The sequence below is a fragment of the Pezoporus occidentalis genome, unplaced genomic scaffold (genome assembly GCF_034315485.1).
Source record: "Pezoporus occidentalis ecotype Australia unplaced genomic scaffold, CSIRO_AGI_Poc_V1 ctg40, whole genome shotgun sequence".
Lineage (NCBI taxonomy): Eukaryota > Metazoa > Chordata > Aves > Psittaciformes > Psittacidae > Pezoporus > Pezoporus occidentalis.
The window spans coordinates 600,495-729,830 of record NW_026915725.1 but is presented as its reverse complement, the minus strand read 5'-3'; the positions used below and the strand labels follow the sequence as shown (position 1 = coordinate 729,830).

General features: G+C 41.1%; 5 protein-coding genes across 8 annotated transcripts in view; 3 read left to right on the top strand and 2 right to left on the bottom strand.

Moving 5' to 3' along the window:
• Window positions 1–7,745: 7,745 nt before the first annotated feature.
• Window positions 7,746–36,975, top strand: ACBD5 (acyl-CoA binding domain containing 5). Of its 3 annotated transcripts, XM_062633550.1 has the most exons (14): window positions 7,746–7,811; window positions 8,051–8,239; window positions 9,434–9,554; window positions 11,067–11,139; window positions 13,909–14,020; window positions 14,149–14,181; window positions 24,555–24,692; window positions 25,429–25,626; window positions 26,338–26,444; window positions 28,419–28,695; window positions 30,027–30,226; window positions 31,892–31,942; window positions 32,218–32,327; window positions 35,373–36,975. In XM_062633550.1, the coding sequence occupies exons 2-14, from the start codon at window positions 8,164–8,166 to the stop codon at window positions 35,383–35,385; spliced, it is 1,509 nt and encodes a 502-aa protein (XP_062489534.1). In that variant the 5' UTR covers window positions 7,746–7,811; window positions 8,051–8,163; the 3' UTR covers window positions 35,386–36,975. The 3 variants fall into 3 exon arrangements, with proteins under 3 accessions (XP_062489534.1, XP_062489533.1, XP_062489535.1); XM_062633549.1 differs by lacking the exon at window positions 7,746–7,811 and having other exon boundaries at window positions 7,969–8,239; XM_062633551.1 differs by lacking the exons at window positions 7,746–7,811; window positions 14,149–14,181 and having other exon boundaries at window positions 7,971–8,239.
• Window positions 36,976–37,772: 797 nt separating this feature from the next.
• MASTL (microtubule associated serine/threonine kinase like) lies at window positions 37,773–56,749 on the bottom strand. Of its 2 annotated transcripts, XM_062633548.1 has the most exons (13): window positions 56,453–56,749; window positions 54,259–54,396; window positions 52,703–52,842; window positions 51,841–51,929; window positions 50,327–50,433; window positions 49,867–49,999; window positions 49,117–49,289; window positions 46,755–48,002; window positions 45,821–45,959; window positions 42,748–42,861; window positions 42,561–42,662; window positions 40,034–40,202; window positions 37,773–38,967 (listed from the first exon to the last, which is right to left on the bottom strand). In XM_062633548.1, the coding sequence occupies exons 1-12, from the start codon at window positions 56,642–56,644 to the stop codon at window positions 40,045–40,047; spliced, it is 2,733 nt and encodes a 910-aa protein (XP_062489532.1). In that variant the 5' UTR covers window positions 56,645–56,749; the 3' UTR covers window positions 37,773–38,967; window positions 40,034–40,044. The 2 variants fall into 2 exon arrangements, with proteins under 2 accessions (XP_062489532.1, XP_062489531.1); XM_062633547.1 differs by having other exon boundaries at window positions 37,773–40,202; window positions 56,453–56,748.
• A 4,514-nt stretch (window positions 56,750–61,263) lies between these two features.
• YME1L1 (YME1 like 1 ATPase) lies at window positions 61,264–84,376 on the top strand. The gene is made up of 19 exons (XM_062633542.1): window positions 61,264–61,536; window positions 64,596–64,727; window positions 66,719–66,881; window positions 68,915–69,013; window positions 70,630–70,739; window positions 71,853–72,003; window positions 72,100–72,207; window positions 73,135–73,217; window positions 74,044–74,134; window positions 74,673–74,825; window positions 76,060–76,192; window positions 77,382–77,444; window positions 78,126–78,238; window positions 78,603–78,758; window positions 79,525–79,676; window positions 80,519–80,645; window positions 80,745–80,818; window positions 81,416–81,502; window positions 82,614–84,376. The coding sequence occupies exons 1-19, from the start codon at window positions 61,507–61,509 to the stop codon at window positions 82,755–82,757; spliced, it is 2,169 nt and encodes a 722-aa protein (XP_062489526.1). The 5' UTR covers window positions 61,264–61,506; the 3' UTR covers window positions 82,758–84,376.
• A 1,389-nt stretch (window positions 84,377–85,765) lies between these two features.
• LOC134171406 (patched domain-containing protein 3) lies at window positions 85,766–93,279 on the bottom strand. The gene is made up of 4 exons (XM_062633538.1): window positions 92,231–93,279; window positions 91,884–92,005; window positions 90,135–90,280; window positions 85,766–87,637 (listed from the first exon to the last, which is right to left on the bottom strand). Exons 1-4 carry the CDS (start codon window positions 92,963–92,965, stop codon window positions 86,037–86,039), a joined length of 2,604 nt encoding a protein of 867 aa, XP_062489522.1. The 5' UTR covers window positions 92,966–93,279; the 3' UTR covers window positions 85,766–86,036.
• A 30,806-nt stretch (window positions 93,280–124,085) lies between these two features.
• The window catches only part of LOC134171405 (uncharacterized), a 13,327-nt gene continuing 8,076 nt past the window's right edge, over window positions 124,086–129,336 (top strand). The window contains exons 1-4 of the mRNA XM_062633537.1: window positions 124,086–124,439; window positions 125,430–125,498; window positions 127,686–127,839; window positions 128,402–128,562. Coding sequence (XP_062489521.1) covers window positions 125,438–125,498; window positions 127,686–127,839; window positions 128,402–128,562 — 376 coding nt within the window. The 5' untranslated portion in view covers window positions 124,086–124,439; window positions 125,430–125,437. The remainder of the gene's footprint in view (window positions 124,440–125,429; window positions 125,499–127,685; window positions 127,840–128,401; window positions 128,563–129,336) is intronic.

The window sequence follows — 129,336 nt, the reverse complement described above, 5'->3', positions numbered from 1 at the left end:
TTGCATTGTTTCCTCTATTATAAAACTGAAATATGTTTGTGTACTTTCTCCAAAGATTTCAGTATTTTCAGAAGTCTTGAAAAAGGAAGTCAGTAAATAGTGTCCAAATTACATTTATCATGGTGTAGAAGTTGAGATGTTGTGATAGACAACTCTACTAATCAAAAGCTTTAGTTTTTAAGGCTTTTTTCCCCCAGAACTACCATGCAAAGAGTGAGAATGCACACGCAATTTAAGTGAAAACCAAACAACTCCTTCCTGCAAAGGTTAGAAACAGGATTGAGCTGCTCATAATGCATTATTTGCTGGAGGAGCTGACATTTATCCCAAGGGTTCATACAAGTCAAAGGTAATCTGCAAAGAAATGTGTAGCTCCCTTTTTAAAAAACAAATCTTTAGAAATTCAGAGGCCTGAATTCCACCTGCAGGATCTCAGACACTGAAACAGCAAAACAAAGGAAAACTGAACAGAGCAACTAAAAGACATCTCTGGTCACAGTGTTTAAAGACCAATTTTTTATTTACATTAAAATGAAAATCAAGGGAGATCTCGTTATCTGCAGGTTCTAAATTTAGATCTTCTTAAATCAGCATGTACAGATTAATCACACCCAAGAGTTTTAAATGAGCCAGTGAAGAGCATTATGGATGGTGAATATTCATTTCAGTCAGTTTTTGAATATTAGAGAAGTTCCAGAGCACTGAAACAAAGAAATGGTTGTGCCAATCTTGAAAAAAAAGATATATTGGTAATGTAGTCTTATCAATTTAATAGTGATCCCAAGTATATGACAGAATGACTGATAGGAGATTCCATTAATAAAGAATTAAAGAAGGATAATTTAATTAATGCAAATCAATAGTAATGTATGGAGAAGTAGACATATATTCAAGATAACCTTATCCTGAATATATGAATATAACAATATCCTTTTCCATGAGAATATAAGTTTGATAGATAAATCTAACTGGTTTAGAAATGTTTTTATACTTCCGTAAAATATCCATCTACATAAATTTTTGATTGAGAAACTACAATAAAATATTAAAAAGAAATTATTATTGTAATAGAAAATCATTATGGTGAAAATTAAATGAAAAAATGGCTGTCAGCCTTTAAATGTCATCATAAAGGCTGTACCAATCTTGACGCCTTGCTAACTTATTTTGAATAACCTACAAGAAAGCAATAAAATCACTGCTGATAAAATTTGCAGAGTACAGTGATTAGGAGAGTGACAAAAGAACAGACTGACATGACAGAATCGTTTGATAAGCTATTTGCAAAAACAGTGTAACTGAGTACAACCAACTATCATTTCATCACTCCGAACAAAAGCTTTGAGTACCCCCTTAGAACGTGGGTCTTCAGCTACTAGTAGGATATGAGAAGCCTGTGCTTTGAGGTCCTCATCTACCTCTACATCCAAAAATCAATTAATTCTAATCTTCCAATGAGAATATTGCACCTGGAGAATGCAGTACCTCAGTCCTCTATTGCCCCCGACTTTAATACAAGTATTCCCATAGCATTGTACCTAGCAGTAGTATCTGTGATTCAAAACAGATGTCAAAATATTGGAAAGACATGAGAATGAAAGAATTAATTCACTGGAGTGGAAGCATCACTGAAACCAATTCTATATCAAGGAAATCAAAAGGTTGCTTGATTTCTACTTCTAATAGTTCGTAGGATTGTTAGAGAACCCTTCAGGAGGATAATAGTGAGCTCTGTAATCCAGCAAACAAAGCTACAGAAAGATCAAAACCTGCTAATGAAAGATAGCCAAACAAATAGAAAAAATAGGGCATATTTTGTATTTGTAGGGCAAAAGGTAGTACTAACATTCGATTTCAAGATGATTAAAGTGATCTATTTGCCACTGCAGACTCGAGCTCTTTAATGAGTACATCTTTGGTTGAAGACTTACAATGCCTCCCAAAAGTGCCCTCTGCCCTCTGTTAGATTACTCAGTGTGACAAACAGACTGCAATGTAACTGTTGTCACAGTGACGTGGCTGCACAGCTCCCTGCTTAGTTTAGGGCTGCATTTATCTGCAGCAAAGTAACTTGACCTTTAAACACATCTGTTTAGGTACATTGAAAGACTTCTGTGAATTCAATGGTCATTTTTATTTCATACAGCTTCAATTGTGTTTCATGGGTTGTTGTTTGTTGTTTTTTTTTTAAAAAAAAGAGTAATTTACTTAGAAAACTACTCAGCAGGTTCTTTATTTTTTTTTCCTACTTTTTGGGGAACAATAACTGACAGCTGTCTTTCCTCATTAACCTTTCCAGCAGCTTTGATATTAAGCTTCTTACGCTTAACACTATGTTATAGTAACCAGAACATTTTAGTGCAAAGGCAAGTAAAAAACCACACTTAAGACACTTAATGCCCTAATTTTTCATCCAGACCATTTATTCATCCAGTAATTTTCTGGTTAAGAGTTCTCAGCCTAAGAATTATTTCTCTGTTTTAACTGGCAAAACCCAGGAGGTTTTTGATCTTTGTACCCAGGAGGTACAGATCTTGAGGTGTGGTATGCTGCTGTAGTTCACCTGTGTCCCTCCCCTGAGTGAAACAGACAGGCCTTATTACCCCAAAACTGAAGCAGAGATGACTTCTTTATTTCAGTGGAGCAGAAATGACCTAATAGTATAAACTGAAACAGCTCCCTAATGTCAAATTTCTTCCTCAATAAAGCTTCCCAGATAAACTTCCCTGGATAATGTCCAGAATCAGGCCTGACCTGAATATAAGAGCGAAAAAGCTGTGGTTTATAGCTGGAAAAAGTGTCTAGCTGGCACTGGCTTCTAAGGAAGTCTGATTTTTTTACTAAGACTCACATATGAACAGAGGCTGGGTGCCTCTGAGGATTGTAACAAAGTGGTGGTTGAGTGCTGAGACACCCAGTTAAACAGAGTCTTAAATCCTACTGAGAGCCTCTTTGTTGGAGGACTCACTCCCATAAATCATCCCTAATTTGTGAGATTAGGTTGTTGAAACCCATTGACCAAAGCCACAGAGTTATATTTTCTGCCTGAATACGTATCCAAAATGATAAACACAGGCCTGAAAATGCTTAAGTTCAGTTATCTGTGCCAGTTATATTCCAGGTTTCACACAGTGGTAAACGCGTGTCATGAAAACATTTACACAAAGTAATTTTTCAGATTTGCTAGAAAGAATAATATCCTTCCTTGCTAGAATTTTAAATGAACACACACAAACTAAAGGTGGTTTGTATTTTTTCCCTTACAGATATTGAAAAAAAAAATCACAAGAGCTGTTTGGCTATAAATATGCCGTTGCATAAGCACATTAATGTGATACAGTCACACTATTTTGTTTGCTATTCCCAAGAGGCATATTACACAAAGATAGGCTTCTCAAACTTTAGCAGCAGGAGCTGTGAAGAAGCACAAATATTGAAACAGAAATAATGTATCAGACATAGCTAGGCCTTGCAGAGTCAAATTCTACTCATTTGCATTATGAAAATGTGGAACACCATAAATATCCCCAAATCAACCAAGTAACTAAATTTGTATCACTGTGAAGGACAGCACAATTTGACCTACAGGTACTGTATTTTTTATTGAAGGGAAATAATAAGTATTTGTTGTGGGCTGTCTGCTGCTGTTCCTGTTTATAATAACACAGTTTGTCATTGCTGCAAGATGAATACTTTGATACTTTTCAAAGCGCAGTTCATGGCTGTGTAAGGGAACAACATTCTTCAAATGTTATTACAGAATATGTAAAATCTGAGCAATTCTCTTATACCTATCTACTGGCTCTACAAGAGTAATACCTTCAGGCAGTGAGGAAAATGAACTTTATTAAAAATTTCATAAAAGAAATTAATAGTAAGCTCAGAGGAAAACAGAGGGGCTCAAGACAATATGGCACTGCATTATGCTTTAGACCTACACAAACCTGTAAAAGGTTTTGACTATGTAAGCGTAAGTACTGTACAGTTCAATGCAATGTCAAGTGCTGCTAAGTGTCTTTGGAAGTATGATCATATTCTGTTCTTCAAAGGGCATTTTATGAAACGCACACACATACACTTTTGTTACTGCACCTTCTTTTTTGAAACATGGGAGAAGTGGGGAGGTGTGGGGGGAAACAAAAATGAGGCTCAAAATATTGATTTCTGAAAGACCTGAGATTCTGAATCGAATAGTTCAAAAGAGGTTTGAAATGGGATATATTACCTTTAACGCCTTTGACAACATGGCGCCTAAACCTTAGGCAAAGCAGCTGATGTTAATAATGGTTAAAAATAATTCCATTACTTAATCCCCAACTGTGAAATGAGTCGGTACTTCTAGACAAGTTATTAAGGGGTGCATCTGAACCTGAGAAGGAAACTTCCATCCCCCAAAGCACTCTTGTTTATGTCAGACTAGTCCTTTGCCCAGAGGGCTTTCCCTGAAGAGCAGGGACTGGCCTACATAGGTGGGCAAACTTCAGCTGCTGGTTTTTGCCATATTCATGGTAGGTAAATAGTTCTCTTTCTCCAGAACTGTTGATTTTGACACAAATATCCTTCATGATTTCATTTAAAAGTTCTGAAAGTAAATGTAATTTGATACATTAGATTTTATACTGTGAACAATGTAGAAAACTACTTATGAAAAGCTCCACCCTTCTTAGACAACATCTTTGTGTTCTTCATCAGCATGGAGATTTGACTTAGAAATTGTAATGCTAATTCAGTTCTTCATAATTATGACTATTAGGTTTTAAATAATTCATTCTCCCTCCCCACTGGATTACATACTTCAAAAAGTAAGCTTTGCTAAAATTACATGCTCTTGGATCTGGTAGCTTACAGAACTTGCTCATAATGCATATGAGACTACGGTCTACTTTCTTAAGAACCATTTAAAAATATTTCTGTAAAATACACTGCTATGATTCAGACCCTTGAGGGAGCAATAGGCATAATTGGTTCCAGTTTCTGCTTTTCACTTGCATAATTTAACTGACTTTTTTGTCCCTCAAGTAAAATGAAGGTGCTTTTCAAGCTAGACTGGGGTGTAGCTTAGCACTGGAAACAACTACTAGAAAAATAAGGCAGACTTGTGATACAAATGAGAACAACATGAAGGGACAGTGGCAGCTTACACACCACACATAATGTAAGGTAGCTCAACCCATCAGACTTTGATAGACTATCCTGTGCCATAACACCACTAAACCATCCCTAATCCATCTCTGAAGGACAGGTCCAAGGTTACACTCAGGATCAAGCTTGTCTGTCTTTTCTCCAGACATCCTCCAACTGTGCTCCTTCAGTGACTACTCCAGCATGCTTCCATACAAGTTTTTATGTGTCTCAGCATTGCCAGGAATGCCTCATATTAGTAGTTCATAGGCCCTCCATAAGTAGTTTGTGAAACACCATGTGAAGAAATGTGTGAGGACAGCAAAGCACTCAGACATGTCAAGTGCCACATGCTGCATTCACTGCAAATCATGCTGGTAGCAGAGTACCATGGTCTCTCCTCTCGCATCTCAACTGACGAGCATTGTTGGTCAATCTATCAAAGTTCCCAATGTTCAGCTTCTCATACATTGGATCAAAACCAATATATGGGAAGTAAGACCTGGTCATACTTATGGTTGATTGCTTTGGACACTGCTCTTGTAGAGCAACAGAAACACAGCCCAGTTCAACACATAGCTTATAATTAGATTTTACAAGGTTGTGGTCATACCCAATAGGTACTCAGCAGAAAACAGAGAAACGTCATATGAATTTGTTCGCTAACAAATGGAGTCTAGATGCTCAGCTTGAGGTAAAGCTGCGGGTCCATTCCTGAAACAGATGGGAGGGTCTCCTTTATTACTTGTACTCCGCATTTGGTTACTGTTAACCCTATATGGAAGTCACTGTGGTGAGAATGCAAAATGTATACATAGCAATGCTAATTAGTATTATATGTGAGCATTTAAATTAACTAATCATTCATTATATGTTCTCACAGGCTCACCAGCGTGCAAAATTTGCTTCTCATTTACTATTTCAGCCTTGTCTCAGGGCACGATGGTATTAATTATTTTGGATTACTTCAAGTGCTTCATTCTGGATCTCCAGATCTCACACTCTCACACATCTTCAGTGCAAAGAGGGCAGCTTCTGTTTCTGCATACAGCCATTAAATAGGTTGTCATTTACATCTCTTCTAAAGCCTACTCCCAGTGCCTGGGAACATTCATTATAAAAATGCAGGCTGCGTTTCTCTTAAAACAGTTAAAATGGCAAATGTTATTATAGACTTTTTCAAGTAAATAGAATTTACACATCAGCTGGTGCCACAAGAGGCCCTTAATTTTTTTATCACTTTTTTGCAATTAACTACTTGCATGCTCAAAGAATTCATATTTATACAGAGACCCACGTATCTTCAAAAACCCACTTCCCTTTGATCTGAGCTTCTGTCATTCCTACCTTCATGGATAAAAAAGGTGATAGATCTTAGTACAGAGCTGACAAGAGCTTTAGAAATCCAGCACTCAAAAATTCAGATACGTTCATCTGTAACGTTCACACGAGTGGTGTTCGTAACATGAGTTCATCATTCACCCGGTGTGGAGAATCCTATTTGAACACCTCTGGAAGTGTCAGCTTCTCTCCAGCAAATCTCTCCCCTGGCCAGCTGGCTGCTGACCTTGTGGAATGTACTAGCTCAGCAGAGCAGGGGCTGAGCTGCTCTAATTCCCTCTCTCTGGAGCTTTTCTTTCCCACCAGAGGGCATCTACTGCGAGCACACAACTGCCTTTGGAGGAATTGAAAATACATTTTTTGTACTAGATAAATGAACTGACTCAAATGCCAAGATTTTGTACTCGATTCTATTCAAAGGGGCTATTAATTCATCCTTGGTGCTCACTGGGTAAATTATTGCACTTGCCACAAAAGCAGTTGGTTTAGCGTACTTTTGTTTGACTTTGCAGAGTGCTGGATGCACAGTGCTTTTGAATAAGGCCATTCATTTATTTAGCTACTGAGCTAGCTGGTGGTACTGTGCTGGTTTTCACCCTCATCTCCGAATACCATGGACATAGTTACTCCCCAGGTTCTCAGCTTTTCAAATCTTACACCTAACATTTTAATGTAAATAGGAGTCATTAAAGCTATTGCAGAAATACGTGGCTGCAGTGGTAATTTAAGTGAATTGCATTGAACTAGGTGTGGGTAATAGGCTGTGAGGAGAAGAGGAAGCAGCAAAGCAGACTGCCAGGGTGGTGAGGGATCTCCTGAGGATAACTGAGGTCCGAAGAATGGGTGGAATATGGCACGATTTGAAATGCAATTATAGATTATAAGCAGGGAAGGGAAAGTGTAGCAAGAAGAAGGAAGCAGGAAAAAAAAAAAAAGAAACAAGGGAAAAAAAAGAAAAAATAGAGAACTGTTCCCTCAGCGCACACGGGAAGCACTCCCTGGATCATCACTCCAATGGCTTCTCGGTCACCAGGACTGAACCCGCCACTGCCCAGAGCAGCTCTGAGAGGCCCCTGGCGCAGGCTGCCCCAGGGCCTCTCCTCGGCCTCGGCCTCGGCCTCGCCGCCCTTGCCCGCCGCGGCTAGCAGCTGCCGGAGGGCAGAGGCCTGAGGTGGCGGCGGGAGGAACAGAAGGCGCGGGTGGCGTGGACACCTACGTGGGCCCGCCGAAGGGCGCGGCGGGCGGACTACGTTTCCCGGCGTGCCCATGGCGGCCTCAGGGTGGTGCGAGCGGAGGGGAAGGGCGCAGCGGCCGGAGGCATAACATGGGTGCCTGAAGCCGGGGCTGAGGTAGGGAGGGTTGTCCGTTGGGCTGGGGGTGTTGGGGGCCGCACTCCGTGGGACGAAGCCGGTCCGAGGGGCTGGCCGGGCCGGGCCGGGGCGGGCCGGGCCCGGCACGGGCCTGCCGGAGGGGGAGGGCTGGGGGATCGGGGCGGGGGCCGGGTGCGGCTAGGGCCGGGCGCTCCTCCCCGCTGCCGCCGGGGCTGGGTGCGTATGGCCCGGCGCGGCTCAGCCACTCTCGCGTGCAGTCGGCTGCAGGTGCTGCGACGAGGAAGGCAGAGCTAAGACCGGCCCGCCGGACGGGGCCCGGCGGCCGCGCAGCAGCAGGAGGCGGCCGGCGGTGAAGGGACGGGACGGGGACATGGCGGAAACCGGCTCCGTGCACGCCACCAGGTTCGAGGCGGCCGTGAAGGTGATCCAGAGCCTGCCCAAAAATGGTACGTGCGGCGGGGGGCAGCCGGGGCACCGGCGCGGGGCCTGGCCGCCTTGCTGGCACCTGCGCGGCGGGCGGGGCCCGGGAGCGGCGAGCCCCGTCTCCTGCTTCCTCCGGGGTAGGGGCGGCTGCGCGGCCCTCCCGCCGGGTGGCTCAGGCCAGGGCAGCAGGGCCGCCGGGTGCCTGTCAGCAGGTGGCGGCTTGGAAACCTCGGTCTGAGAGCTGCGCCCGCTTCTCCTGAAGAAGCCCCGGCTCGGGGGCTTCGGGTCTCTCGCGGGTGCCTGGAGGAGGGGGCTGTCAGCTACCCGGGGTGCGGTGCGGAGGGCGCAGGGGAAGGATCTCAGCCTCCCTGAAAGCCTCAAGTTGGTTTGACGGATTCAGAGCTGTTACCGGGAGTGTCCTCTGCTGAAAGAGTTAACGGAAAAGCAAAACAATCAGAATGTCTTTTTGATAAGAGTAATGAAGATAATAATAATAACAAAAGTTGGTTGTTGGGTACGTCATTATTCTGGTGTAAGTAAAACTGGGTTTGTTGAGGTATGAAGGTAAAGGTCACTGTAATTTTCTCCTAATTAGTAGAACTGAACCTGAAAGTATTTGATTAAATAGACTGGTTATGAATCTTCCCTGCCAGCTGTTACAGTTTTGTATCTACATCTTCTACCTCTACACAAGTGTGTTCCACAAAGGAAGAAGAGAAAAGTGTAGGAAGAAGTTATAGTGGAACTGTTACTGAAAGTGCTATCAAACCCCAAATAATAAAACCGCTGTAGAAGGCTGTGGTTTGGGTTTGTTTTGTTGTTAGTTTGTTTAAAGTTCTGGAGTCTTTCTGCAAGTTTCTGTTTGTAACAGTAAAGCGACTTGCAAGGTACTTTGTTTACATGTCCCTTTAAACTGAAAGGACACTTGCTTCGTGGTACTTATTACTCTCTTTTTATTTTAATTGTGGAGACTGACCTTAGGAGCAGTAAAGGTTATAGTCCCTTAAACTCAATCTGCAACTTGCTGTTTGTGAAGTAAATAGTGGTGCTGATTCATGGTAGATGAAGTGAAGGCTTCATCTTTGACTTAAATTGTACTGCTGTGACTCAGGCTGTAAGAAGCTGCAGGCTATTTTCTCACAGAAAAGCTAAGCTTGTAAAATACTTGTTAATATTCTTGATTACAATTTAATTGTATTTTGAAATGCCTTCACTAGGTTCATTCCAGCCAACGAATGAAATGATGCTCAAGTTCTATAGCTTTTATAAGCAAGCAACCCAAGGACCCTGTAACATTCCACGACCTGGATTTTGGGATCCGATTGGTAGATATAAATGGTAACTTTTCCTGAGTTATTGTTTGGTGGTGTTGTTTGTTTGTGGGGTTTTTGGTGTGAGAGGGGTGTTTGGTGGTGTTTTTTTTTGTTGGTTTTTGGGGGGGGGGAGGGGGAGGGTTTTGGGTTTCTAGTAATGCTTCGAGTGGAGATATTTAGCAGAGTGGCACTTGGAGAAAGCGTGTAGAGAGTTTATTTCACTCTTAAAGAATGACCACAACCTTTGATGCTTGAATTAATATTCTGTCTTGTGTTACAACTTTCTTGCCTAGATAACTTATAATTTCTCAGAGCTGCAGGTGAGAACAGTCCCTTGGGTTCTGCAGGTGGGCAGGTTTTGCTTGAGCAAGCAGCACCACAGTATTTCTGCATGTTTATCCCATGTTGTAGAATGAAATTGTAGGTGCTCTGCAGGATGAGTGATGTGGATGAGTCTGGAATTCTTCCTTCTCTAGTTTTCTTGTATCATGTGAACCTGAAATAAGTGTGAGTTCATTGACAGCTAATAGTACAGCTTCAAGCTTTTGGGGAGAGGTCTGGTTTGTGTGTCTTTCTGTGGTAGCTCAGTGGTAGGGCTTCCCACTATATTTTCCTTGTGCTGAGAAGACTTTTGATGCACCAGATTGCTGAGATCTGTTTGAAAAGCCACCTGAATGCTTTGCTTATTATATTTTAGTAAAGACTTATCCTGAAGTACAAGTATCACTGCTGTCTTTATGGTCATGGTTGTCTTGTCTTGGGGTCTGTAAAATGGTTCCTTTGACTTCCATCACTCACCCATCCTTCCCACCCCTTTTTCTTCCTTCCTTTCTCCCCCAAGTCAAGTTAAAGGGTCTGGCTTTGCAGAGGACTAGGGCAGTAAGCTTCCTGGAACCTGGCTGGTTGTAGCTGAAACCAGTGAGCCACCAATCTTGGGGTTTTGCTCTAAGTGGGACAAATATTTTGGCAAGAGGGAGGGAGAGTGACAAATCAAGAATCAAGTGCAAGACTGAGTATGGAAATGTTTTATTCCAGCCTCTGTTCTGACATATTCCTTGTGCAATACAGATAAATCGGATTTGAGCTTTCTGTGTTGCAGAGTTGGAGAGCAGATTTTTTAGGTCATAAGTAGCTACTGTGGTAACTGGGGACGATGGCTAAACTGACAACCGTTTGCAAGTGCTGGCTGAAGTGTCTGTGCCTGCTCTTCTTCTGCAGCAGAGAGTCTTAAAAAATTCCAGTTGATCAAAAGGGAAATGTGTGTGTCCTGTATCTGGGCTTGTTAACAGCTTCCCGGGTACAAGATGATAGTTGGTTCAGTCCCCAGGCTGTTCAGTTTGTTACGTCTGTGTTGATGTACCACTGTGTGATTATCCTCACAAATTATATATTTGGACTTAAAAAAGTGAATTGTTGTTGCATTTTACTTGTATCAGAGGAACTTTGGGCATTGCATAACTGACCTACTTAAGGCCAGGCCTAAAAAAATCCAGTAGGCCCTGGAGATAGTGAAGATGTATGCGGCTTTCTTTCTTAGGGATGCTTGGAGTGCCTTGGGAGACATGTCCAAAGAAGAAGCCATGATAGCCTATGTTGAAGAAATGAAAAAGGTAAGTTTATTAATGAGTGGGAGGGATCTTCTAAAATAAATATTCCAGAAATAAATTGGGGAACATTAGAGGGTTCTAGTTGACTGCTACTGTCAAAGCTCCAAATGAGTTATTCCCTATGTGAACCTTTATGTTTCAGTACTATGCTGTCTGGCCCACAGGGAGAAGAAAACCAGGTAGTTCCTTCCAAAGCTGTAGAATTTTGGTTGTTTTCAGAGAAACACGAGAGCTCTAGCTGATAGGAAGCTTAAATGAAAGAGCTAAAGAAAGGTAAAGGGAGCAGTGGGGAAAACAGTAGGACTTAAAGTACAACAAAAGAGAAGCTGATTTCCTGCAAACTGCCTCAGCTCTCAGAGTTGAGAGGGAGGTAAGTGATCCATACCTTAGAAAGGAAAAAACAACCTTCCAGAAGGACTTCAGGAGCAAGAGTCTCATTGTCATGACTGGAGGCATGAGTATAATCAAATAGGTAATCTTTGATTTTTATTTTTTTTTCAATTATTTTTTCCAAGAAGAACTCAGCAACCTGAATTTTCTGTACTTGTCATGAAACTATTCCTTGTATGTAATAGTTCTAATTATTATATACATGCATATATATGATTGCAACTGAGTAGTTTGGTCTGTCTTTTTTGGAATAGATGTGTAATGCAAAGAGTCATAGTTATTAAGCAGGAACTGCAGCATTAGCTGAAGTAAACATTCAGAATTAAAGTAATTGTCTTTTGTTAACTAACTCTTCACTGCAGTCTTTTCACTGAAGCTCTTCTAGGTGGCCTTTCCAGTTTAAAGATTGTTTACTGTCAATCCAGATAAAAGTATCACTGTAATGTATTATTGTAATGAGATTAGCATCAGGGAGAAAATGTAAGTTCTACTCCGAAGACACTTGCTTTTCTCCTGGGCCACTATCTTGACATTGATTTCTTAACATGTCTAACGATTGATACAACAAAAACTTCTACTAGGCATGGAAATGGAGCCTGACTACTGTTCTTCCTGTTTGCAATTTTGGTAATTTAGTTCCTGATGATGTTAATGTAGTTGCTTTAAAATGAGAAATAAACAACTCCAGAAAACACAGAAAGCCAAATATTCATCTGGTCAAAAATCCCACTGAATTTTAATAGTTCTCTTTGAATGTGTACTACAAGATTTTGTACTTTATTTTAAATCTCAGGCTCAAAATGCATTAATACTTAAGTAGATAATCTTTTTTTTTTCTGGTGCAGGTCATTGCATTGCATTGATTTGGTCAGGACACTAAAACTTAAGTGAAACTGCAATGTTTGTTGTAAAAAAAGCCTTCTTGGAAGCCTCCTGTGAGGAAGTGTACTTGGTTGACCCTAATAAAGCACAAATATTCTGCCTCTGAACAGATTACATGTAGGGATAGGAGAGTAAATGGCTTCTTCCCTCACTCCGCTTTGAAACTGGGGAATCTGTTTACCCTGCTGTGGTGCTGTTTCAGCTCTCACACTGGAAATACTAGCTTCAGCTTTTCCAACCCAGTTGATTCTATTTGAAATGTCCATGGAAGTGTGTGGTAAGGCTCTAAGAATTGCTTCAAGATTATACTGAAGTGTGTTTAGACAAAGAGCAGTTATTTGCGGGCATCATGCAAATAACATGTATGAAACAATTTACAGTGCAGACTGTAGAAGTAAATACATAGCAAATATAAGTGTTATTCTAGGATAGGCTTCTTGTTTCTCTCAATGTTATTAAAGTTAAAAAAATAACTAATTAAAATCACAGAACTGCCCTGGCTCTGGTTTGTATCCAGCTCAGTATCTCAGCACAGAGCATTTCTATCTGAAAAATAGGGAATGAATTACATACACTGAATAGATCAGAGAAGTGGCACTGAAACTGCAGATTGATAGGGTTATTGTCTCTTCGTATCCTGGATTGGTTTGCAAGTGTTGACTTGTTACCTGCTGACTGTTAGCCTGTCTGGCACTCCTGCTTTGTGAAGTAATGCTGTAGCTTTTGCTTCTTCTGCTTAGTGATATGCTTGGTGCTTTTGAGCAGCATGTTCTGTGGCAACTTGTATCTCCATCTGTTGCTTTCTTGGTGCTCTTCTGGAAGAGGGGGTGTACTGTATTTGCTTCTACAGAGTCTCTTCCTATAGCTATTACCTCTTTAAAAATGATAATAAAAAAATAGAGAATAAAGGAGGAACAAAGCTATTGGCAAAAAGCTTGGTTGGAAGGACCTTAAAATAGAATTGGACAATAATATCATAGAATCATAGAATGTTTTGTGTTGGAAGGTATGCTTTTAAAATAATACTTATTAAATCTCTTCTATTTAATCTACTTTAGATGTAAGATTTTGTATTCCTGTCAGATGATTGAAGGTATTGTTTTTTTTTAACATAAAATAAAGGAATTTTTATTAAAGTACGAGGTCCAAGTGACTTCAAGAGCAGAACTTGGTTCTAGTTTGCTGCTCTTGGTTCCGGTTTGCTCTTCTGTCTTTGTATCATCCCAGTTTTTGTATTCTGTTGGCAAATGCATTAGCTCTGCCATCTTCTCTTCACCTAAGAAAAGCTAATATAGCTAGTTCAGATTCATGTATGGTAGATTAATTTTATGTTGTTTTCCTTTAATAAAAAATAAGTAAAGAAAATCAGAATAATGTGGTGAGTGATTCAGTGAGATGCTGTACAATGACCAGCAGTTTCTAACATCAGTTGAAATGAATGAATCATGAAATGCTGTTTCATATGTTTCATAAGATGCTTCATATTTTGGACTTGTGCAGATTCTTGAGAGTATGCCAATGACGGACAAGGTTGAAGAATTACTACAAGTAATAGGCCCGTTCTATGAAATAGTAGAAGATAAAAAGAACAGAGGATCTGACCTAACCTCAGGTTCGGACAAATAACTTCCTTTATACTACTGATAATCACAACTCCAGATTTTTGGGGGCTTGTTTTCTGGAAATGATTTTAAAGCTAAACGTTGCATCTTTCTGTTCATTCTCTTTACCATATGGCAGTTCGAATGGAGAAAGTCTCTAAGTATTTGGAAGGTAGGAATAATAAATTATGTGTAAGTCCATCTCTTCCATCATTTTGGTGCTGTAGTAACTTCCTGCTAACACCCGTAACTTCTGGGCTTGCCACCTCACTAGGCTGGATTTTATTTCACTTTTGTGGTACAAACCCCAGGTAGACCCAGGAAGCTGCGTTTTTAGGCCTTGTTTATGGACTCTTTAAGCTGCTGAAGGGAAGCCTCTTCCCTTTAAAAAAGGAGAGTATGTAAAACAGCTCCCGCAGTCAAATCTAGTTTCTGCTTTTCCATTAGTAAAGGAACAATTAATGTGTACTGCTACATCCTGATGTAGCTGTGGAGTATCAGATCGCGTGTAGAGTTGGTAATCCAGGTCTGCCATCTGATCTAAAATCTAAAGAAATCCACAATTGAAATCCATGGTTTTGTATGTATTTGAGAAACCATTATTAAAGAATACAAGATTGGTTTGTGAAGTTAAGTATTCTGAGGCTCAAATTCATGAAGTGGGTATCTATTTAAACATTTTAAATCTCTGACGAGTGGCAAACCCAGTGGTGTCATAGCTGCATAAAAATCAATGTGGTGATTTTTATGTAGCAATACCATTGTGAGAACGTTTTGGTAATAGTTATTATGTGACAGATAATATGTTCATAAGGTTGTAATATAAGGCTTACAGTTGTTTAAATCTGGCATAAAATTACAGTTAAAAGTTGAAATGCAACAGGGTAAAACTTGAAAAGGTCTTTAAAAAATGAATCATTGCGCAAATTAATTGGTTTGAGGTGCTTTAGTAGTAGGAGTCAACTGGTTAAATTGCCTTTTGGATGTGGCATGCACCCTACCTTAAAGGAGCTAAGTTTGTAGCAAGTCTCAGAGAAACAGAAATAGTTTTTCATTGTTTTTGAGGAAAGATAATGGTAGAAGTTTTTAAATGGCCATTTTGAAAGCTCTGTGGCTTTTCCTCAATTAAAATTCTGTGTGCTTCATATCTGGGATTTAATGAGCTTGCCTGACAGCTGGATTGACAGGCAAGATTGTAAGAGTATCAGTAGATTCAGGTCAGTGATCTGTGTAATACAGGTCCACTTGAACTTGGTGTCTATGGCACCATGCCAAAAGCTACTTTTTAAAGTGACTTATTTAGGCAAACAGTGAATCACAGAAGTTAAACAATGCCTGTATCAATAACATATTGTTTTTTAAAGAGGCAGCTTAGCCATAAGGCGGTGTTAAGTAAAACAGAATAGCAAATTGCAGCTATTTCTTGTCCTGTCGGTGTTGAAATAAATCTGGTTATATGTCATCATTCATACAGTTTAAAGCTGCAACATCTAATTAGGCTGCAATGAATTAAGACAGAATTTTCACGAAGTCTATTGTATGTTATAACTTTACCATTGCAGTTAAGACTGTGAAACCCTTTCTTCAGGGCTCTGGCCACTTCTCCAAGTAAAAGTGAAGCTGAAAATAATTATTGTTGTTTACAGTACAAGTCTCAAACTAGTTCACAGAAGTAAGGAAGCATGAGTACCTTCAATCTTCCAAATTCATGCTAAAGAATAGAACCAGTGTGCCCAAGTCTGCATTGAGATGGTGTAGGCACTGACAGCAACGCTGTTAAAAATTTGAGACATTGTTATGTTGGAGTTGCATTAGTTTCTCCAGTCTTGTTTGTTCCATTGTCTCTAGGCCCCTACTCTCTGTAGGTTCTGTTGTGGAAGGTGGGTTTTTTTCATGGGCAGGCAATTGGTATGTTCTGAAAACTGGGACCCTTCTCTTGTGTCTCTCACTTCATACTGTACTGCCCCACCTTCTGGCCCATTCTGGTTTGAGTTCACCTTCTGTTCTTCTTGTGTCAGATTTTAATCTGTATGAAGATTGTTAATTAAGAATTGCATGCTATTTCCTCAAAATCGACAGCATTCTTGAATTGGTTGAAAGGATTGTATGGAAGTTTAGTGTGCCTCAGCTGTGACTGGTGTATTATCTCTAGCAGATTGGCCTCAACAGAAAAGTGTAGCCTTTCAAAATTGAATTTCTGCTCCTTGTGGTTTCATTGAAAATGTCTAATACAAACCATTGAACTACTGTCTTCCTGGATCAATAGAGCTTGTGGCTTTCCTTAATAAAGAGCACTTAAGCCTGACATGCCAGCATTAAAATGACTTGTAACATCTACAAGATAACTAGGACAAACTTGCCAGATCCATGGGTTACAAATATCCAGACTTGGGTGTGTTGGTAAAGAAAGGAAACTAGAGAATTCCCTCCAATAGGCTCAGCAAATCTGAGGGGTACTTCAAAACTGTATATCCTTGGTAGTGTTTTGAAGGCTCAGTGTTTTGGTGGTGTTTTGCAGCTGTGTGAGAAGCTTAGGTTCTCTGGAAAATTCAGTCAGTAGTCTCTCGCTGACAGGTATGAGGTACTGCTTTACAGAGAAAATTACTGAGAAATTATTTTCAGGTACATGAAATCCTAGACATCAAAGAAGAAAGTGGGCTTTTAACTGACATAGTGCTGCAGAAGAGAATAGACAATACTTGCAGTTTTGCAGAAGGACCCTTTTGTTTGCAGCTGCTGGAAGAGTAAGTTGGAGGGATGCTTTAAAAGTGCAACCTTTTAACTTCTTGCATTTGCTAATAAATTTGTAAAAATTCTCCTGTCAAAGCCAGTGCTGAAAAGACAAGCTTCAAAATGCCATTGCTCAGGGAACTGGAAATGTTCAGAATGGGCATTCAAGCCTTTTTGTTATGTTATACCTGAAGGAGCCAAAGGTGGGCTAGAATTGTCACCTTACTGATCTGATACTGGGTGAAAAACATCAAGAGTTTCAGAGCCAGCTTGTCCTTCTGAATGTTTTGTGGATGTTTTCTTCTTACTGAATGTGAGTAAATCCAAAGCAGAACAAGAAAATCCCTCCATGGCAGGCCTACCCTGAGTTACCTCAGCAACTAAGCAGAGTATCTGGAAATTGTTCACAAGTTCTTCAGTAGAATTTTTGCGTGTACTCCTTCTGCTTTGTGACAAGGCATTTAATCTGTTTTAAAATCCTGCTAAATAAAGATGACCCTTTGCCTTTATGTTGAGTAGTAGTATTCTTTGTAAGCCTTTGTGAGGATTATGTTGCTTCCAGTAATGATAAGTTATGCACTGCAGAGGCTGTGGACAGTTTCGGCATTATAATAGTCTTAAACTTTGTCATCTTAATGAGTGCTTTTTCTCTTGAAAACTTCACTCCCAGCTGTCTTGCAGTTGCACAAGATGAAGCCCTGTTGGAGCAAGGTGACTCACTGCTGCATAGGCAGACTTTGGGCACACTGATGGTGGTGTAACATGTTGCTGTTAGGAGCCCATAGAGGACACTGCTTAAGTAGTAGCGTGTGTAAATGGCAGAAGTTGGCCTGACTCACAGGCAGATACAGCTATTTAGAAACTTGCTCAGTGCCTTCCTGCATTGGATATGGGAGCTAGGTTTAAAAGTGGAGACTCACTGAGGCTTGTGTGCTTTTAAAACAAACAAATACATGTAAACACTTGTATTTCAAAGGCAGCAGTTAGTAGAGGACATAGGTCAGCTTGGAGGAGGGAATTGCCCTTGAAAAAAAGGGACTCTGTTCTTTATTACTTTCAAGGCAGAAACGCTTCCCTTACTCTTAAAATACAATATATTTTCTAGCTCTACTTCTGTAGATTATATATGATTAGTTTGTCTTTTCAAATAGTTTTATTTTCTCAAAGGACTTTTCCAGTTACTTTCAACATTTTTGCTTTGTAAAGGAGCAGTTGGTGGCACGCTTTTCCTGCTTATTTGTGGGCCTCTTCTGTGAAACATCCTCTGTTTTGTAAACTCACTTTTACACTTCTGTCCGACTTCAAAGATACTGGCTAAGCTGTTTTCCTTCATTTTCCTCCTTTCCTCACTAGGATTTTTAAGGAACTCAATGGCTGTGAATCTTCTTAACGCTTTGTAATAAGGGGGAAAAGGCCTAAAATCCTTGCTAGTCTGAAATTGCTGCGCTTCAGTAGGGTATGTTAAATGGGTGGCAGCACCACAGCGAGGAGGTGCATCAAGGCAGGGCAAGCATGGGGCAGGAGGAGCCAGTGGGTGGGAGAGGTTTTTAAAAGCCTGTCCTTTAAACTACTTCATCTCTTCTAGTTTCCAATGATTATCTGTAATCTTGACTATAGCTGTTCGCTTGTGTTCAGGGAGGGTACTGTGAAACTTGCTATACAAAATCTTTCTGTTAATATCTCAGTCGTTTAATATCTTACCTTCAGAAGCATCTAGAGCATTATCTGCAGCATTGGCTGCAGGATGGGATTATTATAGGATTAAGGGCTGGGCCAGCAAGTGCCCAAGTCAGTGGAAAGTCTCAAGGAGATATGGATCAGTGTCTCAACAAGCTGTGGCTTGTCCTGTTGCAGTATGTATCTGCTTCAGGCTTTCCAGCTCAAATCTGAGTCTATTTTGTGACTTGACTTCACACTGATGGTTTTATGTCAGGGCTCTCTAACAATGTTGGAAAATTAGGGCAGAGCATCAGCATAGCTCAAGCCTGAGGATATCAACAGCTCTTCTGTCATACAGAGTAGTAGAGAATATATCACCACAGGGTGAGCAGCAGAGTATCCCAATGTGAAAATGTAAGATAAAAAATTGTGGTTTTTTTGTTTTGTTTTTTTTTTTAAAGTGGTGGGAGCTAAGAGAAGCTTTCTTCCATGAAAAGCAAAGCAAAGCCTGTCTTTATTCTTTTTCATGCTGGATTGAGTCAACAGTAACAGCTTTTGTGCATAATTGGTCTTTGGACCTGGATTTTCTTTTTTTCCTCCAACCAGACAACAATTTCGTGCAAAAGGGAGAATAATTTGTCAAAAGCTGCTCAGGTTTTGAGAATCTAGCAATGTACCCACTTGCTATAAAATGTTGATGTCTTATCTTTTAGAGGTCTCACTTGTGTCAGATCTTGTGATGAGAGAACTGAAATCCAGATTTCTTGCACCTCTGTTCTACAAAGGCAAAATGCAAAGAAGCAGGAGACAGAGGTATGGGAGGCTGGGGAAGAACAGATGTAGGCAGTCATATCTAGATTGCTCTCAGGAAAGTTCCCAGTGGGCATGCGCTGGTGTTTCATGCATAACTTTTTTGCAGCAAAACTAATTACTCATAGCCTCTAAGATGCATGGGAAAACCATCTGTGTTAAGCACACACACTGTTCAGCCATCTATGTTATCGATGAGACTGGGCATTGTAAACGGCTGTTCATCTGGTAGGCTTGGAGCAGGTGGCAAGAGAGTATGATCTCTGTGTTATTTTCTGTTTGGCTTGGGTTGTTGGGTTTTTTCTTGTGCAGGGCAAAACAAGTTTTGATTCAGGCAGCAATATTATAGACCAGAGTTTCTGGAAGATGAGTGACTCAGCAGTATGGGGTTTTGTTGCTTGCAAGCATAATTCAATTTTCTTTACAGGGTTCTGAGTTCACTGTATTCATGTTTGGTATTTTCTGGGACAAAACTCAAGAGTGTAATGCTCCTTTACTTGTCATGCAAAGTGTAAGTTCCAGCTGCTGACTGTATCTCTTCCACACACAAGAGAGCTTAGCAAGTCCTGTTCATGCTCCCAGAGAGAAGTAGGGCCAGACACAGGGACATCCTGAATCCTGCAATGATCTTGCTATTCTTGCAAGTTACTATAAATATCAAAGCAGCAGCTATTCTTACTGTTTGTTCTCACTTGGGATTGTTGGCGAAGGTGCTGACAGGAAGTTTGCATAGCCTGGATCCATTGATCTTGCTGTGCATGCACCACATAAGTGAGCTGCCTGTGCTTGGTGGCCTTGCACTCTGGATATCCAGTGGCCATCAAGAAGCTACATGCCAGTTCTGGGAATGCCTGCAGGGCAGCTGCTGTTCTCCTGGGCTGCTTTGTCAGGAAATCACAGGCAGAAGGCTCAGGAGTATCAGGGAGGAGGAAAATGCATCTAAGTCAACCCAAAAACTTGGTACCCTTATTTGAATGGGACATATTCTGAAAATTCAAGAGAATGGGTACCGTTGGTATGGATGGAGATGTGAAACTCCGTACCTACTGAGAAGTGTAAAGGTCCAGGATGACCAGTAAACCTAAATACCATACTTGCAATTTAATATAAATGTCTGAGGAGCTGCTATTGTCTCTGTGTGTTCTTATCCACAAACTATTGTTTTGATGCTTATAAATGGTAAATAAAGACATGAATATTGTTGATTAAACTGTTTTATAAAGCAGTGGCATGTCTTAGACTGTAACAGCTTGAGAAGCACATAACCAAAGAGGAATGATGGCAAAACAAGGCTGCAGTCTTTTGGAGTATAATAAAAGAAAAACAAAAAGGAGAAGAGACTTCTTTTTGTCTTGTAGTAAAGGTTAGGAAGACTAAACAAAAAGAAAGGAAAACTGTATAGAGGAAGATCTGGCTGCCATAATCTATGTGCTTAGGGAATACATTTTTCAGGAAGCTTAATGCTTTATGAGTTTAAAAGTGATAAAACAGTGGTAGTTAAATTAAGGAATTTTATATTTTTCTGTCTTTTATTTTTAACAGAGCCTTCTAAAAGCTCTTTTTATTTGTGATGGAAGCTTGTTTCAGTAGTGTAGAACAGATGTTACAGAGCAGGCTGGGCCCCTGGAAATTTTCTTTGTAGTGTGCTATATTAAAAAGAATGGAAGGAAATGAGAGTATAGAAACTCTTGTTCTTCTAGCTGAAGAGCTCATTGCTCCCAGATGCTTGCATGTACCCCTCCTTTCTCATTGCAGTCACTCCATGCAGTGGACTTCTTGCAGTATTTTGGTACATCAGTTTCAAAAGGGAGGTGGAGATTTGTAGCCAAGTGTATTGGAAATGGTAGAACATGGTTGCATAAACTTGGAATTGAAGGAGGGAGCCTACTTGGATCAATAACAAGCATGAAACATTGTGTTATGATGGCAGGACAAGAATCCCAGTCACCTGATTATCAAAACAATTCTGCACAGCATATAGGCCTCTGAGACTCAGCATAAAAATTTTGACAAAGCTTGAGTCTGCTTATGGTATGTTACAAAAGTACATAATTTTTAAGTGATGAAGGCATACACAGCTAGTTAAATGTTTTATGATCTGGTTTGCCTGCTTTTGTAGACTGTCTTGGCATCACTGGTACTCAAAAAGAGTGTAAGGCACTGTAGGACTTGTGTGAGGGTACTGTAGTGTGCTGAGCCAACCATCAGTACAGCTCCAGCAGTGCATGTTAATTTTGTATTAGAATTGTGTACCTCAGAAAACCAAAAATACAAGGCATTCGAGAAACACCTGCTAGGCCAGGTTTAGTTTGTAAAATGCCCCTTAAGCTGGGGCAGATCCCATGTGGGTAGCAAAACTTGCCTTGAAATATGTGAGGAGTTAAAAAATACATGTTTTTGAGAAACTTGGCCCATTATAAAGGTCACTGAGAAGAATGGTAGTGCTGCCTTTAAGTATATTTAGAATTAAGTATATTTGGAATTAGTCTAAGGAAATCTCTTAATAGAGCTCATACAAGAAAAGAAACACTTGGTAGAAGCTCGTAAAGAGGCTGTGTGTCTCCACATCCTTTCCATCTCACCGTATTCTTTTGTTAAATCCTTCTTCCTTCTGTTTGCACATTGTTACTATTGCACAGCTCTTACTGTATAGCATTAAAAAGCCCCCCAACAATTCAAGCTTTTATGGAATTTAACTCCTGGGATGACTATAGCGCAGTACAGCTTTAATGTGGAAATGTGTCACATATCTCCCAGTTGAGTGTTGTAGGCAGTGATATGAAAATAAACCAAGATGAATTCTGTAGTATCTAAGCCAGGGCAACAGAAAAAGCTAACATTTTGGCAGCATTGGATGTGGGTAAACAAAAAGAGTAAAGGGGGGGAGGATTAACACAAAGTAAATAAGTTTTAAAAGCTTGCTTGCCTTACATCATGCATGTTACAAGAGACATTCCACAGGGAGTAGCATTAACCTACAACAGGGACTGTAGACTTACTACTAGCTGGCTCTGTTTAGTCTTTAACCCTGTCACACCCAGTATTGGCTATCACTGCTGGTTTGTTAGCAGATGCTGATGTTTGTTAGAGGATAGAAGCAAGCTGTGTGTTTACCATGTAGTAAAAGCCCTGATGAGGACAGCAGTGTACAGGTTCTGGGAAAAGTACGCAATTAAGTGTGGTATTTCAAGCAGCCAAGAGTCTACAATGCTGTGTTCTTCAGTCTCTGTGTCAGTGATGCCTCTTTACAGTCTTTAGGAGCACTGTTGCTGAGAACAACTTTGTGGAAGAAATATGGTCCTGATGGATTTCAGTTCTCTGGGTGTCCCATGGCATGATAGTGTATATCTGTCACGCTTGGTACTTTCTCTCAGTTCTCCCTCTTTGTTTAAATATATGTGATGTATCACTTGGAAGTTTCCCCAACTGAATAAATCTCCTTAGTGAATTTAAGTGGGGAGAGAACATGCTAAAATATTCAAAGACCTTTCCTACAAAAAAGAAAAAATGTGAATCTTAAAAAAAAAGCTTATGGTATGGCTGGGACTTTTTACCGTATTGTTGATAGGGTGAGGAGGTTTGCAGTTTTAACTCACCTTCTGTCACAGCTAAATGTTCCTCCTAGTCTTGTCTTTCCTGTTTACTCCCACGACTGGGTAGGACACAAAGGGTGATGGGTGACTTAATGTGCCAAGGGAGCTATGTCTGCACTTAAAAGCTCACCCTGTGAGGACTTAACTGCTACCTTATCCTCCTTACATTGCTGCTTCTCAGAAAAACATCTTGAGGGCTGGGTTTCACAATAAATGAGACATGAGAAATAAACTGGGAATATGTTGGTGTTTTTCTTTTGTGAAACAAATCACCTTGCAAAATAGAAGTGTTCTTCAGTGAGGAGAAAATGTGTGGTTGCTTATATTCCTGCTTGTGAGACAGACCATAGCTTTTGCAGTTCTCTTTTTACAATAAAGAATCATATTTTAAATCTTCAGATGAAAGTTGGATTAAATCAATATAAAACAGTGATGCAGAGTGCTCACAGACCCCTTACCTTGCAATAAAACTAAAGTGAACAGGATATTCAATATATTATTCCTGTACAAGAAATTAAGGTTTTGTTTTTTTTTTTTGCTTGTGGGTTTTTCTTAAAAAACCACTATGGGTAAGATTTGAAGCTAGAGGAATATGGGAATCTTCCTTGCAAGATTAAAGCAGAAACCCCTTAGCTCTAAATTATCATGCAGCAAAGAAAGTGTCAGAGCTGGTTTGTCAACTGCAGTGTAATTATTATTTTGCTGTTTAATGTTAAGCCTAAATATAAGAATGAATCTTGCAAGGTTCTGACAAGGAATGTAGAAATTATGCAAATGGAATGCTGTGGTGACAGTTGAAACAGTCAGAATTCAGCCTTGGAGTCAACATGTAAACTGTGTGTCTTGCAGAAGCTGTCCTCTTTGTACTTTAATCACTCTGTCCTAACCTAGGAGGCTTAAATGATCATCAGGATGTACTTAAGCATATCTTTTTTACAGGAGGTGGTAGGATTGTCCCTTAAATTGTTCATGTTTTTTAAGAATCTTTATCTTGCAGTTCTTTGTACAGTCAGAGTGAATTGTGCGTGATCCTCAGAGCAATCAAAGAAGTGAAAACCAAGGATTTAGCAATTTGTCCAAGATTTGGGGTTTGTTTTAAATTTGCATGTAATTTGACATGCAAAGAAATGCTCAGTAATTTCATCATCTTTTTCACTGAAATCAGAGAATTTATTTCCGTATGCCCTTTGCTAGATAAAGATCTGTATAAACGTGAGACTTCTTCCCACCTTTTGTGTCTGCTTGTATTGCTGCAGGAGAAGATGCATTGGATATTGTGTTTACCTCTCCAGAGACCTGTGTGCTCACATAATTGAATATAACATTTCAGAATTTTCTTTTGAATGAAGAACATTTTTGAAGCATTTCAGCCCAAAAGGGAACTTCTATAAAACCACTGACTTCTGGGTTTAAAAGAACATGGCCACATGGGTCCTAGATAAAATGTTGTTGCAGCCACGCTATAAGTTTGGGAAATAATCTTGGTCTGAGACTCAGTAGTTAGAGTCCGCCAGCAGGCTTCCTCAGTATCATTGAGAATGTGTTCACCAGTGGTCAGGCACTCTGTGTTGGACCACAAAAGCAAAACATTAAATCAATTAAGGAAGAGCTTACAGAAATGAAGCAGGCATTATTTGGTACGTCTTCTAATATGGAAATACTTGTGTAGAACTGATTAATAGTCTGAGGGTGGGGTGGGTTGTATGTTTCTTTTAAAAAACATATTTTTTTCCCTCTTTGATTTTTTTCTTAGACCTTAGTAATGTCATGAATTCCACTCCAAATATAAAGGCTGTGAATGGAAAAGCTGAAAGTAGTGATAGTGGAGCAGAATCAGAAGAAGAAGGGCTTCGTGAAGAGGAAGAAAAGGAGATGCAGCTAAATGGAAAGGGTATGTTTTCTGCACTTAGACCATTGTTTCTTCTGAAGTTATGCTTTGCCACCTAAGTGGCAGAAAATCCCGAATGATCACGAACGCTTTACTTGTTCAGGAGAATTAGAGGCAAACACATGCAGATGTATGTGTGAAAAAATGGCAGTGTCTCAACCTGAATTAGTACAGAATTAGTAAAGATCTGTGAGCTATGCCATACAATTTTTGACTCGGCTAAAAAGTCTTGTCAATAGGTTAGCTAAAAGTCTATACCCTGTACTTTTTGATGCCAGTGCTGTTTGTGAGAGCTGTGAATTGATACATGGACTGTAACAGTAGAATTGAAAATCACTTTTTTTTCTTCAGAAGAAATAAAACAGAACTTTCAGAGATTCATTTAGGGGGTCCATAAAGAGTTTTGAGGAAAACCAACATCAAGTGAAAACCAAATGAAATGATATATTTAGAATTCTGTACAGGTTTTTACCTCCAAGGGCATGAGGATTATTATTTAATTTATCAGAGAGACCTACTTGGGATTTGCGTTCATTTGTTTTAAATATCATCTGCTCTTTGTGCAAGTTAAACTTGATATTTACACTTTTTACAAGAACAGAACAATCCCTGCAAATGCAAATCTGTTTTGTTCTGCAGATACGTTGTACTTAGTCCATCAGAGTTAGCTACTTGAAGAAATATTTTGAGTATTGCAGGCATAGCGTTCTATTTGCAAGGTTTTCTTGTTCTTTTACAGACTATAAGAATGTGAAACCAGAATCAGCAGATGCTAAGGATTTCGAAGGTGTTGTTACTAATGGCAATTACAAGGACAGCCTTATCACAGATATGCAGAATGGCATCCAGACCAAATCTGCCCTGAATGGCTTGAACCCAGAAGAAGAAATAAAGAAAACTGAGCCAAGCTTAGAAATAGTAAACAGCACCCACCAAGGTATTGTCCCTGGAAGACTATGTTTTCATTTGCACATATTTTTCATGGAAAAGGATTCTTTTCTTGAAAGCTTAATCCTGGGATTCAGAGACCATCAATGGTGCCTTTCAGTTGTAGAAACACGAAGAAAGAATACTTGAGAAAAAAAAAAAAAACCAAGTCTGTAAGGCTTTCTTTTAGGATCTCCTGCAGAAAGAGAGATGAATTCAGAGACGGGCTCAAACCCGCAGAAATACAGTTGCTTTCTTTTGAAATCATTATATTATCAATGCAAGTACCTGCCTTTGAAAGTTAATCTGTAGTAAAATGAGAAGCACTAATATCTTACTTGTCATTTTCAAAGGTTGAACACATCATACATGTCAGTTTGTTGAAACTGATGTCTTAAATGTAACATTTTAAAGCTAACTGATAGTTTCAGGCAAAACTGCTTTATACTGACCTTAGGAAGGAGAGTAAATCAGCAAGGTAAAATTATCAGCCTATAAGGCACAAGTGCCAGTGTGAGATATAGTTTTCCAATTAGTAAAACTTTTATATAATTCCTATGTTAATATAACCACTTTATTCAGAATCTAACTTTAACATGACAGTTGTAGATAAACAGGGCATGAGTTGAAGCTCACCTAGGCATTTTAATTTACTGCTTTCCTCTTTGCCAGGCTTGGCTCACATTTACAAAGCATGTGTTAGTATGTCCTTTCTGTACAGGTGCAAATGAAGAGAGTAATGAAGAGATCTCAGCAACTCAGCACTTAACCAGTGATTCAGACAGTGAAGTTTATTGTGACTCGATGGAGCAACTTGGACTAGAAGAGGTAGGGGTTTAGTATTCCTAGGTGTAGTTTTGAGAGTGGTGTGATTATGTTTAAACAGGTTCCTGTCTATCAGGTGAACCTGGACATGCAGAGGTGAATGAGGTAACTCATATATACCTTTCTCCTGCTTGGACTATTGTTTTTCGTTTTTTTTTGTCATCAATCTTTTACAAGTTGGTTACTACTGATCTAAAAGCTGTGCTATCTTTTCCCTCAGAGAATTTATGTGAGGAGAAAATACAACAAACCAACAGTACAAAGAAACTAAAGGCTGTGTGCACAAATGAATTTAGGGTCTCATAATATATGCAGGGACCAGAATCCAGCTATCTCTGAGAAGTAGTGTCTTTGTAACAATGAGCTTTTTACATGCTCTTTTTCTGGCCTGATGAATCCTGTATCTGTTTCAAAGAATAAATAAGGAGTAAGACTTAGCAAGTGGCCTCTAGGCCAGTGCCTGAAAGTGGCCTAGGTCTAGAGAAGTGGGAGATGACAGTGATTTCTGGGTTCTCTTGTTCTCTCTTCAGCCATAATGTACATCTCCAACTTTCATATGAGAGGTGGGTACCAACTGTGCTGGCTTACTTTTGACTGAACTTGTGCTCCTGCTCATTGTATTAACTGCAGTCTTAGTTGACTTTACTTGCCTGGACCTTCTTCAGAGGTCCAGTTTAAGCGTGGACTCTGTAGTCAAACCCCTAGTTTCCTGATTCTGGGGATGAATATATGAGTGATGCATGGGTTTGGAAAGACCAGTAAGCACACTGATACTGCATCATTCTGTTGTCCGGCTGTTCCCTGAGGATCTAGAAAATTCCTTTTAGCAAATCAAAATTTTACCCAGTAGTGAATCATGTTGGGAAAGCTGATTTGGTAGAAGTGCTGCAAGCTCTCTGATCTGGGTGATTTCCCAATCATCCTGTGTATCGTTCAAGCTTGTTTGAGATTCTTTAATTGAAGTGGACAGATAATCTGTCAGAATTTCCCAACCTGTGTGAGAAAATTTCTGGTTTTGAACAAAATAACAAATGTTCAGGTATGTGTAAATAAATATACAAGTAGAATACAGATGGATTAATTCAAACTAGAAGAGGTTCATTTAAAGAATTAACTAGAGCTTTTTACTGGAAAAGCTGTAGTAAGCACTCTGACTTTCAGTTCTGATGATCCAGTTTTTATGAACTGCTGTCTGACAAACAGGACTTTGCAGTAGTTTCCATTTATTTGCCCCTTCTTTTGGTCATTCTGGCTTTTTCATGGAGTTATTCGTCAGCTATCTGAGGTTCCCATTCTGCTTAAGCATATACTTGTGCAAGTGCTTGTGCTTGTGCTGAACAAAGGGTTGCTTGAGCCACCTTAAGGCAGTCCTGTTGCAGAACATGTAATCATGACCTGATCAACGCATATTTCATCCATTTTTAATATCTTCCTACAGTAGCACTGGTTTTAAGTGAGACGTTGATGAATTCTGTGCCTTCCTTTTGTTTGGTGAGAGGCACAGGGTGGAGCCAAGCTGTTTTGAACATGTTGATCATAAGCAACGTGATCTGTCTGCTGTGGGTGTAAACACTGCCTACTCAGGGTTCTTAATAACACGTGACATTTAACCATGTGGCTCAGGAATCCAAGTTGGGATACCACTTCCCTGTCTAGGAAGCAAAGCCAGTTTTAAAAGGGGAAACTGAGCATTTTTAGATCTTAATGTTCAATTTCACTGATTAATGAGTATTACTGTATCTTGGAAATATATTTAACTCCAAGTGGTATCAATGTTTTTGAGCATACTTGCCTCAAATACGTTTTCAATCTGAAGACATTTAGACAATAGTAAGCACAGTCTACTGCCTCTGTTAAAAAAAAAAAAAAAGTGTGAATTTTGGGTGGACTATTTCCTTAGAGATGATGCTTCTTCCTTTTTGTTGGTTACCTGGCACATTTTACAGAATCTAATGGCTTGCTAATGTTAATTTGTAGCCCTTGGAGACCATCACATCAGCTAAAGGATCTTTAAAGCATTCATCCCATTTCTTGGATGTAGATCACAGTCTTCTGTTAGAAAATACAGATTTTCCAAACCGCACTTGCATGACTTATGAGAATCATCAGCCTGGAAATACTGTAGAAGGAGCAGCTCAAGAGCAAGGTGAAGTCAAGTGTGGAGGAGAAGATGGCAAAGCCAGTAATGGGGGCCCTCACAAGGAGAAGAAGGGTGGAGATAAAGCAGATTTCTACAGTGTCAGAAGAGGGAGAGGTACTGTGCACACTGCTTTTGTGTTCCCACTTGCCTGACTGCTGTAAGTTACTGGTGTCTGAGAAGCACTTGTCAGCATTGTCCATTGCGATGTAGTGCTTCTGTCCTTCACAGTAAAAATAGATAACAAAATCCTAATTACAGTGGGTAGCAATCAGTTTTATCTTCAGAGTATTTATTTCATTCATAGTAAGTATTACAAAAGGATTTTCTTGTGCTATGGAGGTCTTGTATATAAGCATATTGGGTTCTTCTGTTTTGGCTTCCCTTAAATTCCAGCTGCTGTTAATGGCACCTGTCTTTGTAGAAACATGATCTTTAAAACCTGTCTGTGCATGAGAAGAGTTTCTTTATAAGTTGCATATTTATTTTTAAATGCATGTGCATTTATACCTCTTGATTTGAAAATATAGACAGGTATTTGTTTCTTATTTGAAATCATGGAACATCTTGGATAGGTATCAGTGACATATTGTTTTCTGTAAATTGGGATGTTAGCCACACCTTTGAGTGATTCTGATACCATCTATTATGATATTTAAAACTTAATGATTCTTAGTGACATAACAGTCCAGATGTTCAATTTATGTTGGGCCTCTGCTCTTTTTAATGCCATAATACTTCTAATACTGTTACCTAGGAGCAGTACCATATTCCAGTAGTATCATCTGTAAAGCCAAAGATAAAGTTGTACTAAAAAAAAAGGCCAGAAAGTATTTTATTATATATAGCATGCCTTTTTGTATGGCGCTTATATGTAATCAGATGCAAAAAATGAAAAAGAAAATCCAAATATAACACTTACGTTGAAAACTATGAAGAACATATTATAGTTTAGCCATCTTCCTCTTTTTTTGTTGTTTTACTTACGTTTGATGTGTGCATACTAGACCTATGTAATTTAAAGGAGTATTGTAGGATTTAAACAATCATTTTTTCTCATCACTCTATTCTGGTGCTGTTTTCCAGCTGGAGACTGTGCCAAGCTTAAAACACACCTCCCTTTGATAATGAGACAGATTTTACTTCCTTTTCACTAGGGCAGAATTTATTGCTGAACTTGACTGGGTGTGAATTAGTAATTTTTTGCTAAATGTTTATGCAGTTCCAGGACCAGAACGATACTGTCACACTGAGGCTGTAGGGAAACCCCTCAGATGATGGTGCAGTGACCTCCCGGTGCTTTTGAACTGTCTGAACACAGCCTGTAATTAAGAGCGCTACACTCAGCTCGGGAGGGAGAAAACTGAACTGTTAACATCAAACATTTTCAGTGGAATTGGTAGTCCATTCTGTAGTTTATGTATCTGTTTTTTTGTCCCTCAAAACAGGGCATAGACTTCAGCCTCTAGGAGATGGTTTGCAAGGTGGACAGATGGGTAGTGGAGGGGATGGAGAGCGCTGGGGATCGGAGAGGGGACCCAGGGGAAGCCTCAATGAACAGATTGCAGTAGTGCTGATGCGGTTGCAAGAAGACATGCAGAATGTCCTCCAGAGGTTGCATATGTTGGAGACGGTTACAGCATCACAGGTATTATTCATTGAAGCTACTTGATTACTCTCTATTAAATTTCCTTTGATATTTTTATTCTTTTTCAGATTAAATTTTCAAACAATATTTTCATAAACTGTGAAGACATTTCAGTTGTATTCTGTAGTTGATTCCAACTTAAAATTCCTTATTGGTATCTATTCTCAGGAACACAATTCAGGACACTCATACATGTGAACAAACCCATGTATTTTGAGCTAGGAATTAACCACACATTATTTTACTCATTTCTGATCAGAGTAATCTTAGCCGTGGTTATTTATACACATTACACAGTCATTATATATAGATTCCGTAGTTAATGTCATACATGGTAATTTATTCATCAGTAGATCTCAAAGCATTTTCAAAGGAAGTGAGAAATTACATTAATCTTCCAGACTGGTAAATGTTTGCAGGTAGAACTTCTGGTTCCACTTTCAGTTAGCAAAAGACTGATTCATCATAGCATTCTTTCCCCATCAAGCAATTCAGCTTTCTTGGAATTTCGCATCATGTATACGAAATAGGCAAAAGAAGTCTTAAGCAAGTGTAGATATTTATTGATGTAGTGTTTCTTTTTCCTTCTGTTTCAATAGAAGCACTGTATATTCAGAAGAACAGAATATGCTGTGAATATGGTTGAACCAGGAACATAAAAATGTTTGGTTCTGTTTGACTTCCTGATATTTTGATCTACCTGAGAATAAAGTATCCTATGGGATGCATATACTCCAAATCTTAGGCCACTAGGGAAAGGATTTAGTAAAACCATGTTTTTGCTCTGTCACAACTGTTCAAGCATCTGATGTTTGGATATAGAATCATACAATCAACTAGATTGGAAAAGGCCTTTAAGATCATCAAGTTTGACCATTTTCCCAGGACTGCCAAGTCCAACACTAAACCGTGGCACTAAGGGCCTCGTCTATGTGGGTTTGGGCAGCCTGTTGCAATGCCTGACTACCCTTTTGGGGAAGAATAGACTGGTTTTATCTTTCTGATGAAATAGTAGAAGACCCTTCATCAGCAGTTCATGCTCTGCTTGCTGCTCTTACCTAAAGAGAAACAGAAGCTTCTGTTTCACACTTAACATAAATTAAGAAAGACCTAGAAAACTGACTGCTTTGTTTTTGTGGAAACACCACAAGAGTTTATGGGAATAGTCTTGAAAAGTTTCTGGTACTTCTCACTTTCTTGATTGCCTGGAAGATTCTCTTTCCTTTATCCTGTTAGACATGCCTGTAGCTATAGCTCAGGACAGACTAACCCAGTGCTTTTGACTTTGTACAGACCGGTGCTGAAACATGTAATTGTGCAAATTAAGCTACTGGGATTTCTACTCTGGGTTGCAACTGCTGGGACTGGACAAGAGTTGAGAAGGTTGCAATGACAAGTTGGGCAGGGGGGCCTTGAAAAAATGTATAGAGGCCCAGTGAGTGACACTTAACGCATTTTTTTAACACAGATGTGATAAAAATGCCAGAAAGAGTACGGGAAACTTAAGTGGTGAAAGGGGGTTGTATGGGGGTGGTTCTATGATACATACAGATTGCAAAGCCTTCATGAGATGAAAAACTTCATATTCTCATTTTTCTCTGAAGCAGAAAAAATTTGGTTGCAGTTTCTTTTTTCATACTTACCAGCCTTTGTTTGTATTTAAAGGCAAAATTTGCAACACTACAGTCAAATTGTGAGCCCGCCTCCTCTGTCAAGGTAATAAAATATTGCTTTTTCTATTTGTAAAAAGCAGTGTGAATGGTAAAAAAGATGATTAATATTTTATATCTAGCTCTTGATACATGCTTTTTGTACTTTGTGAGATAATAATGTGCGTCTGAAGAAGGTATTCGATAGATTAACCTTTCTTTTCTGATCTTACTAGTATTTTCTACTTTGATCCCGCAGCATTTGCAGTAACTGAGAAGTACACATGTGTATTGGGTATGTGCACACAGATTGCTGACTGGAATTTTTTCTGTTTCCCTCAGAAGCCATCATGGTGGCCCTTTGAAATCTCCCCTGGTGTTTTAGCTTTTGCTATTGTATGGCCGTTTATTGCTCAGTGGTTGGTACACGTGTATCTTCAAAGAAAGCGAAGGTAAAGACACACATTCAGTAGGGCATATATACTGTATTTCAGCTGCTGAAACCAATATGTAGTATATTGTGTTATTGAGACAGGACATAAAATACTGCCTTAATGGGAAGAAGAGTGCAAGGGAATGCTTTCAATAAGGCTTTGGCAGTGTATCTGAAACATCAGGTCGGTATTGAAATTAGGAGCTTGATAATAACTGCTTTGATAAATCCTATTTCCTTGAGTTTCAGGACACACCTTGCCTAATGTTCCATTGTATGTATCAGGGACTCGTAGCTCTGAAGATACCAGGCTAAAACAGATTGTAGAGTCCTTGGTATGGTTATGATAGGAAGGTGTATGTTTAAGTCCCAAGAACTCAAGCCAAATGTGCAAAAAGAAATTCTGGAAGCTAGTAGTACCTTCCACTAGCTGGGAATTCTAGGAAGCGACATGTTTTCTTTGCCTTGAAAATTTCTCAGCTTAAGAAAGTAGTGGTTAATTGGTCTTTATATGTGGTATACTGTATATGTGGCAATTTAGGTTAAATCCGTGAAACATGATGCAGGAGTATGCACAAGTGGGTTAAGCTTGATAGCTTCAAGTGTCTCCATGACATTCTTTGACCCTGCCACTCCCAATATCCTCTTGAGCCATTTTCACTGTTCCTGGACTCCTCAGTCCCCTTATGCCATTAGAAAATTTATTCCTATCAAATCCTTTGCAGGGTCACATCTGTCACCTTTTTCTTATTTAACATTTACCAGCACCATTGACCTGCTTTGCCACAGGGGCATGTTGCTGGCTCACGTTCAGTTTCCTGTTCACCAGGACCACCAGGTCCTTTTCTGCCAAGCTCTTCCCAGGTGCTGGACTTGGCACTTCCCCTTGCACTTCATGAGGTTCCTGTCAGCACGTTTGTCCATCCTATTGCAGTCCCTCTGGATGGCAGCACAGCCCCCTGGCATATCAGCCACTCCTCCGAGTTTTGTGTCATCAGCAAACTCGCTGAGGGTGCACTCTGCTCCACCATCCAGACTACAAACAAAGATGTTAAACAGGACTGGACCCAGTATCAGCCCCTGGCACACACCACTAATTACTGGCCTCCAACTAGACTTTTGTCACTCGTCAGTCACCACCATCTGGGCCCAGCCCATGGTGATGTAAACAAACAATGTCCACAAGGGCTGCTGGGGAGTTACCTTGTCTCAGAGCTGTCCTCAACAGCGTTGGTGTAACTTGCACTGTCTGATGAAACCAGAGATTTCACTTGGGCTTTCAGGCACTTAAACACATCTTCCTTATCTTCTGCACCGGTAAGTGAAGATTTCAATTTCATCAGCAAGGACAAAGGTTTTTAGAATCAATAACTATTTTTGTTTTAGTATCTTACATGAAGCTCCTATGAACTTTTGTGTTGTTTAGCTAATAGCTTTCAAATGGCCATGTTCAATCTCTCTCAATAGTATGCTGGTCTTGTACAACTTTTTTTGATCATCCATTCTGACCTCTGTAGCTCTCGCAGTCATTTCACAGATTCAGTCAGAAATCAGTTTTTGGAAAAGCAGATTTTCCAGCAGTTTTTCTAATATATTGTTCTAATGGCTCAGAGCTGAAATGACTACATGGTACATTCTTTTTACTTGGCTTTCTCTATCTTCACCTCTCATCCACTGGGTTTTCCTAGAACTTCATCTACTTGCCAAAGAGCCCATGATGTGTTTTCTGTGGGTACTTTATTGCTATCACCAGGTCATCTCTCAATCTCCTGCTTGAACAAAACAGTTGGAACAACTGGAATCGCATTTTAAAGCTGTTTTCCAGTCTCGGGGTGATTCTGGTGGCTCTCTCCTGAATGCTCCACAATTTATCGACATTCTTTGTGAGTTCTGGACAACAGGATTTGTACCGCAGTCCACTAACAGTAATACCAGTATCTCCATGAGACACAGAGATAGCGTAGCACCAGATAGTCCTTGTTTTGTTTACTCATTCATGGATTGTATTAACATGAGATGAGCTTCAGGAACAGAAGCAGCTAAGGAAGTTTCTGTGTTCTTCAGCTTTCCTCTTGGTTTCTGAATAAATCTACCCATAGCCAGAATTTAGGGACTATCATCTGCTCCTGCACCACCTTCCCATCTCTTGGCAGTGGGTATGAAGTTGCTCAAGTACACTTAGACAGAAAATGGAATTGCAAAACAAGAGCCCTTATGTGTTGCCCCAATGCCAGTTTCAGCTTATGCTCCGTAGAGGTGTGTCAGCTTTTAGGCAACGCATGTACACAGTGCATATGTTCAGCACATCCATGTATTATTGGTTTTAAATACGTGAACTGTCCTCAGCTAGTCTGCTACGAGGTGGGGTTTTCTCACTGTGGAGCCATGACCTGAATTCTCCTGCATAATGGAGCAAATTCCATCGAACTGGTGGAAGGAAATGTTCTGTAGCCAGCAGCTTTGTGTTTAGCTCATTTCCCTGGGAATGGGCAGCTCAGCTCACTCTTAGCACCCTTCTGCAAGGTTTAGGTTTTCTGAGCCTCTTAACCTTATTCCTGTACAGGGAACTTAATGCTGAAAATCTGGGTACTCATACTGGAGCCTTCACTGAGAAAACCTCAAAAACCTAAGGGCTCTAAACCTGACCACAGATAGAAATGTATTCTTAATAATAACAGAGACTTGTTTAGATTTGGCTCACAATTTTAGAACATTCTGATTGCACAGTGTCTGGAGTCACTGGAAACTTGTAAGCATTGCTCTGCTGTGAGCTAGCAAACCAGTGACGGGTGTGGTCAGGGACTGACCTGAGGAATTTCATCTGCAGTTCAGAATTCCTAGTGATACTTCGTGCTCCTCGGTGTAAGCTGGGCCAGCTCAGTACCCTTGCAGATAGTTTTGTAACCTCAGAGGGCAGATTTTCAGGTATCTTTAAGCAGTGTTTTTGTGTTTTAATAGATGGGAAGTCATTCACAGGTGGCCATAATAGGCTTGGGTTTTTTAGATGCAAAATCATTTTCTTTGTGAAGGTACATTAAACTAGTATATTTGATTCCTCTTCTAGAAAACTGAACTGAGAACTCATGACTTTGCTTAAAGACTTTTAGAAGACGGCCCTGAAAAGTGCAGGAATTCTGAAGTCTCACAGAATCTTGGAATCTGGGATGAAGTTCCTTCTGTTACAGTAATATTTTGTACTGCCTTTGAGCTAAACATTTAAGGACTAACATTATTCAAACTTGAATGATTCAGAGCTCCTAGGTTACAAATAAATTTAATAATAATTTCATCCTCAAAACTGTATGAACAGTAATTATTTTGGAATATGCTTGTGGAAGGGCCTTCAGAAACTACTGGTCTTGCTGCTGTCAGACGATGAAGAGAACATCATCTTTGTAAAAGAGTAAGTGAAAAATATGTACACTGTCACTTTAACATAGAAATAATTTTACAACAACAACATCCCTGCCTGTTTTTCCACCGGGTTACCTTCTACCAGATGAAAGCACTAACAAAGTATGAATTCAATACATTGTAAGCTGTTGGGAAAACACAACATAGCTCTGACGAATTCAACTGGTTATTTTTGCTGCTAAACCAGAGTGGGGCAAACTTCCATGCAAAGTGGTCAGAACTGAAGTTAGATCCTTTGTTTCTCCTTAAAGATTGCAAAGGAGATTTGGTAATTGGTACGTGTCTCACAAGTTAGAGCCATTAATAGAGAAGGACTGTCAAATACAAGTTGGAAACCAAGTGTGGTACCACATGTAAAGAGACCCATGTAAAGGGGCTGCGCCTTACGTTTGTAACATTGAGAATTGTGTTCTTGTTGATGACAGCTTGTTTTAACTGAAATATAGTTTAGGCACAAGGTGCTTTAAAATGAGGTGAAAGCTAATGCTGTAAGTATAGCTCTAAGGTTTTAAAAAGCTCAGTGCACTCTAAGTTTTCTGTTGTCAGTTTATGTCAAACTAAAGTAAGATTTAATAGATTAATAAATCTATTAATTAACTGCCTCAATCTATTGTGGACTTTTCCCAAGCCACGTTATAAAAAATACCAGTTCTGATATTTCCTTCGCTTTTATCCTTCTACTTTCTTTCAAAAGAAAACTTTTCAGCTCATTTTGGTGCTGATTTTTTTTTTTCCACAGAGTATTTATTACCCAATATACCGCGTTACAACTTTGTGAAGTTTACTTGATCAAAGCATGCTTTACACTTAATTTTAAAATAAATTAATATATAAGCAAGTTGTCTAAATCTCTGGAGAAGGGAAATTCACTAAAATTAGATTTGACAGAAAAAGGCATTGATTTGCTATGAAGAATTACATCATTACATAAGCCGTGTTTAAGATCAGAGTCTTCAGAAATGTCTCCATATTACTGATATGCTTTAATTCTCTACCTGGACTAGATATTACAAATAATTTTTGAGGAAAATTATTTTTGTCCTTCCTGAAAATCTTTTCTAGTTTGGAAAACATTTTTCATACAAACTATGCTGTATAAAAATGTAATCATAGAATTAACTGTTTGTTTTACCAGAACAATTTTAATCTTGTTCTTAGTTAAGTGCAGTTTTCTTTTTTAGTTACTTTTTCCCTTGTCTGATTTTCTTACTGTAAAGCTAAATTAAAGAATAAAATGGTCAGAACCTCTCTGACGGCTGCTGTATACCAATCCAATGGTTTTGTGGGCCAGACATGGGTTGTGGCATGAGCTGCACCAAAAACAAGCTTGAACAAAGCTTGTGCTGGGAGGGAAGTTCTGCTGAGACCTGAAGCCATTGTGGCTGTAGCATAAAATTCTGAGAGTGAGTGATTTCTTATCATAAAGTGAGAGACAGACATGATTACACAGGAAGGGTGCTCTAGGTTGAAAGTCACTTTAAGAAAACACTCTCCTGATGCACCTCATTCACACGTTTACATGTAGGTGTACAGCTTTCAGAGATGGTACAGAGGATCTTAAAGGTACTGAACTGTATCCATAGCTTCAAAGTGTCCAGCTTCCACCAGCTTACACAAATAGCTGTAGTTAATTACTAATCAGAAGAAACTTTACATCTTTCAGCTATATTACAGCTTGTACTTTTGCCTGGAAGTCAGTCAGTTGACATTTTAAGTCAATAAGTAGAGCAAAATCAGCACAATTGAAAGGTAACACTGAACTCCATGTTGAAGAATAAAGTTAGGATTCACCTTTTTAACAAAAATATAACACACACAAAAAAAAAAAACAAAACACAAAAACCAAAGAAACACCCCAACAGGCAAAACCACACCACAACCCCAACAGTCAATGTGAAATTCAATTCCACATTTGCTACGATAAGGATAAATGCAAGACATCAAGGACAACAGGGTACTGCAAGTCTTAAGTGCTGCTCGTGCAGAATTTAACAGCTCCTGGCAGCAGTGTGGTGGTAACTGGTCACATTAAACATTCTGGTTTGTCAGGCAGCCTATTTATTGTTGTACAGAACTCATGGGTTTGTATTGTATTATACAACTAGGGTAGAACAACCATAATTTTCTTCCAAAATGAAAGTTTTTATACAAACACTTCAGGTTTTCATAAAACAAAAAGTTTTTTTTTAATGCCCAGTGTTTTGGTGGAGCACCAGCTCTGGCTGTGCACACGAGCACTAGATTACCTAAAAGACTAATCAGTTCTGTAACTCACTGTGATTGGTAAAGAAAAGCTTTTGATAGAAGCTTGCTTTGACCCTTGCAGCTGATTGAGAATTATTTCAAGGGGTTATCTTTAATGTGTCATACCCCTGCAGTGAGTGTTTTGTGCTGTGAGAGGAATGTATGATACACAAAATGGGAACAGGCTGTAACCATTTAGTAAAGTACTGAAGACCCAGAGCTGCTGTGGTGTTGTTTTCATTATTTCCTTACACATTTTTGGAGTATTTTCCTCAGCATGAAACAGGTACATCTTTGTAAGCCTAAGCTTTCTTAAACCAGATTACTAGAAATGGAAGAATAAATTATGTAAAATACCAGTGATTACTTCAGGTGTTCCCTAAGTTTATATATTCTGACTATACACAGGAAAAATGGTAAAGAACTTCTCCCCATGTTCAGAGAACATTGCCTATGGCCACTGCTATAGTAGCGCGTCACATTTTATTGTTCGCACCTTTTCATGTAACACTGATTTCAGAAGGCTTCTAAGTTGTTGCTATTGAAGTCCTTAGCAAAGGGAGTGAGAGTCACTGTGTGCTTTGGAACTTGCCAAGATTCTGCTTCGCTATGTTGACATTATCACACCTAGAGTGGGATTTCTCATTCTGAGCTGTTAAGAATTAGCTTTTTTTGCCCTTGTAGGAAACATCTTGTTTGCTCCCATCCCTATTACTTTGCAGCTCCCTGAGCAGCAGTAGGAACCTAGCAGACACTGCTTGCTCAGAATTCCCTTAGTAAGTCTTGTCTCCCAAGAAGCAAGGCAATGGAGGAACAGCTCTTCTGCTTTTGAAAGACAGGTCACTTCATGAAACTCAAAAGCCACTTGGGCAAACTCACTAGCAGAGTACTTGGCTTCCGACAGGCAGCCACTGGCTGGCACCACCAGCACAAGTGATCTTTATCTAACAAGTACAAACCTCAAACACAAACCTCTTCAATAAGTCAGCTGACAAAGATACCTATGCAAGAAAAATATTAAAAGTGATTAAAACAGAATGATGTGCAAATAAACCTCTAAAACCTAGCAGATGCAAGTTGTATGTTGCATTTAAAAATAGATTCAAATATATCCCCCTAATTAGGATTTAGAATACTTAATATACACTTGTAATGTAAGTTCTAGTAACATCTAAGATCTGGTTATTGAGTTTACAGAACAGCCTGTTTACAGTATGTTGCTGTCTTTAATATACAGCAGCTTCAGTATGAATACTACTTCACTTACTGGCAAACACTCAGGTGATTTTGTTTTCTATCATCCAACATGAGTGAGCACACACACACACACTCAGAATTTTCTATTTAAAATGAGTAATTGCTAAAACATATACTGTCCAATCCATCTAGGTATGGTGCAAGTGGTTACAGTGCAACAATTTAAACAGCATTTGGACTTCCCCAAGTATCCTTCTCCAGGACAGCTGCTGTCAATGTCAACACCACATCTCATTGAGTTAGCTTTGAGCAACACTGCCTCTTCCCACCCCTTCTTGGGATAAGATAAACAGAAGACAAACATTTCAACACTGCATTAACATTTCAATTTCCCACCTGAAATAGAAACAGTTTTGTACAGTGGCTGTATAAGTAAACTGACCAGAATGGTTTACTCCCAGACAAGGCTGCCATCACACCAACCCACCAATAGGTAAGTTATAATTAGCTACAGTTTACATGCACTCATGTCCTTTCCCCACTATGTTTAAGGAGGAAATAACTTCATACCACCTTGCTGGAGTTACTCATTGCTATGAAAAAAGTCCCATCATTGCCAAGTGTTATCAGCTCCAAGAAATACAACGTTCTGGTCTCCTAGTAAGGTGCAGTAAGCGAGAAAATGTAGCATGAAGGCACTTGATACCAGCTAAGATTCATACAGTAGTTTCACTTTAGAATAAAGGATACAATAATAAAACCAGACTGTTAACTTAAAGCACACTCTAAATTTGGCAAGGAAACTTGCTTAAGACCAAGCTAGTGTAGTAGGACAACCTGTAAATGTGCAAAAACATGGAGAAGGCTCACTTATCTTGATGCTATAAGCTAAATCCAGACACAGTCAGGTGCTGAGCATTATTCCTAGCTTCAAAGTAAGAAGTATCAGTTTCATCATCCGGCTGAGGTATAAATGGCATAGTTTGATTTTGTAGATTATCCCAGTCCACACCATGAAAGAAAGGGTGATTTTTTAGTTCTGAAACAGAAGTCACACAAGCATTATAAACATCCTCTTGTCCAAGCCCCATAGTCACTTTGTTCCCTTGATGGATAACTGTAACCTCAGTGGGATCAAACAACAGTCATGCCAACCAACCATCTTCCCCCAGCCAGAGAACCTGTTCTACACAGCAGATCAGAGGTGCCCTTGGGGCATGCCTCATATGCTAGGACACCACAGAAACTTTAAGCATCACTTCAATGCCTGTTTCTCATTTTGCCAAAGGTCTGTGCTGAGTGAACATGTCAGAGTCCCTCCCACCTTCTTCCATTCCTCCAGGCCACCTGCCTTTTCCTAGCTCATGGTTTCTCTGCTCTGCACAGTCCTCTCTGGCCTCCTACTGGACACAGGAGTCTAAACACTGTTATGGTAAAAGATACCACAGACCACCAGATTCATCTTTCCCAGCCCAAAGGTTAACTAACCAAGCTGCAAGACTTGCTGACTCAAGGAGAACTCCCTTGTCCTGTCCATTCTGACCAGAACACAACTCCTGCCACACAAGGTCTGGTGTTTCTTCTGCATAGCCTGAAAACACCACTCCCTGATGAAAGTGACTTTGCTACTTGGATTCAATCCAAGAAAGCACCTTTTCAACACAGCAGGTGACAAACCCATGTTTTTATCACCTACCCCACACAAATCAAAAGCAAATAGGACAGGTGAAAATAGCATTTAGAAGATGGAGGTTTGACCAAGACAAACACTCACTGCAAATTTTAATTCTAAGGACATAGCTCATGCTTTTACCCAATAGACAGTAAGACATTAATGTTTATTATTTCTACATTTCCTGATCAAATAATGTAACACTATTTGCTTATTTTAGTCAAAAGGCAATAAATCAGAGTCTTCTAATCGCTTCAGCTCCCATATATGCAGCAGGGCACTGAACAGATCCACTATCTCAGAACTGTCCATAGTTCTGCTCTTAAGAGAGTTCCCATACACTGAAAACTGTCTTCAGCTGAAAAGGTGAGCAGACTTCAATGTCTTTCCCCAAGAAAAGCTGTCAGTCAGCTCCTGTCTATATGTATGTCTAAAGAGGGGCGGTAAAAGCCAAAACCAGACATTGGAACCAGCATTCTCTGCCAAATGCTTCATTAAAGCTTCTCCTATCTGGTAAGACTAAACTTGCAGAAGCACTGTGCTAGGACATGGTATAACCAGGATTTCTCTCAGTAAGCTAGCCTTCTATGCTGGAGAGAGTGAGAGCATGTGTTTTGGAGAAAACAACAGGCAGTGATGGAAACTCAGTCACAATGAGGAAAGCTTAACAGTTGTCCTGAAAGCTACTCACAGAACTTCACTCACTTCAGCAGCCTATAAATTGGCTAGAGAGATCAGATAGAGTTATAAAGGTCCTGACAAAGAATGGAGTTCCAAAAACTTCTGACTGGAAGAAACCATTATGTTACCTAGTTAAAATTTCTATGCATGGCAGGCAATTAGATTTCACCCTAATGTGCAGGGATAAAGACAATAACTTGTGTTTAACTGAAACATGTTCAAATCAAGACAATAAGATGCTTTTTTGTAAGACATGAAAGAGCCACAGAATTCCCATTTGACATCACGATCTTCATTTATAACTGTGTGCCTTCTCTGATTTGATCTGGCCTGGTTTCAGTTTCTAGTCTTTAGTCTCTTTTTGACTAAGCATTTCCATAATCATTTCCTTCTCTAGTGATTTCTAGGGTAGCTTTCTCAAGATTCCTTCTACCTTTTTGAAAACTTCTCACTGTAACTTTCCTTCATGTTATTTTTTAAATAAAATATAGTCACCATTAGAACTGTACACATTTAAGACCTTCTACAAGGGAAAAATATTACATAGACTTTGTATAGTACATAGCATCTAACTGTTCTGTACATTCAGTAAAGACAGGCTGACTCCTAAGAAAAAGCTCCTTTGAAGTAACTTTTGCAGGAGGCTTTTCTCCCAAATTATAGGCTTTTAATCAAGCCCCTGCTCAAATCGATCAGGTCAAAACCCACAAATACCTGTTACTGAGTTAGGCAAGAGTGAACTTTGGTACATCAGATACCAAACACTAAACATCCACAGCAGAACAGCATTTAGAGCTAATCAAAAGTTCGATAAAAACAAACCAGGAAACACTCTAATTTTCCTGTGTTTCCAAACACTCAAAATTTCCTTCAAGAGGGCAAGTATCTACAAACATACAGAAAATACCACAACTTAAGTGTTCTGGCACTATATATGGTACCCAAACTGGCATTAAAGATTTAGTCTAAGTTTCAGGTGGAGGACATCACCACTTTGTCGTATTTAACTAGTTGCAAGGAACATAAGAGAATTTTAGTACTAACCCTTCAGTCCAGCTCTCTTAGTACTGTCAATTGTTAGAAGAATATCTATTGCATTTTGGGCATTATCAGACAGCTTTTCTTCACCCTCAGGCCACGGAATATCTACAAAGATGCAGAAGAATCAGTAACTCAAGCCATAAAACAAATGCTGGACATACATACTTTCCCCCAGTTAGAGACAGATTACCTCTCTTCAAAATATTTTGGAAGACTTGTGTTGGTGTTTCATCATTAAAAGGTGGAATTCCAGTTAGAAACTCAAACAGACAAACTCCAAGGGCCCACCAGTCTACAGCAGAACCTGATAAGAGAAATCCAGGTCATTATACTAACACGAATGATATTTGCACAGATTTGAAGCTTAGTCATGACAGAAACTGAAGTGTTTAAATCCCACAAAGTTTTTGGAAATGAAGAGACAAAATAAGTTGTACTTAATAGCCATGCAGAAAAATTAAAAGTATATTAAAGGGCTTTTTTAGAAGCTAGTCTGCTCCTTAGTTCATTATAGATAATACCAGGGTTTACTGATAAAAGCAAGGGGGCTTTTAAAAACAATCTAATAATCAACTCCCATCACAGGGAGTCCAGGAGCTGGCTTCTCCAAGAAATTGTTTCACAGTAAGAACAGCTGCCTTTACCTGCTCTAGAGCCTGGAGCAGTGCTCCATGTCATAACCCGTATCCTTCTCTCAGTTCTTTGAGAGGACTCCAGGAACTCAAACTACTGAACTTCATTTATTTGTCTAAGTTCATGTCAAATTATTGAAGACAGCTTGCAGAGATGAGCCACATGTGAGAAGCTGGAATTGTTTCACATTACATTAAAGCTGATGAGGGCAACACAATCACTAGCTATCTCTCCTCTTACTAAGTAATTTTGGTTCTCATTCCAGGTTTTTTTTCTTTCCAAAACCATCTTACTAGCCTACTTAAAACAAGTAGGCAAAGCAACCTCAGACACTACTGCATGCATTCTAAGCTTTCTGCATCTTCAAGCCATGCCCACTCTGCTGTATAAAGAACAGATGCCACACTTGCTGCAAAAGAGAAGTCTTCTAAAGGCATGTGTAATTTTTCTCAGCTTTGTTTTTGGCACATAAAAAAATTAAGACAGTTAAGAAAGCAAATGTTTTGAGCCATTTCGAAAGGCCTATCAACTAAGTTTAGAAATGCTGAAAACTGAAATGTGTAACTAGTAATCTAGCACACTTTCAGCAAGTTTTAACTGCATAAGTGGCCCACTAAGCTATAAGCATATCAAAGCTGTGCGATCGCATCCACTGTTAGAGGTACTTGGACATTCAGGTAAAAATACTCCCAACTTCAGTCAAAGTCTAGCAAGATCACAACTCCGCACAGTGTAGTAACATGGGTATCACCAGCAATTTTTCCCACCCAAAGTTTAACCAGAGATTAGATTAACTTCCTACTACATACCCCTACTAAACTATGTTTATCAATACTTGAAGCAAGAAACAAATACCAGGTCTCAAGCATTTGGGCCTTTTTTTTTGTCCACACACAAAGTAAATCAGACTGACTGCATAAAGTGAAAGGATGAAAAAAGGTTTATTTCCTTTTACACAATGTCTTTAAGAATGCTGACTTTACTCCTGACGTATAGGCTTATGTGTGCCATTTCCGATGGCCTAGTCATAGTGACACTGATGTTTCTTGAATGCCTTACGGAAACAGCAGATTCTTATGTGCAGTGCATAATGGGCATTTCTTTCCATATAGAAATGCTGTTCACTCAAACAAGTTTCTTTGAAATTGTGATCTAGTTTTACTTTGACTGTTTACAGTTATGCTGAACACTCCATTTTTGCACAGCATATAGCAAACTCACCAGAGATTAGAGTCCCTGCATATGAAAAGACAATGAAGCAAGAAAATTATAATTATTGCATGAAAACCCTACATGAACATCAAATATCAGGTATGATTCTCTGAAGGCACAGGAATACACTTTTTCTTAAGGTAGTAACTCAACAATAAAGATAGATGTCAATGCTAAATTTAAGTTAGAAACAGAAATGGTTCTGTAACATGGCTACAGTTTAGGACTACAACCACATTTACAAGCAAGTCAGCAACACCAGAAATATTTAGCGAGTGAAAGTTTTAAGTTCTGAAGCCAGAAAGCCCTGCCTTCATGAAGGTAATGGGAGATTTGCTATTTCTTGACATCAACCCCAGACTCTTTGCAAGTTATCACTGAAGTCCTGAAGACAATCAGTAACTGCACAAATGTCACCTTGCAACAAAGTTTCACATTGTCTAAGTAGCATTAATTGTATTCCAAGCTATTATCCTGTTTAATGCCTGCCAAATCACCAGAATTAAGCGGAATTGCTAAACAACTATGTATGTTTAGTAACTTTAGTCATTAAATTGTTAAGTCACTTCATGCAGTTTTAGTTAACATATATTAGCTGCATACAGCAGAATTTTATTGTTCCACAGATTAGTTTTATTTCTCAATGAAGATCACTTATCTCATACAATTTTCCTAAGACTATTAGCTCTACAAAATAGAAGTATACTTTTGATATGGAAATAAAACGTAATTATCAATACAACAAATATATCAGGGATACATTGCAGTTATTTTGTTAATGGCTCTTGCAAGTTAGCAGGAAAATACTTCAAGACTTCTTGCTGATCTCAATATTTGAGCCAAAGAAATTTATGGACTTCAAAGTTCTGCTATTTTTTTACTGTATTTTTGAAAAGCAACATAAAATTGATGGCTACTACTGTCCACTTGTCTGAAAGATCCTGCCAACATCTTAAGTGTTTCATGAAGTTATTCAACTCAGTAACTGAGTTGGATGCAACTTTATAAGCTTGTCTGGATACACATAACACTAATATCAATAAACAAAGGCTTAATCCTTTCATACTAAATTTCACTAAGTTCCTCCTGCCCCACCCCAAAGAATCTTTAAGAACACTCAGGATGACCAAGTTGTGATTCCTAAACCACATACAAGTCCCAGGCTGCCTAAGCCCACTTCCAGTGCATTAGACTAACAGCAGACAAGACTACACTAGACAGTCAAAACCTTTGGAGATGTGAAAAAAGTGGAGGGGCAGCTGAACAAACACAGCCATGCATGTTGGCCAAAGCTAAGCACTAGGTATTTTTAAATAACTTATAGTCTTATTATTTAAAGGGTTTAGAGCTGTAGAGACCTTTAGAAATGTAAACATGTCACCTTAACTAGTATTTAGAAACTCCATGGTTTGTCTTACCATGAGGCTTTGTCAAAAGCAGCTCAGGTGCCAGGTAGTCTGGGGTCCCCAGGATGCGTTCACCTTCTACTGGAGCAGCTCCTCTTCTTACACTCTTTGGAGTCCTATACGGTGTGCCAGCATCTCCCTGATGAGGTGTCTTAAAAGGGGCAACAAAGACTTCAGATGTCAATCAAAAACAGCTGAGAAACTCCCATCTCCAGGTTTAGTTGCACCCATTGGTGCAACAGCTGATACTTAAAGTCAATAGCAAAGTCAAACACATATCACAATGTACATTCCCTGAGAAATTGTGAAATGTGTTTCCATTTCTTTATCTCAACTATCTTAAAACATAAAAAGTTAAGATACCTACTCTTAAGGAAACTTTTGCCTAAGTTCATTCTCCAATGTCAAATCCACAGCAACTTTTTACATTAAGCTTCGTAATAAGCTTGCAATTGATACGTGGCAGTACACATTACCAGTATAAGAAAACAGCAGGCACAATAGTTCTTATTGTGCCTGAACAGCATTTGCAGACTGTCTTGGGAGGAATGCAGGATGGAAAATAAATAAATAAAGCAAAGCCTTCCCATCACATCAGGAAGCATACAATTACCCACAGAAAATACCATACTGCACTAAATGTGTGAGACAAAATAGCCCAGGCTTTCTTTACTGGTACACTGTAAGAGTAAAGGATTTCTCCAAGAGGTGGACAGACAACACTTGCCGAGACACAAGCAAAACAGTGGACACATAATTTCTTCAAGAGCTTACCAATAACTGTAATTTTGTCCACCGAAGTGCAACAAGTGAAAGCCCGTCCACAAAGGTCACTATGACAGACTACCTTAAGCTACTACAATTTTCCCTCTAAATTAGCAACTGAAAATTTTAGATCACTAATGCCTAATGCACACACAAAGAATCCAAATGTCTCCTTACATACCTGATAGACTTGGTATGGCCTTCCTTTCTGTAATGGAGTAATAGCTGTTGGGTAAGAGCCACTACAAGCAGGTGAAACATCCATTATATCTAAGGAAGCCATGCTACATGGCTCAGATATATTGGACATATTAATTGGGCTATTATAACTTCGAAAAACAACAGCATTTTTTTTTAACATATTCAGTGCTTCCATCATCTTTTCTGAAGGAGAAGATACTATCTCATGGTGAGTTTCTTTCATGTGTTTTTGGTCATTACCCTTTTCATCAGGTAATGGCTTGTATTCCTGGACAGCATGTGCTTCCTCTCCATTTTGTGTGGCATCTTGGGACTTCGGTGATGTTACAAGCACGCCTTCTGGTTCTAGTTGCTCAAAGGAAAGGTCTTTAACACTTCTGTCCAAATCTAAAAGATGCTTTTCTAAATGGTTTTCTGCAACAGACATTTCAGGAAACGACAAGTCAGAATCTGCACTGAGGATTCCTGAAGGCTTTTCATCATCACTGCCAAAAAAACTTGAGTTCATATACTCCTTTTTATTATCCTTTTCATAGTCAGCATCCAGATCACATGCAAGATTTTTGGCTATAACTGAAATAAGCGAACTTTCCATTGTTTTCTGGTTACCAATAAGACTCTGAATTTGTTCCTTGCTTTTGCAGGTGTCCTGTAGGCATCCATCATCACGAAGCATTAAGGATTGAATTTCTGTTGTCAAACCTGTCCTTTTATGTGCTGGAAATTCTATGATCTGACAGCCACGTTTATATTCTGCATTGCTTTTCTTAACATAGTTAAGCTCCTCAGAAGGACTAGTGTCAACTAATTCAAAGCTTCTTTTTACACCTGGCTTTTCAAAAATCTCTTCCTTTTTAATAGGCTCGACAGGCTCATTCTGCCTTGACCATGACTGTCGTCCATTGGAAGCTTCTGGTGTTTCATTAGTCCTATCTCTTTCACTTATGAAGAGTTTTTCCTCCCAAATCTTTTTTTCAGAAAGACATTTTCTGACTATGCCTTTCATATCCAGTGCGGTCACAGGAGTATTTGTTATATCAGAACGTTCACTTCCCAACTTCTGCTGATTGCCAGAGTCATTGCTGCTGATGGGAGAAATGGCAGACTCCAGTTCTTTTGTCTTTAAAATATTCAAACCTTTGCTATTCTGTAATTCTACATTTGAAAGGAGAGTTGACCCACTGTTACTTGGTTTGCCTGTTGTAGAACATGGTTCATCTTCACTTTGCTACAAACAAGCAGATTGAGTATCAAGAAAAATAGGGCTACAGCATTATAGAAATGTCCTAAAATACCTCAGTTCCACTTCCATAAAAAAAATTGCAAATTGCCAAGCATCACTTATTCTTTATAAGCACTAGCAGTGACAAACATGACATAATACATGAAAAAAAAAAATCAAAACTAGATTAGGGATAATTTGACTTTAAGAACATAAGCTTGGTAGAATACAATAGAAAATAAAAGTATTTTTAAATGCTTAAGAAAGAAATATAGCAATTAAAGTTGTATTTCTGATTTTATATTAAGAAGTTAAGCTACAGAAGTTCTCAGGTTCTAACAAAGCCCAAATCAAAGAACCCCATCATACTACCCTGTTGTTTATACTTCAGAGATGACAAAAGAAAAATCTTGTATTACTACCACTCTGGTAACACAATATTGAAAACATCATCTTGAGAAATGGACAGATATAACAAAGTTATAAATTATTTTAAACATGAGGAATTGTGCAAAGGACCAAATATCATAGCAGCATTTTCTTTTCGGTCTGTATTTGCACAGAATTTCATTAACAGTTTAAACTAGGAGAAAGTATTTTGTATACAACACCAGCTATAACTACTGGTGCTTGAATAATTGACACAAAACCTTCCAGCAGTATAAACCTTAAGCTTTTCCCATTTTTAATAGCTAGTAGAAGTGTATTTTATAATTTTTACCAAGTTCTGCCTTTTAAAAGAAATTCTTTTGTCTGCATGCTGAGCTAATACAACTGTACGGATAAGATCAGCTTCCAAAGAGCCAGTGCTCCCAGCATTGCCCATCTTGTGAAGAACAGGGCTAAGCCAGTGCTGTCCAGCAGAAGCCTGGGCTGCAGATTAAGTGGCCTTTGCTTTTTGTGTTATGCTGCACAGGACTACTATTGGTTTGAAGAAAGAAATACTACTAGTTTGATCCAAAACTCCTACTCAGCAAGGATTACAGCCACTGCTCCTACTGTAGGAAGGCTTCTCTACATCTGAAATAACTGGGGGAAGTAAATAGAGGATATCTGCAGCAGTATATATAAAACTACAAACTAGTTTTAATGTATAGTGGGAAGATAAAACAGTCCTGACCTCTACATCTTTCTCCCACCTGGGGCTGCTGCAGCATCCCGATTCCATACCAGACAGGTATTTTTGGGATTGACTACTGGCACTGGAGGTACCAAACCTTTTTCTTGACTGAAGCAGAGTAGGAGTTAAACTTCTCACTGGCATCACAGGAGTTAATGGAGAAGTATCAAGATCTTGAGAGGGGAAAGGAAAAAAAAAATAAAAACAATCAAGCATTGATACAAATAGGCAACAAATATTAACCAGCTTCACAGTATGGCAAGCTTTCATACTGAAGGAAGTTATGGAAAGCCATGCATGACATTCATTTCTCTCATCTTTCCTGCATAGTTAATTCACTCATTTTTTGAAGCAAGGACTTACCAAGAATTTAAAAGCAATATGAACATTAGTGCCATGGTAGCCTTCTTCCTCATTTCAGGTCAGAAATGAGGAAGCAGTAAGATAAGGCAATTTAAACAAAAGCACACATTATTATGTTAAATGCCAGGAACTCGCACTATCTATGTAAAATCTTAAAGGGTCATTTTGCATTCAGTAGTTGTGCATTTGAAAAAAAAAAAAATCAGAAGATGACGTAAGTAGTGTAAGTGAAACCATGTCAGACCTCACATACTAGAGGGGTAGTAGACAGCAAGACACTGACAGAAGCACACCTTTCATCAAGTGGGTTCAAGCTACTCTCATAAAATTGAAAGACTACAATCTTACAGCCAGAGTATTACTCAGTACAAGGTGTAGTATACCCACATGTTTTGAATAATTTAGTTGAAAGAGGGGTTTCTTCCTTTTGGACCACAGGTAAGGGAGAAACCATTCCATGCAGACTCTCAGATGATTCGCTTGACTTGTACTCCGGCATTTTCATTCCAACAGGCGTATACTATCAAACAGTAAGAAGTATAGTTACAAGTTAATGAAGTCTGAACAAAACATCCAGGATTGGGAGTGTAACCACACATATACTTTATTATGTCTGCACTGGAGTTTAGCCATGCCCATTTACCAATTTTTTTGAAGCACAACTGACAGTCAGCAGTTTGAAACATAGTCCTAGGTAATCACGTCAGAACTTCAAGGTACTGGAAACAAGTCCTGCTACCAGCTGGCAGAAAAGATGCAAGTATAGCCTGAACACTCTTACTATTACATAAAAAGTAGTAAGCAAGCCAAAAGAATGAAGTACTTAAAGATTGTGAAAATTACTTACAAAACCCAGAGAACTGATGAGAGACAACAATTGTCCTGGAGTACGCGAGTAGTCCTGCTTTGGCTTTGCCATTGATGGTGTAGTAAGGATATCGATCATATTTATCTCTACAAACAGAAAAAGATACAAAGCAGGTCAGTTTTTGCTTTTGCTATTAAATAAGCAAATTTGCAGGCATTTACTTAAGTGTTAAGAGGTGGTGCCACGTACTGGACAAATATATAAAAGAAGCCACCAAACCCAAATGAAGACCTATCCATACATACTTATTCAAGAGGATATCCTGTATATCATAAAACTACAGTTTACAAATACAGAAACTGTTGAAGTCCAATTTCCAACATACCATGTTGGAAGTGTTACATATTCTAACTTGATAACAGCTTTGTTTTTTGGTAGCAATTGGCCTATTGCCTGTGGGCTAAGATAGTAAATTTAATTCAAAGCATGCTTTCTCTCCCAAAGATATTGCAACAAAGCTACAGGCAAATTTTTCATAGGTGAAAGTTTAACCTTAGATGCCATTTTTTGCTCGCTAAAAGCAAGTAAGTTTATAGCTTACATCTGTTCAGCTAGACACAGTATGTCCCATTAGAATTTATCAGTTAAAGCAGCATATTACTGAAAACACACTAAACTTAGGATTTTCCTCTATACGCTTAAAGGCAAACTCTATAGACAACTCTGAATTTCTACATTCCTTTAACTCAATAAAAAGGATGTACCCATCAGCAACTGCCTAAAAAAAAAGAAAAAACCCCAAAAACCCCACAGCAATCACACAAAACCAAACAAAAAACTAACAACAAACAAACAAAACCAACAAAAACCCCACAAAACAACAAAACCCACTTACACCAAACACAACAACAGAAAAAAAAACCTGGTGCTGTTTGGCATTAGGCTGACTTACGCACCTAAAGGGTTGGAGATGCAAACTAGTTCAGGAACTGGCTATTCACCTTAAGACATGCAGCCTATTGCCTGTGCCAGACAGTCATTTGGCTATTCAGCTATATTTTCTGCTACTTGAAAACAGTATGTTCATATACTAAAGCACTGATTTATAATCTTCTGTTAGAGACTCACCACCTCCTCCTGTCTCTCACATTAAGGAAGGTTCAAGGTGGAAAAAATATATACAAGTACAGAAATAGCCAGAGAAACACAAAGAAAAAAGCCAGAATTATTCATTCACCATTTGAATTCTCTTAGTGAACTTCATATAAAACTTTTAAATCCATACACCTCAAGGGAAATGGCTCTAAATCATATTTCATGGACCCTCATCCCAAAGAATAAATATTTTAGCTTCTGAAGTGCAAGGTATAGAGCAGGCCCTTTACAGCATGGGCCTTATTACTACTTACCTACTAGAAAACAGATAATAGGGCAACATTTGTGCTTATTTAATTGAAAGCTGCCCTCTATGGGGATATCAAGCATTCAGGAATATGGGCACATGACACAAACACACAATTCAATACAAGCAAAAGGATACAGACAACCCTTACCTCTATTCAGAGTAACTCTGGAAAGCCCAAAGTCTGTCAACTTTATATGGCCCTGATTAGAAATGAGCATATTGTCTGGCTTCAGATCCCTAAAGACATGAACATAGTTCAAGTCAGCAAAGACAACTGAGCAATATTAAGAAAGTTACCTATCCAGAAACACTCAATACAAAACACTGATTATAGCTGGTTTTCAGTAACAACTCTTAGCCAGCAGAAGATTCTATCTGAAGGAATGCACCAAAACAATTAAACATTTCTAGCACTAAAAATTGTACAAACCTGTCAGCTTGTAAAACGACCATGCACGTTATGTATTTGTTTCATCAGGTTTGTCCTGGGTTCAGCAGGACAAGGTTTTAAAAGTTTTTTGTGAGTACTAACATCACAACATTTACTAATGTGTAGTTCCAACATATGACAAGCAAGCCTCCAGTAAAATATTTTTCTCTGTGTGGCATTACTGAATGCAGCAAAGAATTCTCACTACAAGGGAAGCACTAGAGTAGTCAATGTCCATTTGTCCTACAGTTACATGCTTGCAGTACTCAGAACTAACAACCATTTAAGAGTGGGAGGGGACCTAGGAGGCAGCATAGTTACTAATACATCTCAGTACTGGGGGAAGAATGCACAGGCAGGGGAAAGCAGTGTAGTATGTTTGTCTGGTTAACATACATAGAAAGATTTTAATTGTTTCATGACATTGCTGCAATGTACACATGCAAAAAGACCTTTCAGAAGCTCTAGCAAGTGAGTCAAGTGTTACTATGAAATGGTGATTGGTTATGTGTTTGAGGGAAAAATTAAAAACTCAAACTACCAGATGCTTATTTGTAAGAGAACAAAAAGTAGGTTTTACCTGTGGATTATCCCATGCCTGTGAAGATAATCAAGAGCCAATGCCGCTTCAGAAATATACTTAACAGCCATTTCTTCATCAAAATATCCATAAATATGGAGAAGAGATTTGACATCTCCACCAATAAGGTACTCCATCACCTGCCATTCAAATGTTTTAAATTTTTAAAATGCATTTAAAATTTGCAAACATAAAAAATATCTTTCACCCCTAGGAAGACGTAACTTCAAAGAGCAGAATACAAAAGCGGCTTCCTTGTGCCAACTTCATTTCTCACAGGGTACTTTTCACTTGGATAAAATTAAAACTTCAAATTATAGAGGACATAAAACATTTTTCTTTTAATAGACCATTTGCTGATTTTATTTGCCTAGCCTACTTTCAATAGTCAGCTCTCAAGTAACTCCTGCAGTCAGCTCAGCTTTTTAATTTCTGACAGATTTCTGTATTACAGAAAATAAATTACAAAGCACTTCTGGGAAGCTCAAGGCCTGAAGCCAAATACCACTGGTATTTGGTTTGTATAGAACAGGTATCTCAATGATTTTATTTTGCTAGTATTTATACACAATAGCAAATTCAGATCTGAGCCTTGTGAAATAAATGCAAATTTCCAGGAATGTATACAGTGAGAGCTACTGTATTTAAGAAACAAGCATGTTTAACAAAAATACACAAAAAATTTAATCAAACCCACACATTATTATGGCCCATGTCATAGTCAATACAAAAGAAAAGTCAGCAGGGTTTCAGAAGCTCACTTTTCAATAACAAGAATGATTTTATGGGCTTTTCTGTCAATCAATCTCATCAGTACTTAGATTCCAACATACAATACTATTCCATATATTATGATTAGCATCTCCTTTAAAATCCTTCACCCTGAACTCCTCTACTCTACACAGCAATTAAACAGAGATTCCAGGAAAAGAAGCCTTCATTTATACCCAAAATGCATTGTAGGAGTGCACAGCACAATCACCTCAATTTAATCAAGCTGTTCACTGTCTGTCCTTACAGCAAACAAGACAATACAGCAGATCCTTATATAGAGTCTTAATCCATACCATTTTCATGTGGAGGCAGCATATAAAATTACGTTCAAGCCCTCTGTACTCCAGAGCGCTCCATGTAGACTAGCATTTAGTTTTCCCACTCATTTATCCTCTTGTCATCTAGGCTAACCACCATCATGAATTTTGACCACAGGCAACAAGTGAAACAGATTTCCTTTAAGTGAGCCACAGGGTATTTTTCAGTTCCTTGGATTCCGCTTGAACAGAATGCTTTCTTGTTTTGCTTTCCCTAAGATTTCTACATATTCCTCAGATTACCTATGAAAAAGGCTTTCATGTAAAAAAAGGAAAAAAGGTGGAAAGATTTCAAAAGGTACCAGGGGAAGAGAAATATTTCACTTGTTCAACCATTCCAAGAAAGAAAGCAAGTCCATTCCCTGGTCACTTTTACCATCATGAAAATAGTTTTCTGACATGAATAAAGCTCTGCACTCCATTTTCAATCCTATCATAAACCATCAGAATAATTTATTTACTCACTAAATAGACGTTATTAGCTGACTGAAGTGAGTAGTATAAATGCACAATGAAAGGACTTTTACTGAGAGCCAATGCATCCCTCTCTGCCTGGACCTGGTGAACCATGTTTTTGTTGATCATATCTGCTTTTTTCATCACCTGAAAAACAAAATGGAATCAAATAAACATTCTTTTATTTGCTCAACCCATAATTCATCAGTCAGTTCACATATCTCTTACCTTGCATAGATATACAAATAAAACAGTTATAACTTCACATACAGAAAAAAATTGGAAACACAGGTTATTAAAGAACCTTTTTCATTGCTCTCCTCCTAATTCACTCCTGAATGGAAATCACACTACCAGTATTATCTGCAATTGCACACACTTGAAAATAAGTGTTTAAGTTGTATGTGAAATTAAGCTGCCTGGAGTTAATCCTCTTATCCACAGCATACAACTCAGAACCAGAAAGGCTTGTTCAATGCTTAGATGTGTACTTGCTGACAAAGTCTTTCCAGCTCTCCAGAGGCTGAGATGTATGTTCTGAGGACTGAAGAGTGCAGCAGTAAGTCATTCTGTCTTGGCATCCTCAAGTGCAAGACTGCAACTATTCCAGTCTCCAATTCTTAATTTTACAGAGAAAGCAGTGAATTTTAACTTAATTTTAATTTACAGTCAAGACACCCAACAAATATTTGTTTCCTTGGGGAGAAGCCTCAAACACATGCAACTCACAATGAAGAAATAAGAAGCTTAACTGTAATTTACAATCTAATTCCGGTATTCATCTATGTTGATGGCCACTTAACATTAACCTTGAACAGAAGGTGCATAAAAGCATAGCCGATGGGTATTTAGGCAAGCATTGCATACACCCTGAAAATCTGCCCACTTTCAACATCTTTGGTCCAGATCTGGATGGTGATATTAAAGCAAATTTAATTTGTCCATTCTGTATGCAACATAACGGAAGTTGAATCTACAGCTACCACTGGAATTCAGTAACAGAATTTGGTAACATTTAAAAACAGCAAGACATTAAGAAATGTAATTTGATACCATCAACATAGGTGTTGATGTTAACTGTAAAAACCACCTAGCACATAAAGCTCTGCATCTTGAATAATCCGTAAATCTCACTGCAACAACAATAAAGGATTTACACAAAACCCTTTAGGTCACAAAACTTCCAATAAACTTGTGTAAGATACTGCAGTAATGCAATCGAACCACTCTATATGCAGCACCTAAACTGCAGGAAACTAGTTTCCACTACTACATTACTATTATCACAGTTGATAGCAAAAAAAAAAATAATAAAAAATTCCAAGATATACACAGAACACATAGAACTGCACTGTTAATAAGTGTTAACTGTACAAATATTTAAGCATGTGTTAAACGTTGTAGCTGTGAACAGCCCATAAACTTCACGACAATAGTTTACAAATAAGCTTTCACCTCAAAACGTTTATAGTAAATCATATAAATAGATATACACAGCTCTGAAGAGCAACGTCTGCTTTGCATGACTAGTTTTACTTTTCCTCTTTGTGCACTATGAAGATAGTTATAAACCCTTTTATTGCAAGGTCAAGTTCACACCATCAGTAAAGTTTTTACCACTGACAAGGCTGGCTTTCAATCCTTTGCATATCAATGTAGAAAACGTAAGGGTTTTAAAATGTGTACTCAGCAAAAATTCTTTAAATAATTTGCTTTCCCTATACATATCAGAGGCAGACTTTTCACTTAGATGCGAGAACACCGTCCCTGGAGCACGACAGCTGCATGCATTCGATTCTAGTATTTACAAGCGAGAAGGAAATAGCGCGGTGGCACTTTGTAAAGCTTTTAGCCTAAACGACAGCTAAGGTAGTTCTAAGAAACAGCTGCCGTTATCAGGTGCCTCCTACCCAAAGCCTCCAGGCAAATACGACTGTGAGGAGAACGCTAAACAGTCATGCCGACAGCCCATCTCCCAGACACCGGGCTCCTGCCAGAACAGCGGCAGCTCCCTAGAAGCTCAGGAATCAGCAGGCAGGGGACTCGGGTCGCGGTAGGCCTTCATTAGGCACCCCTTTTCTTACACTAAGTTAAACGACAGCAGAGTACGGAAGCACCGCGACACTGGGCAGCGAGGAAACAGTACCGAGCCCCGAGGGCGGCAGAGGACGGGGAGGCGCCCCTAGCCCGCGTGGCCCCTCACCTTCACGGCATAAAGCCTCCCTGCCTTGCGGCCCAGGTACACCTTCCCGAAGGCGCCACGGCTTATGGGCTTCACGATGGTGAACTCCTCGATGGAGGGTGGCCGAGGAACCTCCAGGCGCCTCGGACCAGCCGCGACAATGCCATCCCCTTCCTCGGGCCGGGCCTCGACCACCGGCTCCACCGTCCCCATGTCGCGTCCCGGCCCTGGCGCCCGACACCGATTCAAAGCGGCGCGAGCCCCGCCCCTCGGGGTAGCCGGCCAACGGACGGGCGCGGGGGAGGAAGCGGGAGTGTTCTCGCGAGAACCCTCGCGCGGTGGCCGTTGAGGGAGAGAGGGGGGAAGTTACAATGGCGGCCGGAGAGGTAGGGCCGGGAGAGGTGCTTTAAAGACGCGTTGCACCCGCCTCTGTAGTTGCTGAGGTGCCCGCTCTTCCGTGTCCTACGTGCGGTGCTGCTTCGGGTGGTGTCCGGTTAGCAGCGCCCTCAGTTTTGCTTACAGCCGGGAGTTAAGTGTTTATTACTGGCACAGTCAAGCTGAATAAAACTGGTTGCGATGTCACCTTCGAGGGCTGTGGGTGTTGCTGTAGTGCAAGTGTTTCCGACAGGTTCTTGTCACGGTATCTGGCTAAAGCACGTTGCCTTATGACAGCCTTCCCAGCTTGATTAGAAGGGCTCCTCAAACATTTCATCATTACATATAGCAGTTAAAACCCATCCATGGAATTACATTCTGTTGTGGTGGGTTGGGGGTTTCTTAGACCATTCGTTAGGACAATCTGTCAAAGCTTTGGTCTGAGTAATAGCTACTCAATTTGCCATTTATGTTTCAAATTTGGCAGTGGGTCATCACTCCAGTTTTTTATTACTTCAGCATCCTTTAATCTCAGGCAGGGCTGCTCCCTGCTGTAAAATACGAACTCACTCCTCTAAACAAGATAACAAGGTTTTATTGAGGGACAAAGTCAATAAAGCAAAAGCAACAGCACTAGGCGCATGACCGTAGCCAGAGGCACGAGTGATTAGTATTTGTTACAGGTTTATATACTTTCACTATTACATCAGTTACATACCTATTCATAATTCCTGCATATAGGCAGGGGATATTATAACTAACTCCAATATTTTATTATCATAAGTCTCCTCCTCTTGGCGTCTGCGCACTGCTCTGTGGTGATTGTGGGCAGGGGTCTTGAGGATGAAGTAAACAGTCTTGTGAGTAGGGGTCTTCAAGATGAAGTAAGCAGTCTTCCTCACAGTGTACTTTTCACCTTTGGCGCAGTTGGACCCCCCAGTAATTACACAACCAGCTATATCTGTAATTACTCTGATAACTAGCAAAGATTTAAAACAGTGTGACCTTCCTGCAAAATTTATTGCAGGATGAGCAGACAAGGAGTATCCCAAGCTGGCAGATGTTTGGGATGCTCTGTCTCTAAACTAACTGGTAAGTAGAAGGATGGTGTTTAGGGGGGCCACTAAATCCTGTTATCTCACCACAGACTTACAACACAAACATTGTTCTTTAAAACTAAAGATACTTTAGAAGACTAGTGTGAAACAATTAACTCATGTTTAGTGGGGCCACTACATTCCACAGACTTACAACATAAACATTGTTCTCTTTCTACAACCTAAGTTAAGCTAAAAAGTACTTCATGTTTTCCAGGCACTAGCTTTCCTTATACCAAGCGCCTGCCCTCTTCTTTCTTTTACCTTTACAAATTCTTTTGCTATGTGACTCCGTTGTGATCAAGAGATCTGAACCTTTTTAACTTGTTGTCTAGTCTTGTGTCTTTATCGAGTTTTGTTTCTGTTACTGTAAACTCGTACAGTTATATCCACATAACCACACCTATGATTTGCAAAAGCCAATACATTTATGTGTTTATCACACCGATTTCTTTGTTTCCTTGGTTTGGGTATCTCCATGTCTACAGCCTGACTTCCTGTTGTGACAGCCAGGGCAGGGATGGCATTTACAGCATGCAGTGACCTTGCTGCCATCCTTCTGTTCTGAGGGCAGAGGCCTTTTGACAAATCACCTGTGATATTGATACCGGGAAATAAAGGGTTAACATTGTGCCTGCTTGCTTAAGCAGTCACTGTGCTGGGTGAAGCAGAACCGTAGGAGTCAAAGTTGCTAGAATGCTGAAGCAGAATTGTAGGAGTTACAGCTGCTAGGCAGAATTGTAGTAGATAAGATTCATAGCTTAATATTTAAGACATTCTTGTTCAAATAGTATCTTTAGAAAGCAAAGGAACAAAAGACAGCCAGAGTAACAAAATTTGCAAACTTCACAAGTTTCTGCTTTAAGATACATAGAACCAGCTTGTACCGAACGTGAGGTTTGGACAGGAGCCGAAACCCTATTGAGTCTGTGTGAAAGCAAGAGCTTTCTCGCGGTGATGAAGAGGAACTACAAGCCTTCATCCTCACGACCCCCTAGCGACCCCCACCAGGAGGCACTGCGCAGGGACGAATGCAGAAAACTAATTATAATACTAGACGGGAATAGGTTTTGCATATGTATTAGGCATGAAGCAATCTCATGTTTAGATAAACATTATATGTAATATAAACGAACTGAGTGCCAAAGGGAGGCGCGCATGCTTTTGGAGGAGAAACCCCCATGTGCCTCAGCGCTGAATAAAGCATACCTACTTTACAACTCTAACGAGTTGTGGAGTCAATCCGCATATCAATAGTACAGCCTTATCAGAAGGCAGGCCTTCTGCTCTCAGCTTACACAGCTTTTCTCAGTTTACCAGATTTACTGCTCTCATTTATGCTCATGGTCATTCTTTTAACCCTTGCTTTACTGCACTTATGTTTTTGTTCATGATTCACTTGCATGAACCTGAATTGTTCTCTGGCAGTCTCAGCATCAGCAAAGAGCTCTCTCTACAGAGTCAGTGCAGAGCCATGGGTCTCTATTTACAGAGTTGGTTAGTGTCATCAGGCCCTTGTTTTGCTTTAAAATACACAGACTCATAGACTCAGATAATGGTTTGGGTTCAAAGGGGCTTTAGAGATCATCTGGTTCCACCCTCCCTGCCATGAGCAGGGACATCTTCCACTAGACCAAGTTGCACAAACACCCATCCGGCCTGGCTTTGAACACTGCCAGAGTTGAGGCAGTCACAGCTTCTCTGGGCAACCTGTGCCAGTGCCTCACCACCCTCACAATGAGTAATTTCTTCCTAATACCTAAATGTACTCTCTGATAGTTTAAAGCCATTATCCCTTGTCCCATCACTACTTACAATCTCACACGGCACAGGGAGGCCATGGTTGTGCTTGTGAAAAAGTGCATCCACCCCACAGATCCCAGTAATAGGTACAATTTAATGAGCAAATGTAAAAAATATATTTTAAAGTAGCTTTCTATACTGGTATTAAGTACAAGTTATCCCTGGCTGTATTTGTCCTTTAACTCTGTACGTTAGTTTAGCCGTATCTCCTCGGCAGCAATTTTCAGCAGAGAAGCCCAGCTTAGAGCAGAACCGATTTATTGCTGCTTTTGTTGGCATCACATGCTGACATCATGTTACTTCAGTTGTGAAACTCTACCCTCGGGGCAGCATGTGTTCCACTACAACTGAGCACATCTAAGAGATGACCTAAGACCTAAGCATTCACTCCCTTCCCTTGAGGCAGCAGTTGCATGGAAACTTCTTCATGGGGTGGATCCAGATAAATGTTCATCACCTTTTAGTTTTGGGTGGTTTTTTTTTTGTTGTTGTTGGATGAGGTTTCTGCCAAATTAGCTAGCTGAGACACATCACTGTGATCACGAGAATGCTAGTGGAAAACAGAAGAGATGTGCGTGAAGGCAGGGGAAGGCAGCATTATGGCTGCGCTGATCCAGACTGCGGTAAATCAGTGTGGGATAGCACTTTCCGTGAGAAAACGAAGAGAGCAGTCAGATGAAAGAAAGAAAATGCTAACAAACCTCCAAAATAATTGGAGAGCACATGGAAAAAAATAGTACAAGGCATAGAAAAAGCATGATTATCAGACCAAATTCTGCCCTGTATAGATGAATGCGCCTGTAATGTCTGTTTAAATGACATTTAAACTGAATGCAAATAATAGTATTTAGGTTATTGATTCCATTTTTTTTTTTTCCTACACGTGGTATACTCTTAACTCCCTGAAAATATTTCCAGTACTTAAAGATGGCATCTTCAGTAGTGATTGTACGGGATGTGACCTAAATGACACATATTCTTACATCCACATGCAGCAGCTACACTGATGGTGCTGCTCCTGGTGATGCCCGGCCGAGCTGGTAGACACACAGCACTGTGCTTGCAGTGGCAGCTCCCCAGGCACGCCCTGACGTGGGCACAGTGGAGCTGCGCCCTTTCCAACCTTGGCCTGAGCAGCGGCCTGGTGTGCGGGGTCCAGAGGAGTCCCTAGGGCCCAAAGCACCTTCTCCTCTGCAGAGGTATCTGGCGGAAGGTAGCGCTGAGCACGCCCCGTGCCCAGTCCCGCTGTCTGTCCCCAGCCTGCCACCCTTCCTCGCCTTAACTAACCACCTTAGTTAAGAATGGTGAGGAGCTCAGCTCTGGCCGCCCACCGCTCGCGGGCGACAGCGGCACCCCGCGGGGCTGCCCCTGCCCCGCCGCGTCTCCCGGTCCCGGTCTGCCCGGGAGGATGGTTTGCCCCTCACCCGCCTCCTCCTCCGGTAACTGATGGTTAGACCTTCTACACGGCGTAGCCAGGACAACACGGGTTACTAAGCGACGGCTGATCGCGGAGACGAAGAATGAGACGGAGCGAGACAGGGAGGAAGGGGCAGGGAGAGGCGGCCCGGAAGGTCTACCATTTCCAGCCCCTTCCGGGCCAGCTCTGGGCCTGTCACCGCTCGCCGTAGGGGGCAGCCATTTTACTGAGCAGTGGAAGCGCGGGGCCTTCCTGCTGGCGGCGGCGGCGGCTGCCACAGCGGCTGAGCGGCGGAGACTCACGGGAGGGCACAGTCTTTACGTCTGTGCTGGGAAGCGGAAGAGGCGCCTGTGGTCGCCGCCGCCGCCGTCCCAGCTGGGAGGATGTTTTCGTTCTCAACCGTGCAGCCTCAGGTGAGGTGGCTGGCAGAGCGTAGCGGCCGTGGTCTCGGGCCGTGGCCTTGCGCAGTTCGGCGGGCGTGGGGCTCCCTTCCCAATGGGAGCTCATTTCGCGGCCGGAGGCACTCGGAAGACCCGGGTCTGCGGCCTCGGCTTGAGCCGAGAGCCTGCTGCCACATTTTGGGAGATTTGGAGAGCGTTGAGCGGGTGTGGGGGCCGCGTAGCGAGGGGCTGCCGGCTTCGTAGGGGCTACGGCGGCCGAGGGTTCTTACCTTTTGGAAAAAAAGTACGTAAATGGAGGAGAGAGAACGTAAAAGCTTGTCAAATATGAAATGAAGACGTGGCCTGGAGATGGCGCTTTGGCCGTGTTATTAAAGCTGAAGTTAAACTGTGCTGTTGATTGTCACGGGTGGTTGTGAAAACCAAAAGGAAACTTAAGCATTGGAAGAGGTCGTGAAGGAAAAATCCCTCAATTATTTGTTATACAGAACAGTCTGGATGCAATCAGGAAGTCATCTTTTATTAGTGAGTCTGATGGGACTGGTGGGGTTTATGGACTTTTGAGCTGAACCAGTGTGGTTTATGTTTTGAGCTAGGGGGATTGTATGTGATAGTCTTACTTCACAGTGGAATTCCGTTGTTCTTGCTGGATGTGGAGAATGTGTTAATTGTTTTTGTTAGCATAGTGAAATGTCAGTGTGGTTAGTGGCTGGCATGCTGGCTTTGACCTCTGCAAGCTTTAAGGTTTTATCATACAAACTCCAAGAGTTTAATTATAACTTTGGACAATTAATTCTGAGGCAGTTCTCATTTCTCACAGCACTGTCCCTCTTAATCTTCTCTCCAGTCAACACAGAGATGGAAGTTCTTGTGGAAGGATGTTCCTCTGCCATAGGCAGAGGCTCAGTCAGATATTGTGGTTGGGTGTCATTCCATCAACCAGAGTTGCACTCCAACTCTGTGACACGTAATAAGATTGAGGTATTTTGGAAGTGTTGGAATTATTTGTACCACTGTTGTGGTTTAAGTTGCCATAAATCAGCCACACAGTCCTCGCTCACTCCCGCCTCCTTTCCTCTTCCCGCTCCTGGAGGGATGGGGAGGAGAATCGAAAGAATGTAACTCCCACGGATGGGTTGAGATAAGAGCAGTCCAGTTACTAAGGTATAACACAAACCGCTACTGCTATCACCAATGATAATAATGATAAGGGAAATAACAAGAGAAGAGAATACAACTGCTCGCCACTCGCCAACCGATACCCAGCCCGACTGAGCAGTGAACTAGCCCTTCCGGGTAACTGCCCCCAGTTCTGCATCCTGGGCATGACATGCTGTGGTATGGAATATCTCTTAGTCTAGCTTGGGTCAGGTGTCCTGTCTCTGCTTCCTCCCGGCTTCCCCTTCTCCCTGGCAGAGCATGAGACTCAGAAAGTCCTTGGTCAGAGTAAACATTGCTGAGTAGCAGCTAAAAACATCAGTGTTATCAGCTCTGCTCCCAGGCCGAAAGTCAAAAACACAGCACCGCACCAGCTACTAATAAGGAGAAAATGACTGCTACTGTTGAACCCAGGACAACCATATATTCACCATAGTCATGTGCTAGAGTAGGAGCCCTGATACATGGTGTATCTAGGCTTTTATACTGTGATTCATCAGGTGGTGTCACTGAGTGCTGCTGAACTGCAGAATTGACTGTGATGTGTGCATATGCTTTCTATAGGATAGTTTGATGCCTAGGTATGTTGCTAAAGTCAGATCCCAAGGAAGTAAACAGGAAACTTTGGGGAATATCTTGTATAATTTAGGGAAAAAGATAGATATTTCCAGTTACGAAACTACTACTTCATACATTAACATACATACATGTTGGTAAATCCTCATGATTCTGTGCTATTCAAAAGCAGCCACTGAGCTTTCTGTTCAAGGGAACGAGCTTGATGAGATCTGTTGCTTGGATAGCTGTCCAGGGATAATGTAAAATTCATTATAGTACAATATTTCATACTAAAAACAGAAGTTAAGGCCTTCTACTAAATAGGTGGAATACCTCATTTACTGTTCTTTTTTTTCTTCTGTTTCTTTCTGTTCATGTTTAAAGAGTATTACTTCTCTTATGTGGCTGTGCTGTGTTGTGAAGTCTTATCAGGCTGATGATCTTAGCTTTGTCTTGCAGACATCAATAATCGGGAATATTTTAAGTGAACATTTCTTCCAAAGAGAAGTGCCTAAGTGACAATAACTGTAAACAGGTTTTAATTTCAAGCGATGGGGGCTTGAAAGGCATTTCAGTAGAAGTAATTTGCTATTGTTTTCCCTCTCTCCCCATATTGATTATGTTTCCTTTTTTTGTGTTCTTTTATTGCTGTGTGAGGAAAACACAGCTATTTGGAATGTTAGCTAAGTGACTTAATGGGAGCATGGTGACTAAGGGAAAAACATCCTTTCACAAGGTTTTGTTTTGTGAAGTAATTAAGTTTGTAATATTTATCAAAGACACAACAGTCTTTGTTCTGTTGCTTGGTTGCAACAGTACGTATCTAACACAGCAAACAAGTGATACATTAAAAACAAAAGGAAAAATAGAAAAATATTCTGAAGGAAGTATATATGTATGTTTGTATAGCAGTAAGAAGTTACCTTTTTTTGTAACTGAACATTGGCTTAAGTGCAAATCAAGGGCAGTCTTTGCATCTCTTTAAATGTTGATGATCTATACCTACTGTTCTATTTTGAAATCTAGCAATTACTTTCTTTAAACCGTGCTTATGTTTGAAAATAAGGAAATGTAGCCATTTTTTTTTTTTTTTTTTTCCCCCTCTTCTGAGCTTTGTGGTCTGCTAATCTGTCATGCCTTTGTAAACTTTCTTAACTTTCTTGTTTGGTTGCTTGTTTTTTCCTTTAGAGGTGTCATCTGACACTGTGGTGTTGAAGCTAACTTATTGTGGTTTATTATGAAGTCCTCAGTTGGAAGGCAGTGTACAAATTGTATGATTATAAGTCAGGGTGGTTTGGAATGGGGGGTGTGTGTTTAAATAGTCTAAAAAAGCTTTTTTTTTTTTTTCCTCTTTCTAGGCTACTGTTCCTCTGAGTCACCTTATTAATGCCTTTCATTCACCAAAAAGCTCCACTACTACTACCAGCACAGCATCTGTACATCCTGTTCAGAGGGACACTTCCCCAGAGCATGATCCTCAGAAGAGTGAGGTACTAAAAAGCTTTGGGAAAAGTGGTTATTTGCTTTTAACTGAACTAAATCTGAATAATATTAGCTTAAGGGAATTTAGTATTTGACTTGTTTCAATGTAACTGAATGAAACAACATTAACACATAGATGTAACTTTTTGGCAGAACTTTGGTCAGTGCTTTGTCATTAAGGATTCCACAAAAATACAGTACTTGATTAGCAAGAAAAAAAGCTTGTCTTGATACTAATTTGCAAATGAGGAGGGGATTTGTTTTCACTTTCAACTAAAGGTTTCTTTCTCTGAAGTAACAATAACACTCCTGTAAATAAACCTCTTATTATCTTTTCACTCACTGAGTTCCAGCACAGTTTGTTTCATTATTGCTTGTAAGAAAAAGGGCTGTAACTTAAAATATGTTGAGGGTTTTTAAGATGTTAAATAGAATATTTGCATGAATTCTTATTTTTCTATGAAAATATGTTAAATTTTCATTAGGCATTTTTTGTTCTATCACTTTAAAAATCAAAATACAGAAAGTGCAAAGCTGTGATTCCATTGGGGCTTTTTTTACTTTTTTATTTTTCGTGATCCCTTATTTGCTTCTGGTGATAAAAATTTATTTCAGTGGGAGATCTGGATTATTGAATAAAACTAAAAATGTGTTTCATTTATCCAGTTCTGTATTTGTCTTTCTACTCAGCAAGAGTCTCCTTTAAATACAAAGGGATCTTCACATTTAATATTTTTTCTCTGATTCATCGTGAACCTGTTTGCTTCCTCCAAGCATGATAAAAGTATAAAAATAAAAATTAAAAAAGTCTCTCAAAGGATTTTTAAAGGAAGTTCTTAAAGCAAATTGATTAGACTACAATAAGTTTAAATAAAGGTTAAGTTCAAATGTTAAATCAGCAAGTACTGACAAAGTAAATGCCATTCTAGTATCAAATAAAGCTGAACTATTACTGTGGTAAAAACCGTCATTTGAGAAAGTGAGACTTCTCTGCTGCAAAGTTAATTATGTGTTTGGAAGTAGTAACCTGTTCTGAAGGGTCACAAGAAATGCACATTTTCTCTATATTTTTTTTTTTTAACACCCCCCCAGCATTTCAGTACTTTCCCAGACAGCTATTAAGGTGAAGTAGGAAGGCTTGAGCTATTCCTTTAAACCAGTCAAATGTGTAAAAGTCAAATGCTGATAGGTATTTTAAAGGGTCCAAATTAATATGTGTTTCTTAAAACATGCTCTTCCTGAAAAGTTTTTCTCCTATCTGTAAAATACAAGAGTGAAATTACTTTGATTGAGGTTATTTCTTTAGTAACTCAAATGTATGTGACTTCTTTTTTTTTTTTTTTTTTTTTTTTATAGTTAATTTGCTTTGTAGGAAATCCCATATCCTAGTACTTACCCTTTACCCCATAGAAACTTTTGCCTTTTATTGTGTGTCTGCATATCTTGTGGCTTTTAAGGTTTTAACTCTGGGTAGAGTATCCAGTCTTTGTGCTGCTGCTACATCTGCACTAGCTGCAAAAAGGGTAGCAAAAAACTAATAGAAAAAAAAAGAGGTTGGGGGAGGATTTTGCTATTTGCTCACTTAATACAAACATAATGGGTGGCTATTGGTGTACATCGTTGCCCCTCATGCTCTGTATTTGCGCTATCATTAAGAGTATAGAGAGTTAGAAGTGTTGTGTTTTTTCTGTGCTTCAATCAGGGAGCAGAATGGTGTTAAAAAGACTAAATTTGAAAGAAAACACATTGTCATAAATGTATGGTGACAATTAAAATATTAGTGTGTGCAAATGGAAAAGTTATTCTGTACTGACAGTAGCAAATATTCTTTCTTTGATTGTGTTCTTTAATTTGTTTATCTTCATTTAGAAATTTTTGTTTCAGTCTGAACTGTGAAATATAGATGCTGTGTTGAGACAAAAAGTTAACTCAGTTATTCTTAAACTTTTCCCCCAAGGTAATCTTAAGTAAATTCTGAACATTTATTTCTGTTTTTCAGTCTGTGTTTAATTTAAGAGATCTGGGATTGTCTGATCTGAAAGCAAACCATTTCAAAGAATTGGTGAGCAGGTTGCTTCCTGGCTACTGTCTAGAAAGCAAAGTCTCTTCACAGTGGCATACATCGTACATCTCTGCTGAATCCTTCTTTGAAAATAAACATGGTATGTTTCAGGATAAAGTGCTTATGAAAACTGGAGATAAATTGTAAAGGTGAACACAGTTGTTCTTTAATGTCTTGTGCTGTATATAACGAGAGTTTTAAAAAGCTCTAATAAAAATAGCATTCATGTGTTTTTGCATTGTGTACAGGTTGTCTCTAGAGTAGTGCTTTTAAATCTTGGGAATTTTGAGAAAATTCAACCTGGATTTTGGAATTGTTTCTGCAAATTCAGATTTGAATTTGGCTGCTATTAACATTGTCTGAACTCAGCAGTAGTACAAGTGCATTGCCTCCCAAGGATGACCTGTGAATTTTTTGACTAAGTAGAAGAAATGAGATTTTACTAATACACTAACATAGAGTCATAGAATCATAGAATAGTTAGGATTATAAAGGACATTAAGATCATCTGGTTCCAACCCCCTGCCATGGGCAGGGGCGCTCACACTAGACATGTCACCCAAGGCTATGTCCAGCCTGGCTTTGACTGCTGCCAGGGATGGAGCATTTACCACTTCTTTGGGCAACCTGTTCCAGTGCCTCACCTCCCTCACAGCAAAGAACTTTTTACTTATATGTAATCTGAACTTCCACTGTCTTAAGTTTAAACTCATTACCCCTTGTCCTATCACTACAGTCCCTGATGAAGAGCATAACGCAGTCATGAACATCTCTGGCTTACATAAAGTTTTTTTGCTTGAAGGAACATTATACAAGGACTTTAATTAGAAAGGAATTATGGGTGGCAAACTGTTGACAGTCCATGTAGAGTATTTAATTACTGAAATAAAGCGTGGTTCCTTAACAGTTAAAGATGCTTTGTTGGGATTAATCTAAAATACAAGAAGAGAGGCCATTGTAGGTGCTCAATAATGTGTTGGAAACAGAAGCATTATAGCTAACATTTGAGGTACTGCCTATATAGTATTGCAGTTGGGAGAAAAAGAAGTATAATATCTCAGGGCTACTATTAGAGAAGAAGTACTAAATTGCACTGTGATGTTATATATAAAAAATTCAGCCCAGAGGCAGTTTCCCGAATGTGAAGAAGACTTGCAAATGCTTCAGGGCTTTGCTGGATTGACCTGGAAACTTACTGGACTGGTTGTCAAAGCAAGGTTATAGGTGGAAAACTGCCACAGGCGAGGGAGATGCTAAATCTTCAAGAAGGTACTTTTGTGTAGGTGACACTGCAGGCTATGAATGACTTACTATTGATATATGTATGTTGTGCATATACTTGTGCATGAATTCAGGAGAGTACTTCTGTTTTATTAAACTAATGTGTTCATAATCACATTATATTAAATTAGCTAATGTGCAGTGGTATAGAAGATAATGGAATATAAAGTGTTGTAGAATTAACAGCTAATACTTTTTTCTTCTTCCCATAGTTCTTCAGTATTTCAGTTGGTAGCTTGTAAGCTGTTATTACAATCATGTGACTTCAAAAAAATACTAGGAGCTTTCAGGGTTCTTTTTGCTACCCTAGATATGTCTAATTGATGTAATAACTTTCTCAGAATACATAAACCAAAAAATAAGCTTCACCCTTTTTACGATTACATTAGCTTCTGAATTATTATGACGACAGCATATGTAGGGTTGGCCTCAATTTTTTTCCCCTCCCCAGGTCTCTGATGTTTCTTAAATAATTCTCACCTGCTAAATGAGGATGAGTTCTCTTAACTTTTGGTAACTGTACAACAGATAAATGACAGCCCTTTTTCGTTTCTTCTTGCTTCTGTATTGAATGACTGTACAATTAAGTAGACTTGGCATAGTTTAAAATTTTTTCATACTTTATACATAGCCTGTTTTAAAGTGCCACTGAGCGATCTGTTCTTTAAAGCCTTTGGAAGTAAATGTTTCAATGTTGGTCCTTCAGCTTCATGACAGTTTAATTACAGATGCCTGAAGGGCCACAGTAAAATAGAATTAATATCCTCTGGAAGAAGAAATGTTTAGCTGTTTAATATTGTTTAGTTTTGTTTAATATTGGGTGTATTTATATTTTGCTGCATCTTTTTACAGGCTTCGTGGATGTTTTCAGTGTTTTGCGCTCATCTTGTTTGTACAGACAGCATCCTAACCCCCTCCAAAACTTCTGTTCAGATGTTCGGAGTTGGCCAGGTATGAAACAATAAACTACACTGGTTTTAATCTCTATAGTATCTTCTTATTCTGTGAAAGTATTTTTACTTTTGTCTTAGAGGCATCACTCAGGAAATACTGTAAACTTCCAGGGGCAGCTTTATATTGATGTTAACACTTTAAATAATGAAGTTATTTTTGCATTTGAGTAGTATGTTTCCAGAATTAAGTTAGTAAACATAGTGTAACTATAGAATCTTGTTCAAAGGTAACGTTATCTCTGGCTCATATTCTTAAAAGATGATAATGAGCTGACTGCTTTTGAATCAATAAGTATGTTGAATCTGTTACTCATCCAGATGAACTTTCTAAGCTGCTTCATGACTAGTTTAAACTATTCCCGGATGTGTGATGGAATGGGTAGCAACAGGGCTTCATTAACAAGAACATAATCAGGAGCTCAGGGAGTTCAGCTATTGTCCTCTATTCAGTTCTTTTGATACTACATCTGGATACTGTGTCTGGTTTGTGTCCTATGGTTGAGAGAAATGCTGACAAAATGGATCCTATCGCTCAGTGATGGGACAAAAGGAGGGGTACAGTTTTTTGAGCATTTAATGTGCAGGGGAAGCTTTAACGTTTTAAAGTTAGCTGAAGAGAAGTCAAGGAATGATGTAAATGATATTTGAGCCATATTAGCTGCCCTTCTCTTGTACATCTTGATGAAGAGGCAACAATTACAAGTAAAAGCAAAGGAAATTCTTGTTTGGAAAATTGTCACAATGAGAATGGCTAAATTCTGAAACAGGTGGCCTGGAGTGTTGGGGTTATCCTAATCCTTGGAGATTTTCAAAACTGAGCTGGACAAGGTCCAGCAGTACCCAATTGACTGTTGAAGTTAGGGTTTTTTTGAGCAGGGCTTCTACTAGATCACTTCCAGAAGTTCCTTTTATCTGGTGTTATTCTATAACAGAAGATGTAGTGAAAACTATATAATTCACTGGTACTAGTGATTATTTTTAAATGTAGTTGTGAAAAAAGGTAAATATTCTTGGCTTTTGCTGTTTATGTGATAAAATCTCCATCACAGCTGAGCTTTTAGATAAATCTTATCTTAGAATAGGAAACTTCATTCCCGTCCTTCTGGATTAATTTATGAATATTTCATGGTTGTCAGCCAGCCTGGATTTAATTCGGCTGCATGCCTTTTCTGTTCCCTGAGATGGTGATGGGGTTAGGCAGTTACCTGTAATTCACTGCATGAACTCCTGATTATTTTAACAGAGAAATATATTGGGAAAATACTGTGAAACAGTCAGCAGTTTGCTTGCGAGTTCAGGTTACAAACATGGTTCACAGTTACTTAACTGTACATTTACAATACTGAAATTTATTGGTTTATTTATCCAGTTATTACTATTAAATACAGAGGTGTCTTTCATACAGTTTGCTGTTCTTGCTTTTTTGGTCAGGCATCTTAAACAGATTGCTGTTTGCAGTTCTTTTCACTTTTTACTATGGATATATTGGGAAGATTATATTCGGTTCAATCACAATAGTATTTTTCATCTAAGAGTGTCTGAAATTTCTTAGGCCTTTTTTTAGCGGTAGTTGTGGATAATTTTTAACTTTTTTTGATTATTACTACTTTTAAGTTTACATACAAACACGGAACTTTAAGACTTTGAGATCAAGAGCAAGACGCCTGCAGTCAACATCTGAACAATTCACAGAAACAAAAAGTTCACTTTCTTCAATTCTGAAGGTAAATACAAATAACGTTATGAAGTTGGTTTGGGGTTATTCAGGCCATCTGTTTCTCTTGAATGAACCTTCACAATTTACCAAGGGTGTTTTGTTTTACTTGTGTGAAAAAATTTCCTAATTCTGAAACTTGAGCTAGTGGCAGCGTACTGTTTTTTCTTACTAATACGTAGATTTGCTTCATATATCACCACTCTAAAGATTATTTGAATTTTTTTAGGAGAGTAGTTTCAGTAGGTTTCAGTTTTAAATTCTAGAAATAAAATTCTTTGTGTTCTGTTTTTGTAGCTTTAAAAAATAGCTTGGAGTGAAACTGTTTAAACAGAAGTACAGTTAGTTTAACATACAAGAATGTGCATTTTTTAAGCAGTTCAACATGTGCTTGGTGTTTTCAGAATAGAAAATATCATTACTTGTCGCTAGTATATTTTTAAGATACAAAAATTTGAAACTCGGTGTGTTTATAAGTTACAAACTCACATACTTTTAATTTGGCAGATGACTTCAGGCTTGGAGTAGCAAAGGACTTAATAAACCAAGTTAACTGAAATAATCTTTGCTCCTGATTGGTTGTACAGAAGTCAGGCTAGTTAAAGCATTTGATCTTACTTTTGTGTGTAAATTAGCTTTGAACTCTTCCTTCTTCTAGGCATACGTATGTTATGTCATCTGTGGTCTAGGTATACTGTGGGTGAAGATAAACCAGAGCTAGCTCCATTCAGTACTAGCCTTAAATTTGTTAGGGCATATGAGATGTATTAGGCTCTGTCAAAGCTGTACTTGCAAAGATATGTTTTAAGTTGATTTAATGAAGCAAAAAGCTTAAGCTAATAACTCCCAGTGTATCCCATGTACAAAGCTAGCTGTGTACATATCTGCCTTTGACTGTGTTTTCTGTTTGAAACTGGGCTCTGACCAGGAGGGCTCGGACCTGTTCAGGGGTGCCCCTGCAGGAGCCATTGTGATTCCACACTCAAACTACAGCCCTGTGTCATTTAACTAACCCCATAGCACATGAATTATGTGCCTTTTTTTTTTTTTCACCCATGCTAACCAGGTAGCGAATTAACTATGTATCAAAACTTGGTGCATACTAACGTGGAAAATATTTCAGGGCTTTATCCTGAGAAAGCGCAGGATTGATGTTGAAAATTTGGATGCACTAATGAAAACAAAAAACATCCCAGAGGCACACCAGGATGCTTTTAAAACTGGTTTTGCAGAAGGCTTTTTGAAAGCACAGGTATTCCTGCAAAAAACACTTGGTAAGTTGTTTTAGTTCATGTGTTTTGTCTTTGCATTCAGAAAGTAGTTTATTTCAGCCCATATTAAAACTTTTTTTTTTTTATTATCTTTTACAGATTCCTTGAGAAGATCACGTTTGCTTTCTTTCTTTCTTTTTGTTCTTTGTTTTTACCTTGCTATATATTCATCATTTTTACCTGGGAAAGGTTCCTTTTCTGATGCTGGTTAGTTAACTTTTTTTCCTGCATTGTTTCTGTTGTGTTGTTACTTCCAGCAGGTTTAGCACAAATTAAATGTGTTTTGATTATGATAGTTTTAGGATGACAGGGAAGAGGTGTTTGCTGCTTTTGTCTACAGGCTTTCAGACAATGGTGTACCAAAACGTTTATGGAGACAAAAAGTTGTCTCTTGGTATATTTTTTTCAGTTCCTTTGGTGAAACAATTACATGGAACCAGACTGTTCACGAGTTATGTGTTTGTCTTTGAATTTAGATGATGTGTTATCTAAGTCAGCAGTTTGGTTTTTGTTTGTAATCACAGCTTAGTTTATAGCAACTAGGTAATTGCAGGCCAAATTGTCATCTTAGAAACCCATTGGGAATAGTGGAATGATCAAACGCTGAACTAACATAAATAGAGAATTTCAACTTCATGCTAAATTAGAGCTTGGGTCTCAAGAAAGGTTATGTGCAGAAACACTGAGGGAAAGCTTCTGGCTTTCTGTACTACAGCTGACTAATGACATCTTTACTGTGAGAGTGACAGATCACTGGAACAGGTTTCCCAGGGGGGTTGTGGAGTCTCCTACATTGGAGATATTCAAGGCCCGCCTGGACAAGTTCCTGTGTGATGTACTCTAGGTTACCCTGCTCTTGCAGGAGGGTTGGACTAGATGATCTTTTGAGGTCCCTTCCAACCCTTAGGATTCTGTGATTCTGACATCACCAAATAACTTACAAATATTTTTTCCTTTCTTTGTTTAAATAAAACTTAATTCTTGCTGGGCACTTGTAAATGGAAACATGCCCTGTTAAAAGGGCAGGTGTAAAATTAGTGGCTTAATGGTGATATGCATTCAAGTGCAAATTTAATCGTGGAATAAAGTGACTTTGGGTAAATTTTTTGTTCATCATTTGCTGTTTGCTATCAGTACGCTTTCGAACATCGAGTATCTTTGATGCTGCAGTTGATCCAATCCAGTTGAAAAATGTCACCTTCGAACATGTAAAAGGGGTAAGTTCAGAAGTAAAGTCTGAGTTTCTGCTTAACTAATCATTGTCAGCCTGAAGAATGTTTACTCTGTCCATGAAACTTTGTGTGAGCAGAAGCCTGGTATATATTGACCACCTAAGATGAAGGAGGGTTTTCACCATTCTTGTTCTATCTGGTATCTTTGTGGCATTTTATACCTTATAAAAAGTGCATTCCTGACTTGCTGAATTGCATTTTTAAAGGTTAGAATAGCAAAAGCCAGGCCATAAGTATCCATGTTAATCTGTTTTTTGCAAAAGTTGACCAGTACAAGAAGATGGTAATGCCATTTGATCATTTCTTTCTTAGTACCATCTCTTTTGGATTTCTGATGTTAGGACAGGAGATACAGAGATTCCCAGAAAAAAGTGGCCGCGTCACTGCTGATGGGATAGCTTTATTGTTTCTATTCAGCTATTCTTTGGCTGTCAGTGGCCAAATGAGGACCTCCCCCTCTCCTTTCCCTTGGCAAATAGACTTAATCTCTTTTTAACTAATTGGACTAATCTTGATGTAGTAGTTTTGATTCTGTATTGTCGGTCAGATCAGGTCTTGAACTGTTTGGTTATTCTTTCAGTATTAACAACTTCAGTATTTATTGATTCCTATGAACAGTTCTATGAAATAGATTGAATTAAATTCATGAACATTTGGTATCCACAGAAATTCTGTGGTACACTTTTTTCTCCTCTTTCTGATGTGTATTTTTGATCAATACTCAGAGACTTAGTCTCTAATACAAAACTTGCCTACAAAATGCATTTTAGAAATGCTTGGTTATATTTTGTGGCATGCTTTTTATGTGTAGGTTGAGGAAGCTAAACAGGAGTTGCAAGAAGTTGTGGAATTCCTGAAAAACCCACATAAATTTACTGTACTGGGAGGTAAACTTCCAAAAGGTAAGAATTCATTCTCAGCAGAAGTAAAACTCATATGTCACTGTGGCTGTCTTTGTAGCTTTGTTCTGTACTGAAGGACTGATTTACAGCCTAACTTTTGAATGTTTTTTCCTTTAGTTAGGGAATCAGTAAAGTATATAACAAAATGGGCCTAAATACTACTGTTTTATTTAGCTTGGATCTGGAAAAATGCTGAAATAATATTAGACATGGGTAGTGGATTTCCTTGTTTGTTTAAAATACTTGAGGAACAAATGAATCCTCAAAGAGTTGTGAAAGCTTATTTATTAATAGATACAGAAGCCTGAAGTATCTTTGATAGCCTTACAAGTCTGTTGTTTGAATATGGATCATCATCTATCTAGATTTGTTATAGGAAGATTCTTCAGGTGGCAAGTGATGAGCAGTATCTGAAAAGGGATGTTTATGAAGTCAAGTGTAAATTATTTCCCCTAATGCATGGAAGAAACAGTACCTGTGTAATAAGACTGTGTGGGTTTGGTGGTTTTGTTATTTGGGGTTTTGTTTGTCTTTTCAGGTATTCTGTTAGTTGGACCGCCTGGTACGGGTAAAACTCTTCTTGCACGAGCTGTAGCTGGTGAGGCTGATGTTCCCTTTTATTATGCATCTGGATCAGAGTTTGATGAGATGTTTGTTGGTGTAGGAGCTAGTCGCATCCGAAGCCTATTCAGTAAGTTAAATATTCTGTGGTTTTGAAGTGTTTTCATATGTGAGATTAAGTGTTCAGTGTTGATTAGGTACAGTTCTGGTTACTGGACAGTAAGGTATGAGGCTAATAAAACATTAATTGTGGAGGTAGATCTCAGAATTCTGTGAGCATGAGTTAACTGTAAAATCTTGCCCGTCAGGCAAAATTACAGCAAAAATTACAACTGATGTTAGAGCACTCCCAGAGAGAAGTAATTTAATTAGAAATGCAGTGTCCTGTAAAATAAATGGAATAATTTATGTTGTAATTTACTTACTGTCATATGTAAATTATTGTAAATTTGAATTTAATTGTAAATTTAAGATAAAAACATTAACCTTCTCGGTTACTTCCCTCATATTTTAATTTTAATTTTTATTTTTTTAAAAGCTGTATGGGAACTTTACAGCATCACAGTGTAGCACTGGGCTGAGATGTCCTTTCTCACACCCATCAATGGGCCCAGAATAAGAAGGACATTATAAACTTCTCAAATTAACCTTAACAGAAGAGCCTTTCTGTTTGAAGTATGCACATAAATATTATTGGGGAGGGGGGAATCCAATTTTCTCTTAAATGGAAGATTGATGGTGTCAGGCATATAGAATGTAGGAAACTAGTTTGCATTTGTAGAAGAAATGTGATTTGCTTCACGTGCAAGGGGATGCAAACTGTAGCGTGTTGTACCTTTAAGTGTGCATTACTTTCTGTTTACTGCAGAGGTTCAGATGACTGACTTGTACGTTAATATTTTACAGATATGTCTGGCAGGGTGACATGAGTTGCATCCTGGTATGCATATATCTGTCATTGATCTTAAAGTTTATTATTGCATTTTTTTATTTTATATTTTTAATACCATCACATTTCATGTTATTTTTATTTAATACCTCAATGCTGTCTACCACCCAAGCCTATGAAATATGCTGTTCTAGGGAGTGGATGCAAAATACAATAAATTTCTGTACCTATTTTAGTAGTAATGCCTTGTAGCATGGTAACAATAAGCTGATGTAGAGATAAAGAACCTTGCCTCTCTTTGCATCACTTCATTTAAGAAATAGATTGAATATTTTTTAAGGCTAAAATCAGGACAGTTCTGGTGATAATCAAATAGAACTTTTTATAATCCAAGAGTAATAGAAATAGTAGAATCTTAAGTCCTATGATACACTCTTTGTGTGGTTGAATTGTCCTTCTGTTTTTCTTCTGTCAGGGGAAGCAAAAGCAAATGCACCATGTGTTATATTTATTGATGAGTTGGACTCTGTTGGTGGGAAGAGAATTGAATCTCCAATGCATCCCTATTCAAGACAGACCATTAATCAACTTCTTGCTGAAATGGATGGGTAAATATAGGGATTCTGAGGGCACAGAAGGTCCTTGACTGACTATTTTGAATATTGGGGTGAATTTTTCTTCCTTTTGTAATTTTTTTTTTTTTTTAATGCTTTAAAGAATAGAAATTAAAGATGCTTTTATGACCGCTTTCTAGTACTGCCAACAGTAGCATTAATGGCCTTACTGTAAAGCATATGGAAGCTTTGGAGTTGTAGTAGCACAATAACTGCAATTATTTTATATAATTGCTCATTTTTTTTAGGCTACCTACATATCTAAAGGAAGAAGTTCAGCTTGGATCCAGATATGTTTTTAACCAGTTGCTGGGCTGAACATGGTCATGCTTGGATGGCATATTGTTTGATAGCATGTTTTTGACTGGCTAGTTGAGGTCATCCAAAATAATCATAGAATCATAGAATAGTTACGATTGGAAAGGACCTTAAGATCATCTAGTTCCAACCCCCCTGCCATGGGCAGGAACACCTCCCACTAAACCATGCCACCCAAGGCTCTGTCCAACCTGGACTTGAACACCACCAGGGATGGAGCATTCACAATTTCCTTGGGCAACCTATTCCAGCCTCACCACGCTAACAGTAAAAAATTTCTTCCTTATATCTAATCTAAACTTGCCCTGTTGAAGTTTTAACCCGTTACCCCTTGTCCTATCACTACAGTCCCTAATGAAGAGTACCTCTCCAGCATCCTTATAGGCCCCCTTCAGGTACTAGAAGGCTGCTATGAGGTCTCCACGCAGCCTTCTCTTCTCCAGGCTAAACAGCCCCAACTTTTCTCAGCCTGTCTTCATATGGGAGGTGCTCCAGTCCCCTGATCATCCTCGTGGCCCTTCTCTGGACTTGTTCCAACAGTTCCATGTCCTTCCTAGGTGGAGGATGCCAGAACTGCACACAACACTCCAAGTGAGGTCTCATGAGAGCAGAGTAGAGGGGCAGGATCACCTCCTTCGACCTGCTGGTCACACTCCTTTTGATGCAGCCCAGGATACAGTTGGCTTTCTGTGCTGCGAGCGCACACTGAAGCCAGCTCATGTTCAGTTTCCCATCGACCAGCACCCGCAAGTCCTTCTACACAGGGCTGCTCTGAATCTCTTCTCTGAATAAGTTATTGACAAAAAAAGGTGTAAATTCTGTCTCCAAAACAAAAAAGTTCTTACCTTTTTTTTTCCCCATGCAGCTTTAAACCTAATGAAGGTGTTGTTATCATTGGTGCAACAAACTTCCCTGAAGCATTAGATAAGTGAGTATAATGAATTGATCATTTTTACACAGTATGTATTCAAAAACCAAAGAAACAAACAAACCCCCGAAACACTGCAACTTCAAAATTGTGTATGATAATCATATTAGGATTTGGGTTGGAAGGGACCTTAAAGACCATCCTAGTTCCAACCCCCCCGCCATAGGCAGGGATGCCTTCCAGTAGACTTGGTTGCTCAATGCCCCATCCAGCCTGGCCTTGAATACTGCCAGGGATGGAGCAGCCACCATCTGGGCTCTCCTCTGGGCAGCCTGCTCCAGTGTCCTGTAGCTGATTCCCCCCCCCCCTTAAAAATGATGTGTCTTGACCAGTTTGGGGTATTTAAAAGGTTGTTTAGTTAAATATGAAGAAATAAGTAGCATGTTTCTAAGCACCTAAAATTTCTGGAAGCTTTTCTGCTTAAGTTGATCAGCTCCATTCCTTGTTCACAATGCAGACTTTTCAAACCCAAAACACCCTTTAGAGTGGGTTGGTACTATACATCTTTCATCTGTTTTTTTACAAAAAGTTAAGAAAAATGTATTTTTTGCATTTATGCACCAGACATAGTCTGTGTAGATGTCTTCAGAAATATCAGATGGATTTTTGTTCCTTAAATATGTTAGTAACACTCTACTGCAGCATTTTTAAGTAAGTGTGTTAAATGGTCTTTTCCCTTAGTGCTTTAATACGTCCTGGTCGCTTTGATATGCAAGTTACTGTTCCCAAGCCTGATGTAAGAGGTCGTACAGAAATTCTGAAGTGGTACCTTAATAAAATAAAGTATGATCCATGTAAGTAAATACTTTACTGTAACACCTTATGTAACAGTTGTTATACTAAATCAGCCCACTCATGTATTAGTCCTTATTCCACTGGCAATTGTGGCTTTACTGTGTGTCTCAAGAATACAAAAATTGCCTGGTATGTAGTGTTACAAGTTTGTTGAGGCAGTATTTATTTCTAGTCTCCAGCAGTTCACTGTGTTTTAAGAATTAGACTTCAGCTCTTCTAAAGCTGAACATTTTTTATTTAACTCATTATTTTTAATAGAACATGAATTTTGTTTAAAATTTGATAATTTCTTGATATACCTTCACGATAAAAACTTTTTCAGGAGGAGCATGGACCCTATGACAAGTTTGTTTTTCTCCACAGCTGTAGATCCGGAAATAATTGCACGAGGCACAGTGGGATTTTCTGGAGCAGAGCTTGAAAATCTTGTAAATCAAGCTGCCTTAAAGGCAGCTGTTGATGGAAAAGATATGGTAACCATGAAAGAACTAGAATTCTCCAAGGACAAAATTCTAATGGGTAGGACTTTATACAAAAGACACATATATGTTACACTACATGTTACACTACACAGGGTTTTTCTTGTGTGGTTAAGACTTTTGCAGACAGAGAGTTTTTATGCTGTTGTCTTCTGATTTGTTAGGGGTGGTTTTGTTATTTGTTTTTTTTTTTTTTAATTTGGTGTTCTGTTTGGGTTTTTTTTTCTTAAACAAGTAAGTCTTCTGGTAACTAATTCTGAATAGAACCTTTTGAGACCAGAGAGTAGTATGTAAAATCTAATACAGAATTCATTCTTTAAGACTTTGTGGGTTTTTTTTTGTTTGTTTTTTTAATCAGAATTGCTGCATGTTGTACTTCATAGTGGAAGACACAGGCTTAATTTCTTACCCTTCCCCTACTTACTCCTAAAGGGGAGAATAAAAGACCAGAAACCTGGAACTTCTGTTTTACTAGCTTGTCACATGATAACACAGAACTAAAACATCTGAGGCTTATGCACTAAAAATCTGGTCTGCTCATACTTGAGAGAAGAAATGGATTTTTCTCAGATACTTAAACTGCATTTTAAACCTTTTCCTTTAAAAGCAGCTTCTTTCTAGGGTGTATTTTAGACATTAAAATCCTACTCATAAACATTTGCAATTAATGAGTGTTAATTTTGCTTGCATGCTGTTCCTCAGCTGCTTCGTGCTCTGTTTGAGTGTATGTAATGTGAGTGTATGTAATGTGTGGACTGTGGTGGGTACCTGTAAAAGAGAAGTTTATTTATGTTCCTCTTTTTAAGGACCTGAACGTAGAAGTGTAGAAATTGATGAGAAAAACAGAACGATCACTGCTTACCATGAATCTGGACATGCTATCATTGCATATTACACCAAAGATGCAATGCCGATCAACAAGGCTACAATCATGACACGAGGAACAACACTTGGACATGTGACTATTTTACGTTGTTTTGATATTGGTGAAGAATTTGCCAACAATATTTGTTGTAATTATGTTAATGCAGGCTGTAGTAACAGTCTCTTGGAAAACTTTCTGGTCATGTTTTCTGTGTGATGGAGAAAGCTTTCTTTCTCCATTTCTAAATAGCCTGTGCTGCTATGATAGTACATATATACAAGGAAAGAAATAAATGTGTGTCTGATTCTGCTGCAGTTCAAATAGCTCCCAAGAGCAAAACTTTGAAGAATATCGAAAGAATTGGAAGGTAGAAGCATTGCTCAACTGTGCTTTTAACACAGACATCCTGTATCAAGTCCTTCTTTGCCCAGTGTGACTTTTTCTAAATCTAACTGGTTACCTACCTTGTTTCTAGCATAGATATCCCTAAGTTTTTCTATTCCGCCTTCAGCTGCCAAGCATTTGAACAGAAAAATACCTCTAATGTCTGCTTCTGTTGAACTTTATTGAAGGTAATGTTAATAAAGTTCAGTTAAAGAAAGCCATTGGCCTGAATACTCCAGGCAAGTGCATTTTGCTCAATACAAGTGTAGGGAGTAAGGAGAAATTAATAGAATAGGTTGTTTTGTTTCTTCTGGTTGTATGTTTAAGTTGCTTAAGTGGTGCTTGTGGCCTGTAGGAGGCTATTTCAGCTGGTAGACTAAGCACCTCCAAGCAAACCTGATGCGTGTCCAGATTAGGAGCAGACCCAGAGCATTCAGACTGTTGCATGAAAGCCTTTATATCTGTTTTTGGATATAAACAAGAATGTTTTTCAGGTTATTTCAGTATTTCTTCCATTTGTTGTTACCTGACCACAGTTCTGAATCTTACAGGTGTCTTTGCTCCCAGAAAATGACAGATGGAGTGAAACTAGATCCCAGCTGCTTGCACAGATGGATGTCTGTATGGGAGGAAGAGTAGCAGAAGAACTCATATTTGGAAGTGATCACATCACAACAGGTCAGCTGATTGGTAGTTAAAAGTGTTTGTGATCAAAGCTGTGGACTGGCATGTTTAACTTGCTTTCAGTAACATAACTTACCTCTGTTCTCTATCTAGGTGCTTCCAGTGATTTTGACAATGCTACTAAAATTGCCAGACTGATGGTGACTAGATTTGGAATGAGCGAGAAGGTAGTATCAGCAATCCTTAAATATTTGTTTGGTACAAATGAATGTTCTGTAACTGAATGTCAGTTTGTCAGTGATCAGAGACACCTAGGTAGTTCTGTCTGTCCCTGCTATAGAGAACTCAAGTAGAAAACCTTTGACAGTTTAAAAATTACCCTGCAAGATCTTCACCTCAGAATTTCCTTGGAAGTTACTAATGTCTGCAGAAAATGCTTACAATAAAATTAAATCTCTTTTGGAATAGAGGATTATCTTGGGGGTTGGGACACCAGTGATGGGTTTTCTAGATTTCTAAAAGAATCTTATTTAGTCATCTTTATTACCCACCCAAGCATTAATAGTTTAGGATTTTGTTTTGGTTTTTTTTTTTTTTAGTAAGAAGATACTTAATCAGGTTCTGTATTGTGACCTGTTGAAATAGAACTCTGCACTGACTATGTAGTTGATGAATAGGCTTCTTGTTTTGCTTCTGTTACAAGCACTTCAACAAGCGTACAACTGACTTAGCACATAGAAACAATAGGTGATGAAGCTCTAACAGTGTTTTATGTGTGTTACTGCAACAGTGGCAAGATAAAGGTATTTGTTGTTGTTGTTTAGCTTGGTGTTATGACCTATACTGATGCAGGGAAGGTTAGCCCTGAAACTCAATCTGCAATTGAACAGGAAGTAAGAACACTTCTACGGGTAAGGTTCTCTCCTCCTCCACTCTGATACATTCATTTGGTAAATGTGTACTGGTGAAAATAGGTGGATGAAAGCATTCACACCTACTTAATGTAGGTGCAAGTTTAAATCCCTGCATATGAAAACTTCTTGGTTATTGTCATGGACAAGTGATGAGAAACAAGCTGATGGTGTTGTGTTCTTTAATATGCTCTTGAAGACTTCCTCTTATGTTTGGTCAGGATTTGTATTTTTCCTATTCAATTCATAGGAAAAAAAATACAGCCATAAAATATTTTAGAACAGATGAGAATGTTTTGTGTTACTTCCACATTTCATAACTTGCAGCTAGATGGTTTGGTATAGAATCACAGGAGTGGCCATACTGGATCAGAGAGTTGCCTTTTCCAATAGCCTGTTCCTTGCAGTGGTCAGTACCAGCTGCTTGGGGAAGTTTGTAACATCAATAACCACAGAACTTCCAGATGGCTGTTCTGGTAATCTGAGCTGGTACAGGCAGGAGAACTGTTTCTTCATAACATTTAAATTAGTAACACCTTTTTGCTGTAGCTGTTTTTGAGCTGACTTGGTCACTTAAGAACCATCTGTGTAGAACTAGAAGTTAAAGTTGAAGCTGGCAGTGCTGGCAGCATGCATCCCCTTGCAGCAACTAGTAACTTGTTGGGTATCTTTCATCTTTCTAAAAGCACATATTAATACTTTGAGCGTTTCATAAACTTAAAAATTAGAGTCTTTGAGGAACATGCCTTGAATAACAGTGCTTATAATGTAAAATCAAATACATCAATGGGCAAGTTTTGAAATCTAGTAAGTCTTTTCTAAGTCATATGTACTAAGGTTTTTCTCAGGATTTTCTTTTTATTCCCTACCTCTGCAAAATGCAAAGGTGGCACCAAGTGTGGTGGTGTTGTTTTTTATTTGTTGTTTGGGTTTTTTGATTTATGCCAGCTAGATTTTAAATCTTTGAGAGAAGAGCTGTGCTAGCTATGAATGTATGCACTTCAGATGCTTGCTTCAAGCTGGAAATGATGTTTAAAGTGGAATCTTGCTGTTCTTTTTGTTCTAAACTCATAATCTCCTTCCACCTTTTTTTTGCCTCCCCTGATACTAGGACTCATATGAGCGAGCAAAGAACATCCTGAAGACCCATGCAAAAGAACACAAGAATTTAGCAGAAGCTTTATTGAAATATGAGACTTTGGATGCCAAAGAAATCCAAATTGTTCTAGAGGGAAAAAAACTAGAAGTAAGATGATAACTTCTGGGATGCTGATAATTTGAAGAATGTACATCTAGCAGTGCAGTAGTCTTACGCAGCATAGAGCCTTTTTTTCCCTTCCTGATGTGTATGGCATTAGCGACTTTTTAATATTCTGTCTCTTGTGAGCTTCTGTTACTCATCTGTTTGTTGTGTCTCATCAAAATAAGGCACACAAAATAAAGCAAGTTTCTCATCCTCTGGTCCCGCTACTCTTCCCACAATAAGTTATTCAGGAGGATAAAACTCAGGGTTGAATTCAGTGTTCTGGTTCAGTCAAATGTGTTGAAGCTGAGAATAAAAACATGCAGATACACTGGTGTGTTTTGGCAGAGCTGCTTGGGTTATGCTGCTGCGTGTGTGTTTGAAGTGATACCCCACAATACATGCTGTGTAATGTTTGTGTGACAGATTGACAGATTGATTCGTTAACTAGTCTGTCTAATGCTCATACTCTGAAGCTAGAGGTCACTTTTAAAGACTTCTTAGGCAACAAAGCATTGACTAAGAGTGAAGCGGCTACATAGTGCATCTCTGTTAAAGGGAAGTGTTGAAACTTCATGTTAGACAACCATTATGATTGTGTTTTCAGTGCTCTTGGGGTTAAAATACACACATGTATGGCAGGGAGAGAATCTGTAATGCAAAATCAACAGGCTAAATGTGGCTAAGCCTCTCTGGACCATGTTTTGGGCAGAACCATGGCAGGGATAAGAGAAATACCTGTGACCTCTGATGCGCTGCTGACAAGAGTCTTAGAGTTTTTATTACTGCGGTAAATGGATAACAGTGCTTTGATGACAGTGCTTTTACACTGCTGGAGAGTCTACAAAACTAAATTCTGCTAATACTATGTATGGGAGTTTGATAATCCAACAGATGATTTCTTCCAAGGGGGTAATATTGCTCACTGAAGAGTAGTTCTGAAAATGTTTGGAACATGTGTTGTTTCAAATAACATTCCCAGTTCTGTTCTATAGTAGAGGTAGGGGAAAAAACCTTGTCTTTCAACCCTTACAGAAACCTCTGGAACGCCTGAGATGGTAACAAAAAGGTTTTGAAAACAAGCAGTTTCCAGTCAAGTGGAAGCAATTGCGAACAATCATATGCCAGTATTATTCTGGTATCATGGAACTGGTTTTTAGGAATAACACATCTTGATCATAATCCTTCTGCACAGTTAATTGTAGACTTCTGTTGCAGAAAGGGCCTTTATGAGTGTACTGATGTTGGAGGTTACCATATTGAACATTAAAATAGTTGGGCTGGTGCCAATAAATGTGAATGGAAATTGGTAGCTACACTTAAAACTAGAAGTAATAGTATTTTACAGTTTTCTGAGTGTAATGCTTGATTATAACCTAGTCGTTTAGTAAAAGCACATGCTTTTTTTTCCCCCCTTCAAAACCAGGATGACTTTCTATTTGCCTATTTTTGTCAGCTTACTAGTGACATCCCAGTGCAGTGTGGGAGAACTTCTGAATGTTATAAACCAGTATACCAAATGTGTAGGCTGACTAGTTACAGTTGTACATGTATTTTAGGATTATGCCAACAAATATACTGCATATTTTTCATCTGTTTTTGAAGTAATAAAGGTTAATTTTAATTATGCATATTGGTTTTCTTTTTATTCCCTGTAAATGGCTATAAAATGTAATACCAAGTTCTCTACTGTGTAAATTGAGGTGTATGAAACATTTGAACTTGTAAATAAATTTGAGAATGACAGCCAAATTGCACTTTCTCTGCTTAGATTTCTAGGGGATGTTCTCCCTAGGAATTCAAATCTTTTTTCAATTGCTGCTTCAGTAATGGGACTTGAATAGGACCTTTCCAGCTAAATAATGTGAATCTGCATTTAGAAACAAAAGTGAAAAAACTTTTCACTTGTGAAGTCCCCAAAACCTGTAGTGGATGATCTGGTTGAGGTGGAAGTCAGTGATGTCTAACTTGCATATAGCAAGAAGCTTTTGAAGGAGAAAAATAAGCTAGACCTCACTAATGCACCTACATGGTTCTGTGCATGTGTTGTCTGTGGGGTTTCAAAGAAACTTGCCTATTTTAGGCACTGGTGTTCTCAGGTGCATCCAGGAGCTGAAGAGAAGTTTGTGGAGAACTCTCTTCCCATGAGAGGGACCAGCCCTGTGTTGGAGCAGGGGAAGAGTGTGAGGAGTCCTCTTCTGAGAAGGAAGGAGCAGCAGAGTCATCATGAACTGAGCACAACCCCCATTCCCTCTGCACTGATGGGGGTGGTGGTGGTGCAGGAGGTAGAGAATTGGAAGTAAGTTGGAAATGTAATGCTGCTGACTGTAATGCTGACTACCTCTTACAGTCTTAGCTCTTATTCAGTGAGAGCTCCTCTGTTCTGTCGACATGTCACAGGATGGGCTGTCACTGGTGAGCACAGTAGAGTTTATGAAGCTTAAACCTGAATTGCTTTTCCACTTTGTCCTCAGTAAGGGTGTGATTCTCTATTGTGCGTCCTTGCCTGGTCATGCCATGGCACAGCTTCTGCTGTCCTGGTCACCCAGGAGGTTCACACAAGTTCAATCACCTGCAGTGCATCTCTGCAAACGCAGTTAAGAGCCGTGACACACGACCTTCTTAAAGCTACATGATCTTTAATCTTAGTTAGAAAACAGGACGCCAAGAAAAGAAGGATTTGAATAGAAAATGAGTTTTTCTTCCCTTAGGGTTTCTCGTGCTGCGTTAGAATCCTATGAAGGGGACTTTGTCTCCTGAAAGCTTATGAGTCATTGCAGTCCAAGGCAGTTCTGACCTCTTGTAATCTTGCTGTAAAACCTCCATGTCTGAGTCTCCCCTCTTGGGGGGAAATTGTCTCCAGGCTCAGTGCTGGTCTGAGTTACAGCATCAAAGTAACCAGGCAGGAAATGCAAACCTGTGGGAGTTGTTATTTCCCCCCTGTGTGCATTTCCTGACAAACCTGTAACATAATCCATGAAGCTGTTGCAGTGATCAGTGTTTATAATAATTTTATACATTTTGCAGCATTAAGGTGTTAGTCAAGCACACACAACAATGAGAGACGCAAATGCATTCTCTGTGTTTTCTTCTGTTTCTCTTGCCTGGCTTTTCTGAAGCCTTTGCTTCCCTGGTGTATTTATTTTTCTGTCCTTCATTTTCTCCATTTCTTCTCTTCTCTGAAAGTCACTGCATTTTATTCTATGCATAATAAATATACGTATTTCACATTTACAAATTATTTGTTTACATTTACATTGAATTAATATAAATATTTCACTTTTAACTTGGTCACGGACAATCTTCATTATCTCTATACCTAGGCACTTCTGTTTTAGGTCTGGTATTGTGGGGTGATCTGCCAAAGTTTCCAAAAAAGGTTAAAAACACTGGAATAAAAACAAGACCGTGAAGAGCCCCAAACAAAATAACAAGGAACATGATCTTGAAAAATGTCCTAAAGATGTAGGTTTTTGCTGCAGCCAGGACAACTACTCCTAATATAGTAGAAACTGCACCTTGTAATACTGGGTAACCTAGCAGGGACAGAGCGTCAATTGCCCTGTTGTTGGCTGATGACTCTCTACTCACAACGAAGGCATAGGAAACATGAGCAGAAAAATCCACTGAAAACCCTATACAAATGACCAGGTTGATCATGGATATGGAATCTAGATTGACGTTCCAAAATGTCATAAAGCCAGCAACACCAACTATAACAGAAGCTATAGCAAAAGTCACCCACAAGCAACACAATGGGTTGGGAATAAGCAGAAGGGAGACAAGAAGCATTGCCCCAGCAGCAACAATGACATTCTGGATGGTGTTCTGCACTATTACCAGGTACTGATCATAGTAGATGAACGCTGGGTGGTACACTATTAATGGAATACTGCACTTCTCGGCTATCTCTCTCAACTGAGTTACAAGATTCTTCTCATCGATGGCGGAGGTCACATTCACCGTCTGGATGAAGAAACGTGAAGCTTCTATTTTATTGTGAGTCTTGTCAATGTCCCACTCAAAAGTCTGAACATACTGGAACAGTTCAGGTAAGTTACTAATGAAGATATCCTTATCATTTATATTTAGTGACTGTTGTTTGGCATATTCTGTGTATGCCCTTAGCCATGACTGTGAAAAATTCTTATCTACATAGGAAATGCCCTCTAAATCCTGCATGCAGTTCTCAATGCCAAGACGAACAGTCTCATTCCAGTAATCTACACTTTCAGTAACAACAACCATGACCCTGGGCCCATATGCTGAGAAGTATTTGTCATTGTCGTCATAGTATGGAATAACGTAAGAGTCATCATTTGCCAGGTTTCGAAGATCGATACCTTCCCTGATCTGAGTACATCCATAAATGCTGCCACCCAAATACGCTCCGTACAGCAATACCACAAGTGGCTTGATCCATTTATTTGTTAAAAAAGGGCCATAATATTTTGTAAAGAACACGCTCATTGGGTGTTCACTTTCTGGCTGAGATGACTGCCTAGAGCAGTTGCCTATACAGCAAGCATTGTATAGGCAGGACTTCTCAGCCTGGTCTTTACCTACTCCCACAGGCATACAAGTTAGCCAGTGACGGTTTCCTTGCTCCCTTTTATGATTTAATACAGTAATTGCCCCAAAGAAGGTCATGGTATATATATAGCAGAAGACAAAGGCAGTGCCTGTATAGAGGCAAAATGATCTCACAGATGGGAAGGCGGTCCAGGTGCCAATGAAGAAGGCCAAAACATCTGTGAGGGTGGTGATGGTCACAGAAAGTGCTGCTTCTGAGTAGGTATCAGCCAGCAGAGATTTAACATCGGATTTATCTTTCTTTCTTAAACTTTGTTCCCAGGAAGCGATCATGATGAACATGTCATCAACACCAACTCCTGCAAGAGCAGAAAATGTTAACGCTGCTTTGTGAATGTCAACCTCCACTAACATCCAACACAAGTACAAAATTATTCACATTTAAATCTGCATTAAATTTTGGAAAAGAAGGCTAGCCTATTGACATTGCTGTAGTGCTGAAGCAGGGGGAAAAATCCTTTGTGTGTAGCTGAATTTATTACATTTCAGAAACTCCTGGTGGCCTGATGTGTGTTGATCCTTCACCGTAGTCTGCTGAAGGACTGAGCACACCTAGTCCAGCTCTGATACATGTGTTATACCTGCTGCCCAGGTGTCCAGTGATGTAGATTTCAATGAATCCTTTATTCTGATGCTCAACTGTCCTCATCACTGGAAGTGTCCCCCATTACCTCTGGAATCTTTTTTATCACTATAGTAAATCAGATAATTTTTTTCTCTGCCTTCAGCAGACAGGGAGGACAGTTGCTACCATATGGAAGAACAGTGATCCCAGTTTTCCAGTGGTTCATTTATTCATGCTTTCCACTCTCCACTTGCCTTCTCTCCAGTTTATCTTTGAGCATTTATTCATGATTTATTATTCATTTGTCTACACATTTATACTGCTGTGCTCACATACAGTCCTGGGAAATCCTGCCTGGAAGACTGGATCCTGGGCTAGGGTTTTTGCTAAGACACAAGAGTAAGTCAGCTGCAGCTCAAAAAGGAAGAGCCAATGTGCTTCTCTCAGCCCTGCTAGCAATCAAGATTTTAATCATAGACCTCTCAATATTTTGCCAACGTTGCTCTATCAAGGGCCCTTGTATTCCCTGAAAATTAATCACACAAAAAAAGGAAAGTGAGACCACATGAACAGAGGAACAAGCATAGATGATATAGCTAAGCATAAAAGAATAAATGAAGTCACTATCTGCTGCCTGAACAGGCAATTGCCAGTAGATATGCAAAGATTAATTAGGCAGCAAGTCAAAAGGTACAGCTGGATGGCAGCAAGCAGGCTGCTTCCAGAAAGCAGGCAGGCTTCAAAGCAATTCATCTAAAGTACTGATAATTTGTTTGCTTTAATGCAAGGAAAAGTCTGCATGTTAGTTACAAAGATCTGAAGAGACTGGCATAAGCCCTTTCCCAAGTATAAAAAGGGTCTTTCTGAAGCTTCTGCAATTGATAAGCAAACAAAAGCAAATACAAAATGCATTTGATTTACACAGGAAACAAAGAAATGTCATGCATCATCCCAAGGAGCATTTGCATTAGACATCTAGTATGATGCAGAGCCTCTATCATCCCAGGAGTTCCATGTGCTTTCCTCTGCATGAGACCAAGACCAAGAAAATATCATACGCCTTTATCATATAGGAGACCAGTTAAGGATTTTAAAAGCAGTAATTTATTTTCAGCAACATTATCCAATGTTATTTGGAAAGTTCAGCACTGGCTGTCAAGCAGTCTGTGCAAATGGGATGTGATGATACTTCCTTGCACTGGGGAGCTGGTGACATGAATGGTGCATCACTTCAGCTGCGTAGCTAAATGAGACCATTAAGTACATAGTCATTGTATTGCAGAGGAAATTTCACATCTTAACAAAACAAAATGGTTTTCTTATTTAAAATTACAAAGTCCTGCTCATTGCTTAAGCCATATTCAGGCCCAAGTTTATCCCACCAAAGACTACACTCTAAAAATGGGATACAAAGACTCATGGTAACTTATTCCCCATATTCCCTTCATAATACAGGTACTGGGTTAAGTCAGTTCTAGTTTAGCACGAGCTGCATGCTGGCCACACGTTCATGGTGCTGCTGTTGAGCTATCCTGAGGCTGAGTAACAGTAGAGAATTAGGAAGTTCTCACTGTACTGCAAAAAGAGGTGGCCAGGAGGTGAATGGTTTGGGGAAGACCTCTGCACCTGCTTAAACTTCTGACAAATTCAGCAGCCCCATAGAATGGTATTACAACAAACTGGTTCAGAGTAGACAAACTTATCCAGCATAAGTACTGGAGAGTGTGAGGTGTCCCTGCCCATGTCAGGGGGGTTGGAATTTGGTGATCTTAAGGTCCTTTCCAACCCTAACTATTCTATGATTCTATGAAATACTTGTAGTACACCTACAGAAAACAGCCGTGACAGAACCTGGTTGAGCTCACCTTATATATTAGCACTAGCTAAATAACTAATCGTCACAGCTAAATTACCAGGGATACTAAAGCAACGCCAGAAGTGCTAACCTTACCACCCTCTCATTTGTAGCTTTCATGCTGTAGCAGTGGGACTAGAGCAGGCATCAGTTTTGGGGAAGAACTGCCCTTCTGCCGTAGCCCAGCTGCAGTCCCAGAGTGGGTACGCTGAACTGAGCAGTGCCCCTGCCTGCAGGAGCTGAGCATCTCCTCCCCTCACTGCGGTATGGAGCTGCATACGACCTGATGCTCACATTAAGTAAAAGCCATACCACCAGGTTGTTTTAACTCTGCTTTAGTCTTTATATCTGAATGTGACTCACTTTTTCTACTTACCTAGAATAAGAAATGGTGCGTTCGCTACTGTGATCACAAATGGCACTCCACAGAAGAGCAGCAATCCAAAGCTGCTTAATACCGCTAAACCTGAAGAAATCACTCCAAAGCATGCAAGCCAGACATTATTTCTTATACAGCTCAGTCTGAAAATATTTTAAGGAATATATTAGTTACATGTCAAATATTTCACCAAGCTACCTGGCATGACAAGTGCAGAGATATCAGTGATACCCTTTATGTGTAGAAAACTCTTGATAAAAGCTGCTAGGAGGTGTATTGAATAAGATTAACTTATGCAGGAGTTGCTAAATACATTATTAACGCTGGCCAGTTATGTAGATAAGTGTAAAGATGTGTACCAGTCTTTGCATCAGAAACAAGAGAGCTGGCAAAGGAAGATATGAAAGCTCTTCCTGTTAGAGGTCAGATTTAGGGTGACCCAAAAAAATTGTAGGTTTTGGAAGCTGCGTCCTTTTGCATGGGTTCTCGGTGTGGCATCACTGTAGTACAGAAGCATATCCCAGGCAGAAAGTGCTGTGTAGAGAATCTTTCTTTTCAGACAGCCATTTGCTAAGACACTTCCAAGAACTGGCTCAAGGATTCCTCAAGAAATGCTCCCAGTGGGAAACTACACACCACACTGAGGGGGTAAAGGGTTACTTCTTGCCTGGTCAGTAATGTTTTCCAGGCTGTACCATTTCTGAGTTGTAAGAGACTCTCACTTCCAAGGCAAGAAGCGTGTGTTGGCAGAACCACCCTTACTCTGTCTACGCTCACAAATGTCCGTGTGTGAGGCAGTTGATACCCAGAAATCATACAACCTAAGGGCATGATGCTTGATGCAAGCACTAAACCAATAAGCCCACCCTCTGAGTACTTTCTTTCTCAAGCACAGCCGTAGGGTTGTCAAATGTGCAATGGTTCACCCTCCACCAGCACAAAGAAGGGGCAAGCTGAGTTCTCTGTGAGGAGCAGCTAAAGGCTCAGACTCTCCTAGCAAGCAGAATACCTAAAGCTGTACCCAGACTTGCAGCAATCTATGAAGCTTGTGCTCATTCAGCTGTACTCTAACTGAGCAGGTGGCAGAAAAAGTGTGCAAACAGATCTTAACATGGCATACTTCCTTCTCCCCCTCCCCTGTGTCCTTCCCCTTTTTAACCGACCCTTGTGGGCAGGATGAGGATAGAAGCTATGAAAGTAGAAGAACAACCTTAGGAGCAGCACAACTTATTTCTTCCCTCCCCCTCAGATGACAACTTTTCTGCATCTGGACGGTGAATGTCTCCACATGCCAAGTTGAGTTGTTAAGTTTTATCCAACAGAAGTGCTTGTGCAGATTCTGCCACTGCCAGGATGGCCAGATCATGCTGTTGTACCCTCCCTGCACAGGGTAAAGTAGAACCTGGTCGTAATTCAAACTGTTTACTTTGGCACAGCATTTTTCAGTGCCAAAGCTGCAGCACCTCAGGTCTCTTCAAAAGGTAAAGTGTAGGGGGGGTCAGATTAAATAGTTCCCAAACCATTACTACAAAAAGGATTCTTATGAGGTGGGGACTACAGAAATGACTGATAGCTTCTGACAACAGACAAATGGGAGGACTTTTTACAAGGGCATGTAGTGACAGTACAAGGGGGAATGGGTTTAACCTGAAAGAAGAGAGATTTATATTAGACATTGGAAAAAAAAATCTTCACTGTGAGGGGTGGTGAGACATTGGAATATCCTTAGCTTAAAAGGTATTTTACCTTAGGCAGGAGACAACTGAAAAAGTTATTGTCAAGAAATACGTTATGGAGATGAGTGGGATCACACTCTTGGTGTTTCCCTCAAACTCCATTTGTCTGGACAGCGAGGTGAAGTAAGTCACCTGTTAAAACAACAAGGAAAGAGAAGATGAAGCACTTCTACTCTCTTTCTTGGTCTATACACACATGCACAGGCAACACTAAACATCGTGCTGGCACTCAGGCTCTCGCAACCTGCACGCGACCCTCGCTCTTCCCTCCACCCTCTCCTTTCCTTTCCGACGACGGGGCTCCCGGGGCACTTCTGATCTCGGCGGTCCCTCACGCCTGTACCTCCCCTTTGCTACCTGAATGGAGGTGAAGTTCATCGCCGCCAGGTCCGACGGGGCGTCCTGCAAGAAGTCTTCCAGCCACCTCCTGCTCTTCGCCGCCTCGGGGCCGTCCTCCCGCAGGTAATACACCAGCTTCAGCGCCCGCGCCGACAGCACCCGCCCGCTGGGGTCCGTCCGCACGCCGCCCAGCGCAGTGCCCAGGAAGAACGGGCCCCTCCCGGGGAAGATGAGCTCCCCCAGGTCGGCCGCCTCCATGTCGCCCAGCATCGGCAGCAGCGGGTTGGGGCTGACGCAGACGCCGTTGCTGCGGGCGCAGACTTGCTCGTAGCCGCGGTCGCGCACCGCCTTGTCCAGCTTCTGCACATCGTGCCACTCCGTCGCGTCCAGCACCGAGCTCTCGTCCGCCGCCACAGCGATGAGGGCGGCGTAGGCACCCTCGGTGGGCAGCTGCTGGACGGAGAACATCTCCGAGTCGTTCGTGGGGAAGTGCTGCAGCACGAAATCGCGCTCAGCCTTGGCGGGTCCCCCGGTCGGTGTGAACTGCCCCTCGATGTCGTTTGCCTGCCGCTGCTGTAAGAAGAGGAAGCCGGAGCCCAGCCCGCCAGACAGCAGCAGCGGCACCAGCACGAAGGGCCAGGGGCAGGCAGCCACGCCGCTCCCCAGCCCTTCGAAAAGCCGCCTCAGCGGCCGCTCCAAGCAGTTAGTGTTGAGGTAGGAGCAGCCCTCCCCGGGATGCTGCGGCCCCGCCATGGGCCAGACGGGGGCTCGGATTACTGCGCGCCTCACGCCGGGGCCCCGCGCTGAGGTCTCCTGCTGCGAGGTGTCCTGCGGCGCCGTTGCAGAGCCGCCTTCTGCCCGACGGGGCCGCGGAGGCAATGAACGTTTCTCAGCGGCGCGGCCGGGGCCGTCCCCTCTCTGACTCACAGGGTACTCCGTCGCCTCCCCGGGGCGGGCAGGCGGGGACGCGATGCTCTCCCCGCAGCGCCGAGGCCCGGGCTCGGGTCTCCGACGGGCATGCCCCTCAGCGGGCTCGGTACCGGTGCAGTGCCCATCGTGCGGAGCGCTGGCCGGAGCCCGGTTCTGCCGCCGCGCGGGGCCGCTCCCGTGGGGCAGGTTGCAGGTACTGAGCTGCTGTGCGCAGCCCTGCACCGTGACTTCATCCTCCAAACTTATATAACTGAGTCAGAGAACCATGGAATGGTTTGGGTTGAAAGGAACCTTAAAGATCATCTAGTTCCACCCCTCTTGTTACAGGCAGGGACACCTTCCGCTAGACCAGGTTGCTCAAAGCCCCTTTCTTTACTGTTTTCCCCGAATCTGCTGCAGTCACTGCTTCATAGAATCATATAATTTTGGGGGTTGAAAGTGACCTTTAAAGATTGTCTAATCAAATCCTTGCAATGGGGGAGCAGCCCCTTTCCATATACCTTTACATCAGTCTGCCCAAAACCCCAAGCAGCCTCCCCTTGAACACTCTCAATGGCGAACACCTTGGACACCTTCTGTGAGTTTTAATTATAATTGTCTTCTGAGGTAAGAGAGAGTTCAGTTTTGCATGTCATCTGTAGCTACTGAGGAACATTTAATTTCTGAGAAAGGCAATAAATACATCTTAAGGGAGTTGTCACTAAGGATCATTCTGCCTGGGATCAAAACACAGAAAGTAGTGATGTACGTCTTGCTGTGTTTTCTCTCTCAGTAAACAAGTTTATGGAACGGGAAAGTGAGAGCAGAAGAAATTAAAGACTTTGAAATGAGGTTTAGTGATTGCAATGGACAAACCACAAAAATCTCTGTGGTACGCCAGAACTTTGTGCAGTAACAAGGATAGCATCTTCCGCAAGCCAGAAAATACCCTGCGTCTCGGTGATCTCAACACTGGTAAGTGACAGTGATTTGAGTGCCCTCTGGCTAAGGAGAACACTGAGCTCGGATGTGATGCTTGTGGAGAGGTGCCTAGACAATTAGCACATGCCTCACAGGCAGGCACTTCTTGCCCTCCTTTGAAAGAAGCAACTCTGTCCTGTTCTTTCTCTCTTTGCAACTCCTGCCAGTACTTGCAAAGAAAAGTTGTAGGTATTACTTCTCCCTCATTCTAAAGAGACAGGCTTGCCACCTGCGAGCATAGAACAGCTGGCCAGGCTCTGACCAGTGTTACACATCTCCCATTGTCCCAACTTTTAGCACAGGCTGGATCCTGGTGATTCCCTTTCCCATGTGTAGGTGTTCTGAGACAGGTACATCGGTTCTGAATTTCTCTGTTGGAGAGGGGTACTGAGAAGCTGTTTCCCAGTGGTCCTACCTTGTTGAAATCTAAGTTTTTTAATGTATCTGACTCCAGACTGGTAGTGTCTCCCACACGCTGTTCTCATTTTCCTTGAATAGATTTATATCATGTTAGGGCAAAGTTGTGGTTTAACCCCAGCCAACAACTAAGTACCGCACAGCTGATCGCTCACTCCACCCTCAGTGGGATGGGGAGAGAATGAGAAAGGTTGAGATAAAGACAGTTTAATAGTAAAGTAAAAGCTGCACATGCAAGTGAAACAAAGAATTAATTCACCACTTCCATGGGTAGGGACATCTCCAGGAAAGCAGGGCTGTTACTTGTAATGGTTACTTGGGAAGACAAACACCATCATTCCAAACATCCCTCCCATTCCTTCTTCTTCTCACAGCTTTATATGTTGAGCATGATTTGTATGGTATGCAATATCCCTTTGGTCAGTTGGGGTCAGCTGTCCCGGCTGTGTCCCCTCCCAGCTTCTTGTGCACCCCCAGCCTCCTTGCTAGTGGTGTGAGGAGTGGAAAAGGCTTTGACCCTGTGTAAGCATTGCTCAGCAGTAATGAAAGCATCCCTGTGTTTTCAACACTGTTTTCAGTACAAATCCAAAACATCACCCCATACTAACTGTGGAAAAATTAACAAACCAGCACAAGTGACAGCTCTTCACATAGGTGGGATCTGCCCTCAGTAAAACAGGGAGTAGGCTTTTTGGTGTCATGTAGACACTTGAGTTCTTGTCAAAGAGTTACCCAGCTGGAAAAGGTCACCTCCCTTACTGGAGATAACTCCAGAGAAAAGTAGACCTGTGTTTGGGAATAGGTTACAGACACACACCTATCCCCCTAGACAGGCACCAAAAAGACTTCAAGGATAATCTGGCAGGGGATCAGATCATGAGTGATTCACTGACAACAGAGCAGACATGAAGAGAGGGGGTCCAGCTGAATGTTTTCACTGTAAAAAACAGCCATAAAGGGTTACTGATTTTTTTTTTTTTTAAGCTCAATAAGGCAGAAAATAAAAATTGACCACTTATCACAGCCAGCTTCTTTCTGGCTCCACAGGAGGTGGAGACAAGCTCTGGTAATGATGGGAAGGTAGGAAATAGAATCATAGAATCATGGAATCATAGAATCATAGAATAGTTTGGGTTGGAATGGCCCCTTCTAAGAACTGAGAGGCCGCACTAAGGTCTTCCCAGAGTCTTCTGTTCTCCAGGCTGAATAACCCCAACTCTCTCAGGCTTTCAAAATAGCCTGGTGGAAGGAGCTGCCTGATCAGGGTGCCCAGTACTTTTGGCACAGGTAAGTGCCTTTAAGTTAACTCTGAGAGGTGGGGGTGGCTCCACCAAGTCTCAATTCAGGGTGATCTTCAAGCATGAGGTACGTTCCAGTCTTCTGTCCAAGAATCTGGTTTCTTGTCCTTGTTTCCTGGCCTATTTTTGCATTTTATATTGACTTCTAATAGAATTAAATCTGAAATACTCCTTGGAACAGGGCCAATAGGACTTCCAGCAAGTCAAGCTTTCCTGTGTGTTTGGATGAAGGTCCAGCCTTCCTCCTCATTGCATTCTCTGGAAGTTTGAAAGTGAGATTCCGGCAAATTACTGTTTGGATGCTCTCAGTGAGGCAGCAGCGGTGGTGACTGCAGTGAACCCAGGGTTTGAGCTCAGCTCATCCCTGCGTGCAGGCTTCTGAGCCCGGGGACACCAAACAGCAGCCTGCAGCCCTGGCCAGTCCTGGCAGCGCTTGGCACCCAGTCAGCCATGAGCTTCCACAGGAGATTGAAAGGCTGTAAGGAGCATGGTGACCAGGAGCTTAGTGCAACAGTTCGTGTCAGGAGGTCTCTGCAGGCTGCACAGTATCTCAGGGAAGTACTAAGTGCTCTAGGTCTCTGTCGTGGTGGTGTGCACTTGACTCAGAGCCAAAACCACCCTATCTGCTGAAGCAGCCCCTGAGAAGTCTGATGTTTCCACTCAGACACAAATGGTAAGGAAAGAGGTATCAGTACAGGTGGTAGCCTGTGATGGATGCCCAGATAACTCTTCTGGAGGTAAAGCTAGTGCCTGCACAAAATCTGCACAAGTTGAGGGCTGTTGTGGCAGTTGGCAGAACTACAAGAGACAGTGGATAGGCTGCACAGTATTAGAAGGGCTGAAATAGAGAGAGATACATGGCTTCACAACCATGTACCTACAGAGGACACTGCTGAGTCTGAGGCACATTGTACCCTAGTGACCTTCAAAAACAGGGCTCTGACTCAATGCCCACCCTCCAACATCCAGACCAATAACAGGTATGATGCTTTGAAGGCTTTAGATATCCACAAGCAAGGCCCTCAATTAGAGCCTGCACCAGCAGTGCATGGTGGTTACCATAAGAAGAAACACTGAGCGATCATAATGGGCAAATTGCTGTTGAAGGGCACTAATGTGCCCATCCACTGGCCTGATAGGGAGTTACAAGATTCTGCTGCTGACCAGGGGCAGGATCTGTGATGTTGATGAGAGGGTTCCCCGACTTGTAAAGAGCATGGACTACAACCTGATGTTACTTTTTGACGTGAGTACAGATGACTCAGAAAGCCAAAAAATAGGTAGGATCAATGAAGACGATAAAGCCCTGGTGAGGCAGGTGAAAAACACTGGTGCCCAAATCATCTTCTCTATCCTACTGGTTAGTGAAGTGGGGACAGCCAGAAGAAGACACATAGGGCAGATCAGTGACTTGCTTCATGGCTGGAGCTGTCGAGAAGGTTTTGGCTTTTATGACAGTGGTTTGTGCTTCAATGATTGCAGACTGCTATGGAGGGATGGGATCCATCTGTCTAGAAGAGGCAAGAGAATCTTTGGGCACAATTTGGTGAGCAGGCTTTAAAATGAAGGACTCAGGGGTTGGGGTCCAGAGTGGCAATACTCATGCCAGTGCTTCGTACTGGGGAGTAGATCTTGCCAACCAGTGCAGTGAGAGATGTTCCTTGACTACCTCTCAATACAAGGAATGAAGGGCTAACCTCACTGAGAGTGTTTATGGTTATGGTGAATCCTCTTACACACTTTCTAGGAAACCTGGTTGTGAAATTACCTCTCTCAAGTGCTTGTACACAAAGGTGCACAGAATGGGAAATAAACAGGATGAACTGGAAATCTAAGTGCGGTCACAGGGCCATGTTCTCACTGCAATTACTGAGTCATTCAGCTCACATGACTGGAATGCTGTCTTGGCTGGCCATGTATGCTTAGAAAGGACAGGTTAGGGAGGTGAGCGGTGGAGTTGCTCTGTCATGGTGGAGAGCAACTGGAATGCATCGAGCTCTACCTAGGGACAGATGAACGACTTGATAGTCTATGGGTGAGAATTAAGGGACATGCTAATAGGGGGGACACTGTTGTGGGTGTTCAGTATGGGCCAGCTGACCAGGAGGAGCAGGTTGATGAGGCCTTCCATGGGCAGCTGGAAATGGCCTCAGAGTCCCAGGCCCTAGTTGTCCTGGGGAACCTGAACCACGCAGATGTCTGTTGGAGGGATAACATGGCCCAGCACAGGCAGCCCAGGAAGTTCCTGCAGATCGCTGAAGACAACTTTGTGATACAAGTGGTGGAGGACCCACCGAGGATGGGGGTGTTGCTGGACCTTGTACTTCCAAGCAGGAAGGACTGGTTGAAGATGCAATGGTCGGGGGCAGCCTTGGCTGTAGCGATCATGAGATGGTGGAACTCAGGATCCTCTGTGGGGGAAGCAAAATAGGTAAAAAGTTGGGTTAGGGATAGGTTAGACAGACTTAATGCCCATAAATCCATTGGCATTGACGGGTTGGATGCATCCGTGGGTGGTGAGGGAGCTGAGGGAGCTGGCAGAGGTTGCTCTGCCTCTCTCCATCATCTTTGAAATATCCAGGAGAGCAGGAGAGGCGTCTGATGACTGTAGGAAGGCCAGTGCTGCTCCCATCCTCGGAAAGGGAAAGGAGGACCCTGGAAACTACCGGCCAGTCAGCCTCACCTCCATTCCTGGAAAGGTGATGGAACAGGTCGTTCTGGAGGGCATCACCAAACATGTAGAAGAGAAGAAGGTGATTAGAGTAATCAGCTTGGATTCGCCAAGGGCAAACATTGCTTGAGCTGTCTGATGGCCTTCTATGATGACATGGCAAGATGGGTGTTCAAGGGGAGAGCAGTGGATGTTTTCTACCTTGACTTAAGGCTTTTGATGCTGTCTCCCACAACATCCTTGTAGATAGGCTTAGGACATGTAGGTTGGATGAATGGACAGTGAAGTGGACAAAAACTGGCTGAATGGCAAAGTTCAGAGGGTCCTGATCAGCAGAGTAGATTCCAGTTGCAGGCTTGCAGTCAGTGGGTTTCCCCAGGGATTAGTACTGAGTCCAGTCTTACTCGTGCTGCTTATCAGTGGCCTGGACGAAGGGCTAGAGTGTGCCCTCACAAGTCTGCTGATGAACGGGAGCTCGGGCAGTGGCTGATACACCTGAAGGCTGTGCTGCCCTTCAGCAGGACCTCGATGGGCTGGAGAATTGGGCAGAGGGAAAGCTTCTGAGGCTCAAGAAGGGCAAGCGTAGGGTCCTGCACTGGGGAGGAAGAAGCCCAAGCATCAGCACAGGCTGAGGCCTGACCTACTGGAGAGCAATTCAGCTGAGAAGGGCCTGTCAGTGTTGGTGGGTGACGAGTTGACCACGAGCCAGCAGTGTGCCCTTGTAGGCAAGGGGACCTATAGGGTCCTGGGGTGCATCAGGAGGAGTGTGTCAGCAGGTTGAGGGAGGTGATCCTCCCCTGTACTGGACCCTGGTGAGCCCACATCTGGAGTACTGTGTCCGGTGCTGGGCTCCTCAGTACAAGAAGGTCACGCAGCTACTGGGGAGTATTATGGGGACCCTATTGGACAGCTCACCAGATCAGAGGATGACTCCTCTAACCTATTCAGGGACCTGCACTGACAGCATCATTGAGTCAAATCCCTTTTTTCAAATATTCAGGTTGTCGAAAACTCACACAATATGGACTTCATCTGAAGTCCTTTATTGTGTGAAATACGTGTTTATGACAGTATAATTTCACAGACTGCCAGTGATAGGGCACTGTCTGCAAAAACCAGCTTGAAGTGATTACACATATTAGTGATTATAATCAATAATAACAGCTAGTGTGAGTTAGTAATTTAGCATGGGTATGGAGTTCTTACCCAATAGGCATTCCTGTTGGGGAGAAGACGGGTTCAGCCTGTTGGGTGATTCCACAAGTTGTGATGTAGTCTCTGCTCCTTTTCCTTTCCTAATTTCACATATTTATACTATTTGATTCAGGTTATTAACTCCCCATACCCTCCGACAATTAACATAAGGTTACATTATCGATTTTCTCACTTCGTATGCTCAAGGAAGGGTGTTTTGGCCCGTGGTTGATTGTTTATGTCTGCCTTTGATACCAGAATCTGTAATGAATGGATTGTAATTCAAAAATAAATTACATTCCTGGAAATTCACTCAAAGAGTAAACAGTATTTGTCTGTGATGATATCGTACTGGAATTTCTCTTGACACAACTTGGGTCAGTTGGTCCTGGTCCATTCTGAGCACATCTCTCAGAATAGTCTGGCTCTGCCCTCTCTGCACCTTCTCTTCGCATAGCAGAAGACAGCAGGAAGATTCACTTCATCCTTGGTCTTTTCCAGACTGAATCTAACTCTCTTGGCCTCTTACATTGTGTGCTCCAAGTGTGCATTAATGAAAATCCTGATCTGCTCTGTATTTCATGGGCATAAAATATGTCCATGATTTCTGTCCTTCCAAGAAATCCCTGTAACCTGAAACAACTTCCATACACACCTGCAGAGATTTTTTAGAGTCATGCTATTTGAAATAGAATGTCACGAGGTAGCATTTCATATGAGTATTCCTGCTTTCTTGAAAACCTTGTCAGAAACTCCAGCTTACTTGTTCCATTGTTTGGAACATACAGCTTACAAATGAGAAATGATTCTTTTTTTTTTGCATTGCTTTATTTTATATTATGTTAATATTATTCCTTACCTACCTTTTATTTTTCAGCTCTCTACTTTCATTGAAAATTGGGGAAATCAGAATTTCATAATTTGTTGTAAAGTAAAATAAATGTCACAGAATAGTTCAGGTTGGAGGCACATCTGGAGATCTAGTCCAACCTGCCCTGCTGAAGGGTCAGCGAGAGCAGCTTGCTCAGGACATTGTCCAGTCCAGTTTTGAACATTTCCAGGGATGGATACTCCACATCCTTCTGGCAACTTGTTCCAGTACCTGAGGCCCTCATTGTAAAAACATTTTTCTATGATTCTTACAGCCATAGGGGTAGTCTAGAAAAGGTGTAAAACCTCAAGTGAATGCCAGTATGGGCCAGATTGTCACTCAGGAAGCTCAGGACTGAACTTCTCTCGTTTGTCTATTGTCATACAGTCTTTGCGCTCAGTGGCAGGCTCCTGCTCTGTAGTGAATTGCAACACAAACAAGTACCAGAAAGCACTGTGTTTTTTAATTTCAAAATGTAGAGGTTTGTGCTTACACCAGAGTTGGATGTTTGTAGTTTCAAATTCTCAACCAGAGCAGAGATGGCTTATACCTGCTCCTGTCTTTGGAATGCCAGGACAGAGGGGCATTTCTGTATCCAGGCTGCACATGGGAAGAGCTTTGCCAACTGCCTAAGATGCACTGGACTTTGCAATAAAAAGTGACATCAAGAAGTGTTTTGTCCCATTCCTTCCACCATAATGCAGCATCAGGTATGCCTGTGCCATTTGTCTAACCTGTTCTTTACAGTGCCCACCATAGTACTTGAATGAGAGGAAAGCCTTCTCCCTCTCCCTTCCCCACTTCCTTTCCCTCTTTCTGTCCTTTGCTCTCCCTGTCCCCCCCTCTGTCCTCTGTTCTCTCCTCTCTTTTCCTCTCCACTTCTCTGTTCCCTCTCTCCTCTTCTGCTCTTTCTCTCCATCTGAATGAGACAGGAGTGCTCTGTGGGCTGCCTAGCTACCGCCTCTGTTTGTGTGCACACTTGGGTGATACAACAGGACTTTGCTACCTGCGCCATGCAGTGACAGTCCATGGCCCTGAGGTTACATGACTGCAGTTTCCCTGGGAAATGCCGTATTTGAGATGCCTGTATCCAAAGCAGGCAGTCTAGTTGCCAAGCTGTGGGCTGTCAGTTGGGAGATGTGTGCCCTCTGTCCCCTCATTGTGCAAGAAAGAATCACGCGCCAGGAAAATGCTCACAAAGGAACAATGGAGTGTATGGTGGCCTGGTGATAAGGACAACCAGATGGCAGGTGAATTTCTCATTTCCATATATTCTAAACAGATAAAGGTGGCTTATCTTGTTAGAACATATGATTCCAAAGAAAACTTTGAAGTTACTCTGGCATAGGGACCCGGAACTAACATGTTTATTCAAGTTGAAGCTCACCTTTTCCTTGTTTTGGGAGCGCACAGTGACTCTGTGAAATTTCCATCCTCTGAGCGCTGGTAGGATGGATGGATGCCTGCTGCTCCTCTGCTTGACGATGAGACTGGTATTTGCTGTGAATATGGTAACCTGAGGCATTATATAGGAAGGGACAACGTCAACAGAGGCAGCCATGTTGTGCAAAAAGCTGTCACTGACTTACATGTCTCTAAGCTGTCAATACGTGTTAAGCATGTTCTGAGGCCATCTCTGTGTAATGCCTGGAATTTCTGCATCCATTTGAGTTTTCTTTTTTCTTTTTTAGGAAGAATGAAGTTGCGTAAAGTATTTTAAATGTCTGAGTGATACGCTGTTCCTGTTGTACATTATAGCGATGGACAGAATTTCAACTTATCAGTATAGGACAACAAAAAGGCAAGGTGAGCTGCCAGATTTTATTACTCCGTGAATATTTATTTTCAAACTGACGTAAAGAGAAATTCCTATCTTCACTATAATTTCAGAATCATGAGATTTTCCATGGGGACTACTCTAAATTATGGTTTTAAAACCCTGGAGTGGTATGAGTGTGACGTAACGTGAAGAACCTAATCAACTTTTGTACTCATGCTGCCTTAGAAAAGGAAGCATACCATTTCACTTTCCTTAATGCGTATAAATGATTTCACAACTTACTTTCATGAGAACAGTAAGAAGTTTGCCTCTTTAATCAATGTCTTATTAATAAGGAGTGTGTTGTCTTTGTAGGCTGTGTTTTTATCACATACGTGTTTATAAGCTTCCCCTTGAAAAGGTCAGTCAGGTCTTGAAGATCTTCAGGAACTGTAAGTGCATGTTATTTATGGAGAAAAACTGCAGAGTCAAACTACAGTGCCTCTCTCTTGCTCTTGCTGTGATCAGCCAATGTCTGGCCTTTGCTTGTGATTTTTTGAAACATTAACTTACTATTTTGAATGCTTATGCATCAGAGAATACTGATCTGAGCACAAACTTTGAACTCAGATACACCACAAAGACATACATCAAAGGGGCTAACATAAGCATTTATTCTGTTATTCATATATTGGATGACCTTTCATCGCTCTCCCCGTTTCATTTACGGGAAGGTTATTTTCTACATCCCTGAGATGGAAAGTTTCTGCCAGCCACACAAACAATGTAATTATTACCCTTCTGCACCAGTGCTTCTGTGCCAAAAGGGCATTACAGAAGTTATTTCCTTCTCAGGTCAATCCAGAATTTCCTGGCATTTACGTTTATTTATTATGGGTGTGACACCAGAGCAATATCATTTTCTGTTACTGATGCAAACATGGAACCGTATGAAGTCTGTTTGTGTGGCTCTATTTGTGACTACATATTTTTATTCATATGTGGATTTAAACATTTCTGGGGAGCCAGAATATTTGCAGAAATGTCAGTAGCTGGGTAACCTGCTTTATATATATAATATACATATAAGGAAACCTGTAGAGACTTTCAGCTTCTTGAATTCCTGTCAGCTTGGGAGAGCATTGCCTAGAATGATGACATATCACACAGAGACTGTAAGTCCTTGGAAAAAGACCTCTTTGGTCCCTGAGCAGTGCCAGCCGTGTTACATAGCGCTTCTCACAAATGAACAAGAGTGCATCCTGACGCCACCTTGGTCTTTCCCTGGTAGCTTTATCTTTCTTCACCCTTTACTTTTTCTTCACCTGCTGCAATAATTGTTTAGGGAAATCACTCCTCTTCAGTTAGCAAGTCTTCCCAGATTACTAATTGTAAGACATAAATGTAATCCTAGCCTTCTTCCTTCTCATTTCTCTTTCTTGGATAGGAATTATCCTCTAACCAAAAGAGTCCTTTTCCTTCCTTTCCCAGTCCATTCCTTCAGTGTTCATTGCTTCCACTAGGAGTGTGGGAATGCAGTGACCACCTGTATTTGTCAAACAGCCAACTCTTCAATGCTCCACTGCCTTTGTTGACCAGACCTCCATAAACTGTAAAAGGTGCTCAGACATTCATCTCCAGTGTAAGCAGATGCTTAATACTGTCACAATATAGAGTGGGTGGGCAATTCTAGGTAAAGATGCTTCAATTTATGTGTGCTACATTTAGTATTTAAATCTACAGCAGATTCCCTCCTCACAGTTCATGTGCCTTTCTGCTATTTCCATAAAGTCTATTTAGGAAAACCATTCATTATAAAGGACTGTTCTGACAATAAAGCAAAAGTTAGGCTCTACAGATTCTTCTGGGTCATTTTAAAATTAAAGGATTACAGAAACAAGTTTTACAAAGAGCAAAGCTGCCACATCCAGGGAGCAGTGGTCAATGGTTCAATGTCTGGATGGAGAGCAGTGATCAGACTGACACCCTGGTGTCAGTCAGGGTTCCATACTGGGACCAGTTCTGTTTATTATCTTCATCACAACAGACAGTGGGATCAATTGCACCCTCAGTAAATCTGCAGATGACACCAAGCTGAGTAACATGGTTGAGGGACCCCGACAAGCTTGAGAAGTGGACCCATGTGAACCTCATAAAGCTCAACAAGGCCAAATGCAAGGTCCTCCACCTGGGTTGGGGCAACCTCCAGTATTATTAAAGGCTAGGGTATGGGGGGGATTGAGAGAAACTCTGTGGAGAAGGGGTTGGAGCTACTGGTGGATAAAAAAGGACATGAGCCAGCAGTGTGGGCTTGCAGTCCAGAAAGACAGCTGAATCTTGGGCTGCACCAAAAGGAGCAAGGCCAACAGGTTAATGGAGGTGATTCTGCCCCTGTACTCCACTCTCATCATACCCCGCCAGGAGTACTGCATCTGGCTCTGTAGTCCTCAGCACAGGGAAGACATGGACCTGTTGGAATGGGTCCAGAGAAGGATCACAAAAATGATCAGAGGGCTGGAGCACCTCTCCTATAAGGAAAGTCTGAGAGAGTTTGGGTTGTTCAGCCTGGAGAACAGAAGATTCCAGGGAGACCCTACTGTGGCCTTTCAACACTTAAAGGGGGCTTACAAGAAAGATGAGGAGAGAATTTTTTAGCAGGGCCTGTTGTGATAGGACAAGGAGTAATGGTTTTGAACTAAAAGAAGGGAGATTTAGAGCAGATATAAGGCAGAAATTTTTTATGATGCTGGTGGTAAAAAACTGGAACAGGTTGCCCAGAGAGGTTGTAGATGCCCCACCCCTGGAAACATTCAAGGTTGGACAGATGTCTGAGCAATCTGATGTAGTTGAGGGTATTCCTGCTCATTGCATGGTGGTTGGATTAGTTGACCTTTAAAGGTCCCTTCCAACCAAAATTATTCTATTATTCTATTTGAAGTCCCTTTGAGGTCTCATGCATTATTGTGAGTGGGCTGAGTTAAAAATATCAGTAAACAAAAGACCAATAAACCAACTCATTCTTCCTTCTTGGGGAGGTCTGCATAATGATGTGGAACAGAACTTCAACAGGCAGGCAGACCAAAGGAGTGACTAGATTTGTCACAACGGTACATTATTGCTCCTCTCCCAAAGTCTCCTTGAACATTTATAACTCCCCATCTTCCTTTCTCAGCTTTGTGATGACCCTCTAGGAGAGTTCTTGTCATGGAGAAATACAAGATAACATAACTCTGGTGGGGAGCACCCTCTTGAGGGATAAGCAAAGTAAACCTCTTAATGGCAAAATTGTGTCAAGTATACATCATCTTCTTTATGCTTCCATTTGGAATCATAGAACAGTTAGGGTTGGAAAGGACCTGAAGATCATGTAGTTCCAACCCCCCTGCCATGGGCAGGGACACCTCACACTAAATGATGTCACCCAAGATTCCATCCAGTCATAACAGATCCTGATATCTGTCTCTGAATGGGACCTTTTCTGTGATCTTGGAGGTTTAAAGGGGTTTTTTGTTTCCTCTTTAGTTTTGGTCATTCAGGAAAATATGTGGGTGCTGAATATTGGAAAATTATCCTTTTTAGGCTAATTTTCTATGACAGATTATCAAGAAATATCATTTCACTTGGCACTCTGAACCTTTACTACAGCTTTCAGAAAAAATTATATATAGCTTGAACTTTGCTCAGTATTTCAGTATCATAAGTAAAAATAATAAATTGATTCTTTAGTATAATCTTTTTTATATCACTTCAGTATAAAGTCTGTAATTACGGTCATAGGCAATTGTAAGTGTATGACATTTTGCACTTTAAACCAGGTCTATCAGCACTGAATATTAGAATCATGGAATCATAGAATCATAGAATCGTTAGGGTTGGAAAGGACCTTAAGATCATCTAGTTCCAATCCCCCCTGCATGGGCAGGGATACCTAACGCTAAATCATATCACCCAAGGCCTAGTCCAACCTGGCCTTGAACAATGCCAGGGATGGAGCATTCACAACTTCCATGGGCAACCTATTCCAGTGCCTCACCACCCTCACAGGAAAGAATTTCCTTCTTATATCCAACCTAAACTTCCCCTGTTTAAGTTTTAACCCGTTACCCTTATCCTGTCACTGCAGTCCCTAATGAAGAGTCCCTCCCCAGCCCTATAGGCCCCCTTCAGATACTGGAAGGCTGCTATGAGGTCTCCACGCAGCCTTCTCTTCTCCAGGCTGAACAGCCCCAACTTCCTCAGCCTGTCTTCATATGGGAGGTGCTCCAGTCCCCTGATCATCCTCGTGGCCCTTCTCTGGACTTGTTCCAACAGTTCCATGTCCTTTTTATGTTGCAGACACCAGAACTGCACACAATACTCCAGGTGAGGTCTCACAAGAGCAGAGTAGAGGGGCAGGATCACCTCCTTCGACCTGCTGGTCACGCTCCTTTTGATGCAGCCCAGGATATGGGTGGCTTTCTGGGCTGTGAGCGCACACTGAAGCCGGCTCATGTTCATTTTCTCATCAACCAACACCCCCAAGTCCTTCTCCGCAGGGCTGCTCTGAATCTCTTCTCTGCCCAACCTGTAGCTGTGCCTGGGATTGCTCCGACCCAGGTGTAGGACCTTGCACTTGGCATGGTTAAACTCCATGAGGTTGGCATCAGCCCACCTCACAAGCATGTCAAGGTCCCTCTGGATGGCATTCCTTCCCTCCAGGGTATCAACCGAGCCACACAGCTTGGTGTCATCGGCAGACTTGCTGAGGCCGCACTCAATCCCACTGTCCATGTCAGCAACAAAGATGTTAAACAAGACCGGTCCCAACACTAATCCCTGAGGGACACCACTCGTTACTGGTCTCCATTCATATTATGAATGTTTTGGAATTCTGTGCCCCAGAGGATTTGTCAACTGAAGTATGGTATAACTTTATTTTCCCTTCAAAAAGAAACATTTTTATACAGGCTTTCAAGGCAGCATAATGTGATTTCTTAATGTTTTTCTTTTGGTGCAGCATAGTCTTTGCCTTCAATCCCAGCCTCTGATGCATCTGTAACCATGCATTGGTTCAGAAAAAGCCTCACCACAGACTGGGAATAAAAATTGCGGGTGAATTTTTGATGCCTTGGGAAGCCACAGGCTCTTCTACATGGTATATATACTATACAAAACGACACTGGTATCAGCTGAAATCTGAGCCATAAGAGGATTCATGTTTCTAAACAAAGACAGAAGTTGAATTTGCAGAGCTGCTCCATCTTTTGCCTGAGACTCTTTGATCACTCACTTCAGAGTGATCACCAAGCTATACGTACAAACAGGGAGGCACCTAGATCTTCCCTTTTGCTATTTATCTCAAGACTGCATGCAGCCTTTTGCTTACCCATCTTTCTTCTATCCAAAAGCCCTTATGTTCTGTGGAAGACCTTTGTGCTGTACTGGTGCATGCAGTATCAGGTTGTATTGTGGGTCTTATCACTCATGAAGAAAAATTACTTTCTGGGTTTGCCATGGTAGCAGGAATACAGCTCTGCAGTTTCAGATTATGGTGGGCACAGCTGGGCCATTTCTGTTCTACTGTCCACTCTGGAAATCTAGCACAGAGAGATATTTCTTTACTGTGGTCCACTTCTGAAGTGTTGACTTTGACCATTGTTAGACCCATCATAGCACCAGAAGGGACTTTGGTCCTTGATGGGTCACGGTCCATTCTTTTTCCACAGCGTAGGACAAACTTTGCCTATCCCATTTCTGAAGAAATCAGAAGTTACTACTACTAGTCTTTTCTTGAAAACTGCAGTGAGGGAGATGGGCAGTTCTCTTTTGGGTTCTCTCCCAGGTGAATGTCACAGTTTAACCTCAGCCAGCAGCTAAGCACCACACAGCTGTTTGCTCACTTGCCGCTGGTGGGCTAGCAGGGAGAATCGGAGGTAAAAGTGAGAAAGAAACTTGTGGGTTGAGGTAAAGAGTTTCATGATTAAAAAGACATTTTCAAAATGTAAGAAAAACGGAAAAAAAAAAGGGGGGGGGGGGAGACAGGGAAACGTAATCCAAGAAAAACAAGCAATGCAAATGCAAATGCTTGCTCATCAACTAGTGACCTATGCCCAGCCAGAACCTTGGCTGTGACCTCCCCATTAACATCCTCTCAGTTTTATTGCTGAGCATAACAACATGCAGTATGGGATATCCCTTTGGTCAGTTGGGGTCAGCTGTCCTGGCTATGTCCCCTTCCATCTTCTTGTGCACCCCCAGCCTCCTTTCTGATGCGACAGTGTGAGGAGCAGAAAAGACCTTGACCCTTTTTAAGTGCTGCTCAGCAGTAACTAAAACATCTCTGTGTTATCAACACTGCTTCCAGCCTAAATCTAAAACATAGCCCCTTATAAGCTACTATGAAGAAATTTAACTTTATCCTACCCAAAACCAGTGCAGTGAAGTGGGAATTTCTGGAGGAATTGCTCCCTAACTGTACTGGATCAGAACCTTATACCATTTGCACAGAGCTTCCCTGTGTAAGGGGCAGAAAAACATAATTGTGCCTTCCACTTTAGGCCCCAGCACAACAGAAATTTCCAAACATTCCCAGCACCATCTGAATTCTGTTGTGAGACACCACTTGATTCTACTGGGAGAAGGGAAATTTAAATCAAAACCTTTGGGACTTGTGTCATTTTGATCTTGTTAGCTGAAAAGAACTCTGGATTTACAAGGAAGACTATAGCCAGAAAGAAGCATAAACTGTTGTTGTGGTTTAACCCCAGCCAGCAGCTATGCACCATGCAGCTGCTCACTCACTCACCACCAGTGGGATGGAGGAGAGAAACAGAAGAGTAATCTGAAGGGTAGAAGTGAGAAAACTCGTGGGTTGAGATTGTCGTGGTTTAAACCCAGTCAGGTAATTCGTTCGCTCACTTCCCCCCCTTTCTTGCCCTCCCCCTGCTCTCGGAGGGACGGAGAGGAGAATCGAAAAGAATGCAACTCCCACGGGTTGAGATAAGAACAGTTTAGTAACTAAGGTATAACACAAATCACTACCGCTACCACCAATGATAATAATGATAAAGGAAATAACAAGGGAAAAGAATACATCATCTCACCACCAGCTGACCAATAACTCGCCTCCCTCAGCCCAACCAAGCACCGACCGATACCTCCTCCAACCCTGCAGTCTACCAGCCCTTCCGGCTAACTCCCAGTTACCTCCTGGGCATGACGTGCTGTGGTATGGAATACCTCTTTGGTCAGTTTGGGTCAGGTGTCCTGTCTCTGCTTCCTCCTGGCTTCCCCTCCTCCCTGGCAGAGCATGAGGCTCACAAAGTCCTTGGCCAAACCAAAACATCCTTGTTATCAGCTCTGTTCCCGAGCTGAAAGTCAAAACACTGCACTGCACCAGCTACCAAGAAGGAGAAAAATGACTGCTACTGCTGAACCCAGGACAGAGATAAAAGCAGTTTAATAGGTAAAGGTAAAGCTGCATGCACAAGCAAAGTTAAACAAGGAATTAACTCACCACTTCCGATGGCCAGGCAGGTGTTCAGCCATCTCCAGGAAAGCAGGCCCCATCACACATCATGGTTACTTGGGAAGACAAATGTCATCATTCCAAACACCCCCCCCCCCGCCTTCTTCAGCTTTATATGCTGAGCATGATGTCATATGATACGGAATAGGCCTTTGGTATTTTTGTCTGCTCAGCAATAACGAAAACAATGTGTTATCAATGCTGTTTTCAGCACAAATCCAAAACATCACCCCGCAGTAGCTGCTATGAGGAAAATTCTATTCCAGTCAAACCCAGCATATTGTCCACCTTTATTCCATACTACTTACATCATGTTCAAGACCATGCTGGAAGGGGCTTTGCACAGCCTGGTCTAGTGGAAGGTGTCCCTGCCTGTGGCAGAGAAGTTGGAACTAGATGATCTAGAAGGTCCCTTCCAACCCAACCATTCTATGAGTCTGTGTTCAGGTCTCACACTCTCCAGTACATTCTCATTACCCACCCTTATCCCTTCCTATCCTTTGATATAATTCAGATATATCATTCCCTTAGTCTGTGGACCACCCCTGCAAAATGTCTGTAAAATGTCCATAAATGTCCACAAAACGTCCACTGAATTCATTTAGTCCATGGCTTCGGGCTCCATCTGTTGTACTGGTCACTCAGGACAGGAGAGGTTGTGTGTCACATGGAGTTACTGGGCACCAAAGCCAGTTCACGTTGGGTCACTGCTGCACTTCTACTCTTTCCTGCAAGGCTTGTCTTCCATTAGCTCCAGTGGTTCCTGCTATAGTAATTCCTGTAACGTACAAATCAGACCCTGGGTTACAACAATTTAAAAGTATTTCAATTACAGTCTCCACCCCTGGTCCCTTTGGGCCAGTTTATAGGATTTAACTTCACAATGAAATCCTCCCCTTGCCCTTGCTCTGGCTTGAACTTACACACAGACTGCAGTTCTTTAGGGGTGTACCTGCTCCAAGTGGAGACTTCTCAATGAGCCACAGTCTCTTCAGAACTATGCCTGCTTACCCACAGCCACAGTCACTCTGAGGTGCACCCTGTTCCATCATGGCCTTCTCCATGGACCATGGTATCTTTGAAGATATACCTGCTCCAGCATGGCCTTACACACAGTCACAGTCCCTTCAGAAATAAACCTGCTCTAACATAGCCTTACCCATGGCTGCAGTCCCTCCAAAGGTGAACCAGCTACTGATGCTTCATGGTGTACCTGCCGCAACATGGACTTATCCACAGCCAGACACTTCGAAGTTTACATTTTCCAGCATGGACTTATCCTTGGGCTACAATCCCTTCAGATGTATGTCTGAGGCATAGATATAACCATGGCCGCCAACACTTCAGGGTGTTCTGCTCCCTCTAACTCGAGTTCACATTGGAGTTACAGCCTGTCCAGTACAGCAGCACAGAAACATCAGTGATGCCCTGGCCATCTGCCAGCCCAGGAGCATCACCACTGCTGTTATCAGAATGTTCCCAAGCACAGCAGAGTAAGATGATCAGCACTACAGCAGTACAGCAAGCACCGAAAGCAAAATAACAACCAACCACTAACAAGCACCAGACTCTAATACACAGTGAGACAAGCAAGCCGCATGGCAAGCACAGGAGCCTGCCAACTGATAGCTAAATAGCAACAACAGCTGTAAAGTCAATCTGGCACATTCTAATAAAATCTGACGTTATTATAAACCCTTCGAAGGTCACATTGGGTGCCAAAAAGGATTGTTGTGGTTTAATCCCAGCTGGCAACTGAGCATTACCCAGCCACTCACTCATTCCCACCAGTGGGAGGGTGAGAGAATCGGAAGGGTAAGAGTGAAAAAAATTTGTGGGATGAGGTGAAAACAGTTTAATAGGTAAAGCAAAGCTGCACACACAAGCAAAGCAAGAAAAAGAATTCATAGAATCATAGAATAGTTAGATTTTGACAGGACCTTAAAATCATCTAGTTCCAATCCCCGTGCCATGGGCAGGGATGCCTCACACTAAACCATGCTGCCCAAGGCTCTGTCCAACCTGGTCTTGAATTTTGCCAGGGACGGAGGATTCACAACTTCCCTGGGCAACCCATTCCAGTGCCTCACCACCCTCACAGTAAAGAACCTCTTCCTTATATCTAAGCTGAACTTCCCCTGTTTAAGTTTGAACCCATAACCTTTTGTCCTATCACTACAGTCCCTAATGAAGAGTCCCTCCCAAGCATCCCTATAGGCCCCCTTCAGATACTGGAAGGCTGCTATGAGGTCTCCACACAGCCTTCTCTTCTTCAGGCTGAACAGCCCCAACTTCCTCAGCCTGTCTTCATATGGGAGGTGCTCCAGTCCCCTGACCATCCTCGTGGTCCTCCTCTGGACTTGCTCCAACAGCTCCATGTCCTTCTAAGGTTGAGGACACCAGAACAGTGCTCCAAGTGGGGTTTCACAAGAACAGAATAGAGGAACATTCACCACTCTCATGGTTAGGCAGGTGTTCAGCCATCTCCAAGAATGAAGGGCTCCATCACACATAACAGTTACTTGGGAAAACAAACACTATCACTTCAAATGTCCCCACCTTCATTCTTCTTCTAGTCAATGAAGACTATAGAGCCCTGACAAGGCAGGTGAAAAAAATTAGTGCCCAAATCATCTTCTTGCTGTCGTGCTGGTTAGTGAAATGGGGACAGCCAAAAGCAGACGGATAGTGCAGATCAGTGACTGGCTTCACGGCTGATGTCATCAGGAATGTTTTGGCTTTTATGACAGTGGCTTGTGCTTCCATGACTGTAGACTGATACAGAAGGATGGGATCCCCCTGTCTAGAAGGGGCAAGAGAATTTTGGCCACAGGCTGGCCAATTTGGTGAGATGGGCTTTAAACTAAGGGACACAGGGGTTGGGGTCCAGAGGAAAATAAACAGGATGAACTGGAAACCTATGTGTGTTCACAGGGACATGTTCTCACTGCAATTATTGAGTCACGGTGGGATAGCTCACATGACTGGAATGGTGTCTTGGCTGGCCATGTATGCTTAGAAAGGACAGGTTAGGGAGTGAGTGGTGGAGTTGCTCTCTCATGGTGGAGAGCAACTGGAATGCATCGAGCTCTACCCAGGGACAGATGAACGACTTGATAGTCTATGGGTGAGAATTAAGGGACATGCTAATAGGGGGGACACTGTTGTGGGTGTTCAGTATGGGCCAGCTGACCAGGAGGAGCAGGTTGATGAGGCCTTCCGTGGGAGCTGGAAATGGCCTCAGAGTCACAGGCCCTGGTTGTCCTGGGGAACCTGAACCATGCAGATGTCTGTTGGAGGGATAACATGGCCCAGCACAGGCAGCCCAGGAAGTTCCTGCAGATCGCTGAAGACAACTTTGTGATACAAGTGGTGGAGGAGCCAACGAGGACGGGGGTGTTGCTGGACCTTGTACTTCCAAGCAGAAAGGACTGGTTGAAGACATAAAGGTTGGGGGCAGCCTTGGCTGTAGTGACCATGAGATGGTGGAACTCAGGATCTTCAGTGAGGGAAGCAAAGTAGGTAGAAAGTTGGGTTAGGGATAGATTAGACAGACTTAATGGCCATAAATCCATTGGCATTGATGGGTTGGGTGCACCCACAGGTGCTGAGGGAGCTGGCAGAGGTTGCTCTGCCTCTCTCCATCTCCATCCAGGAGAAATATCCTGGAGAGCGGAGAGGTGTCTGATCATAGAACCATAGAACCCTAGAATAGTTAGGGTTGGAAAGGACCTTAAGATCATCTAGTTCCAATCCCCCCCTGCATGGGCAGGGACACCTCACATTTAACCATGTCGCTCAAGGCTCCTTCCAACCTGGTCTCGAACACCTCCAGGAGTGGAGCATTCACAGCTTCCTTGGGAAATCCATTCCAGTGCCTCATCACCCTTACAGTAAAGAACTTTCTCCTTATATCTAATCTAAACTTCCCCTGTTTAAGTTTTAACCTGTTACCCCTTGTCCTACCACAACAGTCCCTGATGCAGAGTCCCTCCCCAGCATCCTTATAGGCCCCCTTCAGGTACTGGAAGGCTGCTATGAGGTCTCCACGCAGCCTTCTCTCCTCCAGGCTGAACAGCCCCAACTTTCTCAGCCTATCTTCATACAGGAGGTGCTCCAGTCCCTTGATCATCCTCGTGGCCCTCCTCTGGACTTGTTCCAACAGTTCCATGTCCTTTTTATGTTGCAGACACCAGAACTGCACACAATACTCCAGGTGAGGTCTCACAAGAGCAGAGTAGAGGGGCAGGATCACCTCCTTCGACCTGCTGGTCACGCTCCTTTTGATGCAGCCCAGGATACGGCTGCCTTTCTGTGCTGCGAGCGCACACTGAAGCCGGCTCATGTTCAGTTTCTCATCAACCAACACCCCCAAGTCCTTCTCCGCAGGGCTGCTCTGAATCTCTTCTCTGCCCAACCTGTAGCCGTGCCTGGGATTGCTCCGACCCAGGTGCAGGACCTTGCACTTGGCATGGTTAAACTTCATAAGGTTGGCATCAGCCCACCTCACAAGCGTGTCAAAGTCCCTCTGGATGGCATTCCTTCCCTCCAGCGTATCAACCGAACCACACAGCTTGGTGTCATTGGCAAACTTGCTGAGGGCGCACTCAATCCCACTGTCCATGTCAGCGACAAAGATGTTAAACAAAACCAGTCCCAACACTGATCCCTGAGGGACACCACTCGTTACTGGTCTCCAGCTGGACATTGAGCCATTGAACACAACTCTTTGCGTGCGGCCATCCAGCCAGTTCTTTATCCACCGAGTGGTCCACCTATCAAATTGATGTCTCTCTAATTTAGAGACAAGGATGTCATGTGGGACAGTGTCGAATGCTTTGCACAAGTCCAGGTAGATGACATCAGCTGCTCTACCCCTGTCCATCCGTTCCGTAGCCCCATCTTGGAAGGCCACCAAATTGGTCAGGCAGGATTTCCCCTTAGTGAAGCCATGCTGGCTGTCACCAAGCACCTTGTTTTTCGTGTGCCTTAGCATGCCTTCCAGGAGAATCTGCTCCAAGATTTTGCCAGGCACAGAGGTGAGACTGACTGGTCTGTAGTACCCTGGGTCATCCATTTTCCCCTTCTTGAAAATGGGGGTTATATTTCCCTTTTCCCAGTCGTCGGGAACTTCACCTGACTGCCATGATTTTTCAAATATGGTGAACGGTGGCTTAGCAACTTCATTCGCCAGCTCCTTTGGGACCCATGGATGGATTTCATCAGGTCCCATGGACTTGTGCATGTTCAGGTTCTTAGGATGTTCTCAGATCTGATCCTCTCCTACAGTGGGCCTAAGGTCTTCATTCTCAGTCCCTGCATCTGCCTTCCAAGACTTGGGTGGTGTGGTCAGAGCCTTTGCCAGTGAAGACTAAGGAAAGAAGTCATTGAGAACCTCAGCCTTCTCTAAATCCAGGGTAGCCAGTTCTCCTGATAGCTTCCAGAGGGAGCCTATGTTGTCACTAGTCTGCCTGTTATTCGCTACGTACCTATAGAAGCCCTTCCTCTTATTTTTTACATCCCTTGCCAAATTTAATACTAACTGGGCCTTAGCTTTCCTAACCTGGTCCCTAGCTTCCTGGACAATATTCCTGTATTTTTCCCGGGCCACCTGTCCTCGCTTCCACTTTATATAAGCTTCTTTTTTCCTTCTAATTTTCCCCAGCAGCTCCTTATCCATCCAAGGAGGTCTCCTGGCCCTCCTGTTGCACTTCCTTCTAGTCAGGATGCAACACTCCTGAGCTTGTAGCTGGTGATTCTTTAATATCAACCAAAGCCAAGCATGGCACCTGTCCTTGTTGGCTCCTCTATTACTTGCAAGAGGAAGTTGTCTTCCACACAATCGAGGAACCTCCTGGATTTCTTGTGCCGGGCCGGCCAACAGATGTCAGGGTGGTTGAAGTTCCCCATAAGGAGAATTGCCCACGAGTGTGAGGCTCTTCCTATGTGTAGAGCACTTCATCCACAGAGTCCTCTTGATCAGGCGGTCTGTAACAGATCCTCACAGTAATGTCCCCCACAGCTGTTCTCCCTTTGACCCAACCCAAAAACTCTCTGTTGACTGTCCTCAGACATAGTTCTATACTTTCCAGGCTATCACTGACATAAATGGCTACTCCCCCTCCCTGTCTGAAACACAAGAAGTTTCACCTCAACATGAGGAAGAACTTCTTGATGTTGATGGTGGCAGAGCCCTGGAACAGTCTGCCTGAGGATTTTGCGGAGTCTCCCTCTCTGGAGACATTCAAAACCTGCCTGGGCGCGTTCCTGTGTAACCTGCTCCTGGTGGCCCTGCCTCAGCATGGGGGTTGGACTGGATGATCTGCAGAGGTCCCTTCCAACCGTAATGATTCTGTGATACTGTGATTCTTCCTGATCTTTATATGCTGAACACAATGTCATATAGTATAGAATATCTCTTGAATCTGCTGGGGTCAGCTGTTTCATCTGTGTCCTCTCCCAACAACATGTGCACCCCCAGCCTGCCTGCTGGTGGTTTGTGTGAGGAGCAGAAAAGACCTTGACTCTGTGTAAGAACTTCTCAGCAACAATTAAAACAACCCCATGTTATTTACAGTGTTTCCAGCATAAATATAAACCAAAGCCCCTTACTGGCTGCTATGAAGAAAATTAACTTTGTCCCGGCCAAACCCAGCACAACTGTCATTTGGTGGATAGGTCCACTTTAAGACCTTGGTGGTGGACACTGAGTTACCTGGTAGGTTCACTGCCTTTAACAGTGAATCCAGAAGCTAAAGGTAGGCGGCTAAAGTCCCCCATTTGGATGAGGAGACAAGAGCTTCAGAAGGCTGAACAACAGCTGAAGAGATTAAGAATAAGGAAGAAGTCCTATTTACCACTGAACAAGAGAAAATTATGGCTCTGGGTGGCACCAGTCATTCATGTTTTGCATACTTTACTTTAGGCTGCAGATGGAGACTTCGGTGTACATGGAATTAAGAAGAGGTGAACATCAACCCGTAAAGATGTACCACTTCTTCATCTTATTGGCTACAGCCCCTACCCAAGAAGGGTAGAGCATGGCTGTGAGTCCTTTTAGCTGGGTGGTTACATAAGGAGAACAAAGAGGACACCAAGCAGGGAAGCACAAAGGAGCTTGGCTTTGCAACCTGGAGGCTGGGGTGTTTATGTGGGAAATGGAAATGATGGATCCTAGTTCCAAACCAAGAGTAATGGTTTTATATGAAATAGTTACTGACTCAACTAGCAAGGTAATTCAGGGTAAAAGGTACAAAACATTCCTACTTATTCCCTGGTGCCTAAAGAAGCATTGTAGAACAGGTTACTTGGAACCCCATTATGGTGGACATTGTATTTGCTGGCATGGTTCACCATCTCCAGTGCTAACCAGAAGAGCACTAAATTAATGTTATCAGTGCTATATTTTGAAATGCTCCACCCATGTTGGTTGAGATAGGTGTGCTCTGGGCCAGCTAAACCAGATTAAATTGATTGGACTGGCTACTGTGTCTGTCTAGAACTCCATAGGCTTGTCTAGAAAGTGTTGCTTACGTTTTCAGGGCTCAGGGCACATATAAACTGAAGACAGAGGAATCTTGTCAATTCACCTCCTGGATTAGTGACAGGTATGTGAGCAAATTAATTTAAATGAAATATGTCTATTAAGTGCCTAACATTCACTGAAATCTTGAGGTAGCTCTTGAAATCTTTATTTGGATCCAGTCTGTGTTGTTTTCCTGTTGACAATAATAGATGAACACATGCTTTAGAAAACAAAAATTATCTTTGTTGTTGTTTCATCATGGACCATAGAAAATATAAGGGTCATTGCATGTAGGTATCTATACCATTGAATGACTTTTTTAGGTAAGTCAAATTTGTTCTGCTCTCATTCACTAACATGTTTTTGAGCCTCACTTCAACTTTTCCTTTGAACTTTTCACTTGAGCAGGGCCATTAAACCAGATGGTCTTCAGAAGTCCCTTCTAACCTGAACCATTCTGTGATTCTATGAAAACTTGTATTTCCCACATCTTTTGTTGACATGCCATTCAGTCATGCTTTCAGGGAAGCATGAAATCAGGGAGGCAAGCCCACAGGTGAGCCAAAGAGTCATCAAGTCTTTCTTCTGGGCTGTTGTTCACATCTTTGTTCCTTGTCTTGGAGAAAGAGCTGTTAAGAACTAGAAATAAATCCTGGAAGTGTAACCTGAACTGCGTAAGTCTGGGATGGGTCTTGGTTTACTTTGCTGTGAGGCAGTAAGACATAATGCATTTTTGGAACTCTTCCATTAGTAAGAAACTCTTGTCTCTTAGTCTGCCCACTTCTTAGTCACATCGCAGAGATATCTCTACAGTGCAGTGTTTATCTACATAGCCATGTATGTGAAGTTACTTAGAAAAGTGAAATACAACATTGCTGCCTACAAAGACTGGCAAAGCAGCCTGTATATTTAGCCAGTTGGAAATTCCCTTCAGTAATACATATGTATATTTAAACAGAATTACCTGGCTGTCTCACCATTTGCATAACACCCTTACTAATTGCCAGAAGATGCAATTCCCATGAAAGCTTGTTTGCTGTCTGTAATCTGGTGACAGTGTGCCAATCTGCAAAGGCTGATACATGCTTTTGAGCTGAGGTCTGTTACCATATCTATAGGAACCAGGAAGAAAAGAATCTTCTCTTAAAGAACAGTTTTGAGTTGGCTGAGCTGTCAGTTGAAGCCTCGGGCTACAATCTGTTAACAGTCAACTAGAGAGCTTCTGTTGTATTCATTACTGTTCTGGTTACAGGCTAGATTTAAATTTACACAATTTATTTTTGCATTAAAAATTGTAATTTTTCTATAAGTTAATGCTGGGGAAAAGCATAAATTATCTGCTTTTGAATATTACGTGAAGTTGGTGAAGCACACAGAGGCAGCAGTGGTAAGTCCTGTGGCTGGACACTGGATCCAGGCATATAGGGGGTTTCCTGGAGCCAGGGGAACCTGAGGAAGAGCACTAGGAGCTCTTGAGAGAGAAGCTGATGTGGCTTGGGTGTCGCCAGGAAAAACTGTAGGAAATTGAAATGGCCCTAGAGAGTATGAGTGCCTGGGAATGTGGTGACCAGAGTGTGAAAACAGGCATCGAGAGGGTGCCACAGTTTATGCAACCATTCGTACAGAAGGGCATGTGGTAAGAGCTGTGCATCCTGCCTGTAGGCCTACAGCCCCAGGAAGTGCTCCAAGTCTCTGCCATAATGGTGGGCACTCACTTCAAAGTTAAGAGCAGTGTTTCTACAGAGAAAACCCCTGAGATGCCTAGTGCTTCCACTTAGGTAGAACTGGTAAGGAAGGAGACTTGTGTACAGATGGTAGGTTGCAGTGAGTGTCCAGACCCTTCTCCTGTAGAAAAGGTAAGTACTTAAGTACTTACACAAGGTGTTTACAGGTTGAGGATCTGTTACATCGGGTGGCCAAGTTGCAGGAAACAGTTAAAAGGGTGTGTGGTATTACAGGGTTTGAGACAGAGATAGGTAAGCGGTTTCAGAACCATGTTTCTGTGGTAGACACCACAGAATGAGGCACCTTGGTCACAGGTGATCCACAACAGCAGTACTTTACTTCAGTCCCCACCCTCCAGCATTACAACCAGATATGAAGCTTTAACAGCTGTAGACACCCATGACCAAAGTCTGCAAGGAGAAACTGTACCAGCAGTGGATATGACTCTGTCTTCCACTGGAAAGTAGGAAATGCCCTTGGGCCAGAATCTGGATGGGGTCAAATATTTCCAAGCATGACTAGGTGCTGTTGCTATATGCTGCACCTTGTGATACTGAAATCTGTACTTTTTCTCTTCTATGTATGGATCCTGCAATTATTCAATCATTGTCTGGCATTGGATATGTCAGTAGGAAATGATGACTGCTCATAGTGGGTTACACTGTTAAGGGGCACTGAGGTACCCACCTGCCAGCTGAGCAGGGAATCATGAGAGCTATGCTGCCTTCTGGGAATGAGGTCCAAGATGTTGCTGAAAGGGTGCCACAGCTTGGCAAGAGCATATACAACTATCCAGTGCTACTCTATCATGTAGGTACAAATGACACCTCAAGCTGGAACCTGGGCAGAATCAAGGAACACTACAAGGCCCTGGAGGTGCAAGTGGAAAATATTGGTGCCCAATGCCCAAGATATCTTTTGTTCCATTTCACCAGTTAGAGGAAAAGGCACAGTCAGAAATAGATGTATAATGCAAATCAACTTCTGTCTTTGGGGTCTTGAGGGTTTTGGCTTTTATGACAATGGGACACTCTTTGATGACTATAGCCTATCTGGGAGAGGTAGGATCCACCTGTCTAGAATAGGCAAGGGAATCCTTGGCATCAGGCTGGCCAACTTGGTGAGGCAGGCTTTAAACTAGAGGACTCTGAGGGGTAGGGTCCAAAACGGCAATGCTCAGACCATTGCAACCAACTGGGGAATAAGCCAGGCCCACCAGAGCAGCTACAAATGTTCCTTATCTGTGTCCCAAAATGAGAACCAGGAGACCAGGCACTTCAAATGTATATATTGCACAAAGCATGTGGTGCAATCAGGAGGAATTGGAGCTCTGTGCCGAATGAGAAAGTTACGATACTGTAGGAATAACTGAAATACAGTGGGACAACTCCCATGACTGGAGGATTGTGATGGATGGTAGTAGGCTTTTTCTTAAAGATAGGCAAAGAAGAAGAGGAGTAGGAGTTGTGCTCTATATTAAGGAGAACTTTGAATGTATAGAAGTCAACTATGATGATTGAGAAAACCCTATCAAATGCCTCTGGGTCAAGATCAGAGGAGTTGTCTCCAAGGAAGATCTTATAATACTCATCTGCTACTGGCCTCAAAACCAACAATGCTGAAAAGACAAAAATTCTCAACACTTTCTTCACCTCTGTCTTTACCAGCACTGTTGGCCTTGGGAACAAAAATCCAGGTTGATGCAAACACAGACCCAGCACCAGTGAAGGAAGAGTTGGTCTGTGAACTGAATAGGTGCGTAAGCCCTACAAATCAATGGGCCCTGACACTCTCCACCTGAGGTTGTTCAAAGATCTTGCTGATGTCCCTGTGAGGCTGCTCTCCACAATCTTTGAGAAGCTGTGGAGATGGATGGACATTCCAGAAGGCTGGGAGAAGGCTAAGGTACAGCCTCCTCCTAGAGAAACTGATGCATTATGGTATAGACAAGTGGTCTGTGTGGTGGGTGGGAACTGGCTGACTGGCCGCAAGCAGAGGATGTGGCAAATAGCTCCTGGCAACCTTTCACAGGTGGTGTCTTCCAGGGATCAATGATGGGCCCAATGTTGTTTAATATCTTCATAGATAATCTGCCCAAGGAAGTTGTGAATGCTCCATCCCTGGCAGTGCTCAAGGCCAGGCTGGACAGAACCTTGGGCGATATGGTTTAGGGTGAGGAGACCCTGCCCGTGGCAGGAGGGATGGAACTAGAGGATCTTAAGGTCCTTTCCAACCCTAACTATTCTATGGTTCTATGATGCTATGATTCTACGATTCTATGCATGTTTCCCCACCAGAAGACAGGAAAAACTTGGTTGAAATAATGAAGACTAGGCAAATGAGTAGCTATTTCTCTATACATGAATCTTGGCAAGATGTAATTGTTTGAAAACCTGGCGAAATACACAGATATTTTATTTGGAATTATCAGACATAGATTTGGATAGAACAACCCAAAAGTTTGTTTCAGAGGTGGGTACTGTAATGACATGGATGACTAAGCAAATGTAGTGCCTGCCATATCACAGAATCACAGAATTATTAGGCTTGGAACGGACCTCTGCAGATCATCCAGTCCAACCCCCATGCCAAGGCAGGGCCACCTAAAGCAGGTTACACAGGAACATGTCTGGGCAGGTTTTGAATGTCTCCAGGGAAGGAAACACCGCAGCCCATCCTTTGCAGCTCTGCCACTCTCGACATCGAGAAGTTCTTCCTCATGTTGAAGTGAAACTTCTTGTGTTGTCTTTTATGGCCATTGTTCCTCATCCTGTTGCTGGGCACCACTGCAAAGTCTGGCACCATCCTCCTGGCACCTGCCTTTGAGATACTGATATGCAGTAATGAGATCCCCTCTCAGTCGTCTCTTCTCCAGACTAAACAGGCCCAGCTCCCGCAATCTCCCTTCATGAGAGAGATACTCCAGACCCCTGATCATCCCTCTACCTGCTGGCCACACTCCTCTCAATGCACCTCAGGCTACTATTGGCCCTCCTGGCCACAAGGTTTTGTTTCCATTTTTAGCCTTTAACTTCTAGATTGAGATGACTTTTGTAAGAAACTTGATGACAAACCAACTTCTTATAATTCAGTTATAAATTGGCCGCTCCTGCCAATAATAGTAGACTCAACCCGTTACTGTTATATGGCTTCCATGCTTAGTTCATATTTCTGTTACTGGCATTTCTCAGAAGGATTGAGCAATGGTTGCTTTACTTTGGGTTAGTGAATATACTCCAGCTGTGATGAGGCTAGTGCAAGTAATCAACACTCAGCCAATACACTTATAACTATAAACCAATCTTACATTTATGAACCAATGATATTAACGGCACTTTCTTAGTACTGCACTGGTGTTCATATTGTTCAGATCGCGTTTGGGTCACTGATGTTCAGATTAGTTTAACTTGCATTGAAATTAATGTCCACAGCTGTGCAGGATTAATTTCAATACTCTTTCCAGTACCTAACCAATACCTGAAAATATGGCTTAGTATTTATCACTTTTAGATGGTACTTGTGAAAATGCAATGAAAGTTCCACAACATATTCTAAGCTCACCTGATGAATCCTCATTCTGCTCTGCTAGGGGGTGTTAATGCAGCACTGACAAGAGTACTTCTTAGACATCTGTAAAATATGGAGATTTTCACATCAGCTTCAGACTAGCCATCTTGTTCATCAGCCTAGTAACTACATCAGAAAAGCTGGTTAATTTAGAGAAATCATTAGGTAACTCCTAATAACCTCAGAATTCAGAAAAGTGAGTGACTGAGATTTACAGTTTTGAAATGGAGAGCAGAATGTGAACTTTTCAGAGCAGGTTATGAAGCAGTGATACTCTAAATTGTTCCTTCTCAGCACAGTGGTTTTTTGCTGTCTCTTGGAAAGAGTTGGGTCCCACGACCAGGGAAAACATTAACTATATATGAACTCTCCTGGCTCATCCAACACTGTATTTCCATTACAAAGTTAAGGGAAAGGTGAGTTTGGCTGGTTGAAAGAGTTAAAAAGGCATCTAGCAGAGTAACGTTCAGAGGTCGCTTATGGATATTCTGCTGTTTGTTTTGCTTTTAAGAAGATAGCAGTTTTTAGAAAGAAAGCTCAGTATTGTTTTCAGTGTCCTGGTGGACTCAGAAATATTTTGGGACTATTTGTCTTTTGTCAAGGTTTTTTTGTGTGTGTTTGCGTATTTCTGTGTTCCTGCTAAAAAGTAAAAGCATGCAGCTGTTGAATCAAACATGAAACTCAGGTTTTGAGTTTATAGAGAGTTTGTGCTTCGTTTTCACAAATGGTGATGCCAAAAAATAGATGAAGCTTTAAACACTGGTTCAGATTTGTTGATATTAAAAGCAAACCAAACTGAGTTATTAAAGACTTTATTTTAAATCATATTCTTAAGAGTGTAAGATTTTTATGGGCTATTTCATGGCATGATAGTGGCAATTTATCGTTTTGTTAACTGTAAGTTAGATAAGACAGAACTCTTATCCTGATTTCATCAAGAATTTACTACTTCAGGGAAGCGGTTTCGAACTTTAGTCGGGGCCACTGACTAGTCACATGACTCATTTGCTCTTTTCCTTTGAAAGGCGTTAACATTTTTACCATGTTTTAGCATGCGTGTTTGAAAAAGAATCCTCACAGAATCCTATATAAGTAGCTTCCACAGACTCAGCTTATTAGTACCCCATACTGGGATGATATAAGGTAAGAGTTACATAGCTCACTGGATAACTCAATAGATGCCAAAGATATATTTTATGTTATAATTGGAAGGTCCTTATTTTTCTTTTATATGCTGTTTAAATGCTAACTTAAGAACAATGCTTAGAAGTACCTTTGTGATAAAAATATCTATGTTGGGCTTCACAGCTTTAAGTTTGCAATGAAATTAAAATATGAAATAGACAAAAACATAGAAATCACAGACAGTTTTGAAAGAACTAAAAACAAAATATTTTTTTAGCATTTTAGAATTCGCATTATGGTAAAAGAGGATTGACTCATAGAAAGTCAGATTCCAGTCTCCCAATTTTTGCTGGGTGGCCTTTTAACTTTCTCTGTCTAATGGAAACAGGAAATAAATTTTTCAAAGTATGAATCTGAGCAGTCATTTTTAATTTCATGTTTCAAAGCAAACCTCCAAGAAACAGTAACTATGAATGATGTATGGGGCTGTATAACAGCCTCATCTCTGCTTCATTGCTGTCAATCAATAACTGAGAAGGGCCTACTGTAATACCTGCTGCGGTATCAATGAGCTGAGAATCTATCACCACTGCCAAGATTATCCAAAAACCCCTTTCAACATGAATCTAATCCTCTTTGTAGTTTGAAGCAAGTCCAGGAAGACTGAGGGGTTCTGAGGTGGGCATCCTAGTAAGTTCTAATTAATTGAATTGAACTGATTTTTATCTGACAAGCTCCCTTCCCAGAATTAAAAAAAAAAAAACAACCCATCAGTTTTAAGTTCTATACTGAAGTATTTAATTTGATCCCAAACAATTTTTTTTTTTTTTTAAATTTACAGTCTAATTTGTTGAAAAAAAAAAATCACATTTTGAGTTGCTTCACAAAAAAAAAAAAACAACTTTCCCTGTGAAGCTGCAAATGAACTGAAAGGCTGTATGTGGCTATAGTGGGGCTACATGGAAACTGCACATTGTTAGGAAGAAAGAGATCTTGTAGCTGTTGGTGGCTCTAAGTGTGGTTTATAGGGATTAACCTCTGACTACAGAGGAAGCTGACTTAGGCAAAAACTAGGCAGCCTTAGGATCCAGTAAAGCAGAGCTCTGAATAAGGGTTTTCTTTCCAGGCACTTTTCCAGGCTGTGAAAGACACACCTTTTGTTGCTTCAGCTCTACGGTTGTCTGTTGCCTGTTTAGGTGGTCCGACTTTAACTGGTAATTTGCAGAGCCTGTTTGGGACATCTGCTTTGTGAATAAGATGGAGATGATAGAGCTGGAAATGTGCCTTGGTCAATGCACAGTTCAATCCTGTAAAGAAGAAGTGAAGTGGGACTGATGTAGGGAGAGGCTCAAGAGCAGCTCAGCAGGTGGCAGGAATAATAGAGGTTAAACAGTAAAAGGAAATGGCTGTGAACTGGAGTCCTGGGAATTAGCAAGGGCTTTCCCTCTGAAAGTAGAGACAAGAAAAATAAAGCATAGCTCTGGTTACCTGTGGGGAGTGTCATTTCTCATCACAACAAATAATACATCATTTCACAATAATCAATATTTGAGCAAGTATGTGCATTTGTGGGAAGCTCACCTTTTAACCTAGTATTTATTTAACAACAAATGCATAACTGTTTGAGCTGACACTTATAAGTCTGACACTTATACTTCCGTTTTGCAGCCCAGAAGATGGAGATCGAGACTGCAGACGAAATTGCAATTGTGGGAATAGGATGCAACTTTCCTGGGGGTGAGTTTTGGTGAAAACAAAGCAGGCTGCTGAGTGAATATTGAAAAGCACAATCATTTATTAACATTGAAATGGAGAAAAGCAACACATTCCTCCCTTACTTCTGTAGAATCTGTTGCTTTGCTACTTGCTTGATCTTTTTATAAGGTCCTGCTGTGGTGGAAAATAATTGGTTCAAGTTTGTCCACTGACAGACAGACCTGTAGTGCTGTAGATGGGCAGGGCATTGAGCTGCACATATGTAACTCATACAAACAAACTGGATGGGCCTGGGATGATTTGAACTTTTTCATGTGCACTGGCCAGATGATTGTGCATTGTTGCAGGAATATGCATCCATAGGGACAGGACAGATTGAGGGCCTGTCAGTATCACCAGGTCTGCCTGTAATATGAATAGGTTGTGTCTTCCTAAATGAAAGCTTCCTCCTTTATTACAGTATAAACTTTGAAAGGTCCCAGATGAGCTAGATAAATCAACTCTGTGTCTGGTCAAATTCTGCCTTTTTATAAATACATACCTAAATGCTGCCTGTTGTACAAGATAGAAAGCTGACTTCAATAAAGAAAACTGGTATTGCCTACCATAATAAAAGACTGTGTTACAGTAGTTCTGTGTTTACAATCTTAGTTTATATTAGTCCTTGTAAAAGTGGCAGTTGATTTAGTGAGATTATTTGACTAATGGGATTAGTCGACTAATTTTGAGATTAGTTGAGTGGAAATATTTAGATAGCTGTGAGAGGCTGCTAGGTTCTGTCTGTTGCTGTCAAACTGTGCTCCTTACATTAGATAAATATGGATTTAAGAAATCCAGAAATAATCCACGGAGTGGAATACACAGCCTTGCCCTTTCAAACCAGCATTCAGCCTTAAAGGTGACCATGTTAATCTCTGCCTTTCCTTGTTTTCTTTCTTGTCCTCACCACATTTCAGTTCCTGACTTCACTTTGTCCAAGATTCAGTAGGTATATGTGGTACAATGAGAACTATGATTCCCATAGCTAGTTGTGAGCAAATGTGAATGCTCTGAGTCTACTAAAGTGCTAGTAAATATGTAGAAGCAGTGTCTTGCCTGAGCATTAACTACCAACTTACTGCAAGCCACTTGTTGGTCCAGCCATACACGTAAAAGGACTCTTTTCACAACCATTGTTCTTAATTATCTTGCCATGCAGTATGTGAACATGTGCTCTCATCCTGTGCTGTGCATGCTCAGAACTGCTTTTCTAAGCTTGCCACAAAAGAACCATTGAGTGACGGGAGCTGCTAAACTACCCTGTGTCTGAGGCTGTGCCTATGATGAAGGGCTAACTGTGGGAGGGCTTAGGTGGGAATTCTGTCCTGTGATCACTGTTACTGACTGCTGGCAGAGTCCCCAGCCTAGTGCTGGCCCACATCAGTTAGTGCTCTCCTAGTCAGTGATTGGGCTTGCCACAGGTTAGTTAGCATGGGGACTGATCTCTTCACTGCTTGCCTAAAAGCAGGGGGCTGTTTGCAGAGTGAGTGTGGGTGAGGCCGCTTTGTATGCTGAGGAAGTGGAACCTGGGAGGAGGAGAAATATGGTTCACTGTGTGGATGCCATGTTAGCTAGTTTCAGGGCTGAGTGCCTAGACCTGGAGCTCTGTATCTCAACCAGTAAGGACAAGTAGTAGTCCACAATCCAGTAGTCGGGTATTTTGGCTCCCTCAGTACTGATTATACACATACTTTTATGTTTGATTTAGATGCCCTTCTGGTGTTAGGTTACAAAGGGTAATGCCTCTTGCATTTTCCTGGTATTTGTAAGCTCAGTCTATTTTCAAAGAGGCAGAGGTGACCTTTTGCTGTCAGTGGAGCTGCTTGAGGAGTGGTGCTGTACAGGTACAGAAAGACCTCATCATATCCATGTGGTCATTAAGGACATGATGCATGCATGTAGTAGATGCAGTGGCATGGTATGGAAATGGCTACAGCAGAAGGTTAAGGATTTTGTGAAGTTCCTTTGCTTTTAGGCAAGCAGTGAAGGGATCAGTCATGCCTTTCCATTTTCCTTTCATTGAAGAATGATCATTTGTTTCTCTGGTGATTATACTTGAGCAACCTAGATTTATATGTGGGAGTTCCTTGTAACTGAGTGTGCGTTTCTGAGTCTGCATGGGGTGGGGGAGCACAGACTTAAACCTACTTAAAAGCCTTTCTGCAACAGGTGATGGAATTGACAATTTCTGGAAAGTCCTAGAGGAAGGCAGAAACTGCACAGAAGAAATTCCCCCTGAGAGATTCAATGTCGAAGAATGGTATGATCCGGATGAAAACAAGCCGGGAAAAATATGTACAACACGAGCTGCTCTTCTCAATGAGTGAGTCTGTTATTCTGCTGTGCCACTGACTTTTTTTGTTCTTAGACTGATATGCCCAGTCTTTCAGAGGGTGCAAGGCACAAGGAGAGCTTATAAATGGGACCTAGGAACTGTCTTTCTTTTATATAACATGATGAACATTCAGTTCAGTCAAACTGCAAGAATTTTTGGTGTGGAACTTCAATGAGCAAATTTAGTTGCAGTCCATGTTAAGCACATATGTACACGGTAGTGAACACATATGACCTTTGATTACATAATAAAAAAATCACATAATCCAGCATGTATGTAGATCCTCACCATGTGTTGAGATGTTACCTGCCATGTGCATGCCTGTCTGCATTTTTCGGTCTACAAAAGTACACAGGTATTATGCATGAGTGGGTATTTATACTGCATCTGAGTTGGGCTCCAGCCTTTCAAATGATTCATACTGTCTATAGTACTACTGCACCAGTTACTTCTTTGCTTTAGATGAAATTGCAAAAAATGTATACTCTCTGTCTAGAAGTAGAGGCATACTGCATAGATAGTGTATCATTTTATGGGCTGTGTATTTTAGATTTAATTCATTTGACAACCACCTGTTTGGGATTAATAATATGGAAGCTGAACGCATGGATCCGCAACAGAAGTTACTGATTGAATGCACATTCAAAGCCTTGGAGGATGCAGGAGTCCCTGTAGAAGCTATCAGTGGCACCAACACAGGTGTTTTTGTTGGTAAGATGAAAATTTAACAGTGAATAAAGTATGTTTGAACCTCACAGAGATCAGAGCACTCCTTCATAAACTTTACATACGTATCTAGCACTGGAGATCTAAAGCTATTGTTCTATGACACTGCTGATTATTTTTTCACAGGAATTACTAGGTTACTCTAGGAGTTCATTATAATTCATGTATCTATTTTAGATACCTCTCTTAGCATCTTCATACCCTGAGGCTGAAGCAGGAAACAGCTAAACTGCCTTCCCAACCCTTTCCAGGAATGATACTCTCAAGACAGGCCTAAACTTTTTTCCAGTATACTGTTTTTCAGTATAACATTGTTAAAGTGTTGTGGGGGTTAAGATCCTTTTAAATCATCAGAAATCCTCATGTATATATTAGTGTGCTACTAAGGTGCATATGTCCAGCTGCTTACCTCAGTACCTGGAACAGTTCTGGAGAATATAATGGGTTTTGTTGAAGGACATTTAAAGGACAATGCAGTCATCAGACATAGTCAACAGGAAAAGTTTTGTTTAATCTGATATCCTTCTAAAGTAAGGACACCTACCTAGTGGTTGAAGGGAAAGTGGAAGATGTAGTTTTCTTGGATTTTAGTAAGGCTTTTGATACTGTCCCTCACAGCATTCTGGACAAGTCCAACTGGTAGATGACCGGGTACACTGTACTCAGTGAAGAACTGGGTGAAGGGCAGGGCTGAAAAGTTATGGTGGTGAATGTGGCTGCATAGGGCTGGTAACCAGTCACCAGCAGTGTTCCCCATTC

Excerpts from the sequence above, each read along its gene's own strand:
- ACBD5 (XM_062633550.1), top strand. The coding sequence starts at position 8,164 with ATGGCGGAAACCGGCTCCGTGCACGCCACCAGGTTCGAGGCGGCCGTG. Across the intron at positions 14,182-24,554 it reads AGTCTCTAAGTATTTGGAAG|ACCTTAGTAATGTCATGAAT; the intron begins GTAGGAATAATA and ends TTTTTTTCTTAG. Across the intron at positions 31,943-32,217 it reads AGCCCGCCTCCTCTGTCAAG|AAGCCATCATGGTGGCCCTT; the intron begins GTAATAAAATAT and ends TGTTTCCCTCAG.
- MASTL (XM_062633548.1), bottom strand. The coding sequence starts at position 56,644 with ATGGGGACGGTGGAGCCGGTGGTCGAGGCCCGGCCCGAGGAAGGGGAT. Across the intron at positions 54,397-56,452 it reads GGAGGCTTTATGCCGTGAAG|GTGATGAAAAAAGCAGATAT; the intron begins GTGAGGGGCCAC and ends TTTGTTTTTCAG. Across the intron at positions 50,000-50,326 it reads TCATCAGTTCTCTGGGTTTT|TATACGCCTGTTGGAATGAA; the intron begins GTAAGTAATTTT and ends ACTGTTTGATAG.
- YME1L1 (XM_062633542.1), top strand. The coding sequence starts at position 61,507 with ATGTTTTCGTTCTCAACCGTGCAGCCTCAG. Across the intron at positions 72,208-73,134 it reads AGGTTCCTTTTCTGATGCTG|TACGCTTTCGAACATCGAGT; the intron begins GTTAGTTAACTT and ends GTTTGCTATCAG. Across the intron at positions 76,193-77,381 it reads CTTCTTGCTGAAATGGATGG|CTTTAAACCTAATGAAGGTG; the intron begins GTAAATATAGGG and ends TTCCCCATGCAG.
- LOC134171406 (XM_062633538.1), bottom strand. The coding sequence starts at position 92,965 with ATGGCGGGGCCGCAGCATCCCGGGGAGGGCTGCTCCTACCTCAACACT. Across the intron at positions 92,006-92,230 it reads TGAACTTCACCTCCATTCAG|GTGACTTACTTCACCTCGCT; the intron begins GTAGCAAAGGGG and ends TTGTTTTAACAG. Across the intron at positions 87,638-90,134 it reads CGCACCATTTCTTATTCTAG|GAGTTGGTGTTGATGACATG; the intron begins GTAAGTAGAAAA and ends CTGCTCTTGCAG.